Source organism: Acipenser ruthenus, chromosome 6 (assembly GCF_902713425.1).
Source record: "Acipenser ruthenus chromosome 6, fAciRut3.2 maternal haplotype, whole genome shotgun sequence".
In the NCBI taxonomy this organism is placed as follows: Eukaryota; Metazoa; Chordata; class Actinopteri; order Acipenseriformes; family Acipenseridae; genus Acipenser; species Acipenser ruthenus.
In genome coordinates this window covers 37,986,813-38,130,991 of record NC_081194.1, presented here as the reverse complement: position 1 = coordinate 38,130,991, position 144,179 = coordinate 37,986,813, and the positions used below count along the sequence as shown (strand labels likewise).

The following is a 144,179-nucleotide window of genomic DNA, read 5'->3' as shown; positions in this document are numbered from 1 at the left end:
ATGCATTTGACCCCAAGTCTGAAATTTGTTATTTAATTTAATGTTTTGTTTTCATTAGGTCACAGTTTTGGATGGAGTTGCTGGAAGACCTGAAGGATTCTGGCCATTTCAGTGGAAGTTATGAACACAAGTGTTTCTTACGGTTTGCTTTTCTTGACGTGCTGCAAATGAATTTAGATGAATGCAAACTGCTGTGGAATCTGCATAGGATAAGGCCATCAAGAATGTCTTGCTGTCCAGCTTGAATACCCAATGAATTGTATGCCTTGTCGCACAGGTATGATTATTATGTATAGAATACAACAGAATAACAAGTAAGCCTTCTATTTCCATGTGACAAGACATATATCCTTGATGAAAAGTACATTTTAAAAGTTTGAATTTCAAATGCTCAGTAACTATCAAATATTTTAAATTTTTTTAATGTTTAGGTTTAATTCACAAGACTGTGGATACCCAGTTTTACAGGAACAGCTACAAGAACTTGAAACACTGGGTCAAGATGCATGTTATTGTGGAGATGAGAACATTCAGGAGTATCTTACTCTAATAAAACATGAAAACAACTTCCAATCGCCTCAAACATGGGAGTCTGCTGTAAATTTGTATTTGAAATTAAAGGAAATAGCAGATTTGTAAATGTTATCCCCACCAGTGCTCGGGCACAGTAGCTAACATGTTTTTTCTTTACCTTTTACAATAATATTACCAATGCTCAGTGATAATATTATACAGCACTGAACAAATGTGTATCCTACTGCTATTTCAAATATGGGCCATTGTGACAGAAATACAATGAGTTCTGGTGATAAATCTTCCTCCCGACCTGTGAGGGCGCTAAAGAACGGGAGGAGAAGTATCTGGAAGGGCTGGCCTGACAGTTCGTTTCCGGGACCGGGAAGTGGGTCAGCCTGGAAGGAAGCGAGACTCTGTTGTAAGACCGTATTGATTTGACAGGTAAACGAGGGGCAGCTGCAAGTAATAAGGCAGCTGCAACCGTTTACCTAGATATCATGCGGGATTACATATAGGGGCCGGGGTAACGCTCTTCTTTTCCTTCGTTTGGGTTAAGCGTTTGGAGAGAGAAGGATCGAGAGAGGAGCTCTCGTTGTTAAAAAGTTAAATAAGAGAAATAATTACGTGTTGTATTTTGTTGTGTTTGTCTGTGTAATTGTCTGTGTTTTCCACCACCAGACAGTTAAAGCACTACTCCGGAGCTGTTGCCAAGGGTCAGCACTGTCCGGAGCACCACTGCACACTGCACTATCTGTGTTTAAACAAAAGCACCATCATGACTGCACTCACCCAGGACTGGTGACTGTCTGTTTGTTTTGTTTGGGACTGTGCCCTATTTATTGTTATCCCCGTGCATTACACATTGTTGTGTATCGCCGGGGATTTGTTTATTTTTCGGTCACCAGACCTGGAAAAGAAATAAAGCACCTTTTTCACTGGAATACCGTTGTCTGCCTGTCACTCCTGCACCGCATCACCGCTACACCTGTTCCCCTTACCAGCCACTTTGCCACAGCCATATTGAATTTCTCCCTCAACTTGTTCTTCTTGCATGGTCTTGCCTTATACACAAAGACTGTACATTTTAAATATTTTTTCCACATTATATTACACTAATAAATTAATTAGTACGTTTCTTAAAGATCTCACAGTACTGAATACCGTGGCTCAGACTTTACCACTCAATAAAATCCAGTTAGTGATTTATATTTTTTGTAAATGTGTTTAATGTGTAGCTCTTTTGCATTGTTATAAGTAACACAACAGTATGTATTATATACAACATGCAAGCCTTATCTTGGTTTTGACCACAAATGGACTGTCCTTTTTGGGGAAAAAACACTACATTCTTTTGAATACCTATACTTTGAATTCTGTATATTGTTTCCCTAGAATAAAAAAAGCATAATTGCAGACAAAAAGCATGTGGCCTATCTTTGTTAATAAACTGATACAACACATTTTTTAAGTTTTTTTTTTTTTTTTTTTTTAATTTTCAGTTCCCAGCATTATATTTTGCATTGAAAGAATGTCTCTGCACAGGACCAATAATCAAAATGGACATAAAATGCTGTATAATGAAAAGAAATCTTGACATTGTGTAGCTACTAACAAACACACAATTTCACACCATGTTTGAATAGTAGTCTCTGTAGAGACATTGGGTATGAATGTATTGCTGTCATTGTAACAAATTTACACATCCAACAGCACTCTGTATGGATTAAGCTCTGCAACAAAAATAATTGTCAAATATGACTTTTTTTTTTTTAAGGGAGTAAATATAACCTGCATTATTATTTTATTTAGTTCCTATTGCCCTTCATAATATATCAGTAAATCCCACTGCACCTATTAAGGCTTTAATTTAGTTTTTTGTGATATCCAATGTTTAACTTTACCTTCAATGACATTGTGGAAGATCATTTAAAATTAGCCAGCAGGCGATGTGTTGATTACATGCTTATTCTTTAAATCCAGTTTCTTTAGAGTTGCCTGATGATACATCTGGACATTTCAGATTGAAATCTAGGTAGTCACCTGATCATTTTGCAGGGACTTGTACATGTCTAATATCTAATGCTTTGCTGCTTTTGCTTAGAAAAATATACCTTTTCTTTAAAAAACATGTCCAGTAGTGCTACACTCCATATGATGGCCGCACCAAAGGGCTAATCATATTTTGCAAACAAACTTTTCTTCACTACTTCTATGTGTGTGTATTTGATTAACAAAGACTGTTTTCTTGATATGTCACTGCATTTATGTTGGTTGATGGTTATATGGTAACAAAAAGCCATTACCTTTGAATTTGAAAGTGATTTCTAAATATAATATACCACCGAAGGTAGTCCCTAACAGTGGTCTTTCTATCCTCCACAGTTTGAGCATAGTGTAAGCATCCGGCTGTCTGAAACACAGCACTGTTTCTGATCATGACAGTTAAGAACATAAGAACATAAGAAAGTTTACAAACGAGAGGAGGCCATTCAGCCCGTCTAGCTCATTTAGTTGTTAGTAGCTTATTGATCCCAGAATCTCATCAAGCAGCTTCTTGAAGGATCCCAGAGTGTCAGCTTCAACAACATTACTGAGGAGTTGGTTCCAGACCCTCACAATTCTCTGTGTAAAAAAGTGCCTCCTATTTTCTGTTCTGAATGCCCCTTTATCTAATCTCCATTTGTGACCCCTGGTCCTTTTTTCTTTTTTCAAGTCAAAGAAGTCCCCCGGGTTGACATTGTCTATACCTTTTAGGATTTTGAATGTTTGAATCAGATCGCCGCGTAGTCTTCTTTGTTCAAGACTGAATAGATTCAATTCTTTTAGCCTGTCTGCATACGACATGCCTTTTAAACCCGGGATAATTCTGGTCGCTCTTCTTTGCACTCTTTCTAGAGCAGCAATATCCTTTTTGTAACGAGGTGACCAGAACTGAACACAATATTCTAGGTGAGGTCTTACTAATGCATTGTAGAGTTTTAACATTACTTCCCTTGATTTAAATTCAACACTTCTCACAATATATCCGAGCATCTTGTTAGCCTTTTTTATAGCTTCCCCACATTGTCTAGATGAAGACATTTCTGAGTCAACATAAACTCCTAGGTCTTTTTCATAGTTCCCTTCTTCAATTTCTGAGAGCATCCAATGATTAAGCATTTTCTACCTGTTGAGAAACAATTTAATCTTTATTCATTAATAGCTCACATTACAGTACAAACATTAGGATTTTGTGTTACAGGCTTAGGCAAAATACTCAACTTGAAGTGTAAGTGAAGGGTGTGTATGAAATGGATAAATCAAACACTGCATTTGTACCCTTTTCATCCATTCATTTTTTAATATTTTTTTTAAAGAATGATTACTGAATGTAGAGGTAAAAACATGATTGGGCGCAACTAATGAAGGGTTAAATATAGAGTGCTTGCTGCTTGCTGTTAAACTGTTTAAATAAGTAACTGCATTATTATGCACTTCAATGTGTTGCTATTATCCTATGTGCAACAATCCAGCAGGTTTTACAGATAACCATTAAATCATCAATTTCCATAGACATGGAACAATTGAATTTTGATACTTTAAGCAGGTGATTTTTTTAAAATTTAGAGTTCATTTGGAACAAATACCAGCATACCCTTCAGCTCTCAAAAGACCAGAGTTTCATTAATAGAACAAGTTAATTGATAAATAAATTTCATGTGTTCCCAGTCTTTAGGGTGACCTATAAAACTTACTTGGTTGTTGCCATCCAGGAACAGTGTTGGGGAACACTGGTCTATCATCTCCCTACCTCATACAGAACTTTTTCTGATTTTGTTATTAGTGATGTCTGTAATGGTGGCATTAAAATCTGGCTTGTTGCAAATGTGATCAATTAGATCTCTTGATAGGAATTGTGGCGCTGGCCCACCATGAACTACTGAGACAGCTATCATTCTTACAGCCAGATAGTACTCCTCCTCTCTAGCAGCTAAGAAAAAATGAGTTTTATATTATTGTAATACTTTGTAGGTTTTGTGTTTCCTCCAACAACATTTGGTGTTATTATTGTCACATGAATTAAATACCCAATGGCAAAAATCTGTATTTAATCTTTGTAACCATGGAATTATTTATGTTTATCTATGGCACATATTAAGATTAACTTTTTATGAGACGTTAGAGTAATCAGATCTCTTCAGAAACATACTGTAAGAATAGGGACATTTCAGCATTTAGAACAGCTGTGGTATTACCTTAGACTTTGTGGATATGTATATGTATACTCCAGCCTTTCCTTTAACTTGTGTGGAGTTTCTACTGTAACTAAAAGTATATTTACAAGTTCTAGTGAAGATCTTGTGGAACTTGATTATAATCAGTAGACTATGGATATTTTTTTGAACATTAAACCAATAGAAGTATGTATTGTTATTTAAAATGAATAGATTCCAAAAAGTAAATAATACTGAGCTGTCATGTCGCATGTTAAATACTTCCGTCCTGATGGCCCATCAAAAATATGTCGATCCTTAAGGTGATCCATAAGTAGAGTTAAAAACTCCCTTTTTGGACCACCAGTATCAACAGCTTCCTCAGAAGAGCCAGCATCGTCTGTAAACTTCACAAGCATCTCACTATTTGGACTGTACGATGTGCGTTTGAATGCACGTAATGCTCCATCCCATACATCTGCCCTATTAATGTTAAATCTACTGCAGCTGCCTGTTTCAATTGTGTGAGCAAGACAAAATAAAAGTGGATAGGAAAGCAAGTCTCAGTCTCGTGATCGGGAACCTTGGAGACTGAAGGCTGGTCGGATGACCCCTGAGACCTGGAAAACATAAAGTGTTAGTCCCCTACTCACAGGAGAGCCGTGGCGGCGGCTTGGATGTGGATGCAAACCCACAGGGTGGAGGAGAATGGCTGAACATACTTGTGATCAAGTCCTTGAAGGAAGAAAATAAGATAAAGAGGCCCATATGATTACGCAGCAACGGCACTTAGAGGGGGCTTTAAGGAAACAGATGTTTGTATAATTACAAACTTTGAGAGAGTAGAGGAACTACAGGGCCAGTATAGATGGAAATGTAGCAGAATAGCGCACATAATGCGAAAGGTATGATGATTGTGGCCGAGGGTCCCGCTGGCTAGAGAGCTTGAATGGTGGATGCCTGAGAAGCTAGGGGAAGTGATCAATATCCCCCCCAGTGGAGACTCGGTCCGGGGCGCTGTATAGGAAATAAGAAAATAGTAATGTTTTGGGGGTGGAGGGGAAGACGGTGGGAGCAAACAAAGCTCAAAAGAGAGAGCTTGCTAGAAATGAGAGTGTTTTATAGAGGCAGGATAGATAGGTTAACAAATCAGGAGACAACACATCACAAAATCGATTGATGTGCTGGTAGAGATTGAGTTACAGATAGAGAAAAGAAGGAGGTAAGTCTCACCTCTCCTTGAAATTCAACCTAAAGGTTAACACTTAAAAAACAGAAAAAGATATAATTACATTGCATGTTTTTTCCCTTTAAGTTTAGAGGCTATTAACATTAAAAATGTAAATGTTTGTATAGGATTACCTTGTTGCAATGGCCACCTCATTATCCTCAAATGTGGAACTACTGCTGCTACCATCATCATCAATAACCACAGGGGCATACATATTGGTGTATTCCCTATAAACATACAAAAGGTTTACTTACTATTTATTCTTACGTTAGACAGCCTTATGGTATGTAAAGAAACTTTACAAGTTTTTGATAAAATTAATAAAAAATAACAATTTTCCAATTTGGTAGATGCAAAATAAAAATGAAGTAAATTTAAACCAATTTAAGTAAGCCAGTAATACATTCAGACAGGGCGTAATAGGACACATTTTCACACTGGACAGGCCTCACTTAATCCTGAGCAAGTCACAGGTCTTTCGAAGACGACGTAGCCTGAATTGTTACAAGGGTGTGTCCTTTGATCACCGCTGGTAGAGCGTTAGGAACTACAATGTGTGTGTGCTGGCTTTTTTCTTCCATACGCTTCAATGCTGTGTTACCAGTTTGACAGTGTAAGGATTACTGCCAACATTCATGTAAGGGTAATTGCCGGTGTCCTGTGAAACAGTGACTTACGTGGATGTTAAATTTCTAAGTGTAAAAAGCTGTCAAAATATTAACAATTAAAGACACATTACTTCAACAGCTGTAACAAGACTTAAGAAGAGTTACCTAATTTAGCCCTTCAAATAAAACTATACCTGTAGCAATTGTGCTCTGAAATACTAGTTGCTCCTGTAGTCAAAACTACTTTGTCTTCTGAATCCGAAATAAGCAACTGAAAAGATATTATACGTATACATACATATTAGTTGTACAGTTCTGGAAAATAGACAATTCAGAAAAATAATGATTTGTATATTAAATGGTTTAATATTTTTCAGCATAACAGGACTATTAATGTCTTAAATATGCAATGTCCTACCAACAGCATGTGGTCAAAAAGACCAATTTATAAACGTGATTTTTCACCCATTCCATCTTTAGTAGGGCTGCCTACTAATGTCCATTATTTGCCAGTAGAGGAAGAATGAAAACTTGAGGTGGCGCTCTGTGTAGCAATGGAGGGAGCCACACATTTGGCACGTCAACGGTGGAGTGTTATATGGAGCGTTGTTCTGCAGAACATACCGGAACCTTCCTAGGTTCTTCCAAGATAAGCTGATACTGGTCAGTATCAATATTATAAATTGTGAAACACTACTTTGTTTATTAATTCATACATTCCGTAAAATAGAATATAAGACAAACTTACCTTTAAATCATCGTCTTCTGCATATTTGCTAAATAGAAATGTAAAAGTTTAACACTCATATTATATAAAGTGATGAACTTAAACATTTCAGTTAATTACATCTCATGTACAATGTGAATCCCTTCTTTTGCATTGATATTTTGGATTTATTACTCCATAGATCTCAAAGAATGGCAAAGTATATTGTAACTTATGTTTTATCTACTTTGGATTTTGTATCCACTACTGGTGTACTTGTGTGCCCTGGTGTCTCTGTTGGCTACAAAAAAGAAGAGTAATCAAAAACAGAAACATAAAAATATATATTATATATAAATATTACATGGATGAAGGCTAGATTTACATCCTGAGCCAATAAAAAATATATAATAATAGTAATAATAATAATAATAATAATAATAATAATAATAATAATAATAATAATAAATGTTGTACATTAATCCAAATTACAACATTTATGATAAATCAGATTCATTTTTGGTAATATTATTATGTAGTATGAACACAAAAACAAGATCTGGAAAAAACAGAAAATAATCCTGTTAGTCTTCTTATACTAACTACAGTTAGCAATGTACACAAATTTTAAGATGTAAGCGTTTTTTTGTGTTTGTACACACATTTTAAGATGCAGGGTTTGGTTTTGTATTTGCAGTCGTTTTTTTAATTGCAGGTAAGCATTTTTTTTAATTGCAGGTACACATATTTTTGTTTGTCTGTATTTTTTTATTTGCTTGTGTTTTGCACTTCAGGGCCACCGTATAAACACAGTATACAGTATTATTATTTTCGTTGCTTTCTTAAGAAACAGTCCCGCTTTACTCAATGATTACTTTAAAACACGTTAACTTGTTAAAAGTTTTATATTTTATAAGGGATGGGACATGAACCATCACAGACGCGTTTGGTCACGTGACTGTACAGGCCCACAGTATCTCATGGGGTGCATTTTCTCATGCTACACCTGTCATCTGCATTTTTTATTCCAGACATTTTGAATGTGTTTTGAATTACCATTAGAAAGAAAGAATAAACGTTAGGGTAAATTCAAATTGACATGGGGCTCGAGGACTAGATCGGACAACTCCAATTCACATTCAGAGGTGTATGAAATATGTATCTCTATGAAATATGTTGTGTTTTATAATTGTAACAATACTGTAATAATATTTCATACTTTTATTCTTATGTTTATTCTTTATTGATCATTACGAAGTGGACTCTCCTCTATACCCTGTTGGTCTGGAAGTATCAGCCGGTTTCATTACATCCTGTACGATCGTAATTGATACCTTCGAAGGTCAAAATGTACCCTTTGTTGCAGCCCTAACTGCTTGTGTCAGAAACTGACAAAGATGTTTTTTGTTGCAGATGTGACTTTTGAGCTGATAAGGGAATGGTCACAATGCCCTTGAAGTTGTACAAAGAGCATTTCAATGTAAAGTGGAGCGTTGAAAAAAAGAAGCCAAGTTAGAAGCAACAATTGTGTGAATGTTGGGCCCCAGCACCTTTCCAATTCTGCCTATTTGCTTGATGCTTGACAAGGTTGCCCCAATTGCTTCTCCTAAATTGGGCTTTTGTGTTTGATATCACCACTTTAAACGGCTGTTGCGTTTTTCTAACTTGTTTTTTTACATTGACAATGTGTTTTTGTTATAGATATCACTTCTTTTTTTACTTCATCAAATAATGAATAAAGTGAGGGAAAGATATTTGAGAATGTGTATGGTAAATAGACAGACAGACAAGACAAGAGAGTAATAAGTAGAGTAATAAGAGAAATGAGAAAAGATGTTAAAGTAAAATAATGGTAGAAGGACTTTTGGACAGTATTGAAAGTGTAAACGTATTCTTATAGTTGCATCAGTGGTGAAAACAATATGTCTATTTTGGTAGGTACAAAACTACAATATTATGAATGGTTCAAAAGGTATGTATGCATGTTAGTGCTAAAGGGTAGTATACTAACATAAGAAGATAAGAAAGTTTACAAACGAGAGGAGGCCATTCAGCCCATCTTGCTCGTTTTGGTTGTTAGTAGCATATTGATCCCAGAATCTCATCAACCAGCTTCTTGAAGGATCCCAGGGTGTCAGCTTCAACAACATTACATTTTAATGCTGGGAAAAAACATTATTCTCCTTGATATAGTGGTGTTATGAACTTAGGCTAATGTAAGGCATTTGTGAAGCATTAGATCTCTTCATAAAAGGCCATCTACATGTTGTTTGCATTTCTTGGCCATGGTTTGACTTCAATAAGTGCATCATTTGCATGCATCCATTTTCCAGTAGCACCCACAGCAAGAACAGACACATAGTGTCCTGAAGTAACATCCTGTCCTTGGTGTATGATAATGGAAGCTAATTGGTAATTCCTGTTGTCCACAGTAATTGTGCTCTTACGCACAGCAGTAAACTTAGCATTGTTTCACTTTGTAACAGTCCCATCTGGTTTGGTTTCCCAAAGCATAAGTTGGACTGCAATCATTCTTGCTGCTGATTGAATAAGTTCACGTTTTACGATTGGAGAGTGTTGCATTGCTTACATTTGCTACCAGGAATCATTGCCCATTTGTCATTTCTATAAATGAGTTCTTCCAAACACATGGAATCTGTACCAGCAGGTACATGTAGAGGATGAACATGCAACACCTCTCAGTTTGATGAGCAGTAGTTACATGTAGTACATAGAATGTCATGACTTATTGTGACTGAAACCATGTGAGATACTTCAGGACAAATTTCAGACAATTTGGTGAGAAACTCTGCAAAATCTTGCTGCTCACCTCTATTGAAAGGTTCTCCTAACAAATACACAGTGGATGGCAAGTGATCATATTTGTGAATAAAGCTCCTGATAACCTCTTGTTGACTGTGTTTTATTGTTGACTTGTAACAATTAAGTCGCCCTGGATAAGGGCGTCTGCTAAGAAATAAATAATAATAATAATTATTATTATTTATTTTTTAGCAGACGCCCTTATCCAAGGCGACTTACAGTTGCAAACAAAAAATACATTTCAAGAATCACAGTACAAGTATTAATACAATTAAGAGCAAGATAATATACAATGACTTCAGTTCTAGTAAGTACAAGTATATTACAAAATACAAATCAATATCGGAGCAGATAAGTGTCAGTGATAGTTACATCAGGATACGATTAAATGCAAAATACTACAGATTGAATAACACTTGTGGCAGAACACAGTACAGTACTCTGTAAAGTACAGGATTAAATGCAGTAAAATAGGGAGCTATTAAGTGCAAGTAAAGGGCATTAAGGAAGAGTGATAAAGTGTCCAGAGGGAAAAGAGGAGTTCTACAGGTGTTGTCTGAAGAGGTGAGTCTTGAGGTGCCGGAAGGTGGTCAGGGACTGGGCAGTCCTGACATCTGTAGGGAGGTCATTCAACCACTGCGGGGCGAGGGTGGAGAAGGAGCGGGCTCTGGAGGCAGGGGAGCGTAGAGGAGGTGTTGGAACATTTTATTTAGATATAAATGAATTTTTGGTCTTCAAATACAACTCACAGAATGGGTTAAACATTAAGTCAGATTCTGGTTTAATTCCTAGTTAGACAGTAAGTTGATAAAGATCTTTCTGGTCACTTTTGTCTTTGCTAGGACAAGGCAACAAGACAATCTGAAATAGGTGTTGGCCTCTCCTTTGATGTCCAGTTCTAACAAGAAAGACATTTGCCATTTAGGGTGGATCATTGTTTTTGTGTTAGAGGTACCAACACATTGTTAAACATATTTATAGACTAGATATAAAACAGGTTTTCTTAGGAGGGTTATAAAAACTATCTACTTCAAAGAGAAACTGGATTGAACCAGATGCTTGGAAGCTATGGTTAGGACAATGGACAATGAACCAAGTTATAAGAGATTTGTGTCTTTGTCTGATTGATTGGTTTAAATAAAAATCATGATGTCACTGAAAGACTGCATTTAAACTGAGAATACTGACTTGTTCTTTGTATTGCTCTGATTCGTGCTTGGAGAGAGGATACCTGCAAACTGTTGTCACCATGTAACTTTTAAGAAGTCTGGTTGTAACTTTGCAACTCAGAACTTTTATCTTCAATAAACTACACTTATCTGGACTCAAAAGCAAGAAGCCTGCAACTGCTCTTTCGCTGCTTCTTTTATTGCTTATCACAACAGGAGATACAGCCAGTCTTCTAGTGCAGGAGGAGCAGAGAGGTCGAGTGGGGTGTAGGGAGAGATGAGGGTCTGGAGGTAGCTGGGTGCAGTCTGGTCAAGGCATCTGTAGGCGAGTACAAGAGTCTTGAACTGGATGCGAGCGGTGATCGGGAGCCAGTGGAGTGAGCGGAGCAGTGGAGTTGTGTGGGAGAAGCGAGGCAGAGAGAACACCAGGCGAGCAGCGGAGTTCTGGATGAGCTGGAGCGGACGGGTGGCGGATGCAGGGAGGCCAGCCAAGAGGGAGTTGCAGTAGTCTAAGCGGGAGAGTACCAGGGCCTGGACAAGAAGCTGGGTGGCATAGTTGGTGAGGAAGGGTCAGATTCTTCGTATGTTGCTCAGGAAGAATCGGCAAGTGCGTGCCAGAGTGAAGATGTGCTGGGAATACGAGAGGCAGGGGTCCAGGGTGACTCCGAGGTTCTTAGCTGAGGAGGACGGAGAGAGTGTGGTAGATTACAGAGGAACGGAGATAGAGAGATCAGAGGAGGGGGAGGAGGGAAAGAAGAGGGGGTCAGATTTAGAGAGGTTAAGTTTGAGGTGATGCAAGCGCATCCAGGAGGAGATAGCAGACAGACAGGTAGAGATACGGGAGGGGATGGTGGAGTCAGAGGTGGGGAAGGAGAGGAAAATCTGGGGGCCCAGGAAGCGGGTGTAGAGAGAGAACAGGAGAGGACCCAAGACTAACCCTTGGGGGACTCCTGTTGAGAGAGGGCGAGGTGTGGAGGTTGCTCCACGCCAGGTTACCTGGTAAGTGTGGTTGGAGAGGTAGGAGGAGAACCAGGCCAGAGCAGTGCCAGAGATTCCCAGGTCAGCGAGAGAGGATAGTAGAATAGAGTGATCGACAGTGTCAAAGGCAGCAGAGAGGTTGAGGAGAATTAGGACAGAGGAGAGAGAGGCAGCTCGGGCAGAGTTTAGTGAGTTGGTGACAGACAGGAGGGCGGTTTCAGTGGAGTGAGCAGAGCGGAAGCCAAATTGGAGAGGGTCAAGCTGAGTGGTTGGACAGGAAAGCAGAGAGCTGGTGGTGTACAGCCCGCTGAGGGTTTTGGAGAGGAAGGGTAGGAGGGAGACAGGATGGTAGCTCTGGAGGGAGGTGGGGTCGAGGGTAGGTTTTTTGAGGAGGGGAGTGATAGAGGCTTCTTTGAAGGCAGAGGGAAAGAGACCAGAAAGGAGAGAGGTGTTGAGAAGGGAGGAGATGAAGGGAAGTAGAGCAGGAGCAGCAGCTTGAAAGAGGTGAGTGGGGAGGGGGTACAGGGCACACGTGGTGGGTGTGTGACCCTGGAGCAGGGAGGAGAGGTCAGAGTCTGAGAGGGGAGAAAAGAAGGAGGGTGAGTTAGTAGGGGATGCAGTGGGTGAAGGGGTTGGAGCAGGAGGGGGTGCGGGGGAGGGAGAGGTGTTAAAGAGTTTGCGGATATCTGAGATTTTAGAAGAGAAGAAAGAGGCAAAGTCATCAGAGGAGATAGAGGAGGGTTTAGGAGGGAGGAGAAGGTAGAGAATAGTTTATGTGGGTTACAGATTGGAAATAAGTACATTTAGCAGAGGAGAGATTAGAGGAGAAGGAGGAGAGGAGAGTGTGGTAGAGGTTTAGGGCAGCAGGGAGTTTGGTTCTCTTCCATTTCTTTTCAGCAGATCGCAGTGTGATTCTTGCTGAGCGGAGTGCAGAGGAGAGCCAGGGTTGGGGAGGGGAGGGGCGAGCAAGTCAGGAGGTGATGTGATAGAGGGAGTCGAGTGAGGAGGTGAGGGAGGAGAAGAGGGTGGAGGTAGCAGAGTCTACAGAGAGTTGTGAGAAGGAGTCAATAGGAGGGTGGTGAGAGAGAGCAGTGGAGGCAAGGACAGAGGGGGAGAGAGAGCGGAGGTTACGGCGAGAGGTGACAGTGGGTGTAGGAGGAGCAGGGAGAGAGGGGAGAGACAGAGAAAAATAGATTAAATAGTGATCAGAGAGGTCCAGGGGGGTGACAGAGAGGGTGGAGGGGCAGCAGGCCCTGGAGAAGGTGAGGTCCAGTTGACGGCCAGCTTTGTGGGTAGGAGGGGATGGAGAGAGACAGAAGTCGAATGAGTGAAGGAGAGGGAGGAATCCGGCAGAGTGGCTGGGGTTGGAGAGATGTATATTGAAGTCACCTAACAGGACAGTTGGGGTAGACAAAGAGGGGAGGGAGGAGAGTAGATAGTCGAGTTCATCGAGAAAGTGAGCGAGAGGTCCAGGGGGACAGTACAGTACAATTAGCAGGAGTTGACAGGGATAGGATAGTTGGACAGCATGAAATTCAAAGGTGTTAACAGAGAGTGAGGAGAGGTCGGAGGGACAGAAAAGAGTAAGGAGGGAGAGAGGAGAAGACCAGTCCCACCTCCCCGTCCAGTGAGACGCGGGGTATGGGACAGGACGTAGAGAGAGGACAGGGCGGCAGGAGTTACAGTGTTATCAGGGGACAGCCAGGTTTCAGTAAGAGCAAGGAAATCAAGAAAGAGGTGGGAGGCAAAGGCAGAGATGAAATCAGCTTTGTTAGCAGAAGAGTGACAGTTCCAGAGTGCACCAGACAGTGTGCGGGAGGGGGGGGGAGGCAGAGGGATGAGGGTGAGAGGATAGAACAGGGATGTGGGAGACAGTCATAGCAGGACAGGCAAGACAAATAGGTACAGTGGGAGCGGTGGGGTGGAGGGTACAGACCTGACTAGTAGATGGCATCTTCCAGAGCGCTGTTAGGTTCGGATCTATTCGAACAGCTTCTCGACGCAGGCCTCCCCTCGCTGAACTCCCACAGCTAGACTCCCACAGCTAGACTCCTGGCTCTTTTGTTGAGGCTCTTCTGTTTGCTGGCGCTTCGTGCTGGCATGGAAATAGCCTGCCTGATTAATATAACAACTATCTGCCTCAGACCCCGGTTACCTGTAGACTGCACATATAGTACAGTGGCTAAGATAGGATTGTGTAATGAGCAGAACCAGGTGTCTGAACTTCATACATTTGGGTAAAATGTTGTGTTTGTGAAATAATAGAAGAAAAAGTATAAAAGCTACACTGTAAAACACTTATTTGTCACACTTTTAAAACACGTCACTGGGTTTATGATTTTAAATGTGTTTAGGGTTTAAACACTGTGTGGTGTTTATTTTATAAACTCTTGGACGTGTTTATGATTTGTAACACTTTTTAAACATTCATACGCGTTATATCAGGGCTGGTGTTTAAAATCTAAACAATAAATTTAGCAAAAATGGCACAGATTAAACACATAACGTTTAACAATTATTTAGAGTTCCAAATGACTAAACACCAGTGTTATACCTAATGATGTATAAACACTGCTGTTTAGGAATAGAGCACGTCTATTTTTTTTTTTATACACACATGCCATTTACATACAAACGTTTCACACATCTGTGGTTTTACAGGTAAATGTATGAAAAGAAGACAGATGTAGCCACAATACAATCATATTTAATGTCACTTCTGGTAATGTCACACTCTGCTTATTATTATTATTATTTATTTCTTAGCAGACGCCCTTATCCAGGGCGACTTACAATTGTTACAAGATAACACATTATACATTATTTCACATTATACAGATATCACATTATTTTTACATACAATTACCCATTTATACAGTTGGGTTTTTACTGGAGCAATCTAGGTAAAGTACCTTGCTCAAGGGTACAACAGCAGTGTCCCCCACTGGGAATTGAACCCACAACCCTCCGGTCAAGAGTCCAGAGCCCTAACCACTACTCCACACTGCATTTCATCATATTGAAATGTCCTGGCCCGAATATAATGCATGCTGTTTTTAAAATGTATTAATGATCAATGCATTGCTGAGTATGTTGCGCTCACATATCAGGTGGTGTCTGGAATGATCCAAATGCAATTAAAACAGCGGGGGGAGGAATGAAATAAATATATTTATAACTTCTCTTATGCAATTATTTCAATAGCGATTAATAAAATCAGTCATAACATTGCATCATGTGCCTTATAGAAAAGTGAAAGAGCAGCATGCTGCACTGGCATGGTGTGCTGTAATGGAATCAGAGGTGAAAAGTTCTGCTAGGAGAGAACAGTAGTGAGTAGCTGGCGAGCCCAGCGACCCGGGAATCTTTTAAGGCGAGCAAAGCAAGGTGGGAAATATTTAAGACAAGTGCAGCGAGCTGGCATGAATAAATTAAAAGTAAATCAGCTCATTTTTGCTGTTTAATCTACTATTTGTTATTGTAAACAAGGAAAAGTTTAAAGTACCTGGTATTGCCAGGCAGACTCAAATCCAAGTACCAACCAGACACGCATATTATTATTATTTATTATTTTTAGCAGACACACTTATCCAAGCCAACTTACAATTGTGACATACAATTACCCATTTATACAGTCAGGTTTTTTACTGGACCAATCTAGATAAAGCATTATATTATAACAGCAACAGAACATTCAAAGAGGAGGTTAAATGTCTAAGAGACACAAATGGCAAAATCATAGACAAAGAAAAAAAATAGCAAATATATTAAGTGATTACTTTTCACAGGTTTTTACAAAGGAGGACACGGACAACATGCCCCACATGTCGACCTGTTCCTATCCAGTTTTAAATAACTTTAGCATAACAGAGGCAGAAGTGTTAAAGGGACTAGGAGCTCTTAAACAAATCCCCTGGGCAGGATGAGATCCTCCCAATAGTACTCAAAGAAATGAAAAAAAGTTATTTACAAACCGCTAACCAAGATCATGCAACAGTCTCTTGACACAGGGTTTGTAACGACAGACTGGAAAATTGCAAACGTAATACTGATCCACAAAAAGCGAGACAAAACCGAACCTGGTAACTACATACCAATAAGCCTGACTTGTATTATATGTAAACTTATGGGAACTATAATAAGATCCAAAATGGAAAATTACCTATATGGTAACAATATACTGGGAGACAGTCATGTCTCCCAGTATATTGGGAGTCAGCATGGTTTTAGGAAAGGGAGATCGTGTCTAACTAACCTGCTTGGTTTTTTTGAGGATGCAACATCGACAATGGATAATTGCAAAGCATACGACATGGTTTATTTAGTTTTCCAGAAAACTTTTGACAAAGTCCCGCATAAAAGATTAATTCTCGAACTGAGCCAAGGCACCCAAGCTCATTGACCCGGACGATAAGCGGCGTGGCATCCGAGGACTGGAGGAGCAGATGCGCTCGTTAACCTCGGTGTCATGGGCGAGGGTATAAATAGGGGGCATGGCTTGAGTGATCTGTTCCTTTTGCATATGGTTAAGTTAAATAACTGAGAAGGAGCCCGTACTGTGAGTAAACCGTGAGTGTTTTCGTGTCTGTGTATTAACACTGTGTGTCTTGTGTGTTATTAGTCACTGAAGATTACTGAGCACGATCCGGAGCTGCAGCCGCAGGCCAGCGAAAAACCCGGACTTCACCATTCACCTTTTCCACTACCGGAACTGTCTTTGTTTTCACCACTAGCACTAGAATCACGCACTATCTAATTGTGTCTGTGTTTTGTGTTTTGTGTGGGTGACGGAACGGGACTTTGGGTTACGGGTCAAACCCGTGGGATTACAAACCGAAGTGATACACGCCGCTGTATCACTTCCAACACTGTTATTATTTGCAGGTTTGCCTTAAGGCTCTGGACATTTATTAAATTAAATAAACACCCTTGCACTTGTACAAACGTTGTCCGTGTGATTACTCTGCACTGCACTCACCTGCACGTCTTTACCACTTTGCCACACGTGGTTGTCAGAAGTGAGGGATGGATTACGCAACACTGTCGGCGCTGCTGGAACAGCTGGACAGCAGACGGGAGGTGGAGGAGAGACGGAGAGAGGAGAGGTACACCGCGCTGATCGAGAGGGTCGGGCTGGCGATACCTCCCACAGCGTCAGCAGAACGCAGCTTCATAGCGCCCAAGGCGAGGACGCACAAAATGACGGTGGAAGATGACCCAGAAGCATACCTGGTGGCATTTGAGCGGTTGGCTACCACCGCGTCATGGCCCCGACAGTTCTGGGCAAGCCAGCTGGGACCCTGCCTGATTGGGGAAGCACAGGCAGCATACCATGCGATGGGGGATGACGACGCCGCTCATATCTATTATATTTAATAGAGAAAAGTGTAAAGTATTGCATGCGGGCAATAAAAATGTGCATTATAAATATCATATGGGAGATAGTGAAATTGAAGAAGGGAACTATGAAAAAGACCTAGGAGTTTATGTTGACTCAGAAATGTCTTCATCTAGACAATGTGGGGAAGCTATAAAAAAGGCTAACAAGATGCTCGGATATATTGTGAGAAGTGTTGAATTTAAATTAAGGGAAGTAATGTTAAAACTCTACAATGCATTAGTAAGTCCTCACCTAGAATATTGTGTTCAGTTCTGGTCACCTCGTTACAAAAAGGATATTGCTGCTCTAGAAAGAGTGCAAAGAAGAGCAACCAGAATTATCCCGGGTTTAAAAGGCATGTCATATGCAGACAGGCTAAAAGAATTGAATCTATTCAGTCTTGAACAAAGAAGACTACGCGGCGATCTGATTCAAACATTCAAAATCCTAAAATGTATAGACAATGTCAATCCAGGGGACTTCTTTGACCTGAAAAAAAGAAACAAGGACCAGGGGTCACAAATGGAGATTAGATAAAGGGGCATTCAGAACAGAAAATAGGAGGCACTTTTTTACACAGAGAATTGTGAGGGTCTGGAACCAACTCCCCAGTAATGTTGTTGAAGCTGACACCCTGGGATCCTTCAAGAAGCTGCTTGATGAGATTCTGGGATCAATAAGCTACTAACAACCAAACGAGCAAGATGGGCTGAATGGCCTGCTCTCGTTTGTAGACTTTCTTATGTTCTTATGTTCTTAACTACCGTTCCTCTCAATAGTTGTCTAAACACGGCTTGGAAAAATAACAACCTCTGAATGTTTAATCAGCATCACATGATCGTGAGTATATATAGCGTATTGCACAGCTTGCATACTAATGAGCCGTTTCACACTGAATAAATCACTAAGCACCACTATATTCTAAATTCTATGACAAACTGCCATTTTATTTGTGATTAGTTACAAAACCACAGCCAGAAATGAGTGGCATTTCAACTATTTCCTTTAATATTTTTGGGGATGAAACTCCACATAACTGGTCCAACACCAACTTTGAGTGAAGACAGCAGTCCACCTGAAAAAAATAAATAAATAAATAAAATAAGTGCACCAGCAAGATTAGACACATAACAGTAGATGAGGAACAGCTCAATGATATAGAAGAAAATAAAGATTGAAAAAAACACAAACAAAAAAAAAAACTACAGCATGGGCCGGTTAATGTACTTAAAGAAAAACATGGACATCCATTTTATGGAAATTAGTCCAAAAAATCTCAACAACATAAGGGTATTTTATGCCAGTGGAAGAAGCTCAACTGAGGACCAGTATTCAGTCTCCAGTTTTATAACGCTGAGCTGGACTAAATACATATTTTAACAGTAGAAGTTTTGACATCTCTGCTGACAGCGAGTTTAAAACCAGCAATAATGTATTCCTGTCAGTCAGGAAAACTCTTAGAAAAGCAGGTAATGACAAGGCCAGACACCACCCCCCAAATTACCGGCCTGGATTTTAAGCATCTGCGGGAAACTGAGGTACTGTCCCGACACCGCATTCAGATTGGTGCGTAAAGTCTGGTTCGATTGTCAACTTAATCTGGCACAACTTGGATGCGATACTTGGATATTAGAATATGTGTGCCTCACATATAACGAGTGAACAAACTCACTTCAAGATCTGGCTTCAGTCTCCATGGCACTGCTCCCCTTACTTCCTTAGTGTCATTTGAAACTCCGCCCATCATCACAGCTTGTGCTCGGTCCTCTAGTTTCTAGTGAGATGGCACTTTCAGTGTAGAAATTCACAACAAACTAACATGTGCAATTTATTTTTAATAAGCGAACAATGAATTAAATTCAATTAAATTTGGGACTATATTACACTGTGGATTTATACACAATAAAAGTTGTGTATAAATCCATATTTTTATTAGTTTAATTATTTTTCTTCCCCCAAATGACAGGCAGATGTGTTATAAGCAGTATAAACCACTTCGGGCCGTGCGGTTCAGGTGATATCTACCACTTCTGGGGTGGTTAAAGGCGTGGTATATATCATGGGAACCGCACGGCCCATTGTGGTTTATACCTTATATATATATATATATATATATATATATATATATATATATATAGAGAGAGAGAGAGAGAGAGAGAGAGAGAGAGAGAGAGAGAGAGAGAGAGAGAGAGAGAGAAAGAGAGGAACGGTAGTTCCTCGTACAAGTTAGAAAAACTTGGTTGAAACTACCGAGCGTCTCTATACAGCTCAAAGAGTTTTGCTGTTTTTACCATGTTGCGCGGCAAAACTAAATCACTTAGAATTACCATCTTTACCAGTACCAAAAGTCTAAAACTTTCTTACATCAAATGTGAAAAACAAACATACATACCTCTTACTTTTTAAGGCTGTGTAGCGACTTTCAAACAGAAAAGATAAATAAATGGACATCTACCAATCATGTGATTCCACATGTTGGTCAACGTCAAAATAAACCAGGGAATGCAAGCAGTTTGATATACACACCATTTATATTAAACAATTTATTTATGTTTTAAAACAGCACATATTGCAGGAAAAAAAGAACACACGGCCTTAGCCCGCTGTGCCACTGTGCAGTTGTTGAAATGTGTTCATTTTTTAAGCTTACATCCAAGCCTGACCAGCTTTCGCTGAAAACCTGAAGGTTCTGCTCAATTCTAGAAATTTTCTATCTATATTTCCTGTTTGAAAATGTCCAGTTTCCTGTTTGTTTGGTAGATGCTATAGAATGGAATTGTACACAAGAGTGGCATGTAGCTTCCTTGTATAAATCTCTGATCTCTGATAAATTGTAGTTCCTTGTTTAATTAAAAATAAATATAAGTTATTTGGTAGAAATAAATAAATGATTTAAACAGTGAATAGAGGAATAAATACATTTAGAAATAAATATTTTTAAATAAACAAATATAGAAATGAATACATGTTTATATTATAAATGTATAAATAAATTAATAAATAGCAAGCTAGAAAAATACATGTCATATTAATTTATTTGGCTGATGCGTTTATCCACAGCAATTGACATTTATATACCTATCTAAAAAGTATGTGTTTCATGTAAATATATATAACGATAGTTCCTCATACGAGACACTAGTGATCCGTTGCTTGCTGCATCTGTGGAGTAGCGGTTAGAGCACTGTGCTCTTGACTGGAGGGTTGTGAGTTAAATCACAGGTGGGGGACACATTGCTGCTTTACCTAGATTGGTCCAGTAAAAAACCTGACTGTATAAATGGGTAATTGTATGTCACAATTGTATGTTGGACTGGATAAGTGTGTCTACTAAAAAATATATATATACGTGTCTGATTGGTACTTAGATGGGAGACTGCCTGGCAACACCAGGTAATTTAAACTTTTCTTTGAAGTTTTACTTGTTTACAATAACAAATAGTAGATTAAACAGCAAAAATTAGCTGATTTACTTTTAATTTACTGATGCCAACTCGCTGCGCTCGTCTTTAATAATTCCCACCTCGCTGTACTCACCTTAAAGATTCCCGGGTCGCTGGGCTCGCCAGCTACTCACTACTATTCTCTCTGAGCAGAAGTTTTCATCTCTGATCCATTACAGCATACCATGCTGCTGCGGCGTGCTGCTCTTTCAGTTTTCTATAAGGCACATGAGACACACTGTTATGACTGATTTTATTAATCGCTATTGAAATAATTGCGTAAGAGAAGTTATAAATATATTTATTTCACGCCTCCACCGGCTGTTTTAATTGCATTTGGATCATTCCAGACACCACCTGATACATGAGGCAACAAACTCAGCAATGCATTATCCACCGTTGGTTAAAAAAATTAATGAAACTGACACATTTGTTATATAAGGTAGGCTATGTTAGGTAGATGACAGATTCCTAATATTGTGAAGGTGGCTCTTTTAATCAAAAATAAATGAATAAGTAATAGTAATAGTTCCCTACGTATTTTGAATAGTAACTTTTAAATATTTAGGCGTGCTGTTTTGAGAACAGGCATATACAGTGTTTATCTTAGTGATAACATATTTGTTTTAATTATTCATGGCCCCAAAGGAATCGGTATACTCTCATTTGGCCCCGAGAAAAAATATTTTTCATAACACCTCAGGGACAGATCTAGACTTTCGTGAAGGGGGGGTCAGACTGTCATGTAGGGGGGATACCTGATAAGAAACATACCGTTAAAGTAAACAATACATTTTTAATGTTCGATTTTATTCTGATATTGCTAGGTTATATTTTAATATTGTGATAGTGTAATCTAGCACTGCAGAAGCGCAAATATTTTTTGACGGAAAAATGTACAAATTTCAGTTGTTTTACACATGTTTTTCTGCAAACAGTTCCAATGAACACAGCTCGGACATTATCAGATATTATTCATTTAAAGTACAATTACATGCATTACGCTGCTTGTATAGAAGAAGACCCCAAACAGCTTTTCTTTCAGTTCGCTGTGCACAATTCTACAAACTGACACATGCGCTTTTAGGTATTAATATACTGTATACGTATTTTATTTAGTTCCAATCCATATACTGCATTAAACCAAAATCATGAATATACTGTTAATATATTGTAGTATTCTGGGTTAAAAAAAAAACAACAGGAAGGCAGACGACCGCAACAAGATCTCATTCAGATTTTATTGAGGTCAGCACACCACAACACCACAACACCACCCACAGCAGCATGCAAGCTGTGCCTTTATAACCCAAAAACCCGCGAAAACATGTAACATTTAGATATAACAAGACACGTTATTGGACAACATTCACAAGCATACTGGGACCACGACCCCATCACGTTCCCCTCCACCCCACTGGTGCACTCGTTCACATGCAAAGGCACTCAGGACATTGACAAAACACGGAACAGTGACACAAAACCATAACACAAATAGTCCAGATCGCATCAATGCAACTGCCTTATCGATATAAATGACATGTTTAAACAGGAAAGCATGCATAAAAGTTGCCGTTGTTTTATCACTGCATTGATCCATTTTAAAAACACAAAACATCAAAGTCACAGCATGCATTATATTCGGGTATTATGGTTACATCTGTCTTCATACATTTACGCTGTAAAACCACAGACGTGTGAAACGTTTGTATGTAAATGGCATGTGTGTATAGTAAAAAAAAAAAAAAAAAAAAGACGTTCTCTATTCCTAAACAGCATAAACTGTTCATACGTCATTAGGTGTAACACTGGTGTTTAGTCATTTGGAACTCGAAATAATTGTTAAACGTTATGTGTTTAATCTGTGCCATTTTTGCTAAGTTTATTGTTTAGATTTGAAATACCAGCCCTGTATAATCGTGTAGAAATGTTTAAAACGTGTTACAAATCATAAACACGTCCAAGAGTTTATAAAATAAAAACCACACTGTGTTTAAATCCTAAACACATTTAAAATCATAAACCCAGTGACGTGTTTTGAAAGTGTGACAAATAAGTGTTTTACAGTGTAGCTTTTATACTTTTTGTTCTATTATTTCACAAACACAACATTTTACCCAAATGTATGAAGGTCAGACACCTGGTTTTGCTCATTACACACTCTTATCTTAGCCACGGTACTTTTAAACGATTTTTCTGTTTTCTTGAATTATCTGAAGTAGTTTTTTCTTTATATCCGTTTCCCCTAAAAAATTTCTCCAAAACTATTACTTTGTTGTAAAATCGACACATTACTTTCCATCTAGACTTGGGGCCAGCAGTGTGAAGTAGTGATTAGGGCTCTGGACTCTTGACTGGAGGGTTGTGGGTTCAATCCCAGGTGAGGAACACTGCTGTTGTACCCTTGAGCAAGGTATTTTACTAGATTCAGTATAAACAACTGGATAAATGGGTAATTGTATGTAAACATGATGTGGTATAATTGTGACAATTGTAAGTTGCCTGGATAAGGGTGTCTGCTAAAAAAAAATAATAATAATAATTTAAATGCAATTTGCTGAACTATTTGCATTTGACTTGGTATTTGTATATTCTGAAATAAGAATTTGCATTTGAATTTAAAATCATGAGAAAGCTTTAAAAATATTTCAAATGCATTTAAATACTTTTCATTAATAATGCTCATAATAAAGTTGAGTGACTTTTCAGTATTGCTGGTAAAGTTGATCAACCTGAAAGATGCAAACTAAAGGACACTTTTGAGAACTTCATGTTTATTAAACATAACAATCAAAACAAGTAAAAAGAATAATTGTGCAATGCACACATATATAGATATATACATATATCTCATCATTTATGTCAGTTTTTCACAAACCTGGTCCTGCGGGCCCACTGTGTCTGCTGTTTGTGTTCCAACTGAGTTCTCAATTATTAAATTGATCCCCCAATTGAACTAACAATTCGTGACTTAATGTAATGTTAGAAATAACTTGAAATATTCAACTCTTTTGGCTGCTTTCACAAACCCTGATCAACACAAATCTTGGACTACCTTACCTGAGTTAACATTAGGCAGTCCTAGATTAGTGCTAATTGAGGCCCGTACAGCCAGCCATTTAAGAGCTACAAATAATTCAAATGCTCTGATTAGACAAATTATTCATTCAACTGAGGGACCAAGATTGGGAAACACTGTTTTATGTAACTTGCTTCCTATATCGGTACATACCTGTTAATTATTATGAACTACGTGATTACTGTGTTTATGTTGTTATTATATAAACTCTTTTCTTTGTATGTCACCTTGGATAAAGGCCTCTGCCAAATTCATGTTAATAAATTAACATTTGTTGTATGGGAAAGTATTTGAAGTCCATTTAGCAATTGTCACATATTTGTATTTGTATTTAGTTTGCTAGTAAATGTATCACATTTGCATTTCTGTTAAGCAAATTCGCAAGAACATTGACATTGCCACTGGTCTCATCAATGGGGCAATAGGGAAACTTCAAGCTGTTTCCTGGAAAACACAAGTATGCTCAAAACCATAACCATCAAATGTAACAATGAAGTCACCCATACCTTTCAACATTTATGCTCAAAGTTTGAAGTCTACATTGTTCAAGAGCAGTTCTCAGTCATTTTTGCTCATGCAACTACTGTGGATCTAACTACTGTGGATATTTGTCACTTCTTAGGAGAACCTTTCAATAGAGGTGAGCAGCAACATGTTGCAGAGTTTCTCACCAAATTGTCTGAAATGTGTCCTGAAGTATCTCACATGGTTTCAGTCACAATAAGTCATGACATTCTATGTACTACATGTAACTACTGCTCATCAAACCGAGAGGTGTTGCATGTTCATCCTCTACATGTACCTGCTGGTACAGATTCCATGTGTTTGGAAGAACTCATTTATAGAAATGACAAATGGGCAATAATTCCTGGTAGCAAATGTAGGCAATGCAACACTTCTTCAATCATGAAATGTGAACTCATTCAATCAGCAGGAAGAATGATTGCAGTCCAACTTATGCTTTGGGAAACCAAACCAGATGGGACCATTACAAAGTGACACAATGCTAAGTTTACTGCTGTGCAGAAGAGCACAATTACTGTGGACAACAGGAATTACCAATTAGCTTCCATTATCATACACCAAGGTTACTTCAGGACACTATGTGTCTCTTCTTGCTGTGGGTGCTACTGGAAAATGGGTGTATGCAAATGACACACTCATTGAAGTCAAACCATGGCCAAAAAATGCAAAGGACATGTATATGGCTGTAACAGGGGGAGAGGTGGGAGAGAGGGTGTGTGGGCTCTCCTTCTCTCTGAGTGGCTGAGAGGCGGGTCTTGGGATGATTGCTGGCCCTATTAAATAACATTCTGCTGTTCCCTCAGGTCTGCCCTTCTAAGACATGCTGAGAGTGTGGAAGCTCTGGTCCAGGACCGAGAACGGCTGGGAAAGAAATCCAAAAGAAAACAAAATAAAAGTAGTGGTAGCAGGGAAAACCTTGGGCAGACCCCATAAACATTTGTATAGCAGGCTGAGGGTGCAGCTTGTGTAGGACAGAGACCCGGGCCGTGCGTGTAGTGACGGTCGGGGTGAAGCTGCCGAGTGCAGCACCTTTTATTTGTAGTTTTGCTTACTGTGTTTTATTTTCCTTTTTCCTTTCGCCTTTTGATTATTCTTTTGTTGAGCACTTGTATTCGGTACCGCCTCTGGTATTGTTGTGGAACATCCAGGAGAGACAGGTTCCAGAGATCCCAGCATACTTCTGAAGGCGGTCAAGAAGAATTCCATGATCTATGGTGTCAAAAGTGGCTGATAGGTCAAGGAGGACAAGCACAGAGGGAGCATCAGCATTAAGCAGGAGATCATTCACAATGCGGAGCAGAGCAGATTCTGTACTGTGATGTGGCCGGAAGCCAGACTGTAGAGATTACAGCAGATTGTTATCCATGAGATATTTCATCAGCTGACTGGCTACAGCCCTTTTGAGAGTTTTGGAGAGAAAAGGGAGATTGGAGATGGGACGGAAATTAGATAAGTCAGCCGGGTCGAGGGAGGGTTTTTTGAGTACTGGGCAAGCTTAAGGGCAGCAGGAACCGAGCCAGAGTCAAGGGACAGGTTGCGAGTGTGCATAATGGAAGGAGCAAGATCAGAAACACAGAGACAAGGTTAGTCGGTCAGGGGCCCTGGGGACACGTGGCAGTAGCTGATTTCAACAGTAATCTGGAGACGTCAGCAATGGAGAGAGGCGAGAAGGAGGAGAGGGCAGGAGGGGCAACTGGAGGAGCGTCAAGGTGGTCAAGTAGTAAGTAGTAAATGGTGTAAAATGTACAGAAACCATAATGAAGGAAAAAGCCACAATGTCAGTCCTATTCATCTTCCTCCTCTGCTGCTTTGGCTTTTTTCTTCTTTGTCTGCGGTCATATCTACTGTGTCATGGACTAATGTCCCTGTAATATCTGAGGAAATACGGAACATCCTCAGCTGTCTTGTCTAGGAGATGCATACAGAAAGTCAGTTAAATTATGAGCACACATAACACATTTGTGTTATGTGAAAGATATGTGACATTTGTGAAAGTGATATGTCTTCTATTTTAGAAGAAACATGCACTTAAAATCAATTAGGAGTTGTTGTTTTCACAGGTAAATGAATTGTATATACTACGTGTAAGTTGTATGTTTTATTATGTAGTACTTTTCTTACATATGTATATTGTATATTTGTGTATTGTGTACTGTTTTGTGTATAAACTGGTTTATTTCCAAATACATTGCTATTTAGCTCACATGTTTTACACCTTGTACTGGATTCATTATGTTTTTAAAGCTTAACATGTTTTAATTTTGTCACGTGTGAAATTAAACTTTCATATGAGTTTCTCACATGTGGCTCCCATGTGTTTCAGATGCGAATTTTATAATTACATGTGATCAGCAAATATTCACATGTGTTTCATATGTGAATTTTATAATCACATGTGATCAGCAAATACTCACATGTGGTACTATGTAGACACATGTTTATTATGTGAATAATGGAAAAACAATGGAATTGTAATGTGATCACATGAGAAACATGCTTTTACATGTAATAACATGTGTTTCACATATGAACAACATGTGTTTCTCCGTAAGTGAAGTGATGAGCACAATTTTTTGGCAGAGTGCAAAAAGCAGACGTAAGACTTATTCAGGTCGTAACTGTACGCCTGCTAGGGGGTAGGTGTAAGGCTGGCGTAGACAGGCAAATAACATAGGGGAGAGAGGCAGAAAGTTACATTTAAAGGCAAATGAGCTTTGAATATTGTAAAATAACAGTTTAGCAAACGCCAAAGATGGGTAGAATAATGCATTGGTTTGATGAGTTACAGTACCACTGTGCAATGTGTCGTGAAAGAATCATACGGGACAGACTTATTTCACATTGGATATGTTTGATGATCTTGAGCTCTATCAGCGCTGTCGATTTCCAAGATAGAACCTCCTTCGTCTTATAAATGAAATACAGGATGACCTTCAATATAAGGAATGCTGCCGCCTTCTGACTAAATATTATTGTCTTGTTAAGCTTAGAATTAAGAATGTCCTTGTTCTCTTTATATAGAGACAGCAGTGTGTGTATTTCATGATCTGTAAACATTTTTTTGACATTTTTGCTTATAGAATGGCAATTTCCCTTCTCTGCTGCGCCTTGGCAGCAACGCAGCCTTTACTATGCCAGGGATGATTTTGCTTTGGTGCACTTGGCGTGGAATTTACTTTTATGTTGGTAGTAACGATGGCGTAAGTAATTTACGCCTGCTTGGTGCACTCCGCCCCTGGATTCAAGGTGGTCCACTTTTTTTTGTTTATATCGAACACACAGAGGGGCATACTTACAGCGCATTTTCAAAACTGTTTCGCTGGTAGGATGGGACCAGCAAATCAGATGCTAGTTAACACAGGAAAAGAAGAACATGCCCACAGCTTGTCTGGCAGAAATACTGTAAATAGCAAGGCAGGCCATTTGGTGCATTTTTGTTGATAAACTTAAATGTTATTATCTATGCACGTTACAAAAATGTAATTATTGAATCGATTATCTAGTATTTATGGTCGATGTATATAATGAGGAATCAATTGAAAAATCGATTTTCAATTTAATCATAGCAGCCCTGGTACTGTTTAACAGCTAATAAAAAACTTGAATACATAATAGCTTTTCAGAATAATTAAAAAATACTTTTCAGTAAAGGTAAACAAATCATACACACCAGCTATATCCATTTCCATGGAATGGACCCAGATGTTCTCCCCCATTGTCTTGTCTCTCGTTTTTGTGTCCTTTATTGTACAGCTCCAGCTTTTTTGATACTCAATATTTATTTTTATTTTTTGTTATTATTCTATCATTGTTTACTGAAGGCACTCAAGGGAAGCTGTTCCTTATTGGTCAGTTCCCTAGCTGCTGCGTGACAAAATTGCAACCTTATCATCCTTTTGTGGCACAGGGGGCAAATGAGTTTCTATTGCAACAGTAAGGTTTGACTACGCCACCTCTTAATTTACTAGGAGCAAGAGGAGCCCTGATGTACCAATATCAAAATACTAATTAAACCAATCAGTTTAATAGCAAAAGTTAACTCCCAAAAAGGTTAAGGTTAGGTTCCCCACTCAAATCCCTTCAATTAAATGAACACCAAGGAGGCAGTTATTAAAGTACAAAAACTTGATTTTATTAACAATAATATTAAAAATAACTGACAAAAAAATCAACGATTGTTGTAGCCATGCACTGGTAGTACTGCTTATGTCCACTAGGAAGAGAGGTCATAAATCCTAGCAAGAAAACACACACACAAAAAGAGTAATACAATGCTACAAATCAAATGGTCCCGGCGCCCTTGACAGCAGTAGCGCCCGGGAATCCTAAATAAAAAAAGGAAACAAATTAAACAAAACCACACAAGACAACAAAATCAGTGAAAAACAATAAACCAATCAAAATCTCAGTGCATCAACATAATAAAACCAACACAAATAATCAATATTATCGTACTCTAATTGTAAAGTAAATAACCAAATCAAATCACACACTATGGTGATCCCGGGAGCGCAAAGTACTGCAAAAGCGACCACCGGGAGCCAAAGTAAGTAGCAAAGATATTGATTATTTGCATGGATATTAGATAGCAACTAGATGGTAACTTTACAAGTAAAGTTGTGGGGCTTGCTTTATTGGGAAAGTGGGCAAAGTAGCTGATTTGTGTCAAAAGTCACATTGTTTACTAACTGTCTCATGCTTAGAATGTGCTAGAATTTGAAATTTCTCAAAGTTCTATGACAGTTAATTCAACAGTGGGAAGTAGCCTACTGAAAGAAGTTGATGCAGTTACTAAAACAGCTGTACCTCTTGATTGGTAAAAGTTATTTCTGTTTTGATTTCAGATTTGAATAGCAGAGAAGTAGAGGAAGATTCCATATGCTCTAACTTTTTGTCTTTCTTGTTGGGAAAGTCGTCAAAGTAGCTGATTTTTGTCAAAAGTTACATCGTTTACAGTAAATAGAATGTTGGAATTCTGGGAGTTTTTAAACAATGAGGAGCTTTAGAATGTTGAAAAAAGTCCCATTAACGTGAATGAAGATGAACAAAAAAAGGACAAAAAGCTTAATAGTTTAAAAAGTATAAAATATATCAAAAAGTTGTATACAAGCACACTATTCCAGACCGGTCTACACGTTTTAAAGTTTGAACGGCGTTTCTAGCTTAAAAGGTGTAAGAGGAGTAGCGTGCCAAAGAATAATAATAAGAAGTATGTCGAAGATTTAAAGTGGGGATTCTTGCATCGCAAGCCCCACTAACTAATAATTGATGACGTTATACTACCAAGAAAAGGTACTACCTGCCCAACATACACACAAAACAAACAAGACTGAAAAAAAAGAAAAGGAGACTGTTTCCCTAAGCCACTCAACTATCATGGCTGACGTCTACTGTTATTAACACAAGCTCAAATCCTTCAGAACAACAAGTTCTAATATGACTATAACAGTAGTAATTGCCCCAAACACCCAGGCAATCCAACACAGGGAAACAGTGACGTTAGTGAAGTTAGCAAGCGGTTCGCAGTTTGTATTCCAGCTCATGTTAATCCAGTTCGCTATTCCAGTCTGCAGTTCGTTATTCCAGCTTGCTATTCGCTATTCCAACGTGCTATTCATTTTTTCCAGCTTTCTATTCATTTCTACAGCTTGCTATTGATTTTTACAGCTTGCTATTGATTTTTTTGGTTGCTTTTTTGCAAATAAAAAAAAAATGAATGTGGAGTTTTACCGCGGTTTGATGTTTGTCTGTTTTTTTTCACTTTGAGCTGTAGATGAAAAAAAACTGAAAAATGAAAAGAACAAACAATATTTTCAGTTTTTCAATTTCTGAAAACGGTAATAATAATTGGGGGGGGGGGGGGGGGGAATGTGAGCTGATCTCTATTACACACATGCCAGTACAATGTGGGACAGTTACTTTGTTAAACCCCTTCACAATTTTAAATACCTCTATTAAGTCGCCTCTGGCTCTCCTTTCTAGGCTATACAGATTCAGCTATTTCAGTCTGTCTTCATATGACATGCCCTTCAATCCTGGAATTACTTGTGTGCTCTCTTCTACTCTCTTCATTGCCTCAATGTCTTTCTTGTGATATGGGGACCACAACTGGACACAATATTCTAGGTGTGGTCGGACCAGTGCATTGTATAATTTTAATATAACTTCTCGATTTGAATTCAACTGTCTTGAATATAAAACCTAACATTCTATTTGCCTTTTTTATAGCTTCTCGCACTAGTCTAGTTGGCTTAAGAGATTCATCCACTACTACCCCCAAGTCCTTTTCATACAGAGCCTCCTCTATTTCGTTACCATTCATGCTGTACTTGCCTGTAATGTTTTTGCGCCCTATGTGCTAGACTTTGAATTTATTCACATTAAATTGCATCTGCCATGTGTCAGCCCAAGCTTGAATCTTGTCTAAATCTCTTTGTATTATTCAAGTTGCTGATTGAGAGTTGGCTACCCCTACCAATTTTGTGTCATCTGCAGAGTTGCATAGTTTACTGATTATGTCTTGGTCCAAGTCATTTATATAGATGAAGAATAGCAATGGTCCCAGTACTGATCTCTGTGGTACCCCACTTGTTACGTTACTCCAGTTTGATGTCTGGCCTCTCTGCTTCCTTTATTCTAACCAGTTATAACAAATACTGGTAATGGTGTTTGTGTACATTCTGTTAACTTTGGTATATCGTATAAATCCTCCTTTGTAAATACTTGTACAAAGTGTTGATTAGGTACATCTGTGATTTGATTGTCTTTAGTCAAATTACCACTGCTGCCACAAAAACTGCTGACTTCCTCTTTCAGTTTCCTTTTAGCATTATCATATTGAAAAAACCCTTTTGGATTTAGTTTACTATCTGACACCACTTTTAAGGTCTCTACGGGCCTCTCTGTATTCTATTTGTGAGCTGCTCCCTTTGATTTAACAGAAAGACATAATTTTATTAAATTTTTAATACCCAGCTTAATAAATGGATTTACTCATCGTGGTTTCTTTTTCTTAAGTTTACCTTTTCTCATTTTTGGGATAAATGTATCCTGCATTTCTAACATTGGATCCCTAAATGTAATCCAATTGTTTTCAGCTTCATTATCTATTGGTATTCTATCCCAGTCTATGTTTAGAAGCTCCTGTTGCATTCCTTTGTAATCTGCTTTCCTGAAATTGTATACCATTGTCTTTGATTTAAGTACTGCCCTTGATTTATTTGCCACAAACTTTATCATATTGTGGTCACTTATTCCTAGTGGTTCTATTACCTGTAGTTGTGTATCCTTGCTTCACTGTTTGTTGATACCAAATCTAGACATGAATGGGCCTAGTTTATTTTTGAGAAGTTAAAGCCTTCCATAATTAGAGTGTCCCCTTCCTTACCTATTTTTTTGATGCTTGCATATAAGTTTTCATTTTAATGATTCATCAGAACTTGGGGGTCTATAACAGACTCCCACTATTAAGCCTTTAGATTTGATTTTGTTTAATTGAATCCATATTGATTCATTGTTGTTACCATTACTTTCCAGTATTTCCTATTCTAAGAGGTCTTTAATGTATATTGCAACCTGTCCCCCTCTTATCATGTCTATCTTTCCTAACTAACCCATATCCTTCCATTTTAAACTTGTCTTCATCATTTGGAGTTAACCAGGATTCTGTTATCTCTATAATATCATAGCTATCCACATTGACTACGGCTTCTAATTCTAGAAATGTATTTCTAATGCTTCTTGCATTTAAATATAGGCATTTCAGTTTATGAACAATTTGGTTGCACTTTGTTGTTTGCTGTGTAGTTTGTAGTGTAACTCCCCTGGCTCTATTCTTCCTGCCCCACCTATGTAATATACTGATTCCATGAATGTAACAGATAAGATTGGGCAAGTCTTTAGTCATTACGATCTTTCATGTAATTTTTTGTATGCAGACAGGTTTTAAAGTGATTTTGCAGTAACATATGCATAACATTTGGTTGACCTCAGTGGTTTGAAAATCTTCTTCTTCTTCTTCTTCTTCTTCTTCTTTATTATAAATTATTATTTGGCTGATGCCTTATCCAAGGCAACTTACAACTCAGTGAAATGTCTGCTAACATAAAGAGATAATCAAAAAGGTCAGCTATTCACTGCAGCGCCCCTACTGAAATGTAGGTGACGTCGAGTACATGTCACATGCCAAGTTTGGTGGTTCTAGCTGGTCGGGAAATAGGTCAAAAATGCCAGTTAGCTATTTGGTTAGCTATTCACTGCAGCGTTGATATAGGTGCCAGTGACAACAATGAATAGCAAGCTGGAAACCTTAATAGCAAGATGGTCAGGAAGTAGGCAGTATAAATATCCCAGGCAGAACTACGTTCCATGGTGATGTGGGCTGTAACAAACCCGAAAAGTCTCCCCTACATCAAGGACAATATATTATATATGTTTTTATATTATTATCCTAGATGTGTCTCTACTTTTTTGTGATTGGGCGCTGCAGATATTGAGTAGTTTACTGGTGCCCTCAAATCCTGTGCATTTAGCCAATAGGAAAGCTTGTGATTCCTGCAAGCAGACAGGGAGCCTTCCCATTGGCTGTCTGGCGTGGAAACAGCTGTACATGGTCTGTAGCCTTGTGACAGGCAAGTTACCAGATGAGATAGACTGGCCTTAGTAAGAGGTGAGCCGCTCATTTCCACAATGCATATTTATTTTTGTGCACAATAATTGTAAACTTAAGCAAAATCAAGTGTTCCTAATATTTGCACCATAGATTTATTTTTTTACCGTGTGCTTTATAGAGATCAGCTCATTACATCCCCCCCCCCCCCAATTATTATTATTATCGTTTTCAGAAATTGAAAAACTGAAAATATTGTTTGTTTTCTTTTCAGTTTTTTTTTCATCTACAGTTTGAAAATTGAAGAAAACAAACATCTTTGTTTTGTTTTTTACAAAAAAGCAAAAGAAAAAATTAATAGCAAGCTGGAAAAATCAATAGCAAGCTGTAGAAACGAATAGGAAGCTGGAAAAATCAATAGCAAGCTGTAGAAACGAATAGCAAGCTGGAAAAAATTAATAGCAAACTGGAATAGCGAACTGCAGGCTGGAATAGCGAGCTGGATTAACGTGAGCTGGAATAGCAAACTGCGAACCGCTTGCTAACTTCACTAACGTGAAACAGTGGCCTTAAATACAAACCAATAATAAACGAAAAATAAAGAAAATGATGCACACACACCAAAAAACAATCACAATAGCAAATAAACGGTGTAAAAGAAACAGTGGTTAACACTAAAAACCTACAAAAGCAAATACAAACGAAAATTAGTATCAACCACTTACAATCAAAATCAAACAAAATACCAATTTAAAAAAAAAAACATTACCTCCAGGCAGACGCGGCTATATAAGGCACAACATTCCACATCTGTCCTGTTCAGTAACTATAAACAAAAAAACTATTTAAAAAATATTCACAAGGCTAAACTCCCACCGGGAAGGGAACTAAAAATCAAAATTAGCTTACCCGCTCCAAGTAGTAGTAATAACAGCAGGGGAAACACACATCTAGTCACGGCTGAAGAGAAGGGGTTGTGCATTCTGTGGTCGATGGTCCGGACCACTCAGCGCTGTGACGTCACAGTGGTCTGGACCACTCCAGCTGTCGCTGTTATGTTATGATTTCACGGTTTCCTTTTCATTTTCTTTATTGGCAGTTATGTTATTTTACAAATACGTATGTTACAGTAATACATGCCAGTGTTAAGGTTTATAATAATCAGTACACGGGACTACATTGCTTTTCATTGCGCTGAGTGGTCCGGACCACTGCCGCTGTATTGTTTCCACGGTCCGGACCACTCGGACCACTCAGTCACAGTGATCTGGACCACTCCAGCTGTCGCTGTTATGTTATGATTTCACTGTTTCCTTTTCATTTTCTTTATTGGCAGTTATGTTATTTTACAAACACGTATCTTTCAGTAATTCATACCAGTGTTTAAGTTTATAATAATGTGCTTGGGACCCGTTACCATTATCATGTGTATTTAGAAAATTGATTTTACACTTCCAGAAACATTATCTTTTATATAAGGTAAATATTTTCTTGTTTTAAAACTTGCTGGTATAATATATAGCCTACATATGCATTATGATAGCCTTAACTACAAAATACACAATGACAATAATAAAACAAACATGGTGTAGCGGGTTTTCTGATGAGTTTCATAGAGATTTAGTTGCTGTAGATATATTGTTTTTAAATGTCTTACGATGTTTTTCTATGTGTTGTTTAAAGTTATGTTGACGTTGAATAGTACTTTTGCACTTTTGACAATGCCAGTGGCTTCTGTTTACTTTTGAAGAACTTTTCATTTCAGCACAATAAAGGGGAATGATGCACCTGTCTATGGAAATAAACAATAATAATATATACTACTAATTATAATAATCTTGATTTTATATAGCGCCTTTCATAACCAAATATGTCAAAGCGCTTCACAAATAACCTAACCAGGAGCCGAGTCATACCAATAATTCATTCTTTGTTAGTTACGGTATCGTTACTGTCAAAAAAAAAAAAAAAATATTAGACTTACAAACACATATATAAATTATTAAAATATCAACTTTGAAAAACGTTTTTAAAAGTATATTTTTCTATATTGTGAGAACAGTAAATAAAACAGAACAGCATTTCACTTTTTTAAATAAATGTATATTGTTATTATTATTAGGGCTACAACATTATAACTGTAGCTTTTACTAGCGTATATGTAGACTAGACATTATATTTTATATTTTGCCTATATTTATCTTGTTATCCTCAACTGTGGTATTGAAAATGTATCTCTTAATATAAATAATTAGCAAATGTTTATAACAAACATGATTCTAAGAAGTTATGTTGTTCTGAGTCATTTTAGAAAAAAGCTAACCTGAATGTTGTTCACCTCCATTGACAATGTGGCAGTACATGTATTTGAATGACGGGTTACTTTTATTGCGGTGTCCAAGTCAATCTTGATTCTTGCAGTCTTGAAAACAAGTCGGTGCTGTTTTTAAGATGCACTTTTGCTGGATTTTTTTTTTTAATCGAAAACACACAAGGGATTCACTTCAGTAACCCAGCAGAAGGTAGATCCTCTCCGAAATGGGAAAACGAGAGAACAGCAAATAACAACACAAAAGCTTTTTCAGGTAAGGTAAAATTGTTTATAATTGAAAAAGAATGCAGTACAACACTATGAAGATTAAACTATCGCATTAGATACCGGTATTTAACATGTAGTACTAAGGGGAAATATATTAATGTCCAGAATTGTAATCTTTCCAGTCAATACATATATTGCATTATGTGTAGAGTGACACTTAGTAAAAAAAAGGAATATATCCTGTAACCTTATCCTCTTGATAAAGTTAACTGTTAGAACTGATATGAAAAGGGTTTGACTGTATTTATGCTTACTCAAATGAAAAGTATAAATCTATTTGTGCTACAATTGTAAATTCTTGTGTAGAGTATTTTTTATCGACAAATGTCCTCCAGTTGATTCAATTGCTTCTTAAATAGATACAATCAAATATGACCTGCAGGCACATCAGACAGCGTAACAGAGCTCAGCATCACATCTGAAACACAAACATAATGTCCTAATAGCAATAAAAAAAATATTCCATAGCTACTTTATTGGTACTAAATTAAGAGTACACTTGATATATTTCCATTTTCCCCTGTCCCATTACACAAGTTGTCTGTTTCCAGATTTAATAAGGTTTTGTTGAAGTGCAAAAGCTTTATATTAACAATTATTAAGAAACAACACAGCTTTTGATAACATTAATAACAGAATGTACATATAAGCACATTATTTTGTATATTTTAACAACTAGTGCAAAGGTTGCATAGGGGTTGGTAAACATAAATATATGCTGGGATGGAATATTTGTCAACAATTCAATTAACACATTTTTAAATGTATAGTGTTCTGTATAGTTTACTAATCAGGGGTACTCTAGTCCGGAGGGATAAGTCTCCACTTGCTACTGTGTGTTTTACAGAATATACAGTGGTTCCAAAAGACAGACTATTTTTTTTTTTTGATACTTTGATATCAAAAATATGTATACGTAGGCCCTATGTACTATATAATAAAATAATTCTCAATACAAGCGGTTTACCACACTAAGAAATATTGTCTACCTGATGAATGTCAGAAATGAAAAGGAAGATGTAAATACTGTGTACCTCTGTATAAATGCCACCTGTATGCATACCGATTATTATTATTATTATTGGCATTTTCATTATAGTCCTCAAGCCTACCAGGAGGGCAAACTCTTCTAAGTGCCTGGTTGTTATTCTTGATCTGATCCATGTTCCGATGGAAGTACTTGCCATGGCTGGCTCTCAAACAGCGGTGCTGCTACAAAAACATAAAAAAATAATTTAAATATTATACAGGATAGTCATAAGAAAAAATGAAATACAAATATAATACAACATTTTACCAGGTTTCTAATTTCCTCATGATGTGTATAATTGTATTATTAAATTAAAAGTGTGTCTTATTACTATATTATTGTCTTATTACTGGGGCTGTGTTCAAAGGTTTGTTTGCTAGGCAGTTTTTCAAAGGTAGTTTTAAATCTTCGAAGGTTCGTCAGGCAGCATTCACACACTGTTTTTTTTTTCTCTATAAAGAGAAACTGTTTGATAATGTGTGAATACTATAAATCACACATTAAATGTCACTCACATGCAAAATTCGATCTTTTGATTTGTATAATGCATATTACTTAGGGCAGCAGTGTGGAGTAGTGGTTAGGGCTCTGGACTCTTGACCAGAGGGTTGTGGGTTCAATCCCCAGTGGGGGACACTGCTGTTGTACCCTTGAGCAAGGTACTTTACCTACATTGCTCCAGTAAAAACCCAACTGTATAAATGGGTAATTGTATGTAAAAATAAATAAATAATGTGATATCTGTATAATGTGAAATAATGTATAATGTGATATCTTGTAACAATTGTAAGTCACCCTGGATAAGGGCGTCTGCTAAGAAATAAATAATAATAATAATAATAATTACTTAAACAAAAGTTAAGTTATTAAAATCTGCTATCAAATCGTTATACATAGCGATTCTATATGGCGTTGCTGCCGTTTATTGGAGCAGGGTATATTATGCCAATGCACTAAGGGGGTCGGGGGCACTGTTCGCCCCTCACCGCTCCAGCTCATGTTATCCAGAGACAAACCTTTAATTTCTTCATTCGCCATCTCGACAGCGTTGTATAGCATAGACATTGAAAGAAATGTCTCAATCTCTCTGCTGTTAGGGATTTTTTTGTTAAATGCCCAGGCGACCAAAAAATAAAAGTTGAATGCAAACTGTGCAAAAAAAGTGACTGTTGATCATATATAAGTTCATATTATTATTATTTTTAGTAGTAGTAAAATGTGACTGATAACCTGTTTGGAATGGTGACAGTTAAATAAAGCTTTGTTTTGCCTAAGTCCTCTGCAATTATTGCCGCGCCAGTGCAAGCTTACTGTATAAGATATATCGCACGCAGCGTCAATTACGGAGAGACAGGCCAAGATCCCTGCAAAACAAATTCAGAGAGCTAGGAAGGAAATTAAAAGACAAGATCAAAACTGTGGTATTTTCTGGGATACTGCTGGCACCTTACAAAGGATCATATGGACAGCTGGAAATACACAATCAAAATGCATGGCTGAAATCATGGTGCACACAGGAAGGCTTCACCTTTCTTGAACATTGGAGCACATTCTACAACAAGGACTATCTATATAGGCGGGACAGACAGCACTTAAACAAAAAGGGAACCAATCTACTTGGAGAAAGGATCCTTGAGGAGATTCAGAAGCATTTAAACTAGAAAGGAAGGGGGGAGAGAACAAAAAAACAGAAGGAAGACCACATCAAAACAAGGGCAACAACTCAGACATCCATTAAATATATTTATCTAAATGCTAGAAGTCTCAGAAACAAAATGTTAGAACTTGAAGTTACTGCACTAACAATTAACTACGATGTGATAGGTGTTACAGAAACTTGGTTGTCTGAGAGTGATGGAGACGAATATAATATTAGTGGGGAGGTGTAGCTCTATACATAAGAAATAGTCTTGAAGCCCAGGTGTTAAATCTGGACGAAGAAAACAACGCAGAATCAATATAGGTCAGAATAATGGACAAAAATTCAAAGGGCATAATAATAGGAGCATGCTATAGACTGCCGAATTCAGACGCCAAGCAAAATAATCTGTTATACAATGACATTAGAAATGCGTGTAGCAAAGGAGACGTCATACTTGTGGGGGATTTCAACTTCCCCCATATAAAATGGGAAAACCTGGTGGGGAGCACGACAGATGAAATTGAAATGGTGGAAATGACAAATGACTGCTTCCTAACGCAATTTGTCAAGGCACCGACTGGAGGGGAGGCATGCCTTGATTTAGTCTTTTCAAATAACGAAGACAGAATAACTAAAACAGAGGTCAGACAGCCATTGGCAAACTCAGACCACAACATGGTCTAATTTGAAGTGATTTTTAAAACCCAAAAGTAATGACTAAAGCTAAGGTTTACAATTTTAGAAAAGCAAACTATGAAGGTATGAAACAGAGACTAACAGAAGTAGATTGGAGTAAAATAGAGAAAACATCCACAGAAAAAGGATGGCTGTTTTTTTTAAATATGTAGTACTAGAGACGCAAAACAATTACATCCCAAAAGTAGACAAATATAAATCTAAAACAAAATGGCCAATAGATCAATTATAAAAAACATTCAGCGAAGAAAGGCACTTTATAGTGTTTAAAAGGGACCAAAAACAAAGTACACAGAAAGAGTACTTGGAACTGCAAACACAATTCAAAAAGGAAGTTAGAAAGGCCAAGAGAGAGATAGAAATCAATATTGCTAAGGGGGCTAAAACCAATTCTAAAATGTTTTTCCAATATTATAATAGCAAGAGAACATTCAATGAGGAGGTTAAATGTCTAAGAGACACAAATGGCAAAATCATAGACGAAGAAAAAAAATAGCAAATATATTAAATGATTACTTTTCACAAGTTTTTACAAAGGAGGACACAGACAACATGCCCCACATGTCGACCTGTTCCTATCCAGTTTTAAATAACTTTAGTATAATAGAGGCAGAAATGTTAAAGGGACTAGGAGCTCTTAAAATAAACAAAACCCCTGGGCCGGATGAGATCCTCCCAATAGTACTCAAACAAATGAAAAAAGTTATTTACAAAGTTATTTACTAACCAAGGTCATGCAACGGTCTCTTGACACAGGGGTTGTACCGACAGACTGGAAAATTGCAAACGTAATACCGATCCACAAAAAGGGAGACAAAACCGAACCAGGTAACAAGACCAATAAGCCTGACTTCTATTATATGTAAACTTATGGAAACTATAATAAGATCTAAAATGGAAAATTACCTATATGGGAACAATATCCTGGGAGACAGTCAGCATGGCTTTAGGAAAGGGAGATCGTGTCTAACCTACCTGCTTGATTTTTTTGAGTACGCAGCATCAAATGGATAATTGCAAAGCGTACGACATGGTTTATTTAGATTTCCAGAAAGTCCTGCATAAAAGATTAATTCTCAAATCGAACGCAGTAGGGATTCAAGGAAATGCATGCACATGGATTAGGGAGTGGTTAACATGTAGAAAACAGAAAGTACTGATTAGAGGAGAAACCTCAAAATGGAGTGAGGTAAGGATCAGTATTAGGTCCTCTGCTATTCCTAATCTACATAAATGTAGATTTAGATTCTGGTATAGTAAGCAAACTTGTTAAATTTGCAGATGACACAAAATTAGGAGGAGTGGCAAACACTGTTGCAACAGCAAAGGTCATTCAAAATGATCTAGACAGCATTCAGAACTGGGCAGACACATGGCAAATGACATTTAATAGAGAAAAGTGTAAAGTATTGCACACAGGCAATAAAAATGTGCATTATAAATATCATATGGGAGATAATGAAATTGAAGAATGGATCTATGAAAAAGACCTAGGAGCTTATGTTGACTCAGAAATGTCTTCATCTAGACAATGTGGGGAAGCTATAAAAAAGGCCAACAAGATGCTTGGATATATTGTGAGAAGTGTTGAATTTAAATCAAAGGAAGTAATGTTAAAACTTTACAATGCATTAGTAAGACCTCACCTAGAATATTGCTGCTCTAGAAAGAGTGCAAAGAAGAGCAACCAGAGAATTGTGAGGGTATGGAACCAACTCCCCAGTAATGTTGAAGCTGACACCCTGGGATCCTTCAAGAAGCTGCTTGATGAGATTCTGGGATCAATAAGCTACTAACAACCAAACGAGCAAGATGGTCTGAATGGCCTCCTTTCGTTTGTAAACTTTCTTATGTTCTTAAGTTGGCCAATAACACAAATTGAATAAGTAACTGGCCTAAGCCCCTGCCTTCCTGCCCTTCTGTAACACCCACGCGGTCAGAGGGACTACAAAACACAAGGTTATATTCAGGGGTATAGTGCTGGGGGGTCGCGGGGGGCACCGCTCCTCCACTTCTCTTCGGCAGGGAGAGCACCGCTTCCGTACTTCACGTGTAGAATATTTAACTGTTTTGCTCCTGTTGTTAATATATGGAGATATACATGTGTAGAACCCATACAAATAAGCAAAGAATGCAATAAACTTAAGAAACCCTTGAGAGATAAATAATGAAAAAAGAGGTGAAGGGAACCTGTATTATAGCTGTGCTAAGGTGTCAGCATTTTAAAATTAGATGTAATAATTGGAACAGTGCTTATTTTTAGACCCATATATAAGAAATAATGTAGCTAAAATAAGCTAAACATTTATTTAAAAGATAAAACTCAATCGCAACAAACAAATAAAGGGTACCTGGGACCTTGCACATCTTTTTTTGCAAACTGATGCACTTCTGTTTCAAAACCTCAGTATTATTAGCACTTAAGCGGCTGCAATAGGACAGTGAGATGAGCTGATTCTGGACCAAACAATCAATATACGAGACAGGGGAGTCAGGGAGTGTTACGCATAGTATTAATATTAATAATGAAGGCGTTTTAATCACATCTGCATTAGTGTATGAAACTGGTTGTGAAAATATCTACAGTATTTGTTTATTTATTTTTAATATAAATATCTGTGAGTCTAGTTGCTTTACAATAATACCTCAATACCTGATTATCTGAATTTGTAATCAATTGGTGCACTTGTTAGCCCTTTTAAATACCATAACTACTAGTGATAAACTGTGGTTCTGTTGAGTGTATGGGGAAACGGGGACTGCAGGTGACGTGGTAGGGTTGAGAGTGTGGGGGGCCTGTAGATAATTGCGACCCCTCACTTCTAAATATAGCACTGCACCACTGGTTATATTTTTATTATGTAGCGCGACTACGCAAGTTCAGTGCGATAAAGCACAGAATATTAGATACATGATCAGGTTCTTTTTATTCGGATACGATTTTTTTTATTAAATACGAGAAACAATGTCACCAAGAAAAAAACAAACAAACAAAGAAACAACAACACAGAGTCGAAAGATACATATAAAAGCAATGAGAACATTTTTATTGAAAGTAGCAACAACACATTGTTAAAATATACAAGTGGTCAATTAGACTTTCCATAATTAAGATTTATCAAAACGCCACAGTGCAAACTGCAATATTATTAAGTTGGTGTTTCAATTTAGGGAGGAGTGTGTGTATGTGATTAATACCAGGTAGTGTGGTTATTTGAATAGAGGTTGATTTGCAATTTGTAATAGTACCAGGGAGGGTGGATAATTAACTTGAATAGAGGTTGTTTGCATTTGGATTGGTCTCCACACAGCCACCTGTAGTGGTGTGATCCCATTGAAGTGTGTGAAAGTATTGTCTTTAGAGCAGTTAGTAGCTGTGCCAGTTCCCTTGCAAAGTGAGGTGAAACCTATTTAAGTGTGGGAATCTACTAGTGGTCAGTCCACAGATAACGAGGGTCTGAGGCAGATAGGTAAGTTCCTGCAAACAGAAGAGCCTCAACAAAAGAGCCAGGAGTCTAGCTGTGGGAGTCTACAGGTAACCAGCGTCTGAGGCAAGATAGCTGTTATATTAATCAGGCAGGCTATTTGTGCGCCAACACGAAGCGCCAGCAAACCGAAGAGCCTCAACAAAAGAGCCGGGAGTCTAGCTGTGGGAGTCAAGCGAGGCGAGGCCTGCGCCGAGACGCTGTTCGAATAGATCCGAACCTAACAGCGCTCTGAAAGATGCCATCTACTAGTCAGGTCTGTACCCTCCACCCCACCGCTCCCACTGTACCTATTTGTCTCGCCTGTCCTGCTATGACTGTCTCTCACATCCCTGTTCTGTCCTCTTGCCCTCGTCCTCTGCCCTCTCTCCGCCGCTGCTCCTCCAACCCCTCTAACCTCATCCCTCTGCCTCTCCCCCCCTCCCGCACACTCTCTGGTGCACTCTGGAACTGTCACTCTTCTGCTAACAAAGCTGATTTAATCTCTGCCTTTGCCTCCCACCTCTCTCTCGATTTCCTTGCTCTCACTGAAACCTGACTGTCCCCTGATAACGCTAACTCCAGCCGCCCTGTCCTCTCTCTATGTACTGTCCCATACCCCGCGTCTCACTGGACGGGGAGGTGGGACTGGTCTTCTCCTCTCTCCCTCCTTACTCTTTTCTGTCCCCTCCGACCTCTCCTCACTCTCTGTTAATACCTTTGAATTTCATGCAGTCCAACTAACCTCTCCCTGTCAACTCCTGCTAGTTGTACTGTACCGTCCCCCTGGACCTCCCGCTCACTTTCTAGATGAACTTGACTATCTACTCTCCTCCCTCCCCTCTCTGTCTACCTCAACTGTCCTGTTAGGTGACTTCAATATCCAACCCCAGCCACTCTGCCGGATTCCTCCCTCTCCTTCACTCCTTCGACTTCTGTCTCTCTCCATCCCCTCCTACCCACAAAGCTGGCAGTCAACTGGACCTCACCTTCTCCAGGGCCTGCTGCCCCTCCACCCTCTCTGTCACCCCCCTGGACCACTCTGATCACTATTTCATCTCTTTTTCTCTTTCTCTCCCTCTCTCCCTGCTCCTCCTACACCCGCTGTCACCTCTCGCCGTAACCTCCGCTCTCTCTCCCCCTCTGTCCTTGCCTCCACTGCTCTCTCTCATCTCCCTCCTATCGACTCCTTCTCACAACTCTCTGTAGACTTGGGTCCTCTCCTGTTCTCTCTCTACACCCGCTCCCTGGGCCCCCTCATCGCATCCTATGGTTTCTCATACCATTTCTATGCTGATGATGCTCAGATTTTCCTCTCCTTCCCCACCTCTGACTCCACCATCCCCTCCCGTATCTCTACCTGTCTGTCTGCTATCTCCTCCTGGATGCGCTCGCATCACCTCAAACTCAACCTCTCTAAATCTGACCTCCTTTTCTTTCCCTCCTCCTCCTCCCCCTCCTCTGATCTCTCTATCTCTGTTCCTCTGGAATCTACCACACTCTCTCCCTCCTCCTCAGCTAAGAACCTCGGAGTCACCCTGGACCCCTGCCTCTCTTATTCCCAGCACATCTCCACTCTGGCACGCACTTGCCGATTCTTCCTGAGCAACATCCGAAGAATCCGACCCTTCCTCACCAACTACGCCACCCACTCCTGGTCCAGGCCTTGGTTCTCTCCCGCCTAGACTACTGCAACTCCCTCCTGGCTGGCCTCCCTGTGTCCGCCACCCATCCGCTCCAGCTCATCCAGAACTCCGCTGCTCGCCTGGTGTTCTCTCTGCCTCGCTTCTCCCACGCAACTCCACTACTCCGCTCACTCCACTGGCTCCCGATCACCGCTCGCATCCAGTTCAAGACTCTTGTACTAGCCTACAGATGCCTTGACCAGACTGCACCCAGCTACCTCCAGACCCTCATCTCTCCCTGCACCCCCACTCGACCTCTCCGCTCCGCCTGCACTAGAAGACTGGCTCTACCTCCTTTACGCTCCCCTGCCTCGAGAGCCCGCTCCTTCTCCACCCTCGTCCCGAAGTGGTGGAATGACCTTCCTACAGATGTCAGGACTGCCCAGTCCCTGACCACATTCCGGCGCCTCCTCAAGACTCACCTCTTCAGAAAGCACCTGTAGAACTCCTGTTTTTCCCCTGGGACACTTATCACTCTTCCTTAAATGTGCTTTACTTGCTCTTCTCTGCCCCCTATTTTACTGCATTTAATCCTGTACTTCAGAGTACTGTAATCTGTCAAGTGTTATTTAATCTGTAGTATTTTGTATTTAATTATATCCTGATGTAACTATCACTGACATTGTTATCTGCTCCATTATTGAATCGTATTTTGTCGTACTTGTACTTGCTAGAACCAAAGTCATTGTATTTATCTTGCTCTTAATTGTATTATTACTTGTACTGTGATTCTTGAAATGTATTTGTTTACGACTGTAAGTCGCCCTGGATAATGGCGTCTGCTAATAAATAAATAAAAAATATATATATATATATATATATATATATATATATATATATATATATATATATATATATATATTGTGATAAATAGTGGGTTATCGGGGGTTAGTCCCGATAGAAATAGTAGGGATTTCTATTTAAAGAACAGCGATAACTGTACTGTTGGTCACAAGATTTCCTTTTCGTTTGTTTTAAAATGGCTGCCGCTTAAAAGACTACAATTCCCCTAGTTCCTGGAACTCAGGGGCTCTGTAACGGCGGGATTCTGGGTAAATAAAAGGGGAGTGTTTTGTAGCAAGGGTTGGTGGTGGTACGGCAGTGAGGCCTGTGTGTTGGATTGTTTTTACGCATTATAAAGAAAATCCTAGCAGGACGTGCCTGTGGGGGCCAAAGAGTGGAAAATATTGTTAGTACGAAACTAAACGGTGATACGGTGGTACGGTGATACAGTTACATCGCGAGCAGAGGCTGTAAGGGACAGTCTTCAAAGGACGATGAAATACGTGAATACAGCGAGGTGCGCTGTTTAAAAAAAAGACGCGTTTGGGTGTACGCAATTCAACGCAAAGGACGGAACAGTAATACTGAAGACACTGCTCTGAAGTTGGATGTAAACTTACCTGCAACGCTACAACAAGCTGTGAGTACAAGCTCTACAACCGGAATACATATTCCTATACTCAAATGGTGGAAAGGCTGACAAGCCAACGTGATTACCCAGGAACAAGAAAGAGATGCTGTGTTTCTTTTTATTTACTGGACTAAGTGCACCACGGGTGGACACTTAAAAGACTGAAAAGAAAAGGTGCATGTACCAGTGGACTTCAAGTAAATCTTTATGGGATTTAATTGCATTATGTTTGTGTGTACAGTTCTTCTTTATTATTAGGGTGTGGATCAGCCACTCCCTAATCAATAGTCAGGGCTTGAAAAGTGAGTTAGTGCCCAGACCTGGGTTAGTTTTTATTTTGGTGCTCATATTTAGTTTTGTCTCTACTTTTGTTTTCTTTGTAAATAAAATCTCAGCTATTGGTTCGCCATTTCTGTTTCCGACTCAGTCTTTGGAATAGCACATTCAGTCAGAGTCTTACAAAATAGAGCACTTTCGCTCACACATGGTGTTAGAAGTGGGATTGTCTGACTGAACGCTAAGTCAACATATCCACCAAGACTCCCAGTGCTATAACGATTGAGTAACTGAAAAAAAAAAAAAAAAAAAAAAAAAAAAAAAAAAAAAATGGCGGATTTGGCTGAGGTACTCAAAATGTTGGCGCAGACGCAACAAGAAAGCAACCGACTGATACAGGAGCAGTTGAATGAAGCTCGGCAGGAGCGAACGGCCATAATGCAGCACTTGGCTCAGGGGAGCCAACAGCCACTCAGCAGTGTGCCAATTCGATCCACACATGTGATCCAGAAAATGACAGAGGGAGATGATATTGAGGCGTTCCTCCTGGCGTTTGAGAGGACTGCAGCTAGAGAAGGGTGGGCCAAGGTCAAGTGGGCTGGGATACTGGCGCCCTTCTTGATAGGCGAGGCACAGAAAGCCTATTATGACCTAAAGCAAAGCGACGCAGACAACTACCAACTATTAAAATCAGAGATCCTGGCTCGAGCAGGGGTCACAACAGCCTTGAGAGCCCAGAGATACCATGCGTGGAACTACAGCAGTGGTACGGGCCCTCGATCTCAAATGTTCGACTTGATCCATCTGGCCAACAGGTGGTTAAAGCCAGAAGTCAACACTGCATCCCGGATAGTAGAGATACTAGTGATGGATCGTTATCTACGGTCACTGCCTGCAAACCTTCGGAAATGGGTGGGACAGGGAGACCCCTCTACTATTGACGAATTTGTCGCTTTGGTGGAACGACAACTCGCCGCCGAGGATTTGGCTCGGCAACCCTCTACCAACCCAGGATGGAGACAACGCAGCAGCCCACGACTGGGTAAGGCAGAGGGCTTTAAGAGGGTAGAGGAGCGGTCACAGACTGTGAAGGGACAATACAGAGACAATGACTTTGGGAGTGGGTACCAGGGAAATAGTGGAATGTATCGATTTGACCATAGTAATATCAGGTGTTACAAATGTCAAAAATTAGGACATATTGCAAAGAATTGCACTGAGAGTGAGGAACCAATGCAATGTAATGTTAATGATAATTTTTGTGGAAGTATTATTGTGGCTAGCTCACCCCAAGGGAAGTATCCTTTTTTAGTCTCTGTAATGGTTAACGGGAACACAACTAACGCCCTTGTGGATTCAGGTAGTGCAATTACCTTAGTGTCAGCTGAGTTTGTAGACCCCTGCCTATTGACTACGAATCTAAAAACTGGCGTTACTTGCATCCATGGGGATGTAAAATATTACCCTACTACTCAGGTTGTAGTAGTTTGTGGGGAAGTGAAACAAGAGATGAGAGTAGGGGTAATCCCCAGGTTGCCTCACCCAGTAATTCTTGGTAGAGATTTTCCAGGGTTTGAAGACTTGGTGCAGTTAAACGGGGAATTGGTTAATCCCGAAATAAAGCAAGAGAGGGACCTAGAATCTCCTGAAAGTGTAGTAAAACTGTTTCCCTTTGCCAATACAGAGTGTTTTTTTGAGGAAAGTTTTACCGGAAAAATATTAAAAACTAGAAAGCAGCGTCAGAGAGAGAAAAGGAGAGGGGCTCCAGTCACACACGTCTTAGTCACGCAGAGTACAAAACGAGTCGGGAAAGGGGTGGCAACACAGTGCACCGTAGACGACATATTAGCAGAAACAAGAGCACCAGTACCATTGATAGAAACAGAGGAAGAAGCAGGTAGCTGGGATGAATCCTTTTCTCCTAACAGCGACCAGTTTGCTCGGGCACAAGAGAACGACCCGACATTAGTCAATGTAAAGCGACAGGTGGTATCAGTAAATGGAACACTGGTAGAAAATGCAATCATTAATCCACAGGAACACTTTGTAGTAAAAAATGATTTACTTTACAGAAATACAATTATTAATGAAAACCCGGAAGAACAATTACTGGTACCACCCCAGTTTAGGAATTCAGTTTTGAGATTAGCACACAACCATTTATTCGGAGCTCATTTAGGGGGGGAGAAGACACTTCAGCGCATCTTACAAAGATTTTATTGGTTAGGGATCCGAAAGGACGTAGAACAGTTTTGCAAATCTTGCCCAAAATGCCAGAAGGCAAGTCCTCGACCCCATTTAAGAGCACCCCTAGAGTCTATGCCCATAATCGACATCCCATTTGAACGGATTGCTATGGATCTTGTAGGGCCTTTGAGCAAATCGGCTCGAGGACACGAATATATTCTGGTGATTATGGACTATGCCACACGTTATCCTGAAGCTATTCCCTTAAGAAATATTGCATCAAAAACTATTGCTAAAGAATTGGTACAGGTATTTACAAGGGTGGGGATTCCAAAGGAAATATTAACAGACCAGGGCACACCATTTGTTAATCGGTTAATGAAAGAATTATGTAGCACGCTGCATATAAAACCTATTCGTACCTCGATTTACCATCCACAAACGGACGGATTAGTTGAACGATTTAATAAAACGCTAAAATCAATGTTAAGAAAAGTAATTAGTCATGACGGTAAGGATTGGGATTTATTGCTACCATATCTCATGTTTGCCATAAGGGAAGTCCCACAATCGTCGACCGGGTTTTCACCATTCGAACTTTTATATGGGAGACAACCAAGAGGTATACTTGATATTGCAAAAGAAACCTGGGAAGAGCAAAAATCTAAAGGGAAAAATGTAGTTGATTACGTGATAAAATTACAAGATCGTATTGAAAAAGTAACCCCCATTGTACAGGAACATCTGAGACAGGCGCAAACGAGACAAGCTACTAATTATAACAAAACGGCAAAGCCACGCTCTTTCAATCCGGGTGATAGAGTCATGGTTTTAGTTCCCACCCCAGAAAGCAAATTGTTTACCCATTGGCAAGGGCCGTATGAGGTCATTGAAGCCGTAGGGCCAGTGAATTATAGAATAAGTCAACCCAATAAACGTAAGCCGGAACAATTGTACCACATCAATTTATTAAAACCATGGGTAGACCGCGAAGTATTGACTATACACGCCAGTGAAATAGATAAGACACCTGTAAATATGGGTGCAGGATTGTCGTTGGAGCAAAGGAAAGAAGTGAAAGAGCTAGTTAAAAGAAATCAAGATGTGTTTTCCCAGTTGCCAGGAAGAACGACGGCCACCCAGCATGAAATAATCACACCCCCTGGAGTAAGAGTAAAAGTAAGGCCATATCGTATACCTGAGGCTAAACTGATCGATGTGCACAAAGAAATAGAAACCATGTTAAAGTTAGATATAATTGAGGAATCCACCAGCCCGTGGAATAGTCCAATTGTTATGGTGGCGAAACCTAACGGCACTTGGAGGTTTTGCAACGATTTCAGGCAGTTAAATAACGTATCAAAGTTTGACGCATATCCAATGCCAAGGATAGATGAATTAATTGAGAGGCTGGGTAAAGCTCAATATCTAACGACATTAGACTTAACTAAAGGTTATTGGCAAATTCCATTAAGCCAGGAGTCTAAGGAGAAAACTGCATTTTCAACGCCCCGGGGTCTGTTCCAATATAAAGTAATGCCCTTTGGCCTACATGGAGCTCCCGCATCGTTCCAAAGATTAATGGACAAAATACTGAGGCCCCATGTAGAGTATGCATCAGCATACATAGATGATATTGTGATTTTCTCAGAGACATGGGAGGAACATTTGGCTAGGGTACAAGCAGTTGTACAAAGTCTCAGAGAAGCTGCACTAACAGCTAATCCAGATAAATGTTTTTTTGGTTTGTCCGAGGCCAAATATTTGGGGTATATTGTGGGTGGGGGTACAGTAAAACCACAAGTTAGCAAGGTGGAAGCTATCAAAGAATGGCCAGTTCCGCAAAATAAAAAACAGGTTAGGGCATTTCTAGGCTTAGCTGGATATTACCGTCGGTTCGTACAGGACTTTTCATCCATCACAGCTCCACTGACAGACTTAATTAAGAAGTCCGCACCAAATAAGGTAAAGTGGACTGGGGAGACAGAAAAATCTTTTAATCGGGTGAAGGAACTGTTGTGTAGTGGTCCTGTGTTAAAAGTTCCAGATTTCACAAAACCTTTTATTGTACAGACGGATGCATCGGAAGTAGGGTTGGGGGCGGTGCTGTCACAAACAGTGGACGGAGAAGAACACCCGGTTATGTATTTAAGCCGCAAGTTATTACCTAGAGAGAAAAGGTATGCCGTGGTGGAAAAGGAATGTTTGGCAGTACGTTGGGCTATAGAAACACTAAGGTATTATTTGCTCGGTAGAGAATTTACTCTAGTGACGGACCATTCACCGTTAAAATGGATGAAGGAAAATAAAGAGAAAAATGCGAAAGTGACAAGGTGGTTCCTGGCATTACAACCATACAAATATAAGATAGAACACAGAAGTGGGTTAAAGAATGCAAATGCAGATGGTTTGTCCAGGGTATATAGCAAGGGTGATGAAACCGCTCCAACCAGTAGGTTTGAGCTGGGGAAAAGGATATGTGATAAATAGTGGGTTATCGGGGGTTAGTCCCGATAGAAATAGTAGGGATTTCTATTTAAAGAACAGCGATAACTGTACTGTTGGTCACAAGATTTCCTTTTCGTTTGTTTTAAAATGGCTGCCGCTTAAAAGACTACAATTCCCCTAGTTCCTGGAACTCAGGGGCTCTGTAACGGCGGGATTCTGGGTAAATAAAAGGGGAGTGTTTTGTAGCAAGGGTTGGTGGTGGTACGGCAGTGAGGCCTGTGTGTTGGATTGTTTTTACGCATTATAAAGAAAATCCTAGCAGGACGTGCCTGTGGGGGCCAAAGAGTGGAAAATATTGTTAGTACGAAACTAAACGGTGATACGGTGGTACGGTGATACAGTTACATCGCGAGCAGAGGCTGTAAGGGACAGTCTTCAAAGGACGATGAAATACGTGAATACAGCGAGGTGCGCTGTTTAAAAAAAAGACGCGTTTGGGTGTACGCAATTCAACGCAAAGGACGGAACAGTAATACTGAAGACACTGCTCTGAAGTTGGATGTAAACTTACCTGCAACGCTACAACAAGCTGTGAGTACAAGCTCTACAACCGGAATACATATTCCTATACTCAAATGGTGGAAAGGCTGACAAGCCAACGTGATTACCCAGGAACAAGAAAGAGATGCTGTGTTTCTTTTTATTTACTGGACTAAGTGCACCACGGGTGGACACTTAAAAGACTGAAAAGAAAAGGTGCATGTACCAGTGGACTTCAAGTAAATCTTTATGGGATTTAATTGCATTATGTTTGTGTGTACAGTTCTTCTTTATTATTAGGGTGTGGATCAGCCACTCCCTAATCAATAGTCAGGGCTTGAAAAGTGAGTTAGTGCCCAGACCTGGGTTAATTTTTATTTTGGTGCTCATATTTAGTTTTGTCTCTACTTTTGTTTTCTTTGTAAATAAAATCTCACCTATTGGTTCGCCATTTCTGTTTCCGACTCAGTCTTTGGAATAGCACATTCAGTCAGAGTCTTACAAAATAGAGCACTTTCGCTCACAATATATATATGTATATATATATATAGCACTTTTAAAAAGTGCTGAGTGCATTTAGGAAAGGTACTGTTCGTTAACCAGGCTTAAAATACAGGATAAAACAAATGATTGTAAAAAAACAAACAAACAAAAAACCCACAAACATTTGACACGTTATCTGTGCAAGGAAGGGCATTTCATAATAAAAAAAACCTCAACTTTCCATACAACAGGCTCCAATCAGCTACCCACAAGCTAAATCTCTTAATTCACTGACGCTCATTGTTTAAACCAGCATGCTGTACGCCAGCCGTCAGAAAAGTCAAGGCTCCTTTGTTTTACTCTCCATTCCAAACACTACATGTGTTGCCATTCCTGCAAAAACACACAGACACAAAGCCCCAGGATAGTCATCCAATTTGCAAGAGGTGCTATTTATATTCAGGTGCGTAAAACGATCAATTATTCAAATTAGTCAATACCCAATAAGGCATAAAAGGTGAACGGGATGGAGAAGCTACTAAAAACTGATAAATCAATTACAAAGTGTTAAATCAATAATATACAAAACGTGCACTAATCAAATCTAAATGTACAACTATAAAAATAAAACATACAAGTTACAAATACATATCTGAAAGATAAAAGGGGCATTATTGACCCTGTTACATTTATGTCCCAAAAGTGCCCTGTTTTCAGTCATAAAAATATTGTAATGCTTGAAATGTGACATTTTTTTCTCAATGAACCCCTGCCCTTTAATGTCCTCTGCTCGTTACTGCTGTGTTATAAAGTACTACTATTATATGATGCAGGTTCTAATGCATAAAACTGAGGATTTGTCGGTCAGTCTCAGTAAGCTTTCACTGCTTTTAAACAACTCTCTCTAAAAGCCACAATCAGTATTAGAGCTGAGCTGTGATTAAAAATTATTCTCTTGTCAAGACAGTATTTAAGTTTGGGTTTGCAAAATCCCATAATCAAGTTATTTTCTGCAAGTCCGTCAAAACACACTTCATACCAAGACAGTACCTACTGTCATCCTGCAGATGAGCCGATTCAGCCAAAAAATTGATAGGTTACGGATGTAACCCCGGTTCCCTGAAAGAGAAGATGACCGCCAAATCAATACTTTTGGGATATGCCTGCTTGTCAGGTATTCGCTGAGCATTTTATGTCAAAGCTGCCGATAGGCCCCTCTGCGGAGTGACGTCCTCGGTCCCGCCTCACCGAGGTAATAAATAGTCATTATGTGGAGACATCAGTCTCTTTTGCATTGAAGCCGTGAATGCAAGTGATGTGACCTCACAAGGTTGGCGGTCACCTTCTCTTCCAGGGAAACGGGGTTACATCCGTAACCTATCGTTCCCTTTCAATTCAAAGATGACCGCCAAATCAATACTTTTGGGAAAGTATACCAGAGCTGTCGTGAGGGAGAATGAGCGGACAGCATCTGAGGGACATCTTGCTCCCGCCATCTAGTGTTGGTGGCGTGAGCGTGCAACCTCAAGGACCCTACTGCCTATTAAAGGCATAGAGGGATCTACGACATTAAGTCGGTAGAACCTGGTAAACGTATACGGGGTAGTCCAGTTAGCTGCGGTACATATATTGGTCAATGAGGCACCTCTGAAGAGGGCCCATGACGTAGCCACACCTCTGGTTGAGTACACGGCCACCCTCCCAGGTGGAGGTAGGCCGGCATAAGGGCCCTGGATAAGGGTGTCTGCTAAGAAATAAATAATAATAATAATAATAATAATAATAATAATAATAATAATAATAATAATAATATACGCAGTCGAAACCATGTTCACAATCCAATGGGACAGTCGCTGCTTAGAGAGGACTTGACCTCGGGTCCGTTCACCATGACAAACAAAGAGCTGGTCAGACTGACGCAGCGCTCTCATTCTATTAACATAGCATCTCAATGCAGAGGGAATTTAATCTCCTATCTGACTTCTCCGAGAAGGGAGGGGAAAAGCCTCTACTTCCACCGATTGGTTCAAGTGAAGCGCTGTAATCACCTTAGGGAGGAAAGCAGGGTTCATGCGTAACGATACCGTTTCCATCGTCCCAAACGCATATTCAGGAACTGTGCATGGACAGTGCCTGTAGTTCACTGACCCGCTTGGCGGAGGTGATCGCTAATAGAAAGGCTGTCTTCATAGAGAAATATTTCAGCTCTATGGTATCTATGCGGTCAAACTGGGCCTTCGTGAGAGCCTCCAGTACCACGTCTAGCCTCCATTTGAGGAGGACGTCCTTTATAGGAGGTCGTAACCGCTGAGCACCCTTTAGAAAATGGGACGCCAGAATATGAGCGCCCCGGGGATACTGAGTCGTGGCAAGCAGATATGGCTGCTAGGTACACTTTCAATGTAGAGGGGGATTTACCCGTCTCTAGTAGATCTTGCAGAAACTGTAAAATAACTGCTATAGGGCAATACACGGGATCATGGCCTCCGACCATGCACCAGTTTTGAAAATATTTCCACTTATAGGCATACAACGCTCTTGTGGAAAAAGCCCTAGCATTCTGCAGTGTACTCACTACTGCGTCTGAGAGCCCTAGGGTGGACAGACGGTCCCGTTCAGAGGCTAGACCCACAGTTGGAGTTCCAGAGTGTGCCTTTCACCTGACTGAGGAGATCCATGAGCAGCAGGATCTCCCAGGGAGGGCAGAGGTTTGAAAACCAGGTTCTCCTGCGCCATTTGGGGGCCACCAGGAGGACTGTTGCTCTCTCTCTCCTGACCTTTTCGAGGAAGGCTGGGAGCAGCGGGTAAGGTATTAAGGCACTTTGGGCCATTTGTGTGCTAGGTCGTCGACACCTAGTGAACCTCCGCAGCTGTGGGGGGAGAACCACAGGGGGCAATGAGTCATCTCTGCCGTGGCAAAGAGATCGACCTGGGTTTCCCCGAAGCATTCCCAAATGTGCTGCACCACCTGAGGGTGCAGTCGCCATTCTGATGGATGAGAACCCTCCCTTGAGAGGAGGTCTACCGCCCAATTCACCACTCCCAGGAGATGTACAGCCTGGAGGGACAGGAGGTGCCTCTGCGCCCAGATCAGTAGCCGAAAGGCTATGCGGTGTAACCCCGGGGACCGAAGCCCTCCCTGGTGGTTCACGTACGCAACCACTGACATGTTGTCCGTGCGGACAAGGACATGTTTGTTGCAGAGCACAGGGAGAAAACTGTTTGAGCGTGAGGTGGATTGCTCTCAGCTCTAGCGTGTTTATGTGTAGGGATGTCCAGTGGCCAGAACCAGGAACCGCTGACTCCTCTGCCTGCCCAGACCCCAACGAGAGTTGGATGAGTCTGTCGTCACCACTTTACGGTTGTAAATGACTCCCATCCTTACGCCTTCGCTCAGGTGGGGGGTTTGCCTCCACCAGCGTAGCGCTTTCCAGCACAGACGAGACACTGTCAGCTGACAGTGTCTGTCATGCTTGGGGTGTAGCCGAAAGGCATTGAGCCATGCTTGAAGCAAGCACATGTGAAGTAACCCCAGTTGAATGGCTGAGGGTGCTGCGGCTATCAGACCCAGTAGTTTCTGGCACAACACTAATTGCACTGTGAACCCTGGTTGAAACAGGGCCAGGCAGTGGTGAATAGCAGCTACCCTGTCATCTGACAGGTAGGCTTGCATACAAGGGAATCCAGCCGGAGATCCAAATAGACCGTACTCTGCACCAGTGTTAATTGGCTTTTTGCATCGCTGAGTGTGAGACCCAGCCTCGACAGATGCTCCGTCACAATCGCTGTGTGGGCTACTGCTCCTTCCTGGGACTGGGAACAAATCAGCCAGTCGTCCAGATAATTCATCACCCTGATCCCTTGCAGCCGCAAGGAAACTAGGATGGCATCCATGCACTTTGAAAATGTGCGGGGGGCTAAGGAGAGGCTGAATGGCAGCACCGAGAACTCAAAGACGCTCCCCTGAAAGGCGAAGCGGAGATATTTCCTGTGCACTGGATGGATAGGGACGTGAAAATACGCGTCCTTCAGGTCCACTGTTATAAACCAGTCGCCCGGCCGGACAGACTGGAGGATGTGGCGATGTGTGACCATCTGGAATCTCCTCTCCCTCAAGAACCCATTGAGGTGTCTCAGGTCTATGATGGGGCGAAGGCCACCATCCTTTTTTGGTACCAAGAAATACCTAGAGTAGAACCAGTCTCTTCGAGAGGTGTGTTCTACGAGACGGATGGCTTGCTTTTGAAGTAGTGTTTCTACCTCTTGTTTGAGGGCCAAGACCTGGAAAAGGTCGTTCACAGATGTGACCGTAATCCCTCGAAAGGGAGGAGGTCCCGAGTGCAATTGCAGTGCGTAACCGGTGTGTACGGTGGCGAGAACCCAGGAGTCTGAGGTGCAACTGCGCCAGTAGAGCAGATGGTGTTGTGCGAACGGGTGGGTCTGAGGCTGGGTCGGAGGCTGCCTGGAGCAGTTCCACTGGAACTGTCTCCCATGGCACTGGTGCATTGGAGCCCCATGCCCGGCATTCCCCCGTCCTTGCTGCTGGCTTCTTGCCACGGAGGCCTGGAGGCGGTGCTTCAGGTCTCTCCGTGGTGCTGTAGGGACTGGGATAGTCTGGGTTACCGTGGTTACTGCCGGACGCCAACACCTCACCCTTCCCCGTGCTGAGGCACAGGAGGCCTGGAGGCGGTGCTTCAGGTCTCTCCGTGGTGCTGTAGGGACTGGGATAGTCTGGGTTACCGTGGTTACTGCCGGACGCCAACACCTCACCCTTCCCCGTGCTGAGGCACAGGAGGGGAGCATTGCAGCTATCTGCCGGGACGCCTCTCGCTCTCTTTGAGAGCGTTGCAAGATCTCCTCAACCACTGGTCCAAATGTATGGCCAGGAAACATAGACACATCTAGTAATGCGGACTTGTCCGCATCTGGGACCTGTGCTTGGGACAGCCATAGCTGCCTGTGCACCACCACTAAGCCCACCAGGCTTATGCCCAGGGCTTGCCCCTGGAACCCTGAAATCTGCAGCAAGGTGCTCGAAACTGTGCGTAGCTCTGAAGCTAGCGGCTCGGGAAGAGTAACCGAGCATCGCATGACGTCCAGGTAGGCCGCTAGGGAGAGTGCATCCTGTTCCTCCTCACTCATCACTGCATTGCAGTTTTAAAAATAGATAAATAACCGCTCGCTTCCTCCATTAGGCCTTGGCCTTAGTGTTGAGCAGAGCGTGCGCATCACCACTCACCCATAAAACGGTGTGTTAGTGTGTTAAAAAAAAAAGGAACAGGTGTTTTTTTTTCTCTTTTTCTGTCTAATTCCCTTCTTCAGGTTCGTGCCTGCACTACCTCGCTGCAGGCTATGCACTGCACCTGTTGAGGGCTCCACGCGGTCCAGACGCCATCTTGGGTACTCCACTCCACTGCAAGCTTCGCCCTGCACTGGTTGTGTGACTGCACTGCAACGGTCTGCAGGCTACGCTTCACACCATTGCAAACCAAAAAACAAAGTTATGGTAATTTTTCAATTTTCTGATTGTGAACGAAAAAACTGAAAAATGAAAACACAAGACCATATTTTATTTTTTTCAAGTTTCAGGAAACGTTGTAAAAATTGAACTGATAAGCATTACACGGACCGTGGCACGACATTTTTGAGTTTGTTATAAACCAGTGCCGTGCTTTAAAAATACTGGCATTGCATATTTAGTATAATTTATTTTAAGAATAAGAACGATGTTAACAAAGCTGCCTGTATTTTTTTTCTCATTCATAATGCTATTTAGGACAGAGAATGTTCAATGTTGACACAACTTTGCCCCCTCCCCAGAATATTTCTGAAATGATGTTCCTGTATATAATGCAAATACAGTTGAATTTTTGACCTCAGAATCTAATATGTTGGATTGTCATGATGACATTTTATTTTATAATAGTTATAATTTATTTTATAATAGATCTAAGATATGTATTTCATACAATATTCTTTCTCAAGACAATATTTTAGGACGCACATTACATACATACCAATCGGTTCACTTTACCCGAAGCCGATCCGAAGAAGATCCGCTTTTGTACTTTTGAAATTTAAATAACTCGGATGGTTTGATACTTTTATTTAAAACCATAGGTCTGCAATGTATTTATTAAGCTAAAGCATTAACTTTTTTAAATAGTTTGACACAATTGGGGCTACCTTGGAGAATAATTCCAATTAGTCTCGTTTTTACATGAAGGGATGAAAACTATATAAACATGGTCTATGGGTAGAATTGTACAGTTTTTTTTTATATATATATAGTTTTACGCAAGATTTAAAATTGAGTGTTTAAAGTTGTGGATGAACATAAGAAATACTATAAAGTACGCGTCCGTTTCTTAAAGATAGCTTTCATTTCTCGATACAGGATCATCTTCAGTTTCTTACAATATTAATACATCAATAAATAAATGAGATGGCTTGATAATTTTATTTAAAAGCATAGGCATGACTCAAAGTAAGGACCAGGACCAGCAGCTGCCTTTCATACTGCTCACTAGCAGGACGGCAGTGCAAGACACAGGCTGCACCCCTGCCCTCCTGCTCTTTGGCCGGGAGCTCCACACCCCGGCCGAACTAATGTTAATGTGAGGCAAAATTACTTAATTACTAAATTATTATTTAAAGAAAACCTCTCCCCAAAGGAACACACAAAATACAGCCCTTCTAACTCTAGCGCACACTCTGCTGTATGTATTAAGTAATATATGAAGAAAAACACAAACATAACCTCTAGATCCAGCATTCTCAACTCAAATACAGCGAGCGCATCTTAATACCACATCATCTACATGCGACTCGACACGTCCATTGCACGTGAAATCAGTTTCATGGCTCGGGCTCTGAAGCTCGGTTGTACAATGGAAAAGAGGTGTGCTACCTTTGATGAACACTACTGAAAATGGTAATATTAATGTTAGCAGAATTGGAAACTTATGTTCCTGCCATGGTAGGATGAGCAGTTAGAAAGTAAAGAAATCTATGATCTAGTGTGCTGAAAAAGAGCATTTTCATTATAGCATTGCTACACTACGCATACCCTGGGGTAAAGCAAGGGACAGAAAAATTACGGTTTCTAGCCTACTGATAAAGAAGCAATCTTAACCACTGACCAAAGAAACTACAAAAGATAGCCATACAGCTTATATTTACCAACACCTTTTATGCTCATCAATCCAACTAAAGCAGCTTCCTGTAATCTGTCTGTTTACATTAGGATGACTCATTATTTGTTCAATCATCACATTTAACTGTTGAATGGAAGATAAAGTACAGGGAGAACTTCTCTGTGGGTGCTGTGAGGCCTTCTTTTCCTTCTTGCTCATCTTGAGGACTGGAGGTCGAACAGGCCCTGGTCGTATTCCAGCATTCCACTCAGTGGTCTGTGCAAGAGTCTTTACAGTTGCCTTGGTTATAGGGTATTCTGTGGATTCATTTGTTGCCCATGTGGGACGGCTTGGCATTTGCTGACTAGAATTCAGTAACATCTAGAACAAAAAAAAAACAACATAATAATAATAATAATAATAATAATAATAAGGAAGGTTCTGTATAGTTATTATTTCCTCAATGTTAGCCTCCACCCTTTCTGTTTTTTTTAAAACACTTCTGTATCTTTTAGCAACACATTATTGCAAGATTTTTTTTTTTTTTAATTCATCCCAGTTTTATAACAACATACTACTGTAGTTATTGTTGTTGATGTAGCTGAACAGCATACACATTTTAAAGTGTTGGGTTGGCCCACCATCAGTGTCCTGTAGTGCCTGGTGAAGATTACCTCATGCTTGCTCTATGGAGTTTACGCCTGGGCTTAGTGGAGATCAGACAAAGTAGTCTCTAACCTTTTGTTAGAGTGGCAGAACTGTACATAAAAATTTAACCAAGAACCTTTAGTTTTTAATTAAGGAATCCAGAGGTTATAAAAAGCATCAACACAATTATTATATTGTATTATTTTAATACATTATTTTGATTACATTTAAATAATTACAACCATGTTTTTTTCTGTCAAAAATTGGTAGCATAATTCTATTTTAGTATCAATACACTTAGAGAAAGTAGCAGGGTTCCAAAAAAATATAGCATTACACATCCCCACGTGTTGTTACAACTATTTAAATAGCATACCTTGAAACTGTTTTCAAAATGGCTGCTCTGGTGCACTGTAAATATTGCCCACATAGTCAAACAGGTAACACAGCAATAACGACCAATGATGTGGTACAGAACAGAAAAGCAAGGGATTTGGGATTTCTTCTGAAATTATTTCCTAAGATTTTTAGAGAAGTTTAAAAAATGGAGGCTTCATGAGTGCATTAATCACCACATTTAGCCCAGGACACACTACCTGATGCAATCAATTGCAACGTGATTTTTCAGTCACATCGGGCAGTGTGTTATACTTTGTGATGTGATTTTACAGGATCAGCCGATCGATTTCAGTCAGCTCGCAAAGTTTAAGCATGTTTAATATTTTGCGATGCGAAGCGAGAGGAGGTTTTCGTGTGCCCAGAGCAAAGCTTGTCAGCCACATGACGGAGACTGGGCGACCTGAGGCCAGGTTCCTTGGTGGGAAACAGCTGTCCAGAGCTTTTCCATCTGATTTGAGTCTGCCGATGGTTTGGCATGGCGACTCTTCTTCTTCCTTGGGGTGGGGGAGAAGGAGAAGCACAGGAAGACTGTGAAGACGGTTACCAGTGTGGGCTACTTTCCTGGGTGCATCGTCTGGTCTCCTTTGGCAGAGAGCCATGGGGGAGGACGCAGCCACTTCTCTAACGAGGGTGATGGGGAAGAGCGTTGTGCAGGCGTGAAGAACGGAGAGTGCTCTGTAGAGCTGCGGGAGAGACGTTTTTCAAGCGTGTGTTTGGAGAAATGTGCACAAACTCGCAGAAACTGCGATTAACCGATGCCTCCTTGGCGTGCTCTTACCCCAGGTAGGAAGTGCATCTGCCGTGCTTGTCCTTAACAGGCAGACTGGCCTTGCATGTGTCGCAGGGATAAAACCTGGGCATGATGCAAGAAGCATGCAATGCAGTGTACAGTAGACAGATGTACAGATGCTGCCTCTATCTGCTTATAGATAGCAACCGGGCGGGTCAAGACCCCAACAAGACCGGTTTGGTACTGGACCGGGGGAGTGAGCACAGTTCAGTAGAGGGCCGTGTAGGACCAGGTAGAAACTGGGTTGGTACTGTATGCTACCGGGTCGGAACCGGAGCGGCACTGGGTTGATTCGGTGACTTTAGCACCGTGTCAGTATTGTATGGTACTGGGTCTCTACAATACCGGTTTGGTGACTTTAGCACAGGTATGGTACAGGATGGTACCGGCACAGTTCAGTACCGGTTTGGTGACTTTAGCACCAGGTCTGTACTGTACCGCGTCAGTTCTGTACTGGTTCGGTGACCCAAATAGATATAATTGAAACCTGCTTGATTAATGTGCTCTTACAAGTGACTTTGCTTTGCGTAGTTTGTAGGTTATGGTGGAGGGTGGCTTCTTCCTTTCATGTTCCATTTTGCTGAGATCGGGATTAATCCCCTCTCCTTTGTTTCGTCTGCAGGGAAACATGTAAACAAAAAACAATCGGTAAAATGATTCATACTACAATATGTGCAATATGTTTTATTTGTGTAAGCCACTAATAAAATGTTTGCGTTGTGTGCTTCACAGAGAAAAGCACAACAAACTAATCAAAATTATTGTAAACATCATAAACAGTATTAACAGGCATTTTGATAAAGGGGAGCTTGATGAGGTAAGTGGTCTGTGATGGAGTACACCCCGCCCCTTTGTGTATTTTGTATTGTTTTGTATTCTTATTTAAAATGTACGGTTTGATGTTTAAAAACACATTGTTTTATTTTACAGCATGGATGGGGTTAAAATTCCCCATCCATGCTATCGTGCAGAATGTGACCGTCTCCATGTTGATTAATTTATTGCTAATCTGGAGACGGCCACATGTATAAAAACCTGCAGCTTTGGCTGAACGAGGTTGGTTGTTCAAAAGGCGGAATGTGTGTAAAGAGAACTGAAATACAGAAATAACAATTGCTACGTGTGCTGGTATACACCAGCACGATACTTGTTTGTTTTGTTCTGTGTCTGTTTTGTCTGTCTGTTTTGGCCACCATGATGTTTTGTTTGGAAAGTGTTTTGTTTAAACCTTTTTCTTTTATAATTAAAACACACCTCAGCAATTCATCCCCAGTGCTGTGTCTGTATATTTCCTGGTTTGACATCATCACAAGCCTATCAGTGACATGGTAATATTATGCTGTGTTTACCCCGTTAAAAAGCATGTGATGGCAATATATGCTTTAAACCAACAATAAAGTTCACATTTCAGATTAAACACTCCTTTTCTCAGATGATTCTGCCTGCCTGAGAGTATCATGCCTACTATTACAGGGAGTAATGCCAATGACAATGCTGGGGGACACTCCTCAAGTTTTTTTATAACAGGGAGATTCTACAGTAAATGGAAGCTTTTTAACTGTGATAAAATCTGCTAAGGGCATTCTGTAGCACAAGTTATTTGTATCAGAATCTATGGGTATACTGAAGTGCCCTGCCTGTCAGTGCAATTGCTTTAACTTGCCAATGTGTTATCTGTTTGACAGTGTGCTGTGCTCATCTGTAAATGAGATTTTATCAAATCCTGGATAAATATAGATAAGTTTTAAACAGTTGAAACATTCAGGACAAATGTTACCCAAGGCATACAGTATCGATTCAGAGGTTTTCATTACTACAGCTATGTAGCAGAAAGCTATTACCCTTGGTGTGCCTGTTCGAGGGGGTCGAAGTTGTCAAGGTAGTTGAAACGCAGGGTGTCAGTCGGGTGCTTGTCGGAGGACTTCCAGGGTGGAAGCCCTTTCCCCGGCATCCTAGATGCTTTCCCAAAAGTTCCCCTCCGGGATAAGGGCACCAACTGGGACAGAGAGGAGTGACTCAGTGTCAAGTCCAAGACATCCTTTCGGATTGGCTCGACTTCTGGAACAATAAACTCTGTCTTTTGGGGAGTCTGATGAGAAAACAAGCCAAAAATACATTTTCTAATCATTTCAGTGAGGAGCTACCAGTTTTGTTGCCTGACTAATTTATTGGTAGCGAACCTGTACTAACTCATATTTTAGTTTCCACATTTTACTTAATTTTGGTAACACATTTTCTCTGTCAAAAACATAGCATAATTTGATACAACATGACTCTTGTGCAGTTACTATATAGATCCACTTTTGTAACAGAACAAACACACAGAGAATTATAATTACCTCAGCTGTGACTTACTGTATTATCCCCAGCAGGAATTTGCATAAAGTGTAGATGGATGTATGTATCCACGTAACAGTTCTAGAGAAATGCTTGTCCATTTGTCAAGAAATGTGCTTATCCAATTCTTATAATAAATACTACATTTTATTTTTTTCAACATTTATGTATGTGATTAGACATCTATACAGAAGACTCATTTATTTATGGAAAACTAACAAAACGTTTTACTGAATGCTGTTAAAACAGTATCATTGTTAATCTTTAAATCGAATCACATGCTGTATTACTGTTGTTCAGACTAAATATATGTATATTACCATACATTATTACAAATATCAGAATCCGAGGGTATATTTGGCACCGTTTGTCTGCCTCTCTATCTCTGTCCACCGCTTGTCTCTCGGTCCACCATGTCTGCCTCTCTCTCTGTCCACTGTTTGTCTTCCTGTCTATCTGTCCACCGTTTGTCTGCCTGTCTCTCTGTCCAATGTTTGGCTGCCTGTCTCTCGGTCTACCGTTTGTCTGCCTGTCTCTCTGTCCACTGTTTGTCTGCCTGTCTCTCTGTCTAATGTTTGTCCTCCTGTCTCTCTGTCCACCATGTCTGCCTCTCTCTCCCTGTCCACTGTTTGTCTGCCTGTCTCTCTGTCCACCGTTTGTCTGCCTGTCTCTCTGTCCACTATTTGGCTGACTGTCTCTCTGTCTACCATTTGTCTGCCTGTCTCTCTGTCCACCATTTGTCTGCCTGTCTTTCTGTCCATATGCCACACAGTTTTATGTATCTGGAGAAGCACTTATTAACTTATAACAAATGCTGATCTGGACATCTAGCAGAAGCTACTCAGAGCATCAGAATCTGGAGTTATTAGGAAGGCATCTATCTATCTGCCTGTATGTGAAACGTAGATTTATTTATGTACATACAGTGGATACAGCATATTTATCTACTTTTTCATGTTACTGATGGCACTAATTTTGAATTTACAGCTGTGGCTGGTGATGAATGTCACTGACATGCAAGCTTGAATGTAAGGGATTATTTTCATAAAGCTTGGGACCTTTGGTCTGGTGACATGCAGCTCCCGAACCATTTCAATGTAGTGCCTCTTCCAGACTCCCTGCTCGAACGGAGTAGGTGAAAAGTTTATCCACCAGCCAAACCGCAGGCACTTGGGCATCCACAGCTGATCCAATTCTATCAGGTACCTCCAGTGCCAGCTCACCTGCAAAGAGGACAAACACAAGCTTCTAAATATTCTACTTAGCCATTGGCCAGGGGATACAATAAGAACATAAGAACATAAGAAATTTTACAAATGAGATGAGGCCATTCAACCCATCTTGCTTGTTTTGTTTTTAGTAGCTTATTGATCCCAGAATCTCATCAGGCAGCTTCTTGAAGGATCCCAGGGTGTCAGCTTCAACAACATTACTGGGGAGTTGGTTCCAGACCCTCACAATTCTCTGTGTAAAAAACTGCCTCCTATTTTCTGTTCTGAATGCCCCTTTATCTAATCTCCATTTGTGACCCCTGGTCCTTGTTTCTTTTTTCAGGTCAAAGAAGTCCCCTGGGTCGACATTGTCTGTTCCTTTTAGGATTTTGAATGTTTGAATCAGATCGCCGCGTAGTCTTCTTTGTTCAAGACTGAATAGATTAAATTATTTTAGCCTGTCTGCATATGACATGCCTTTTAAACCCGGAATAATTCTGGTTGCTCTTCTTTGCACTCTTTCTAGAGTAGCAATATCCTTTTTGTAACGAGGTGACGAGAACTGAACACAATATTCTAGGTGAGGTCTTACTAATGCATTGTAAAGTTTTAACATTACTTCCCTTGATTTAAATTCAACACTTCTCACAATATATCTGAGCTTCTTGTTGCTGCGGGCTACCCACAGCAACACCTATAGAGTTGAAGTAAAATCTCTTAAACCCAATTCACACTGAGCAAGATTTGTTTTTGAAGAATGAAAACCTGAAAAAAAAGAAAAACTGTTGATTCCACAAATTTGTTCAAAAACACGTGGCTTAACATCGGCTTGCTGCAAGACTTACAGATGAAGTTGTGGAAGACAATCTCAGGTTGCCTGTGGGAGCAAAGACAAGGGATCAGAGACAGAATTGTGAGGGTCTAGAACCAACTCCCCAGTAATGTTGTTGAAACTGACACCCTGGGATCCTTCAAGAAGCTGCTTGATGAGATTCTGGGATCAATAAGCTACTAACAACCAAATGAGCAAGATGGGCTGAATGGCCTCCTCTCGTTTGTAAACTTTCTTATGTTCTTATGTTCTAGAGAAACTGTATTAGAGCAGGATACTGAAACCAATATGTGGGGAGACATAGAAAAGAAAAATGGGTCTTTAAATGATATGATGGTTTTAAAACCCCAGTCCTGGAGTGTAGTCGTTGCTAGCACTGTGAAGGACAGCAGCTCACAGTTAGAGAGTGAGGATGAGTCTGATCTCACTGATTCCGCTCAGGCCTCCAAGTCCTTGTTGTTGAGGGACAGTGTGGCAAAGTGGTAATTAGTAGCAGGTGTATATCAGGTGCAGTGCGGATGCAGTAATTCCAATAACAAACAGACAGCAAAGTACGGGTGAAATGAGGGTTTTAATGATTAGAAATCCAATTGTCTGATGACCAGCCAGAAAACAATAATGAGCTGGCAATACACAGCAATGTGTATTGCACAGTTATGAAAAAGGGTTGCAGTCCCACAAACAATAAACATGGTACAAAACACACACAATTAGACACACACAATCACAGGTTCAAAGTGAGTGCTCTCAGTGCTTGTGGTGAAGTACAATATGTTACATGCTATTGGTGAAAAACAAGTGCTGTGGTGATCCGGCTTTGTGCTGGCCCCTGGCGACAGCTCCGGAATTGAGTTTAGCCGTCTAGTGCTATTTAACAAAAAAATCACAGACAGTTACTAAACAGAAAATACCAACAAAACACTCACAAACTCTTTATTTTTATTTTGGGGATATCTCCCGGTCCTTCTAGTCTCCTCGTATCTCTGAAACCCAAGCAAAGAAAAAAATTTACAATTCTCCGGCCCCTTTTATGTGATTATGCATGACCCCTTGGTAAACGATTACAGCTGACTCTATTGCCTGCAGCTGCTACCTCGTTTACCTTCCAGGTCAATACGTTCCTGCACCGGAGTCTCGTCTTCTTCCAGGTTGACTGACTTCCCGACCTAGGGAATGAACTGTCAGGACAGCCTGTGCGAAGCCTTTCCCTTTCGCTACTTGGTACCCTCACAGGTCGAGAGGGAGATTTACAACCAGAACTCTGAATTATATTTGTATAGTGAGCAGAGCATAAAATAGTTTTTAGAGCTCACAAAAGGGAGGAGAAAGTTTAATGTTGAGGATTTTTTTTCCTAACGTTAAAATGTTCCTGGATTCTGCTGCATTTAGTAAAGAAGGCGTCAGGGTCCAATTTCATGGAACAGGATCGCTGGATTCTGCAAAATTTTATTGCAAAGATTCGTGGCAGTCTTAAAAAAATAGTTAAAATGATAAGAAATCCTTCTTGTGTTTTTGCTATCATGCTTGTCTGTTTTGTATTATTTTCTTGTTTCATCCCAAAGAGCATTTTTTTTTTTATAAGGAACTGTGAGGGAAATATAATGAGTTCTGGTTGTAAATCTCCCTCTCGACCTGTGAGGGTACTAAGTAGCGAAAGGGAAAGGCTTTGGACAGGTTGGTCTGACAGTTTATTCCCTGGGTCGGGAGGTCAGTCAGCCTGGATAAAGACGAGACTCCAATGCGGGAACATATTGACCTGGAAGGTAAACGAGGTAGCAGCTGCAAGCAATAGAGTTAGCTGTAATCGTTTACCAAGGGGTCATGCATAAAAGGGGCCGGAGAATTGTAAATCTTTTCCTTCGCTTGGGTTTCAGAGTTACGAGGAGACTGGAAGGACCGGGAGATATCCCCAAACTGAAATAAAGAGTTTGTGAGTGTTTTGTTGGTGTTTTCTGTTTAGTAACTGTCTGTGTTTGTTTCGTTAAATAGCACTAGATGGCGAAACAAATCCGGAGCTGTCGCCAGGGACCAGCACAAAGCCGGATCACCACAGCACTTGTTTTCACAAATAGCACGTAATATATTGTACTTCACCACAAGCACTGACAGCACTCACTTTGGACCTGTGATCGTGTGTGTCTAATTGTGTGTGTTTTGTACCGTGTTAATTGTTTGCGGGACTGCAACCCTTTTTCATTATTGTGCAATACATATTGCTGTGTATTGCCAGCCCATTATTGTTTTCTGGCTGGTCATTAGACAATTGGAATTCTAATCATTAAAACCCTCATTCCACCCGTACTTTGTTGTCTGTTTGTTATTTGGAATTACTGCATCCGCACTGCACCTGCTATACACCTGCTACTAATTACCACTTTGCCACAGGAACATAATGTAAATGTGCAGGGATACACTGTGAATATCTATCTAAAAAAAACTTGTAATCTTTTTACAAGAAACACACTGTGATCAGAAAAAACAGCCAGACTGGGAAAAGGAGTGGAAAGGGGAAGTAGTTTAGCTACGGGTCTAATATGAGCGCTGGAGTGGCAGTTTTATTTAGAGAAAGTTTTAATCCTGATTCTTAAATTACTACATACATGTTAAAAAGTTATCTGCTTGAAGTGAAGGCAATAATAGGTGATCAATCATTTTGTTTATAAATAGTTATGCTCCCAATGGAGAGACTGGACTTTTTAAAGGTTTTAGATCAGATTCAGAAGAAAGATAGTTTTTAGCTGGGGATTTTAACTGTACAGTGAATTTTAAAAGAGGACAGAAATCACCTAGAGCCACACCCGCAATATGCCAGGGAACTGATGTCTGGAAGGCAGTATACATGGGTAAACATCTGTAACAGTACTCTCTCTCTGGCTAAACTAGATTGAATTTATGTTTTTAAAAAACAATTACATTTGATCAAAACCTGTCACATTTCCCCCACTGTCTGATTATGATCTTTGATTTCTTTTATTGCTCTCTTTTAAACACAGCCGCTCCTCTTGGAAGTTTGATATTAGATTATTAAATGATCCACATTTTAAAAAAGTGTCTGTTTTTTCTAGGAAAGATGGAGGGCTTGTAAAGCTTCTTTTTCCTCTCTGAGACAGTGGTGCGATATGGTAAAGGTGCAGATAAAACCAGATAAAACAGTACAATGAAAATGTTACAAAGAGTGTTAATGAGTCTCTGCAAGAGCTGGAGCGGGACGTCTTAGCCATCCAAGGGGCTCTGGACTCCAACCCAAATGACAGTTTGATTAGAAACCTGAAGTATAAAAAACAATTAATAGCATATCTGTTGGATGTAAAGGTGCAGGGAGCGCTGGTGAGGTCCAGGGTACAGGGTTTGACTCAGATTGACGCACCCACACATTTCTTTTTTGGACTGGAGAAGAAAAGCGTCCAGCTGAAGATCATTCACTGCCTGACGAGGCCAGAAAGAGTGGAGCTGAGGGAGCCGGAAAATATATGGATGTACGCTGTTGAGTTCTACTCAGGCCTGTTCACAATGGAAGCTGAGGCTGAGCCTGAGGAGGTACAGGTTTTCCTCCAGGGTCTGACGTGTCTGCCTGAGGTCAAGAGAGAAGAGCTGGGGAGGTCACTGTCTGTGGCAGAGCTCTCTAGCACCCTCTAGAGACTAAAAGGAGGTAGCACCTGGAATTGATGGACTGCCCATAGAGTTTTTCAAGATTTTTGGGACCTGCTTAAAAATGACCTGTTCAATGTGTTTGAAGAGAGATTTCAAAAAGGAGACATGCCTCTGAGCTGCTGCCTCAAAGCCCTGGCCAGTAGACTGAGTTTGGTGATTGAGAAGGTTATGCACACTGACCAGACTGATTACATACCAAATATATCTATTTTTTAAATTAGAGACATATTGGTGGCTTCCAAGCTCTTTGGCTTCAGTACTGGTCTGTTTTCCTTAGATTAGGAAAAAGCTTTTGGCCGAGTGTACCACCAATACTTGTGGGTGGTTTTTGAAGCCTTCAATCTCAGCCCTGATTTTATTTTTAAAGTGCTCTATTGTAATGTTTTCAGTGTTCTGAAAATAAATGGGGGACTAGTCCATCGTTCTCAGTGCAGAGAGGAATTAGGCAGGGCTGCCCTTTATCAGGCATGTTATATCCTTTATCAATTGAACCCTGAATGAACAAATTAAGAAATGTGTTAACAAGTTTCTTTATTCCAAACTGCATTACTCAGTCAATAAAGGTTTCAGCCTATGCTGATGATATTATTGTGTTTGTCTGCAATCAAGAGGATGTACAGATTTTAATTGAAATCTCATCAGTGCGTGTGAACTGGTGTAACAGCAGTGCTGTGCTTAATGGGAAGGGACAGCGGTGCAGATCTCTGACATTACTGGACAAACAGTGGAGTCAGACGTGTTGTAAATATTTGACGGTTTATTTGGGAGATGAGAAGGTGGTGCAGAAGAACTGGGAAGGAGTTTTAGAAAAAGTTAAGGGCCATTTACAGAGGTGGCTTCTTCCTCAGATGTCATTTAGAGGACGTGTGCTGGTTATTAATAATTTGGTTGCCTCTAGTCTATGCATAAATTAATCTGTGTAGAGACGCCACAGCTCCTGTTTAAACTGATTAAATGCCTGCTTTTAGAGTTTTTTTGGGATGTGTGCTGTATCTGCCCCTGGATGAGGGAGGATAGGGGCTCGTGGATACTGCATGCAGGACAGCTGTTTTTGGGCTCCAGACTTTACAGAAACGGTTATATTCCCCTGAACAGCTGCCCTGGAGGGAACTGGCACTCTTTTTCCTTTGCCAGACCTGGGGGCTTGGTCTTGATTTTCATTTGTTTCTTTTAGATTGCAGCAAATTACATTTTTCATGTCTTCCCTTTTTTTACAGGAGTATGCTGAGAGCTTGGATGTGTGAGTATGACAAAAGTACCATTAATCCCATTTTGGGTTCTGGAGAAGCCTTTAGTTTTTAATTCACACGTAATCACATCTCTTAATAAATCACAATCCTTTAATGGTTCACTCATGAGAGCTAATTTGTTTAAAATCTGTAATCTGATAAGACACAGAGCAGTGTATCTGGAAAAGCCCTGAGTGTATAGCCGGTGCCCTGGCCATGCAGTCTGTGCGTGTGGCGGGTCTGTACCTGGCACAGCTCCGCAACGTCTCTGGAGTGGCGAGAGGCACTGGAGATGTTTTTTTAATGCATGTCAAATCCCTCAGCAAACTCCTTTTCCTTCTCTACTAGTCTCTCCAGCAATTATTCCAACAAATGAAGAGACTGGCCAGATTCTAAAAATGAAGGAGTTGTGTAAACTTCATCTGCCCAGTTTAGAAGGAAAAACGGTATCAAATGTATGTAAAAGTCAAGCACAGGATCAACTCAAGGCTCTTTCAGACACACACTTGAGGAAGCGTTTGGGGGCAGGAGAGGCAGACAAGCCAGCCTGGAGGACTTTTTACAAACCCCCACCGTTCCATACTAATCTAGATGAAACAAAGCCATGCATTAATCTCTCTGCATCAGATACAGAAATAATTGGTCCAAGTTTGGCTATATTTCTCAAATGGTAAAAATATACTTTAGTAATTACATCTTTAAATTTGGAGTTGCTTCCCAGCGACAGCGTGTGGAAGCGACATCGTGTGAGAAGTACAAGTGGACAAGTACAACGCAGTTAGAAGCAGAAAGGAGGAATTACATCTTTAAATTTGGAGTTGCTTTAATCAGAAAACATTGCAGCTTAAAGCCTTGCAGCTGCGTGTATTTTTCTGATAAGCTGAAACTTGGAGCAGCTGATTCAAATCCCGCGGCGTTCTGGGACACGGGGGAGGAGCGGAGCCCGCAGCACAAACACAAAGGCAGACAGGCTTCCCAGCGACAGTGTGTGGAAGTGACATCGTGTGAGAAGTACGAGTTGGCAAGTACAACGCAGTTAGAAGCATTTGAAAGCAGGTTGACAGCTGCAGAAGCTACACTAAACTTAAAAAAATAAAAATAAAATAAGGTCTTCAAGCCAGTAATCTGTGATAACTGCATGATGTGGGAAATCTGAGAAAACCCAACAGAGCTCAGCCAAGTTTGTGTAAAGTGCCGCACAGTCCAGGACTTGCTTCAGCGATTAAGCCTGCTAGAAAAGGAGCTGGAGGAAATGAGACAGCAACAGGAGCTTGAGGAGCTGACACACCCACAATTCATGGAAGTCTGCACCCCTAGCAGACTGAAAGCCACCAGGGAGATGGAAGAGAGTTGAAACAGCAGGGTTCAGATAGGCAGAAGCAGGGAAAAAAAGAAACTTCGTCAAACACAACCACCAGAAATCCAGACATCCAACACATTTGAGCCACTTCAACATTTAGATGACCAAAACCAACACCAAGAGAATGAAAGAAACAACACACAGGATCCTATAAACAGTGCTGGCCAGGCAGCAAAAAGAAGGGAGGTCATGATTGTTGGGGACTCCATACTGAGAAACACAGCAAGTTCAGTTCGCAGTTTGGACCCCCTTACTACAACAGTGTGCTGCCTTCCAGGAGCCTCAGTCAAGCACACCACTGAGAATGTGGACAGGCTCCTACAACGAACAGGAGACGACCCGGTAGTAGTCGTCCACATTGGTACAAACAACATTGGTAGAGACAGGCCAAGATCTCTGCAAAACAAATTCAGAGAGCTAGGTAGGAAATTAAGACAAGACCAAAACTGTGGTATTTTCTGGGATACTGCCGGCGCCTTGCAAAGGACCATATGGACAGCTGGAAATACACAATCAAAATGCATGGCTGAAATCATGGTGCACACAGGAAGGCTTCACCTTTCTTGAACATTGGAGCACTTTCTACAACAAGGGCTATCTATACAGGTTGGACGGACTGCACTTAAACAGAAAGGGAACCAATCTACTTAGAGAAAGGATCCTTGAGGAGGTCCAGAAGCATTTAAACTAGAAAGGAAGGGGGGAGAAAACAAAAAAACAGAAGGGAGACCACATCAAAACAAGGGCAACAACTCAGGTAAGACCACTATTAAATGTATTTATCTTAATGCTAGAAGTCTCAGAAACAAAATGTTAGAACTTGAAGCTACTGCACTAACAAGTAACTACGATGTGATAGGTGTTACAGAAACTTGGTTGTCTGAGAGTGATGGAGACGAATATAATATTAGTGGGTACACACTGTATAGGAAAGACAGGCAGGACAGAAGAGGCGGAGGGGTATACATAAGAAATAGACTTGAAGCCCAGGTGTTAAATCTGGACAAAGAAAACAACGCCGAATCAATACGGGTCAGAATTAATGGACAAAAATTCAGACGCCGAGCAAAATAATCTGTTATACAATGACATTAGAAATGCATGTAGCAAAGGAGAAGCATTACTAAATGGGGGATTTCAACTTCCCCCACATAAAATGGGAAAATCCGGTGGGGAGCACGACGAACGAAATTGAAATGGTGGAAATGACAAATGACTGCTTCCTAACGCAATTTGTCAAGGCACCGACTAGAGGGGAGGCATGCCTTGATTCAGTCTTTTCAAATTATGAAGACAGAATAACTAAAACAGAGGTCAGAGAGCCATTGGCAAACTCAGACCACAACATGGTCTCATTTGAAGTGATTTTTAAAACCCAAAAAGTAATGACTAAAGCTAAGGTTTACAATTTTAGAAAAGCAAACTATGAAGGTATGAAACAGAGACTAACAGAAGTAGATTGGAGTAAAATACAGAAAACATCCACAGAAAAAGGATGGCTGTTTTTTTAAAAAATGTAGTACTAGAGGCGCAAAACAATTACATCCCCAAAGTAGACAAATCTAAATCTAAAACAAAATGGCCAAAATGGTTTAATAGATCAATTATAAAAAACATTCAGCGAAGAAAGGAACTTTATAGAGCGTTTAAAAGGGACCAAAAACAAAAGTACACAGAAGGAGTACTTGGAACTGCAAACACAAGTCAAAAAGGAAGTGAGAAGGCCAAGAGAGAGATAGAAATCAATATTGCTAAGGGGGCTAAAACCAATTCCAAAATGTGTTTCCAATATTATAACAGCAAGAGAACATCCAAAGAACATAAGAACATAAGAAGAACATAAGGAAGTTTACAAACGAGAGGAGGCCATTCAGTCCATCTTGCTCATTTGGTTGTTAGTAGCTTATTGATCCCAGAATCTCATCAAGCAGCTTCTTGAAGGATCCCAGGGTGTCAGCTTCAACAACATTACTGGGGAGTTGGTTCCAGACCCTCACAATTCTCTGTGTAAAAAACTGCTTTTTCTATTTTCTGTTCTGAATGCCCCTTTATCTAATCTCCATTTGTGACCCCTGCTCCTTGTTTCTTTTTTCAGGTCAAAGAAGTCCCCTGGGTCGACATTGTCTATACCTTTTAGGATGTTGAATGCTTGAATCAGATCGCCGCATAGTCTTCTTTGTTCAAGACTGAACAGATTCAATTCTTTTAGCCTGTCTGCATACGACATGCCTTTTAAACCCGGGATAATTCTGATTGCTCTTCTTTGCACTCTTTCTAGAGCAGCAATATCCTTTTTGTAACAAGCTGACCAGTATTGAACACAATATTCTAGGTGAGGTCTTACTAATGCATTGTAAAGTTTTAACATTACTTCCCTTGATTTAAATTCAACACTTCTCACAGGGGACACTGCTGTTGTACCCTTGAGCAAGGTACTTTACCTAGATTGCTCCAGTAAAAACCCAACTGTATAAATGGGTAATTGTATGTAAAAGTAATGTGATATCTGTATAATGTGAAATAATGTATAATGTGAAATCTTGTAACAATTGTAAGTCGCCCTGGATAAGGGCGTCTGCTAAGAAATAAATTAATAATAATAATAATAATAATAATATCCGAGCATCTTGTTGGCCTTTTTCATAGCTTCCCCACATTGTCTAGATGAAGACATTTCTGAGTCAACATAAACTTCTAGGTCTTTTTCATAGTTCCCTTCTTCAATTTCAGTATCTCCCATATGATATTTATTATGTACATTTTTATTGCCTGCATGCAATACTTTACACTTTTCTCTATTAAATTTCATTTGCCATGTGTCTGCCCAGTTCTGAATGCTGTCTAGATCATTTTGGATGACCTTTGCTGCTGCAACAGTGTTTGCCACTATGTTTGCCTATTTTTGTGTCGTCTGCAACGAGTTTGCTTACTATACCAAAATCGAAATCATTAATGTAGATTAGGAATAGCAGAGGACCTAATACTGATCCCTGTGGTACACCACTGGTTACCTCGCTCCATTTTGAGGTTTCTCCGCTAATCAGTACTTTCTGTTTTCTACATGTTAACCACTCCCTAATCCATGTGCATGCATTTCCTTGAATCCCTACTGCGTTCAGTTTGAGAATTAATCTTTTATGCGGGACTTTGTCAAAAGCTTTCTGGAAATCTAAATAAACCATGTCGTATGCTTTGCAATTATCCATTGTCAATGTTGCATCCTCAAAAAAGACAAGCAGGTTAGTTAGACACAATCTCCCTTTCCTTAAACCAAGAGGAGGTTAAATGTCTAAGAGACACAAATGGCAAAATCATAGACGAAGAAAAAAAAATAACAAATATATTAAATGATTACTTTTCAAAGGTTTTTACATGTTTTTACATGTCGACCTGTTCCTATCCAGTTTTAAATAACTTTAGCATAACAGAGGTAGAAGTGTTAAAGGGACTAGGAGCTCTTAAAATAAACAAATCCCCTGGGCCAGATGAGATCCTCCCAATAGTACTCAAAGAAATAAAATAAGTTATTTACAAACCGCTAACCAAGATCATGCAACAGTCTCTTAACACAGGGGTTGTACCGACACACTGGAAAATAGCAAACGTAATACCGATCCACAAAAAGGGAGACAAAACCAAACCAGGTAACTACAGACCAATAAGCCTGACTTCTATTATATGTAAACTTATGGAAACTATAATAAGATCCAAATTGGAAAATTACCTATATGGTAACAATATCCTAGGAGACAGTCAGCATGGTTTTAGGAAAGGGAGATTGTGTCTAACTAACCTGCTTGATTTTTTTGAGGATGCAACATCGACAATGGATAATTGCAAAGCATACAACATGGTTTATTTAGATTTCCAGAAAGCTTTTGACAAAGTCCTGCATTAAAAGATTAATTCTCAAAACTAAACGCAGTAGGGATTCAAGGAAATGCATGTACATGGATTAGGGAATGGTTAACATGTAGAAAACAGAAAGTACTGATTAGAGGAGAAACCTCAAAATGGAGCGAGGTATCCAGTGGTGTACCACAGGGGTCACAAATGGAGATAAGATAAAGGGGCATTAAGAACAGAAAATAGGAGACACTTTTTTACACAGAGAATTGTGAGGGTCTGGAACCAACTCCCCAGTAATGTTGTTGAAGCTGACACCCTGGGATCCTTCAAGAAGCTGCTTGATGAGATTCTGGGATCAATAAGCTACTAACAACCAAACGAGCAACATGGGCTGAATGGCCTCCTCTCGTTTGTAAACTTTCTTATGTTCTTATGTTCTAGTGTCAGGTATATTTACAGTTTGAAAAAACAGCACTGACTGGAACAGTAAGCAAGCATGGCTGGAAAGAGAAAAGTGATGCGCATCAGCACAAAAATTCAGTGTAAATAAAATGTCTTAGATGTTGTGTGCTTTCTAAAGCATGCATGGAACTCTGTCAGTCCGCAAACAATGCAACATTGTTTAAAAAAGCTAGGGACAATGTGGGAATGGGCCTGATTATGGACTGGGGAAGGGAATGGGAGTACTCTGTAAATAATTTGCATTTGTAAACTGTGTTATTCTTGTTCAGATCTGTTGGCGTTCTCTGTGTATTTTGGTGCTTGTGTGACTAGAGCTGAAAGGCTGTGTGTGAGTGCGTCACTGAGGGGGGGTGGGAGCAGGTCTGACAAGAGCAATCAGATAGGGAGTGTTGGACCAGAGAGTGAGGAAGGGGAAGGGACAAGGTTGTGTGTGTGGAGATGACAGTTTGAAAGAGAAGCGGTTCTGGCAGCAGGAGAATCGAGAAAGAGTTAAGAGAGGTTGAGTTTGTGAGTGAGAGAAGAATGGAGAACCATTGTTCACTAAAAGCTAAAAAAAATAAAGACAGCGGTTCCCTACTGTTTTGCAATGTTGTCTGTCTCATTATATTCTGAAAACCCCACAGCTCAGCGCTACAATATGTAAATCCTATTCGCTGAATCAACCTCTGTCTCGATCTCATGCCTGTCACTCAGCAGCGAATGCACGCATCCACATGGCAGATGGCTAGTCGGTCACAAGCATTACCCTGTATCTTTCTAAACAAGGGATTTAGGGGAGCTCCCTAATAAAAGATGTATTTCAAAACAATAATAATTTATATATATATATATATATATATATATATATATATATATATATATATATATATATATATATATATATATAGTAAGACAGCAGGGAGGGGGTTAAAGCCTCCCTTTAGAAAAAACATATGCGGAATGCACATTTGTTTAATTTAATTTGTTAGTTTTGTTATTGTTTAATTGTATTTTGCTTTGTTAATCAGTTCCATTAATTGTTTTATTGCTTAATTATTCTCTGCACCTGGAGATCATTATTAAATTAGAACCAGGTGCAGGGTATAAAAGGGGAGCAGTCAGTTTGTTTGGGGCTGCTAAGGAGAAGGAGGCAGAAGGGGTGCTCTGCTTCCAGGCAGTCATTGAAAGGACAAAACTTAAGTTTATAGTACAGAGTGTTTTGATGTTTACAGCAGGTAAACAGCTTAGCCGTCCTGTGGTTCAGTTCAGGTTCCCGTGTGTTTAGTCAGTGCTCGAAAAGGAGCTAGGTGTTTGTTTGGTTTATTTTGTGTTTTTGTTTGTATTATTAAAAGTGCCCATAAGCGCTGAACCTCCAATTTCTGTGTGTTGGGTCAGTTTTAAAAGGGGCAAGAACCCGAGTGGGTGCAAGTCGTTTTACAATATATATATATATATATATATATATATATATATATATATATATATATTGTAGAAAGAGTGGCGTCGCCTTTAAGAAATGGCGACGCCATTTGAAAAACTATACAACCCAGGAACCTTAGCTTTAATAGGGAAGGCGGAGTTTCTGGGTATAAAGGGAAGTGGAGCGGGACAGCGGGGGTGATTGTGGGGAGCACCGCCGGTGTGTACTGCTGAACAGGGCTCAGAGAATTGAAAGTGCATTACGTGTTATTGGAAGGTAAAGTGAACGTTTGATTTCGTTTTGAGCAAAAGCTGTATTTTGTTTTACCGTGGGCGTTTATCCTCTTGGTGAGGTAGTCTTTTGTTTTGTTAAGGTTTAATTTATTTTGATGAAATACTGGACAAGAGACGCTGTCTATCGGTAACGAATTTAAAACAATTCCGCAGTTTCCGTGACGATTGGGGAACCGTCACAACTGCCGTTTGTATGTGGATGTGTATTTATTTCGGGACTCAGAGGGAAGCGCGCATTCGTGCGCAGCAAAACTAGCGAGCTGTAACAGCAAGAACTGAGGCAACAGTCTGGGGTTTTGGACGTGGTTTTATTCTACAGACAGGAACAACAGTTTCCACAGGTGGCGTGGACAATAAGGATATTGTGCTTGAACTCTGAGACACCCCCGTGTTTCTGTGAACCACTAGGACATTGGTTGCAGGGGTTCATCCCCACAACCTGGATACAATTCCATTCCATACTTGTGGATCCTTCCTGGTGTTGCAGCGATACTCTAACAGAGGGTGTCCACGTTATCCTTACAAATCACCTGTGTTCAGGGATACTCCAACAGTGGGGGGTCTCTTTGTTCTTACCTGTGTTACAGCAAGTTCCAGCAGAGGGAGTCTGCGTTATCCTGACCTGTGTTGCAGAGAGACTCCAGCAGAGGGAGTCTTTCTGACACTCACCTGTGTTACAGAGACATTCCAGCAGAGGGTGTCTTTGTGTTCTTACCTGCGTTACAACAAGATTCCAGCAGAGGGAGTCTGCGTTATCCTGACCTGTGTTGCAGAGAGATTCCAGCAGAGGGAGTCTTCCGTACACTCACCTGTGTGACACAGATATTCCAGCAGAGGGCGTTTCTTTCTTCTTACCTGTGTTGCAGCCAGACTCCAGCAGAGGGAGGCTGCGTGATTCTTACCTGTGTGGCCGAGAGACTCCAGCAGAGGGCGCCGGTTCCATACTTACCTGTGTGGTAGGAATACTCCACAGGGAAAGGACTTGCAAAGGCCTCAGCCTGCTGGACTCGGCATTTCTGAAACAGTTAGTGAGGGATGAAGAAGTGAGCCAGTTAGTGACCCGTACAGGGCTTTACTCAACATAAAGAAAGTGATAATTTGTGTAAATATTGTAAATAAAAATTACTTACCTGAAAGTTCCTTGTGTCTGTGCCAGTCGGTGGAAGCAAAAGTAGAGTCTTACACGGGAGTACTCTACTGGTTTGTTACAATATATATATATATATATATATATATATATATATATAATGCGCTATGTATCATTTCATGTTAAAAAAAATAAATACAAAAAAAATGTGGGAAATGTGGGCGAGTAGGGTAGCCTATTGTAGATTTACTGCAGGTATTTTGAAAATGTACTGTACTAACATTTTGACTGAATAATTTTGCTCAGTTCGTAGTCTACCATAAGGATCCGAATTGCTGAGCTACGCTTTTATAGCAAAACTTGTATATATTATATATGTATGTGTATAATAGGTTTATAATAAATACCGGTATACTGTATATGCAGTCAAAAAATGTTTAGTGGGGTTTTTTTGTATTTGTGTAACGCTACGTCTGGGTTTTTGTTTTGTTTCCCTTGTTTTTTTTATTATATTGTTTGGTGGCCAAATGTGGCAAGCTGCACTTGTGGTTATTTTATGTTAGTTTTTTTTTTAATTGAAGTGACCAATTATTGTTTTTATTTATTTTTCCCCCAATTTGGAATGTCCAATTAAGTTTTTTTTCTCCTCACCGCAGCGGGTCCACACACAGCACAGGCGCTCTGAGGGCGTGTGATTGTCCTCTGATTTCATACGCTTAAAGCCAGAACGGCTTTTACGGCGAGCAAATCGAGAGCAGAGGTGGGCAGGCTACCGATCCCGGAGAACAGATCAGCCCTGCTTTTTATCCACTCTGAACATGCTCAGTGCCTGGCCATAGGGTTCGCTGTTGCGCGATGAGGAGTTCCTGCCTAAAAACTTTGTGTAACTCCAGTTTAAGAAAGCAGCACAATATCAGTAGTCGCACAAGGCCAAATTGGAATGCAGACAGAACCATTTAAATATACCTTCCCCTCCAAAATAGTGTGAGAAAAAGGTGACATTTATTATTTGCCATGTAAACCACGCCTTTGTAATCATCCAACATTGGCATTTCTGTTATATTGTGGATATAGGGCACGGTCATCTCTAACATACGGGTATTTTAAGAATATTTTTGTCTTTAAAAGTAAGTAAAATGACCTAATTTAATATTTAAAACACTGTATTATGATCTACTGCTGTTTCGATCAACTATCTAAACCCGATAATCTGTTTTGAAAATACAGACTTGAATAAGCAAATAATGGTAAAAAAATAATAATCTTCTTTTAAACTAATTAGTGAAAATTTGGGGTAAATAATGTCAACTTGATTGAGCAGATAGACTAATTGATTATATTTTGGGTTTTTGTTTTTTTACGTTTTTAAACACAGAGGAGAGTAACCCTTCAATAAACTTTTCAGACTTTTTGACCATCTGCAAAGACAGAAAATACACAGAAAAACTAACCCTAATTTTATTTTATTTAGAAATAGTGATATGAAAGAGAGATGCAGTTGTATATATTGGGGCAGCAGTGTGGAGTAGTGGTTAGGGATCCAGACTCCTGACCGGAGGGTCGTGGGTTCAATCCCTAGTGGGGGACACTGCTGCTGTACCCTTGAGCAAGGTACTTTACCTAGATTGCTCCAGTAAAAACCCAACTGTATAAATGGGTAATTGTATGTAAAAAATAATGTAACTGTATGTAAAAATAATGTGATATCTTGTAAGTCGCCCTGGATAAGGGCGTCTGCTAAGAAATAAATAATAATAATAAATTACAGAATACATACAATGTCATTACCCTTTTTTTTTTTTTTTAAGTATGTTTGGATGGATTAAAAAACATTTTCCTATTGTGAAGAGATCTTAGATATTCTACAAAACTAATATGTCTAATGCACCCAAAATGCATAGTTTCCAAAGTATTTGTTGAATAACAAAACATATCTGGGTTCCTTGAAAGCTTAAAAGAGAGTTTGTTTGTCACCTCTTACCTGAGCACACCTGCAGAGGCTGCGGGGGTCAAGAAAGGAGAATATATAGAGTGCCAGCACTCTGGGCAGTACAGTGGTGAAATCTAGAGCCACTTCTGGGACTCGATTCTGGAGATTCCTGCATACAAAGCGCAGTTGAGCTGTTGAGCACCTTCCAAAGAGATCTAGCAGGATCTGTTTCCGCTGTGAGTCTGTCCACTTATCAAACTGATATAAAAAAAAAAAAAAAAAAAAAAACAAACATTCATAAATTACCTGGAACTGTAAAAAGCTGACAACACAAACCTGGTGGAGTGGCAGACAAATATGCAGCAGCCCAGGAAATACATACAGAATTGGACAGAAAGGTGGTCACAAAAATGTAGGATTCAAATATAAAATTAGAACAAACCTGACATGAGAAAGACCTTGGTTTTGTAGTAGATTTGTCAGCACTCTGTCCTATAGTTTGAAGAATATTAACAAATTGCAATACCATCCGAAAATGTTTTGGCATACATTGTATATATTTTTTTGTTGCTAACCACTGTCATAAAATGACAGTAAATCCTAGAAAGTGAAGCTTACTAGGCTTGTTTTAATTATTCTTATTTTTTTTACAAATTGAAATGTTACAGCCTTAATCCCTTTGCAGCCTCCATCAGCTAAATTCAATTCCCCTTGTGGTCTTTGGGCAGCCGCCATCATCCATGTTTGATTTCACGCTGTGTCCCTTCTTAGCTGTGTAACTAAGGCATTCTGTCATTAAACTGCTCCAAACTTTGTATAGAGACAGTCAAGCCCTTTGCAAACCTGCCAGACTTGTCTTTGTTTACTTACACAGCTTGATCGACAGTCTGTTTGCTTTGAATATAGTTTATTTGATTAGTGTTGCAGCTGTCACTCTCTCATTCCCTGTTTACACTAGCCACATTTAAGCTGGCTTTGAGATGGTTTAGGTCTTTCAGTGCATTTACACTTACAACTCGGACCTGAGCTGGCTTAGGGTCGATCAGATGAAAAGTTTCTTGTCAAGTGCAACTCCGTTTACACGTGAGCACAGACCTGAGTTGGCTCTGGCCCCGTATGCGCACGCATAGTCCCTGAACTGTAGTGCTTGCCCGATGATGTCATATCGACCACCCCTTGCGTGAAAATATTTCTCCTACTAAAACACTTTAGTGTTTAAATCAACAACAAGCCTGTCATTTGTGTCACTTGCAGGGGCGCAACCAGGATTTTCCTTAGGGGGGGCTCAGGTTACCTGCCCAGTTGAGGACATAAGAAAGTTTACAAACAAGAGGAGGCCATTCAGTCCATCTTGCTCGTTTGGTTGTTAGTAGCTTATTGATCTCAGAATCTCATCAAGCAGCTTCGTGAAGGATCCCAGGGTGTCAGCTTCAACAACATTACTGGGGAGTTGGTTCCAGACCCTCACAATTCTCTGTGTAAAAAAGTGCCTCCTATTTTCTGTTCTGAATGCCCCTTTATCTAATCTCCATTTGTGACCCCTGGTCCTTGTTTCTTTTTTCAGGTCAAAAAAGTCCCCTGGGTCGACATTGTCTATACCTTTTAGGATTTTGACTGTTCGAATCAGATCGCCGCGTAGTCTTCTTTCTTCAAGACTGAATAGATTCAATTCTTTTAGCCTGTCTGCATATGACATGCCTTTTAAACCCGGAATAATTCTGGTTGCTCTTCTTTGCACTCTTTCTAGAGCAGCAATATCCTTTTTGTAACGAGGTGACCAGAACTGAACACAATATTCTAGGTGAGGTCTTACTAATGCATTGTAAAGTTTTAACATTACTTCCCTTGATTTAAATTCAACACTTCTCACATATATCCGAGCATCTTGCTGGCCTTTTTTATAGCTTCCCCACATTGTCTAGATGAAGACATTTCTGAGTCAACATAAACTCCAAGGTCTTTTTCATAGATTCCTTCTTCAATTTCAGTATCTCCCATATGATATTTATAATGCACATTTTTATTGCCCGCATGCAATACTTTACACTTTTCTCTATTAAATTTCATTTGCCATGTGTCTGCCCAATTCTGAATGCTGTCTAGATCATTTTGAATGACCTTCAACAGTGTTTGTCACTCCTCCTATTTTTGTGTTGTGGATCGGTATTACGTTTGCTATTTTCCAGTCTGTCGGTACAACCCCTGTGTCCAGAGACTGTTGCATGATCTTGGTTAGCGGTTTGTAAATAACTTCTTTCATTTCTTTGAGTACTATTGGGAGGATCTCATCTGGCCCAGGGTATTTGTTTATTTTAAGAGCTCCTAGTCCCTTTAACACTTCTGCCTCTGTTATGCTAAAGTTATTTAAAACTTGATAGGAGCAGGTCGACATGTCGGGCAAGTTGTCCGTGTCCTCCTTTGTAAAAACCTGTGAAAAGTAGTCATTTAATATATTTGCTATTTTTTTTTCTTCATCTATGATTTTGCCATTTGTGTCTCTTAGACATTTAACCTCCTCTTTGAATGTTCTCTTGCTTTTATAATATTGGAAAAACATTTTGGAATTGGTTTTAGCCCCCTTAGCAATATTGTTTTCTATCTCTCTCTTGGCCTTTCTAACTTTCTTTTTGACTTGTGTTTGCAGTTCCAAGTACTCTGAAGGCAATTATACTCCTGCCCTGATCTGTGCCTTTCCACAACTTTATCCAGGAGTTGTTTTGAAAGCTCCATGGTCTTCTTGGTAGTATCTTTGCTTTGAATGCGCTACCCAACTGTGTGACCTTACAGAGACAGGTGTATCTGAAATCATGTGAACCACTTTTATTGCACACAGATGGATTCCATTTAACTTATTGTGTGAATTCTGAAGGCAATTGGTTGCACCTGAGCTTATTTAGGAGTGTCAAGGGGGTGAATACTTATCTAATGAAGACTGTTCAGATTTTTATTTTTAATTCATTTGTTTTTTCACCCCCCCATTTCCCATTTTTTCACACATTGAAAGTGTTGAGTCGGTTGTGTAAATCAAAAGGAAAAAAAATCCAAATTTAAAATGTGAAAACGTCCAAGGGAGGTGAATACTTACTATAGGCACTGTGTGTGTGTGTGTGTGTATATGTATATATATATATATATATATATATATATATATATATATATATATATATATATATATATATATATATAGTGTGTGTGTAAACCTCATGCATAATTCCGTTCGTTGTGACAACTTGCAAATTAATCATTTAACTCACTTTATTTGTGCATATAATTAGCTTAGTGAATAGAGCTACCGCTGCTTCATTTTTCCATGCAGTGTGGCTTCCCCCTGCCACGCGGTAATTCTGGTCATTTACTGCTGTTTAGTGAATGAGGCCCATATCCTGTATATTGTTGTATTGACATATGCAGAAACCATGTTTATTTTTGTACAAACTTTTGGTAATATTATACACTGTTTGTATTGTTAAGCAACCTGTTGACATTTTCTTTGCAGTTGTTTGTTATTTTACCATGTGATGCAGTTGGTTAAGTTGAGTATAATAATGATAGGTTCCATAATTAATGTTAAATTGTTACCTAAGGTAACATTTTATTTAAGAAATGTCCTACTGTGTTATTAAGTGCTTGCTAGGGGGTGACATCAATGACAAAAACGCTTGGCTGTAAAGGGGTTAATGATGGCCATCACTCACTGTGTTTCCAGCACTTGTTCCTGTGACAATGCCTAGTCTACTGTACATTATAACAATGGTCTAAGGGCAAAAGTGATGTTTCCCATTATCTTACCCATTTGCCAAGCAGATTCTTCCTTTCGTCAAAAACCTGACGAATAAAAAAAAACGGTAGTAAAGCATGTGCAAAGGAACTATCCCCTCTAGTCAAAAGTTCTGATCAACTAAGCAGTAAGATAAAAAAAAAAAAAAGTTTGACGACATATAAGATGCAAATGTATTTGCATTATCAACCAAGGTATAGTAGTGAATTATGAAATTCTGTCGACCTAGCAACTGCACTCAGCCCAGCAGATACCAATGACTACAATACTTCGTAATCATTCTCAACATCATATTTTTACATTTACAATCTCCATTAAGAAGTTGTTACTGTATTTGGAAAGCAGGTATTTCCATGACAATTTGATGTGATATACACTACCGGTCAAAAGTTTTAGAACACCCCATTTTTCCAGTTTTTATTGAAATGTAAGCAGTTCAAGTCCAGTGAATAACCTGAAATGGTACAAAGGTAGTCAACTACCTACAAATATTAAATTAAAAAGGTAAATTATACAAAAGGTAGTCAACTACCTACAAATATTAAATTACCACACATCACGATATTCTACTCCCAATCACATGTGAACTCACATATCACAATATTCTATTCTCAATCACACGTGAAATCACATATCACAATATTCTACTCCCAATCCAGGGTTGTCCCCAGCCCTTTTCATATTTAATGTCATTATAATGTTTTAATGTTAATATTCAAGGCTTTAAAACTAGCATCACAAGAGAGAACTTTGAACGATCAGTTAAAGAACACTCCTTTGGCACACTGCCTTGTCTTAAACAAGGTTTTGCTTGTCAGTATTTAAAATGTCACTTCCGTTACCTGATCATTGGATTGCTGGTGGTTTAAGGGTGTCCAGGTGCTCATCTTTGTCTGCATCTTTGATCCATTTGTGGTCCTTGGAGCAAAGGCCATTTTATTTCCCAATAGGGGGACTTTTGTGTTTCAAGACTGAAACAGGAGCTATTCTGCAAATAAAGAAATATATTATTAAATGAATAAGAAACTTAATTAAGCCTTCTCTGTACTTTGAATACTAGTCAACAATCTCCCTCCCTATCTGTGAGGGCGCTGTATCCCAAAAGGTATAGACAATGTCGACCCAGGGGACTTTTTTGACCTGAAAAATGAAACAAGGACCAGGGGTCACAAATGGAGATTAGATAAAGGGGCATTCAGAACAGAAAATAGGAGGCACTTTTTACACAGAGAATTATGAGGGTCTGGAACCAACTCCCAGTAATGTTGTTGAAGCTGACACCCTGGGATCCTTCAAGAAGCTGCTTGATGAGATTCTGGTATCAATAAGCTACTAACAACCAAACAAGCAAGAAGGTCTGAATGACATCCTCTCGTTTGAAAACTTTCTTATGTTCTTCTTATGTTCTTATGTATAACAGGAACAGTGTGCCCCATACTGGATGGTTTGGCAGTTCATTCCAGGGTCAGTCAGAAGCCAGCCATCCAGGAAGGGGGTGGAGTCACAATGCCAGAAGTCATCGCCCTAATGCGGTACGTGATGTGTCAGTCATGGATTGGAGGATACGGGATTGAACTAGCTATTGCAGGGGGCATGACTAAGGGTATTTCAGGGGATGTGATGATGCAATCTATTCTTTTGTTATGGTTACTGAAAGGACTCGTAAGGAAACGGAAGTAAAAACGGAGTGTTTAGTTTGTTTGTCTGTCTGTCTAACTGTTACTGTTTGTTCTTGTTAGACGGTGTAATAAATAGGTTTATAATCACTAATGTTACGAATATAGAACAGTGGGGGTGTCTTATATTGTAACATAGAGAATTATAATATTTAGTTGATATGCGTTTTAACCGGAAATAGATACAACTGTTATAAAATTATGGTTTGTTGTAACAGCAATGGAGTGACCACTTTTGATGGGTGGCGCTGTTTCAGATAGAGCTATGGGAAATGATAGACCTATCTAGGAAGAGAAAGAGAACTCTGTGATTGACCTGTGACCCGGATCTGAAAGGTGGCCATCTTTAAGAGGGGCAAGGGGAGTTTGCACAGGGATGAAGTGGTTGGAGTTAGTGAAGAGTGAGGGGGTTTGCAGACAAGTTAAACAAAAGGAAATTTGTTTGGTCAAAAAGTGTCTTTTTGGACATAAAACAAAGCCTGGACCGCTGAGTGTGGAGTCTAGCCTCTAAGTCCAGTTAAACCAAAGTCTGTTGGAAAAGCTGACTGGCCATGTGCTCAGCGCAGGAGTAACCGGAACAAGGGAACCAGAATGGAATAAAGGTTTCCTTGGAAGACAGTAAGTGAAGCAAATAAGTACTTACTACTGTTTAAACAAAGCAACGGAGTAGTTGCAAAGAGACTGCAAAACCCCACTCAAAAGCAAACCAACCAAGTGCATGTCAGGTATACACTGCTGAATGTATATAGTGTAAATAGTGGTCTGTGTGAGTTGAATAATCAAGGGTATTGTACACCAGAGTCTTACACAACTACCATTGTAGGTAAGGGTACTCTGGTGGAGGTAATGGTGTCAGACTGGCAGTGATAAATTGGCACACAGACAATTTAAAGGCTACCACTGGTTGGTAGTGAAGATTTGAGTTGTTTTCTTTCTGTTACCTTCACCTTCTAACAAAATAAATATTGCCAGCAGCTGATGTACAGCAATTACAGTTGTGGACATTATAATCATTTACACCACCTCGACCATCCTGTCACAACGGCTAATATGTACTGGGAGCTATCGCTACAGGCCAGCATAAGCCCGGACTACACTGCACTGCTGCACCACTATTGTTGTCTTTCACCACACCTGCACGAGAGCACGCACTGTCTGGAGAAGTGGCCGTGTCTGTGTTGAGTGTTATTGTTATTGTATTATTATTTCGGGACTGAACCCCGTAGTTTATTACTAGCAATACACATTGCTGTGTAAAGCCAGTATTATTATTTAACGGTGCCAAACTGTGTTAAGGAAAATTTAAAGAACTGTTTGGACTGTGAACTTAGTTGTCTGCCGTTGTTTGGAGCACTGCATCACCTACACACCTGCGCACTACTAACCATTTTGCCACAGTATTCCTGAACCTTTTTTAGTAATGTAATGTAAAGTGATATCAACTTTTGTACTGTTTTATCGCTCTTGTCGCCTTCCTTTGAAGCAGTTTTTGTGGAAGGTCAAAATCTAATTCTACATTGACTTCCTGTAACAGGGGAGATCTGTGCTGACTATCTGGTGTATGCGTGGTTCTATAGGAAGAGGGCAGCAGTCTCGTAAGAGCCGCCTGTCAGTCATGGCGATGACACGGAGAGGTGGGGAAGAGGCTGTGTTGGCTTTCTCTCTCTCTGACTGGCTGAGAGGCGGGCCTTTGGGGATTGCTCGGACCATAAGAACTGCTCTTAGTTGTGCATTCGGGTGGCCGGAGAGAGGATACCCAGTGACCCTGGCGGAAGACGTCAGTGTAAAGAAAGAGCAGGCAAGCACGGCTGACAGAAAGCCTACCTTAAAATTAACAAAAAAATAAAAAAAATAATTATGTACCCGAGGGGACGTGTGTAGTTATACGGGGAACTCTGACCACCCCAGTGTATAGAAAATAGCAGAACGTAGGTTGTATTGACCGGCTTAGTGGCAGTGGGGGCACTGCGTAAGCAGCACTTTCGTTTTGTAGTTTGATTACTGTGTTTTATTTTCCCTTTTTCTTTTGCCTTTTGTTTTCATTATTATTTTTGAGCACTTGTATGTGCACTGGACTGTATACCAGTATTGGTAACCCCGTGGTCCTGTTTACTGTTGCCAATATTCAGGCCACGGACAAAAGCGCCCACGGCGGGTAAAAATAAATCAGTGCGCCTGAGCGGCGTTACAAATAAAACCTTCTGTCTCCCATGTGTGTCAGTGAATTGCCCACCACCCTTCCCCAAAAAACATCAATTGAAATTTGACAATTTTATTTTATTTAAAAGTTTATATTTTGAATCACTACCTTTGTCATCTAAAACAGCCATTAGACTGCACTCGCTCAGCACAGCTCAGCATTCAGGAATTACTCTATGTACCTTTTATTTATTTTTTATATGGAAAGTGAATTAACTGGTTTAGGAGCCTTTGTAGCTGTGTCAGGATCTCCCAGCACTCCACGAAGGTACCCAGTTGCTTCCCTTAATAGTCCTAAGGCTCGGCCCTGAGGTCATCTGAAGCTCCCCTTGGTTACCCATTCATAGGGTCCCCAGGCGATGCAGCTGCAACCCCAGACACCGCTCCTAGGTTCCCCCGAATTGCATCGGGGTCCCCTGCTCTGGAGAGGAGGTGATGTTGCCACCAACCCTGCTATTTTGTTTACTACTACTTTATGAATACAAACTACCCTAACTCATTAAATTTGTCTTGACAAAATAGTCTTTCATTAAATTATCATTTGATGATATTATGCATCAGGACCATCACATGAATTGAATCTATTCAGTCTTAAACAAAGAAGACTATGTGGTGATCTGATTCAAACATTCAAAATCCTAAAAGGGTATAGACAATGTTGACCCAGGGGACTTTTTTGACCTGAAAAAAGAAACAAGGACCAGGGGTCACAAATGGAGATTAGATAAAGGGGCATTCAGAACAGAAAATAGGAGGCACTTTTTTACACAGAATTGTGAGGGTCTGGAACACCCTGACACCCTGGGATCCTTCAAGAAGCTGCTTGATGAGATTCTGGGATCAATAAGCTACTAACAACCAAACGAGCAAGATGGGCTGAATGGCCTCCTCTCGTTTGTAAACTTTCTTATGTTCTTAAGTGGAAGGTGTATGGAACCACCAAGACCCTGCCTAGATCAGGCCGTCCCTCCAAACTGGATGACCGAGCAAAGGAGACTGATCAGAGAGGCTACCAAGAGGCCAATGGCAACTTTGCAAGAGCTACAGACTTTTATGGCCAAGACTGGTCAAAGTGTGCATGTGATAACAATATCCCAGGCACTCCACAAATCTGGCCTGTATGGTAGGGTGGCAAGAAGGAAGCCATTACTCAAGAAAGCCCACCTTGAATCCCGTTTGAAGTATGCAAAAAAACACTCAGGAGATTCTGTAGCCATGTGGCAAAACGTTTTGTGATCTGACGAAACTAAAATGGAACTTTCTGGCCTAAATGCAAAGCGCTATGTTTGGCGCAAACCCAACACAGCGCATCACCCAAAGAACACCATCCCTACTATGAAGCATGGTGGTGGTAGGATCATGTTATGGGGATGTTTCTCATCGGCAGGGACTGGGGCACTTGTCAGGATAGAAGGGAAAATGAAAGGAGCAAAGTACAGAGCTGCCCTCTGCAAGAAAGCTGAAACTGGGACGGAGGTTCACCTTTCAGCATGACAACGACCCAAAGCACACAGCCAAAAGCTACACTGGAGTGGCTAAGGAACAAAAAGGTAAATGTCCTTGAGTGGCCCAGTCAGAGCCCCGACCTAAATCCAATCGAAAATTTGTGGCATGACTTGAAGATTGCTGTCCATCAACGCCCCCCAAGGAACTTGACAGAGCTTGAACAGTTTTGTAAAGACGAATGGTCAAATATTGCCAAATATAGGTGTGCAAAGTTGGTAGAGACCTATCCCAACAGACTCACAGCTGTAATTGCTGCCAAAGGTGCTTCTACCAAGTATTAGGGGGGTGGCGACTTATCCAGTTATGATCTTTCAGTTTTGTATTTTTAATATATCATTTTTTTCTCAATAAAAACTTTTTCCCACTTAACAGTGTGGAGTATGGTGTGTAGATAAGTGGGAAAAAAATCATCATTTAAATGCATGAAACTCTGAGGCACTGACACAACAAAATGTGAAAAAAGTTCAAGGGGTGTAGACTTTCTATAGGCACTGTATATTAAACATCTCAAACCACTAGACCCAAAGGTTGCAGAAACTTATGGAGATATAATAAGTTATACCTAGAACTACCGCAGATGTCATTTCGACTGTCATAGTAAAAAACGGTGGGATTGGCTTAGTGCTGCTGAATTTAAGAGCTTCGCGCTTGTTTTGAATAGCTACAGGTCGTTATTATTTGGTTATTTAGCAGACGCCTTTATCCAAGGCGACTTACAGAGACTAGGGTGTGTGAACTATGCATCAGCTGCAGAGTCACTTACAATTACGTCTCACCCGAAAGACGGAGCACAAGGAGATTAAGTGACTTGCTCAGGGTCACACAATGAGTCAGTGGCTGAGGTTGGATTTGAACCGGGGACCTCCTGGCTACAAGCCCTTTTCATTAACCACTAGACCACACAGCCGTCAGACGTGATTTATCTACTTATTTTCTATTTAAAAATACTTATTTTCTAGTTAAAATGAATAGACCAATAGAACGCAGGACTGCACAGCACGTCTTAGGCGTGATTTATATTGAAAAACAAACAAAAAAAGTTACTGAATAATAATGTACCAAACCAGCTATTGCAAGACTGGAGACGGAAATTACCGTTGAATAGCTAACAGAGTCAAACTCAGGCACAAAATAAAAGGTAAACAGAAAACTCTTGTATAAAACAGTCAAACAAACAAATCTCTGGCTCGTGTTGTTACAGGTTTCCCTCACGTGTAACAAGCAGGCTGCAAAAGCTGTGTCACAGACAATATCCCGAAGGAAAACAAACAATAACATCAAAAAGCTACATTTTTCGCAAACCAAAGTTTTTACGCTGCAAATGTCACAGACAAGATGGGGGAACGTCTGATTTACAAAGAAATGATGGGAAAATACAAGTGAGGAAATCGGAACTAAAGGTAAGCACTATGTTTGGTATGTTAAAATAAACACTCTGTTTTGACTACATTTAACACAGAACAGTTTCGTAGTGTGCGACGCTGCAGTAGTTTTATACGCATTTTAGTATAACGTAAAAAAGACCGCTGCGGTAGTTTTAGATATGTATGTAAGCCTGGTAGTTCAAGTGTTAAAAGGTTACTATCACTTGAGCCATCCGTTTACACTTTAGCACAGACCTGAGCCAGTGTTGGCCCTGTATGTGCACGCATAGCCTCTGAAAAGTAGTGCGTGCCTGATGATGTCATATCGACCACCCCTTGTGTGAAGACACCCCCCCCCAAACACAAAGGAGGAAGTGTTGTATACATTTACACATCAGTCTGACAACTCTTCGTATATGTAAATGTAAACAATAACTCCCATTTATTTTCTTACCCATGAAAAAGATTTGCTATTCAACAAAAGCAAAACTAATTTGTTTAAAACTAAAAATAAACATATGCGACTTTCAATTGTGTACATTCTCCCCCCAGAACTAGCAGTATATAACAACACAATAATAATTTAAAAATTAAGCATTGGGCCTATTTATTGTAGATCATAACATGTTGTTTTCTTTCTATTGTCATCTAATCAAAATATATTAAAATGTACAGAAAGCCAGCTTAGAAAAAATAGATCAGCTATTACGATTTAACCCTTTGCGGTCCTATGTCGGACTCTGTCCGACATCATCAAAAAGACGTAAAACACAGGTCTCTAGTCGTTTTTTTCTCTGGAAAAAGCCGAGAAAACCACCCAATGGCCGAGTGAGACCGATAGGAGCCGAGAGAAGCCGAAAAAAAAAGGGGCGTATCTCATGAATACAGATAGCCTCGACACCACATAGATAACATGGACATAAACAAACAAGATAGCTGCTTCTGCATCCAGCAGTCAAAGAATATCACAGACATTTGCAGAGCTTTTTTAGATGTTATAGTAATAAAATAATGACTTGGATCGCATTATTGAGGAGTTTGGTGATAAAACTAGTGATCAGGAGAAGATTTATCGGTACATACTACTATTACGAGGTATGTGAAAAATATAGCGAATAAGGGGTGGGGCGGGGCTGGAGATGCTGTACTGAGTGTCCTGTTGATATGCAAGTGCCTTTTAAACCTGTTTTACTGTGAAAAAAAATACTTTTAAACAGCGCGTTTAAAATAAACTGCGCGTGTGAAAATAAATTGGACCCGATGCGCCTGAGATGCACTGAACAAAAGGACTGCAAAGGGTTAAACATGTGTGTGGAAGGGTGTGGGAAAACACAAGGCAGACAGAGAAGTTCAAATATGAAACACCGGCACAGGTGCCCAGATTTATTAGTCCCTGCTCAGTTGGCAGCAATGGTATTGTGCCCCGTCTTCATACAACACACACATAGGTGTGTAAACCAAAAACAAATAAGTGAAAAGGCGAAAGGAAAAAGGAAAACAAAATATTTTAAGGAAAAACTACAAAATAAAGTGTGCAGCTTTTTAACCGCAGCTCGTTACTCCCTCTAGCAGTAGAAGCCCCGAGAAACAGGCACTGCTCAATATCCTCTCTTATCCACTGTGGGACGGCTCAGTCCCGCTAAGCTAACTATCTGATATAGTGATAAAAAAAATAACCGGTGCATAGCTTACTTGCACCACCGGGTCTGTGTGTCTCACGCTGGAGTTGCTGCACTGTCTCCACGACTTGCTGCTCCAGTTTCCCTTCAGAGTCTCAGGATCCTGCTGTGAAGTCACACTCCACTATACTTCCTGTATGAGAGGATACAAAACAGTGCCCTTTTATTCAGTCATTCAACCCGTATAATCCCACCCCCCAGCCAATGACAGAGCGTCAGATGATTTCTTCACAGCTGACTCCTGTCAAGAAGACATTGTCTGACAGCGTGGGAATACACGGGGTGTCCGAACCCCCTACAAGCTCACGCATGCGCCTGACGGCCAGTCCAGATCCCTCCCCTCTCACACATCCTCCCCCTCAGAATGGTACCACCAGTCCATTTGAAAATTCTACACCCCTATGCCTTCCCGAGAGAGAAAATCTGTGTTTTGGTGCAGTTTTCCTGCTCGGTGAACAACCCTGAAGGCATAGGGCTGCAGCGCCAGGTACCACCGTGTGATACGGGCGTTGTTATCCTTCATTCGGTGGAGCCATGCCAAGGGGGCATGATCTGTGACGAGGGTGAAGTGTCACCCCAGGAGTTAGTACTGGAGTGCCTCGACTGTCCATTTTACTGCAAGACATTCCTTCTCGATGGTACTATAGTTTTTCTTGCAGGGATGGAGCTTCCTGCTGATATACAGGACCAGGTGCTCACTTCACCGCACCTCCTGGGACAACACTGCCCCGAGAACTGTCTCGGACGCATCCGTCGTTAGGGTAAACCTCCAACTAAAGTCCGGACTGCACAGCACTGGCTTGCTACACAGTCTTCTCTTCAAGGCGAGAAAGGCCCTCTGACACGGCTCCGTCCACGGGACCATATTTGGGGCAGCCTTCCGGGTTAGGTCTGTCAAGGGAACAGTGAGAGTAGCAAAGTTCGGGATGAACTTATGATAATATCCCGCCAGTCCCAAGAAACAGCGCACCTGGGTTTTTTGTGGTAGGAGTCGGCCAGTCAGCCAAGGCTTTCACCTTTGCAACAAGCGGTCTCATCTGGCCGACTCCTACCCGATACCCCAAATACTCAGACTCTCTCTTCCCAATTGCACACTTCTTTGGGTTAGCAGTGAGCCAGGCCTCCCGTAAGGATTGCGGCACTGCCGCTACCTTACATAGATGACTCGGCCAGTCCTCACTGTGGATAACCACGTCATCTATGTAAGCAGTGGTGTACGGCTGATGGGGCCACAAAATGCTATCCATCATCCGCTGGAAAGTGGCCAGTGCTCCATGCAACCCAAAGGGCATGGTAGTAAACTGGTATAACCCAAAGGGAGTCTGTGATGGGGTGCAGCCTATTTTGTGGTGGTTCTGTGTTTTTTGTATTGTTTAGAGTGGATGTGAGTGAGTTTGGGGTATGGTTCAGTGAGTATGTGTGGAATGTGTGGAATGTGCCTGGGCTAATGAGGTGCGAATTGCCCAATTAGCCCAGGCACCTGTATAAAAGGGAGTGGTTGGGTATGTTAGTAGGGTGAGTGTTTGTAACAGAGAGAAGACGTGTGTTAGAGAGAGAGTGAGTGGTTTTTTTTGGTTTGTTTAAAGCCTGTTTTGTGTTTGTCTTTTTGGTTGGCCATCGTGCCTTTTTATTTGTGTTCTGTTAATTAAAATATTTTGGTTTCACTGCACTTTCTGTCTCTGAGTCTTCCCTCTGCCGCTATCCTGCCACAGAGTCGAAAACGCTGTTCTCTCCCGTGATTCTGGGGTTAGGGGTATCTGCCAGTATCCCTTCGTTTAATCCAGTGTCGTCATAAAATTAGCCGTGCCTAGACGCTCCAGCAATTCATCTACCCGGGGCATGGGATAAGCATCAAACTTCAATTTTTCATTGACTCTTCTAAAATCAATGCAAAATCGTGTTGACCCGTCTGGCTTATCTACTAAAATGATTGGACTATTCCAGTCACTCTGGGACTCTTCTATTACCCTCAGCTTGAGCATTTCCTCAATCTCCGCTTTCACTACCTGCCTTTTACTTTCAGGTATGCGGTATGGCCTCTGACAAACTCGTGTCCCCGGCTCAATTTCAATATGATGATGGGCTACTCGAGTCTGCCCCGGGACTGGAGAGAACACGTCAGGAGAAGCAGCCACCAGACTGTGAACCTCACGTTTCTGTCTTGGTGTCAGGTTACTTCCAACCTGAACCGACCCCATCCACGCCAAGACAGAAAGATCAGGTCCCAAATCTGTGACGTCATCGGTCGGCGTCGCTAACAACATCTCCCGTTGCAGCTAAGGCTTCAGGAGGTTAACATGATAAATGTGCTTTCCCTCCTTCGTCCCGGCTGGCAAATCTTGTAACCCACCATCCCAACCTGGCGTTTAACCTCAAATGGTCCTTCCCACTATGCCAGGAATTTACACTCAGAGCTGGATAATAATAGAAGCACTTTATCCCCCGGCTGAAATGTGCGCAAGCGGGCCCCTCTTTTGTAATTGGTCTCCTGTCTGTGTTGTGCCTGCTGCAGATTGCCACGAGCCCATTGACCTGCAGACTCAAGAGACGCCTGTGCAGACCCAACACATACCGGACCATATTCATCGAATTATCTTGCTGTTCCTCCCACATCTCTCTGATGAGATCGAGCACGCCCCAGGGTCTCCGTCCATACAGCAGCTCAAACAGGGAGAACCCCGTGGAAGCCTGCAGTACCTCTCTAATCGCAAAGAGCAGGGGAGGAATCAGCTTATCCCAGTTGCGCACATCACTTTCAATGAATCTACGCATTATGCTTTTTAGAGTTTTATTAAAACGTTCTACCAAACCATCAGATTGAGGGTGATAAACTGATGTCCTGATAGTCTTAACAGTGGCGTAGACCCTCATCTCCACTGTGGACAGGGTTTGGGCAGCAGCTTGCGTCTCCCCGATTAACTGCGGCAGTAGGTAGCTAGCCAACCGATCCTGGGGCCACTGATTGGCCTCCGCCAAACCATCAAATAGTTGGAGGTATGCCTCCGGGCGGTCCTCAGCCGTCATTTTAGTAGGCTGCTGTTATCTGGATGCAGCCCCAGCCCCTCCCTGCACCGCCGCTGTCAGTGTCTGGCGCAGAAAGGTCATCATTTCAGTAAACTGTATCGCATCCACGATTTTATTTATTTTTATTTTTTATTTTTTTAAATGGGCACTGCTGTGTTTTGGCACCATGTGTGGAAGGGTGTGCGAAAACACAAGGCAGACACAAAAGTTCAAATATGAAATGCTGGCACAGGCGCCCAGATTTATTAGTCCCTGTTCAGTTGGCAGATGCTTTTGTGACAGTTCGGGGCACTCGAAAAGACGAAAGGAAAAGGAAAACAAAATACTTTAAGGAAAAACTACAAAATAAAGTGATCAGGTTTTTAACCGTGGCTCGTTGCTCCCTCTAGCGGTGGAAGCCCTGAGAAACAGGCTTCCTACACACTGTGGGACAGCTTGGTCCCGCTAGGCTAACTATCTGATATAGTGATAAAAAAACTGAACAAAAAACAGTGCCCTTTTATTCAGTCATTCACCCTGTATAGTCCCACCCCCCCCCCAGCCAATGTCAGCCGATTTCTTGACTCCTGTCAACAAGACATTGCCTGACAGCGTGGGAATACACAGGGTGTCCGAACCCCCTACAGCTCACGCATGCACCTGACGGCCAGTCCAGATCCCTCTGGATAGCTTCTGCTTAGACAGGGCTTTACCATGGGACTTAGCCCCATAACAGACACAAAATTGTTCAGACTGCCTCCAACTCTGTGCTCTGTCCACATAATATCCTAATGCCTGCACCGGACAAAGCGTATGGAGCTGCCGCTCCCTGTCAGACTGGAAAGGAGGCGGATGAAAAGCCTCCAATTTCAGTCTGGTTAATGTGGAATGCTAAGATCGTTTTTTGGCAAAAAAAAGCAGGATTGGTACGAAGCATAACCTTTGTCCTGGCTTCTGCAAATCGAAATCGCAATCAAAAATGTTTGCATCTCACTCACCCGCATAGCGGATGTGATTACAAGACAGACAGCCACTTTCAAAGATAAATATTCAGCTCAGCTGAATGCAAGGGCTCAAAGGGAGGCTTCATGAGTGCTTCTCAAGCACCACATTAAACCTCCAACGAGAGACAATGTCCTTCATAGATGGCCGAAGCTGCCAAGCTCCTTTTAAAATTTGCCCTGCCAGGAAATGAGCTCCTGGGGAGATTGAATCAATTTTAGGCTGCCAAATAGACCTTTAAATGTAGAGGGGGATTTCCCCTCATCAAATAGGTCCTGAAAAATTGCAGTATAACTGCCATGGGACAGGTCGTGGGGTCAAAACCCTTAAAAACTGTCTGAAAAACACCCCACTTGTACACATACTGGGATCGTGTGGACGCCGCTGTGGTACTGCAAGCAGAGACCAAGGCGGCACAAAACACTACGGGAAAGATTGCAAGCAATCAGACCTGACGCAGAGCTGGCCTAGCGACTGCATGGTGAATCGGAGTTGTAACCTTGTTTGTTCTACAAATTTTGTACTGGTGGTAATGGGGTAGGCCTGGACCAACATTTAACACTTAAGAAGGCTCGAAGTTAGCGTATATTTGGTAGCATTTTGCTACCAAAACCCTTAATTTGCTACTAGTTTTTTTTTATGCAGTAGCATTTTTCTGATACTTTACGCTGCAGTTTATATGACCAACCCTGAGTAAACACATACATAATCACTGGCATTAGTTTTTTAAACACGTACATTAGCTTTCATAAAGCGGGAAACCACTGCTAATAGAGCTTCCCGATTTGTAGATGAGGTGACTGAGGTTTGTACCGCCCCATATAGATACGCGCAAGGCCCACAGTGCAAATCGTATTAGACAGTGGAGTACAAATACAGTCACAAATCACAATTACTCCTGTTTTGGCCTCTTTACACTGGCTCCCTGTGAACAATAGATTTAATTTTGCTGTTAATTGACAAGGCCCTGAATGGATTAGCACCTAGTTATTTGCAGGAGTTACTGACCCTGTATCGTCCAAACTGCACTCTGAGATCACAGGATGCAGAGCTCCTAAAATACGGAATGCTCTGCCTTCATTTGTCAGGGAAGCTGGGACAGTTTTCAAGTCAAGACTAAAAATGCACTTTTATAAATTAGCTTTCTTATCTTAGTGGATTTTAATATAAAATTGCTGCTTTTGTATTGTGTATATATACTGTTATTAGGATTTGTGGCAAAATGGTTTGCAGTGCACAGGTGTACATAAGAACATAAGAAAGTTTACAAACGAGAGGAGGCCATTCAGCCCATGTTGCTTGTTTGGTTGTTAGTAGCTTATTGATCCCAAAATATCATCAAGCAGCTTCTTGAAGGATCCCAGGGTGTCAGCTTCAACAACATTACTGGGGAGTTGGTTCCAGACCATCACAATTCTCTGTGTAAAATAGTGCCTCCTATTTTCTGTTCTGAATGCCCCTTTATCTAATCTCCATTTGTGACCCCTGGTCCTTGTTTCTTTTTTCAGGTCAAAAAAGTCCCCTGGGTCGACATTGTCTATACCTTTTAGGATTCTGAATGTTTGAATCAGATCACCGAGTAGTCTTCTTTGTTCAAGACTGAATAGATTCAATTCTTTTAGCCTGTCTGCATACAACACGCCTTTTAAACCCGGGATAATTCTGGTTGCTCTTTGCACTCTTTCTAGAGCAGCAATATCCTTTTTGTAACAAGGTGACCAGAACTGAACACAATATTCTACATGAGGTCTTACTAATGCATTGTAAAGTTTTAACATTACTTCCCTTGATTTAAATTCAGCACTTCTCACAATATATCCGAGCATCTTGTTGGCCTTTTTTATAGCTTCCCCACACTGTCTAGATAAAGACATTTCTGCGTCGACAAACTCTAGGTCTTTTTCATAGTTCCCTTCTTCAATTTCAGTATCTCCCATATGATATTTAAAATGCAAATTTTTATTGCCTGCATGCAATACTTTACACTTTTCTCTATTACATGTCATTTCCCATGTGTCTGCCCGGTTCTGAATGCTGTCTAGATCATTTTGAATGACCTTTGCTGCTGCAACAGTGTTTGCCACTCCTCCTATTTTTGTGTCATCTGCAAATTTAACAAGTTTGCTTACTATACCAGAATCTAAATCATTAATGTAGATTAGGAATAGCAGGGGATCTAATACTGATCCCTGTGGTACACCACTGGTTACCTCGCTCCATTTTTAGGTTTCTCCTCTAATCAGTATTTTCTATTTTCTACATGTTAACCACTCCCTAATCCATGTGCATGCATTTCCTTGAATCCCTACTGCGTTCAGTTTGAGAATTATTCTTTTATGCAGGACTTTGTCAAAAGCTTTCTGGAAATCTAAATAAGCCATGTCGTATGCTTTGCAATTATCGATTCTCAATGTTGCATCCTCAAAAAAATCAAGCAGGTTAGTTAGACACGATCTCCCTTTCCTAAAACCATGCTGACTGTCTCCCAGGATATTGTTACCATATAGGTAATTTTCCATTTTAGATCTTATTATAGTTTCCATAAGTTTATATATAACAGAAGTCAGGCTTATTGGTCTGTAGTTACCTGGTTCGGTTTTGTCTCCCTTTTTGTGGATCGGTATTACGTTTGCAATTTTCCAGTCTGTCGGTACAACCCCTGTGTCAAGAGACTGTTGCATGATCTTGGTTAGTGGTTTGTAAATAACTTCTTTCATTTCTTTGAGTACTATTGGGAGGATCTCATCCGGCCCAGGGGGGTTGTTTATTTTAAGAGCTCCTAGTCCCTTTAACACTTCTGCATCTGTTATGCTAAAGTTATTTAAAACTGGATAGGAACAGGTCAACATGTGGGGCATGTTGCCCATGTCCTCCTTTGTAAAAACCTGTGAAAAGTAATCATTTAATATATAAGTTGAGTTTACCACAGCAAACAATGTTTTTATAGGGGTGATTAAAAAAATGCACAGGGTCGGAAAAGACAAATCCAAAAAACATGAATTAATCTCTGAACCTGACCTACAGAAACTTAAAACATCTGGCATCTTAACTACCAATGAACCAAGAGGGCTTCTGTATAAAGTGTGGTTTGATATACAGCTACACTTTGCCCATCGAGGCAGAGAAGGTCTGCGAGCGTTGCCCGCAATCGCTTTCAAAGTAAATACAGGCAAAAATGGCTTGAGATATGCAACTGTAATCTACAACGAACACACAAAAAACCACTCTGATGCAACTGAGAGAAATAAAGCTATGCTTCGAGGCAGCATGTTTGAAAAGCCTGGTGACCCAATGTGTCCAGTACAATCCCTCATTAAATACATGTCTAAAATGCCTCCAAAATCCACCATGTTCCTATCTTCAGCCAAAGCCGTTCTCTCCTGAAAACTTATTTGGTATCCTTGCAAACCACTAGGGAAAAATATGATTGGCAATTTAATGGCTACCTTGAGCAAAAAAACAATGCTTAGCAAAAGATACACCAACCACTGTGTAATGGCTTCAAAACAATGTTCCTATTAGCCACATCTATTAGACGCCAAAATACAGGTAAGCTATGGTTCCAACTCGTTTCCATTAATGCATGAATGCAATAAACAACTTGAGAGATTTCTTGTTTGCAATGATTACACATTTATTTTACTCACAAAATCCAGTTTGGCTGTCACACAGTTCCAGGGTTGGATAATGAAGGCATCCCTTTACGAAAAAAATCTATAGTATTCCTACAAGATCCTATAGGATTTCTATAGTACCTTATAGTATTCCTATAATATCCTATAGGATTTCTATAGTATTGTCATTTGTATTACATAGTTCTGTAGTATTGTATAATACTTACTATAGAATTCTAAAGTAGTTTATAATGCCACTGTAGAATCTTATAGTACTTTGGGAGTAACCTATAGTACTACTAGTAATATTATATAGTACTATTGGCAAGTGCTCTAGTTTTATATTATTATTATTATTATTATTATTATTATTATTATTATTATTTATTTCTTAGCAGACGCCCTTATCCAGGGTGACTTACAATTGTTACAAGATATCACATTATTTTTACATACAATTACCCATTTATACAGTTGGGTTTTTACTGGAGCAATCTAGGTAAAGTACCTTGCTCAAGGGTACAGCAGCAGTGTCCCCCACCTGGGATTGAACCCACGACCCTCCGGTCAAGAGTCCAGAGCCCTAACCACTACTCCACACTGCTGCGCTCTAGCCAGGGTATAACCCCTGCCCTGTGGTTCTAACCAGTAGGCCTAATATTATTACTCTACAGATACATGTAGTTGTACTCAATGAATGTTCTAAAACAGATTCCTGTAACCTAGTACTTAGTCTACTTAGCTGTAGCCTACTACTAGGCCTATATTCAAAGTACTGAAATACAGTAACAATCATTTTTATATTTATTCAAATATATGAATAATCTTTTTTATTTATTCAAATATATGAATAATCATTTTTCTAGTTACTCTGAAATGTTTTACAGCATTTATATTTTTTAAATAATATAATATGTTATACAATAATAACTTCAGGATGTGCGTATGGTCTCTTGTTGTTCCATGTTCTGTTCTAAAAACTGCAAACTGATAGAAATGCCTCTCACTACCGTCTCAATACTAAGAAAAAACAGTTCTGTTTGAATAACTTTTACAATATTTACTTTTACAGATTACAGATGTTTAAAAAGTTACATTAAAAATTGTCAACCATCAGTAGTAAAAAAGTACAATACAAAGCACAAACAAAACACACAATGCATGAGAAGCTACAATAGATCATTAATAAATGGTTTGGTAACCTATACATTCTCTCACACTGTTTTTCTATACAATAGATTCTTACCAATGCGTTAAAAAAGCAATAATTTCAGCCCACATTTCTTTAATGAAACATTGTTACCTTTGTACATTTACATTTGTAAATGGGAGGCAGATGATTTAAACCATGAGGAGACTGTTAGGTTCAAATAGAAGTCACCTAATGAAAACAGTTAAAGTAAATGCAGCAAAATAATCACTACATTTACATGCAGACAGACGAGTATTCGGACTACGATATTCTTTAAAAAAAAAAAATTGTTCACATGGGTGTAAGAATAACTATTCCTAATGTATCCCGCGTTTACACGACGTTTCTTTCACAGTGGAAAACTTAACATGCGCCCACCATGATAAAAAATATAGCCTACAAAAACAGTCTGTTGTAAAGAACTAAAATGTGCTACATCAGAGCGAGTGAATTTAAGAGGTAACATGGAGAAGTCTACCTTTGCCAAATAATAAACAGGACCTAGAGCAGAAACTTGTAATGATTGATTAGATGCCTTAATAGGTTCAAGCACTGCATGATGTCCAAGGACATGCTACTAGATAATGGAGATCCCTACAAAGAAATTCAGAATAGGATTCAATTGGATTCTATGGGATTTTGTTAGAAGATCACCTATTTGGTTGGTTGGTGCAGCGATTGTGTTTCAGAATATACACAGATATTTAGTGAGAAAACCATGCTAGGGCGATAAATTGAACAATAAACATGACCCCACTGTGCACTTTATCCATTGTGAAAGTTGACTAAATAAGGGTTGTTCACAATTAGGGGTTCATTTTATTGCAACTTATGCACTGTGTAAGTTTATATATGCAGCTGAGTTTTTCTCTTATGACAAAAATTATATCTTAAAAATGTGTATTTATAAAGGTCCAAAAAGTCCTGAACACCCAAAATTAATCCAGTTCACATGTATTTGGAAGTGGCTGCAACCACTGGTGTAGATTTAGCTAGGGACCGTAGGGACATGTCCTTACCAATGTCAAGGGACCGTTGAATTGTCCCTACCAATAATTTAAAATGTGAAACGTCTTTTGTCAAGTCGTTTTATCCGCTCGGCTCCACAAAGGGTTAACTCTCTCAAGATCCCCTCGTTGCACCTCCAGTCTCCAAAAAAAATAAATAAAAAAAAAACGCTAATTTGATTGGCTTAGGCCCTAGGTTCTCAACCGGGGGCGCGGTGAACGTTTGAATAATAACGTACTAGTAATAATAACACTGACGTGCCAAACGATACTCCCGATTTCGACCCTTTGAGTGCAGCGAGTTATTAAAGAGAGAAAGAGATACCGGTAGCTTTAAAAAGAATGGCACCCTGGGATTTGTGGGTGTTTGGTGGGGTTTTGGGTTGCAATCAGCAGACAATACAACTACAAATTCCATAATACATCACTGTAACACGGACTCAGTGCGCGGCTGATGTCAGGGACCAAGCAGCCTGGTGTTGTTTTTATTGAGGCACGAAAGTGCACAAGGATACAGGAGTGAAAGGTAATTTTCCGAGTTTAAAATAAAATTTTAAAAAATCTAGTCATTCTTAAACTGTATATTGTGCCACAATTTTCACATTTACTTAAAAATAAGAATAAATATAATCAGTTTCATTCGATATTTAGTTTGTTGGTTAATGCGTTGTCACTTTATTTCTATCCAACTCCTTCCTCCCTTTGTGACTAACTTACTCCTTGCTTGATATTTTTTGTAATGTGTGTGTAAAAAGCGAACACGAACAGTATATATGTATTTGATTGAGTGGACAGTGTGACTATCCAGGAGGCTAAATAAACGCACTATATAGTCAGTAATAATAAAAAAAATGTTAAAAAGTCAAATTAAAAAAGGGGGGGGGGGGGCAGATATAAAAATAAATTTCAGTGGGGCGTGAGTAAAAAAAGGTTGAGAACCGCTGGCTGGACTCTGGAAAGACGCTCATCTGAAGTTGCCGCTTGCCGGTCAGTCTGATATGAGTGTGAGCCACTGACTGAATGAAAGCCAGGTGCCGGGGCTGAAGGTATTGTCAGGTCGTCAGCAACACAGTTTGAGTGAATAAACCTACCTACCTACCTAATGGATGTATATTACGTTAGCGACCCACTGCTAGTTGCTAACCCCACGTCCTTAGTGGTAAGCTAGCTTGTTTCACAGCTAAATCATTATGTGTGTGTGAGTGTGCGTGTGCATGTGCGTGAGACATGTTTTGATATCGTTAACCAAATAACGTTAGCTAATCACTTCAATTTGGCTTTAGGTGACTAAAGCAGAATGGCAGCCAAAAAAAGAAAGATGGACATCAGGACGTTTTTTACAAAAAGTCAAAGTGTAAGTAGGATGGAAGATGTCGTTAAAGTAATAAACACAATTGATAATGATTCTCATAGCAAATGTAAAAATAATTTACTAATGAAGTTAGCAGAGTCATACTTTCTCTCTAAACAGCATGCATCAATTCATCATTTTATCAGGTGAGTGAAGCAGTGCAACCTGGTAAAAGCAGTACAGAGGCAGGTGGAGCAACAGGGTCGCAGGTGAGGTCTGTAATGGCTTAGTGATTATAACAGTGAAAGTGTTAGACTCAGTTTTTAGATATATTATTGTTTGGGGCACATTGTGATATGATAGTAGTCTAATGCTGTATAGTAATACTCAGCAAATAAAGTTAGCATAGCCATATATTTTATCTTTAGATGGCATGCATGAATTTATTATTTTATCAGGTGAATGAAGCAATGCAACCAGGTGCGAGCAGCAGCACAGATACAGGAGAGGCAGGCAGAGCAATAGGGTTGCATGCTAGGAAGGATGTAGACAGCAACAGTGACAGTAGCAGTGACAGTGAGAGTGGCAGTGACGGTTCCAGCGAAGATGTCCATTTTATGGACATTGTTGAAGACAAGCCAAACCAACCTGACCCTAAGTATACAGAAGTACAGAGATTGTCAAATAAGGTCCTGCGTTTTCAAGACAGCTGGTACAAGCAATATCCATGGCTTCACCATAGCCCCTCCTTGAAAAGAGTTCTGTGTTTCCAGTGTGTCCAGTATGTTTCCAGGGCCACTTTATCATAGTGTTTTGAGTGTATACCAGTCAATCAAATTGTTCTCGATTCATGTCCAGCATTCATTTCAAGCCACCAGAAGTGACCGTTTAACAACTGTCTCCTAAAAAATTTCTTCCCAGGGGGGCATGCCCCCGGACCCCCCTGACGACTCCACCCCCCTAAAAAAATGTGTCCCCACCAATGTTCAAACAAAACCTACGCCCTTGGCTGCAACCAAACATCTGCCTGTACACATTTAATTTTTATTTCAGACAAGAAGTGTGCTGATGTTCTTCCTGTTTTTTCAACCTTGTTTAAGAATTATTTTGATGTCAAGCCTAGCCTTCTATTAACATAAGGTACATCAGAAAGTACTTTATAGGGCTTTACAATGACAAAAGGCATGAGCTCGCATTCACAGTCAATATCACACACACAATTTGGTTTGCACAGCAAAAGCAAATGTATTTCACAAAATTCTCCACTAATTAATAGCACATTAGAATTGTATCTTTTCTCTGCTCTTGTGTATTGTGTGGTGTTGTATACAGCATTGTTGTAAATAAATCTGTCAAATGATTCTGCATTCTTGTTAGCAACTGTTTGTTGCAGAAGTTTTTCTATGGCAACTTGAACAGAAGCAGTCATATAGAGCGATGTTGCTTTGCCTAACGTTAAAAGGCCGTCTTGACTTTTTTCTCTCATCAGTCTCCTGTCAGTGAGTTTAGATAAGAAATTTCCAAATTCAGAATTTGGCTCATAACCGGCAGCACTGAGACGATGAGGTATATCCCTCCAAAGAAGAAAAATGTGAACGATTTGTTACGGAACAAACTGTGTACCTTTGTACAATGACTTCAGTGTGCCATTGTTATTTTTGAAATTAAAGGAAGATGTTGCCCACAGAGGTCCCCAATTCTCAACACTCTCACTAATGTGCACCAGCTGATGTTCATTAAAAGGTGATATTTTCTTTGCCATACAACACATCCATTTTTTGTACAAAGGTACACAGTGATATATGTGCTGACTTGATCTCTTGCTGTGAAATTCGTTCTTGAAGAAGAATATGCAGGCTATATACCAACATGAAGAAGTGGTCAAGAAAAAGTGGTGGAAGAATGCCAGTAAGAATAACTAATGCATAAAATAAAATAAATGATCTCCATTCCGAAGCTTTCCAATATTTCCGCGATGCAAGTGAACATGGTGTTCTAGTAATTTCGTGTGGGGGCTATATTTGCAATAATTTGGAATCTAATTGCCTGATCTGCCTTCTGATGTACCATGTCTGCATGCTATTTTGTGGGTCTAACCACAAACTGACAAACTGCCTGGTGACACCTAATAGAACTGAATGCATATAATCTGGGACAAATCCAGATAACACTGGCATTAAAAGAAGTGTGCTTACTCCTTTCACACCTTTTACTGGGGAATCTGACTGGAGAGCCTCAACAGCGTTTTTCTTGAACTGTTCCGCTGTTCTTGGAACTTGTAATTCCTCTTTATAAGGGTATATGCGTACATAACCCCTTCCCTTTTCTACTACTTCACCTGGATGCAAGCACCAATCACATCCATATTCTCCATTAAATTGTTTTGTGTTACGCAGTAGTGGCCTGGCAACAGCATCAGAGGAACACACAAGACAAAAAACCTTGGACTGATGAGAGTTACCAAAATTATCTTGCCACTGTATGGGGGTGCTAGCAAGATCACAGCACTCCTCAACAAACGGCTTCAAAAACGTGTCCATACGTGGCCTTTGTAAACCAAACCACAAAGCTGCAATCATTACATTTTCTTTTCTTTTGGTGTCAGTTCATTCACTGTGAACTGAAGAGGCCATATGGAGTAATTGGAGGACTTAAAAATAGGCAGACCATCACAGTTCCACATTAAGGTTAAATCTTCCTTACCCAAATTTTGTTCTTTCACTAATTTTTGATAAATTTTACCATCTACAATATCGTGAACGTAACCATCTGGCCGTCTTGCACTTTTATCTAACAAGGTGACACCATGATTTTCTAATGTATCTAACAGTAGATCTTTGACCCCAATTACCAAAAAGAAATTTCCAAATTTAACACTTGCTTCTTTATTGAAAGGGTTTCCACAGTGTTCACAAGCAACATCTGCGGGTTCTTGTCTCTTGTAATGCAAACACTCTGGACAGTAGTAATGTGCAATACATGACAAAGCTGGATTTCCAAAGAACTTTTGGAAGAGGTATTTAGATGGTGGAGCTAGATGAGGAACATGTAAATTTAGTAGAGACAATAAGTCTTCTAAACCAGCCCCTGTTAAATGATGAAGTAGCACGTACAGCATTACTGCCAGCAGACTCTGGCCTTTTGTGATGGATGCCCCAGGGTAAATTGGTTCATCATTCTGTTGAAAACAAGGACACAAATATCATTACACATTCAACTAAATCAAACAGACTGGAAAATAGCAAACGTAATACCGATCCACAAAAAGGGAGACAAAACTGAACCAGGTAACTACAGACCAATAAGCCTGACTTCTATTATATGTAAACTTATGGAAACTATAATAAGATCCAAAATGGAAAATTACCTATATGGTAACAATATCCTGGGAGACAGCCAGCATGGTTTTAGGAAAGGGAGATCATGTCTAACTAACCTACTTGACTTTTTTGAGGATGCAACATTGAAAATGGATAACTGCAAAGCATACGACATGGTCTATTTAGATTTCCAGAAAGCTTTTGACAAAGTCCCGCATAAAAGATTAATTCTCAAACTGAACGCAGTAGGGATTCAAGGAAATGCATGCACATGGATTAGGGAGTGGTTAACATGTAGAAAACAGAAAGTACTGATTAGAGGAGAAACCTCAAAATGGAGTGAGGTAACTAGTGGTGTACCACAGGGATCAGTATTAGGTCCTCTGCTATTCCTAATCTACATTAATGATTTAGACTCTGATATAGTAAGCAAACTTGTTAAATTTGCAGACAACACAAAAATAGGAGGAGTGGCAGACACTGTTGAAGCAGCAAAGGTCATTCAAAATGATCTAGACCGCATTCAAAATTGGGCAGACACATGGCAAATGAAATTTAATAGAGAAAAGTGTAAAGTATTGCATGCGGGCAATAAAAATGTGCATTATAAATATCATATGGGAGATAGTGAAATTGAAGAACGGAACTATGAAAAAGACCTAGGAGTTTATGTTGACTCAGAAATGTCTTCATCTAGACAATGTGGGGAAGCTATAAAAAAGGCTAACAAAATGCTTGGATAAATTGTGAGAAGTGTTGAATTTAAATCAAGGGAAGTAATGTTAAAACTCTACAATGCATTAGTAAGACCTCACCTAGAATATTGTGTTCAGTTCTGGTCACCTCGTTACAAAAAGGATATTGCTGCTCTAGAAAGAGTGCAAAGCAGAGCAACCAGAATTATCCCGGGTTTAAAAGGCATGTCGTATGCAAACAGGCTAAAAGAATTGAATCTATTCAGTCTTGAACAAAGAAGACTACTCGGCGATCTGATTCAAACATTCAAAATCCTAAAAGGTATAGACAATGTCAACCCGGGGGACATCTTTGACTTGAAAAAAGAAAAAAGGACCAGGGGTCATAAATGGAGATTAGATAAAGGGGCATTCAGAACAGAAAATAGGAGGCACTTTTTTACACAGAGAATTGTGAGGGTCTGGAACCAACTCCCCAGTAATGTTGTTGAAGCTGACACCCTGGGATCCTTCAAGAAGCTGCTTGATGAGATTCTGGGATCAATAAGCTACTAACAACCAAATGAGCAAGATGGGCTGAATGGCCTCCTCTCGTTTGTAAACTTTCTTATGTTCTTATGTTCTCAAACTAAATAAGCAAAATGTAAAGGTGAAACAACATATTAGAGTGCCTTCTCACTAAGTTGAAACAGAACTGCTTCATTATGATGTTAACTCCAAAATGGTATTTGCACTGACATTGTGACAAGTAGACTGTTCTCTATAAGTCACTGTTAGGGACACAGGGTTCATACACTTTTTCAACATCAAAATTCCATACTTTTTCCAGACTTCCATTTTTTTCCCCAGACTTGTGTTTTAGTTAGTTTCTACTAGTTTTTCGATAGTCATCCACATAGGCGGGCAGCCGCAGGGCATTATAGCACCTGGTTTTCTAAAAGTATTTGTCAGAATCTGGAGGTGCATATCTAGCAAGAGACAATGCAGGTATGCAAAAGAGAAGTAAGATACAATCTAAGAAATGCCCAATATTTGAGAACTACGTTGCATTATTTACAAAAAGAATATAAAAAGTTGTATCCTGCAAGTATACTTTAGCCAAAATAGGATAGTATAATGGTACCAATAGTATACTAAAACCAGACAATTTTGGAACAAGTATACTACTTTTTTGTAAGGGATGATATTGGATTCTAATCTAAACTTCTTTATACCCTCTGTTAAATGTTGTAAAAGGACAATCCAAAACGAACAAGCTGCTGGAGTAAGTTAAGGAAGTCACCTTGGATAAAGGCATTAGCTAAAGTTTCAGTTTTCCTTATTAATAAAAAAAAAAAAAAAAAATATTGCTTTTCCGTGCCGGTTGCATAGAGCTGTACGAGCCAACATCAGCAGCAGTTTGATATATATATTTTTTTAAAATCAGTATTTAATCGTATAATGAAGGCCATATAGCGAGGATATAAATAATATATCTACACTCGGCTGACGGTTTGGACCCGAGACTGTTGCTGCACTCGGTACTGTAAGTTACAAGCAAGCACCACACATTTAAAATAAAATGACCGGTACATTTTATTAATCACACTAAAGAAATAAAAAAAACGAATTAATATGCTACGTTTATAAACACTACTCAGTTCAATACTTCAAATAGTTACAATGTTTCAAACACTTTAAGTGCTCATGCAATCCACCTGATATATTGTTTCAGGTCTGCCAATAACTCATTTGAATTGCGGAAACAAAGTGAATTGTTTCAAGTTTTCCCAGCATTTAACTCCAATACATACAGTGCGAAAATGCAAAGTGCAATTTATCCTTCGGATATTGGGGAAAGCTGTTCTTTCAGAACCATCCTGTCCGACGAGGTAGCATTTTTATTAAATAAATAATATAAAAAGTGCTATAATTATTATTGTTGTTATGCAAGCTACACGGCTAATCACATATTGCAATAGAAATAAAAAGAGCATGAAAACATTAAAATGATACGTACCATATCGTAGTTAGCATTTCCTTCCAACTCCAAATGTACAACATCTTTGTTGTCAGTATTTCTGTCCTGCCTTCTGTTTGACAGTGTTTGCCTTGGCACGGTGTGACCTTCATGAAGCCATTTCTTATAAGGTCCCCGTGGCGGTCGAACAGGTTGCATAATTTAGAAAATGTCATCAAATTATTATCCAGGGGAGGGGAAAAAACAACAACAACTATTTTATCAAAATACACGCAAGTAGTTCAGACGTTTACGATAAGTACACAATATTTCTCAAAGCAACAGTTACCTAGATACCGCACGAGACCACCATGCACGAGAAACTTTGGTGGTCTTTCGCGTTCTCTTCTTTGACTGTTAGACTTTTTCAGTTGCCATACAAAAGTCATTTTTGCGCTGTGTGATTTTTTCGAAGAAAACGCCATCGAAATTTGTCCAGTTGAATGGGTGGAAGATCTGGACATTGATCAATTTGATCCTGATACAGAAGTCTTGGTTAACTGGAAGAAGGGGAAAAAAAACGTCCGCTGTCCGGCTCGGATTCTTGCAATAGATGGTAACTTTGTTTAAACTAATAAAACTCAAACTTTCCTCTAAGGGATGTATTCATTTCTATAATAATAATAAAAACAACAATAATATTGTTAGTCAAGACATTTATTTTAATACAATTACAGTAAATTACAATGAGGCTAATTGCCTCCTCCGCTTGACACAATCATACAAAAAATATGATTTGTGAGTTATGAAAATAAATATTGTATTAACAACTCAGACAATAATGTTTTACACTTTAAAAGCACGCAGTTTATGTATTTATTATTTTTTTGCTATAGGGGGGTGTGGCAATGCGCCCCGCCCCTGTGTGCATTTGTGTGTTATGTGTTGTATGTTGCGTGTGTTAATGTCGGTGTATAGATTGGTACACGGGATATAAGCGGGTCTGTGTTTCACGTGTGTGTAAAAAGTGTAGATTTGTATTTAGGCACAAGGAGAGCACAAATCACTTCACGTGCTGGTTAAATGTAATATGTGAGCACGGGGTTGCACAGAATTAATTCACGTGCTGGGATTCAAGTGAATAATTAATTAGTAATTGAATCCCAGCACAATAGTGTATATATAGATGCACATTTCTTGCAGTCGGGGTTAGGTGTTCGGTGAGTGGAGAACGGGATTGGAGACGGAGGTAATTGTAAATTGTAAAAGTAAATAGTTAGAGTATCTGCTCACCGTGTTTGTTTGTCTGTGTAGTCCGTTTTGTTTGTCTCTTTATTTTGGCGTGAAGTGCCGTGTCCTGTTTTGTGTTCTGTTCAAACCTTTTATTTTCTGTTCTGTTTATTAAATGCTGAGCGCGATCACGCGCCCAGCTTCACCAAACCCCAAATCTCTGTCTGTTTATTTCCTGCTTCTGGTCTGACGCCACCCACTCCGGCCGTCTTTGTGACAAGTGGTGTCCTGCGTGGGATTTACAGCGCCTCCAGGACTCAGGCCAGAGCAGGAACCGCATATTGTGTTTAAAAAAAAAAAAAACCACAGGACTGTTTTTCAAAAAAAAAAAAAAAAAAAAAAAAAGTGAAAATGGAAGGCTGGAGAGACGGCTGCCGGGACCTGGAGGACCTCCTCGGGGGCCTCGAGGACCAAGGCTGGTGCATGGCCTGTGGAGTCTACGGACACACGGTGGCGATCTGCCCCTTCCAAGGTGAGGAGGAGGAACCGGCCCAGGAGAGGAAGGTGGGGAGGAGGAGTAAGAAGAGAAGGGGGAAAGGAAAGCTGCAGCAGCAACAGCAACCACAACACCAGCCGGAGGAACAACAGCCCGGATGTTACTGCTGCGCTGAGCCTGGGCATTCCAGCACCAACTGCCCCTGGTACCCCCTCGGACAGCTACCCCAACTATGCCCCATCTGCAGAGGTGAGCACTTCGTGGCCCACTGCCCTGTCCATCAGGAGAGGGAGGAGCAGGGGTCGCCTCAGTCTCCACCACCAGCAGGGGGGGGTAGACTGCTGCTCCCACCGCCCCAACCACAACTGCAACAGCGGCCAGAGGAGCCAGAGAACCTGTTCCCCTGGTGCACCTGGTGCGGAGAGGTGGATCACCGCTGGAGGGACTGCTCCGAGGTGCCACCGAGCTGGTGCGGGCGATGTGAGGAAGGGGGACACGACTGGTCGGGATGCCCCTATGCCAGCTCGCCAGTACCCGAGCGGGAGGAGCCTGAGCGTCCACAGCCCGAGCGGGAGGAGCCTGAGCGTCCACAGCCCGAGCGGGAGGAGCCTGAGCGTCCACAGCCCAAGCGAGAGGAGCCTGAGCATCCACAGCCCAAGCGGGAGGAGCCTGAGCGTCCACAGCCCAAGCGGGAGGAGCCTGAGCGTCCACAGCCCAAGCGGGAGGAGCCCGAACTTCCTACGCCTGAGTGGGAGGAGCCCGAACGTCCACAGCCCAAAAGGGAGGAGGTCGGGGATGATGGCTGGGAGGTTTTTTTAAAGAATCTCGCGGCAGAGTTATGCCCTGGCTGTGGGGCTTATGGGCACACGTTAGCCATATGCCCCACCCAGTATGAAGAGGAGGAACTAGCGCCCAGACGGGGGGACCGCGAGCGTCCAGCGCCCAGACGGGGGGACCGCGGGAATCCGAAGCCTGAGAGGCAGCTGTTCCCACCTTCACCAGCAGAGCAAGAATGCCTGCTGGTTTAAGTGTATTGTTCTACCGAGCAGCTCTACTGTTTGCAAGCAATAATAATAATAATAAAAATTATTAAAATACAATAATTTGTTAAAATAATGTAATTTGTTAGTGCACTGTATAATTATAAGTGAATTCTATTATATAGTCTATATTTATAACTATGCTTAATATATTTATATGATTTATGTAATGAAATGTACAAAAATGTCCTCCGCAGCAGAACAAAAATGTATCATTTTGTACATTTCAAAAATCAGTTTTTGTTATGGTGTAATTTAGTCTCTGTAACACTCTCGTTTCTAGAAAGGGCAGTACTGGTAGAGCAAGCTAAGAAGAATGTGTACTGTACTAATAAAGGAAAAGAAAGGAAAACAAAACTAGGAAGAGGTCAGAGGCAGAAGAGAAAAAATACTTTTTTGGAAAAATTTTCAGACTCTGAGGAGAGAAAGCAAGTGCATACTCAGGTAATTTCAATCACAAAAAAATGTGGATATGTATGTGCTTGTGTGTTTCTGTCTGTGGGGGGGGGGGGTACTATTAAATATTTAAAAACATACATATATTTCTTTCCAGGCTAAACAAAACAAAAAAAATAAGCCATTCAGAAAAGGAAACAGGAAGAGAATTGTGTAAGAAGTTGTGTAGTTTGAACACACCAACCAAGGTACTGTATGCCAATATGGTCCTCTACATTGGATCAAACCGAAAGTCCAATAACAAGACATATCAAGTTCAATATGTTTTCTCGATTCTCTTATAGAAGCAAACAATACTTTGACGATGTATCCTCATATGAGAGCTGTAGTGATGAAGACCCGTTAACTTATAAAACAAAGTCCCTCCAGAATCAACTTGATGTGGCAAAGGCCCAAATACAGGACCTTAAGAGGGAAAACCAAACACTGAGGACTACCCTATCCCTTATTGATGGTAAGCATATAAATGATATCAAGTCTATGTGTAAGGTAAATGTAATGAATAATTGGTGTTATTAGTTAATAACTATATGTGTATTTGTGCTTGTTATACAGAACTCCCATCCCTCCTTGAAAGGGTGAAAGAAATAAAAATGTTAAATCCCACCCAAAGGTGTACTTCAGAGCAAAGTAAGTATGATTAAAACATATTAATTTGTTAACTCCAGTTGATTGTGCACTATGATAAGATAATAAAATCCTTGTGTTTTCATGCTTTTTTGCTAAATACAATTGACTAGATTGTGATAGTACTTTTTAATTATTCAACTTAAAGCTTAAAACATGCCCTGTGATGTATTAGTAAGTTTCAAAATTAAAACCTGGAATCCTGTTGTCTGTTACATTGAAAGTGATTTTTCACTTATGTCCATATGCTATTTCTCCACAATGAAACACTGAATCTAGACTTTTAAAAGTATAATGTTTTATCTGGTTTTTTGGAGGATAAAATTTAGGGTCAAAATATGGAAAGCCCATGCCGTTTTCAACAGATGGCAAGTCCCTGCTGCCCTCAACCAAGGATGTACAACCCCCACATGATGTACACAAAGTAAAAAACCACAGTGATCCAAATGCAATGGTAAAAATGTTACTACTTGGTATTTCAGAATGACTTTGCTTGGCATTTACAAATCTCTAAGAGCATGGATGCAAATACTTTAGAAACACTGAAAAAAAAAAAAATCTTATAGCCTGTGTATTGCTTTGGCTTAACATGTTAAGATCTCATGAAGACACAACAACTAATCCTAAACCATGAAAGCCAGCTTTTTTTTTATGAATTTGACAATAACAACATGTATTATAGAATATTTAGGAGGCTGTGTGGTCCAGTGGTTAAAGAAAAGGGCTTGTAACTAGGAGGTCCCCGGTTCAAATCCCACCTCAGCCACTGACTCATTGTGTGACCCTGAGCAAGTCACTTAACCTCCTTGTGCTCCGTCTTTCGGGTGAGACGTAATTGTAAGTGACTCTGCAGCTGATGCATAGTTCACACACCCTAGTCTCTGTAAGTCGCCTTGGATAAAGGCGTCTAAGTAAACAAATAATAAACATACAAGGGCGACAATCTACTCTAGCAGATGTAGGTTGTGGGCTACAAAAAACGTGCCACCATAAACTATTAGTATTAAAGATGCTACAGCGTTCCATCTACTGAGAACAGTGTTTTTTTTTGTTTGTTTAGTTTTTTCTAATCTTTTGATTTTTTACTTTCTACATAGGTCGAACTAGAAGACGGGTCTGGAGTCTTTCTAACTAATAATAACAAGGCTTACAAGGGACCCAAAGAAAATGACACAAGAACTGATGACTGCACTATTTTCCAGAGAAATAATGGCTAAATCTTCCATTACTGGAAAGCAAGCGAACTCCTTTAAAACACTGGATCCAAAACCTCAGCTCAATCCAGCAATAGTGTCAGCAATTTGCTGTAAGTTGAAAGGTTTTAATGTAGTCAGTCACAATTTATTTATTAGTTCTAGTAAAAATCTTGTATACTGGTTATCAAACCAGACACACTACCTGGAATTCTTTTAGTCACAGTTCATGTATATTCATTTGTTTTTTTTTAAGAACATTGATGAAAGGTAGGAATCAAACCAGTTCTGTTGCAGCAAAAAACAAAACTCAACAGCTACATTTGAGTATTTTATTTCTAATTGTATTAGTGGGGCATTTGTTCATGTTTTAAGGAATTGCTCCCCTACTGCTAATCTGTGTTTTTCACTAATTCAAGATCTTTCCAGCTCATCTGTACAAATTCTCTGCAACTTAAGTTGATCTAAATAACTGTGACAAATCAGCAGATGTACAATTCCATTGATACTTTTTTTTTCTTTTTCAGTTTATGTTATGAACCAGTTCAGCACTATCAACAGGAAAGAAGTCCATGCAGTTATTCGGTCCAAATTAAACAATGAAGCCAAACTATGGTGGAAACCGTAGTTACTTTTTACTCAGCTTAAAGTTCAAAATACATTATCTGCAATATTTATTGGCTTCCCTTGTTTGTTTTTTTAGTAAAATGTTTAATGGAAAATACAATATATATGTGGTTATAGTATTCCTATCAGCAATTCAATAGAAAATGTAGTTATAAAAAAAGAAAACTGTAGTTAACATATACTTCAGTTATTGCAAATATTTTCAGCATAGTCTTGTGAAGTTATTAAAACACCTTATAATCTATGATTAATAGAATGATTCATAGTTATAGTAATGTTGTTAAAAAACTATAAGAATATTTTAGTAATCCTGCTATAGCTATAAACTTTCATAGTAATGCTATAGTACATAAATAGTAGTAATACTATAGGAATACTACATCCCTATAGGATTGTTACTATAAGATTCTTATAGGATTTTTTACAATAAGATTCCTATAGTATGTCCCAATTAACTATAAGATTCCTATTGGATCTTTACTATAAGATTCTTATAGGATTTTTACTATAGATTCCTATAGGATTTTTTACTATAAGATTCCTATAGTATGTCCCAATTAACTATAAGATTCCTATAGGATTTGTACTATAAGATTCCTATAATAATCCTATAGGAGTTCTATAATATTCCTATAAGAATTCTATAGTATTTTTCTATAGTATGTCCCAATTAACTATAGAATTTTACTATAAGATTCCTATAGTAATACTATAGAATTATTTTCATAAGGGATTGTTATTAAACAGATTCAGGGATGATATTGATGGCAAAATAAACTCAAAAACAGCACAAAAAATGGTCTAGTAAAATAGTAAATCAAAGGATATGATAAACAAAAAAACATGGTAAACACGGATTAAACACAGTTCTAGTCACACACTTAAAAAACTGTAGCTCAACACGGCATCTATCTCAGCCACCTGTAGCAAATTAGTAACTGCACCATATTCCCTGTTAACCCCTTAACCCTTTGCAGTCCATTTATTAAGTGCGTGTCAAGCGCGTCAGGTCCAATTTAATTTCACACACGCAGTTAATTTTAGACGCGCTGTTTAAAAGTATTTTTTTCCACAGTCAAACGGGTTTAAAAGGCCCTGCATATCAACAAAGCGCTTACTAGGCATCTCCAGCCCTGCCCCACCCTTTCGTTCGCTATAGCTTTCACATATGCTAAGAAATAAATAATAATAATAATTTACAGAACGTTTAAAAGGGACCAAAAACAAAGTACACAGAAAGAGTACTTGGAACTGCAAACACAAGTCAAAAAGGAAGTTAGAAAGGCCAAGAGATAGAAATCAATATTGCTAAGGGGGCTAAAACCAATTCCAAAATGTTTTTCCAATATTATAACAGCAAGAGAACATTCAAAGAGGAGGTTAAATGTCTAAAAGACACAAATGGCAAAATCATAGATGAAGAAAAAAAAATAGCAAATATATTAAATGATTACTTTCCACAGGTTTTTACAAAGGAGGACACGGACAACATGCCCCACATGTCGACCTGTTCCTATCCAATTTTAAATAACTTTAGCATAACAGAGGCAGAAGTGTTAAAGGGACTAGGAGCTCTTAAAATAAACAAATCCCCTGGGCCAGATGAGATCCTCCCAATAGTACTCAAAGAAATGAAAGAAGTTATTTACAAACCGCTAACCAAGATCATGCAACAGTCTCTTGACACAGGGGTTGTACCGACACACTGGAAAATTGCAAACGTAATACCGATCCACAAAAAGGGGGACACAACCGAACCAGGTAACTACAGACCAATAAGCCTGACTTCTATTATATGTAAACTATAATAAGATCTAAAATGGAAAATTACCTATATTCTAACAATATCCTGGGAGACAGGCAGCATGGTTTTAGGAAAGGGAGATCGTGTCTAACTAACCTGCTTGACTTTTTTGAGGATGCAACATTGAAAATGGATAATTACAAAGCATACGACATGGTTTATTTAAATTTCCAGAAAGCTTTTGACAAAGTCCCACATAAAAGATTCAAAGATTCATTCTCAAACTGAACGCAGTAGGGATTCAAGGAAATGCATGCACATGGATTAGGGAGTGGTTAACATGTAGAAAACAGAAAGTACTGATTAGAGGAGAAACCTCAAAATGGAGTGAGGTAACTAGTGGTGTACCACAGGGATCAGTATTAGGTCCTCTGCTATTCCTAATCTACATTAATGATTTAGATTCTGGTATAGTAAGCAAACTTGTTAAATTTGCAGACGACACAAAAATAGGAGGAGTGGCAAACACTGTTGCAGCAGCAAAGGTCATTCAAAATGATCTAGACAGCATTCAGAACTGGGCAGACACATGGCAAATTCATTTAATAGAGAAAAATGTAAAGTATTGCATGCAGGCAATAAAAATGTGCATTATAAATATCATATGGGAGATACTGAAATTGAAGAAGGGAATTATGAAAAAGACCTAGGAGTTTATGTTGACTCAGAAATGTCTTCATCTAGACAATGTGTTGAATTTAAATCAAGGGAAGTAATGTTAAAACTCTACAATGCATTAGTAAGACCTCACCTAGAATATTGTGTTCAGTTCTGGTCACCTCGTTACAAAAAGGATATTGCTGCTCTAGAAAGAGTGCAAAGAAGAGCAACCAGAATTATCCCGGGTTTAAAAGGCATGTCGTATGCAGACAGGCTAAAAGAATTGAATTTATTCAGTCTTGAACAAAGAAGACTATGCGGCGATCTGATTCAAACATTCAAAATCCTAAAAGGTATAGACAATGTCGACCCAGGGGACTTCTTTGACCTGAAAAAAGAATCAATGACCAGGGGTCACAAATGGAGATTAGATAAAGGGGCATTCAGAACAGAAAATAGGAGGCACTTTTTCACACAGAGAATTGCGAGGGTCTGGAACCAACTCCCCAGTAATGTTGTTGAAGCTGACACCCTGGGATCCTTCAAGAAGCTGCTTGATTAGATTCTGGGATCAATAAGCTACTAACAACCAAACGAGCAACATGGGCTGAATGGCCTCCTCTCGTTTGTAAACTTTCTTATGTTCTTAATAATAATAATAATAATAATAATAATAATAATAATCGTACATACCGATCAATCATCTCCTGATCACTCGTTTTATCACCAAACGCCTCAATAATGCGATTCAAGTCATTATTTTATTACTATAACATCTGAAAAAAGCTCTGCAAATGTCTGTGATATTCTCCGAGCACTGGTGCAGTAACAGCCAGCTTGTTTCCTTATGGCCGCCGTTATCTGATGACAGGGGCAAGTATGACTATTCATGAGATACGCCCTTTTTTCCGGCTTGTCTCGGCTCTTGTCGCTCCCGCTCGGCCATTGAATGGTTTTCTCGGCTTTTTCAGGAGAAAAAACAACTAGAAACCTGTTTTTTGCATTTTTTTGATGATGTCGGACAGGGTCCGACATTGGACCGGATAGGAATAATTGCAATGTCGGACCAGGTCCGACATAGGACCGCAAAGGGTTAAATATGGTTCTAAGTGGTAGTAACATAAATGGCCAGCAGGTGGCACAATAACCAAAATAAAATGGGGTTACCATAAACATATTTCATTTTCCTAATAATACCTACATATATTTCATACACAATTCTAATACATTTTCATTTATGTCAAAAATGGCTCTTACACACCGGCCCCGTTATAGTTACTGGCGTGATGCATAACAATAACAACAATTCAAATTTTAAAAAAAGCCAAAGAAAATTACAGAATACATAATTCTTGAGTCCAGTGTATGTTCTTCATGTATGTATGTAACGGTCTTCATGAAACGGATGCTAATAAGAATATGTGTGCTTGAGTTGAAAGAGAAGACTGGTTAGACTGAAACAGGTTTGTCAAGTCTATAGATGTTTTAGTCAGTCTAGTCTTAAAGTCAATCTTTCAGTCTGAAGCTTCTACCAATAAGCATACTTTGCTGATTTGTCATTCTAGAGTGTTGGTTCTTGTCTGAAGATGGATACTTCGGACTAGCCCTCTCGAGCCAGTTCTTGCTTCTAGGACTCTTCCCGTGATCCATGATCCTCTTGGTGCATTGGTGTCTGCCACTAACACAATGTCTCCAGGTACAAGGTTTTTTCTGACGCGATTCCATTTTTGCCTCTCTTGCATTAGAGGTATGTATTCTCTTACCCATCTTGTCCAAAACAGATCTGAGATGTATTGCACTTGCCTCCATCGGCGTCTGGCGTATACATCTTGCTGGTGGAACAGTCCTGGTGGCAGGATTGGCTGCACCTTGAGCTGTAACAGATGGTTTGGAGTAAGAGCTTCCAGATCGTTAGGGTCATATGAGACTGTCGTCAGTGGACGGTTATTGAGTATGGCCTCTACTTCACACATGACAGTATGAAGGCTTTCGTCAAGTGTCTGTTGTCTGGTGACCGATAACAGGATCTTCTTGACCAGACGGATCAACCTCTCCCAGACTCCACCGTGATGTGCACAAGAAGGTGGACTGAAGGTCCATTTGACTCCCCTTTGTAGCAGAGCACTTTCTATTTTGTTTTTCTATTTCCTTGATTGCTTCCTTCAGCTCTCTTTCTGTGGATATGAAATTGGTCCCATTGTCTGACCGGATTTCACTTACTTGGCCTCTCCTGCAGATGAGACGTCTGAATGCATTTATGCACGAGTCTGTGTCCAGTGTATGGGCCACTTCAAGATGTACTGCTCGACTAACAAGACAGGTGAAAATGACTCCATACCGTTTCACTATACTGCGTCCTTTTTTTACTTCAATAGGGCCGAAGTAGCTCACTCCTACCTGGGTGAATGGAGGTAGGTCAGGTGTTAAACGATCCTTTGGCACGTCTGCCATCTTTGTTCACCAACATTTCCATGAAGATGTTTACATGTTACACATTCTCCAATTATCTTTCTTGCTAGAGCATTAGCACAAGGAATCCAATATCGTTGCCTCAACCGAGACAGCATATGGTTTCTTCCACTGTGACCGACTTGTTGGTGGATGTGTCGTAGCAACAGCTTGGAAACGTGATGGTCTTTAGGTAGGATAGCAGGATGTTTTGCCTCCTCTGGCATTGCCATCTTGCTCAATCTTCCTCCAACTCTGAGAAGCCCTCCATCAAGCCTTGGGTCCAATCTATAGATCGAACTGTTTCCTTTGACATTCAGGATCCCTTTCTGCAGAGTTGCAATTTCCTCCGAAATTGCAAAATCCTTGCTCCTGACAGAAGCGCACAACTGCAACATCTGCATTTGTCATATCCTGTACTGAGAGTCTGTGAGCACTCATGGCTTCTTTTACCGTCTTCATCTCAGTTTCAATCAAACTTCTCTGTTTGTCTTGATCTGGTTCTTGAGCTTTGATTGTGATCAATACATCTTTTCTTTTCTTGCTCAGCTGCAAGAGCAGGTTCTTTACTTGGAGAAACCATGCCACTGCTCTTTTTAGGCTGCTCCAAGTTGAGAAGTAGTTTATCAAGGTGCTGGTGGCATCTTGATCTTTCTTGACGATTGGGTTCACTGCCACCTTACTCTTCTTGACCTCAGGATCATCTGGGCAAATTGGGGAGAGTTCAACGAGAGGATTTGGCCATTCCTGCTCTGCTCTTTGGAGAAAGACTGGGCCACTGCTCGAACTCTCACACTTCAGGAAGGCATCAGCTGTCAGACCCCTTGAGGCATGATCTGCAGGATTGACCTTGGTGTTAACATGTCTCCACTGCATGACATCTGATGCTTCTCTGATTGTGCTTACCCAGTTTGCCACAAACATCTGAAATCTTTTAGTTTCATTCTTGATGTACTTCAAGACAGATTCACTGTCTGTCCAAAATGTAGATTTCTCCAGGGGAAGCTGTAGCTCTATAGCCAGCATCCTTTCAACACGCACTGCCAGCACTGCTGCAGCGAGTTCCATTCTTGGGATTGTCATCTGTTTCAACGGTGCTACTCTTGCCTTTCCCATTATAAAAGCTAAGTGCACGTGATCTTCAGAATTTGTCAGTCTCAGGTAGCTTACGGTGCCATACCCTGATTCACCTGCATCACAGAAGTGGTGCAGTTGGGCTGACTTGATCTGTCCAAAGTTCTTTGGCTTGACGCACCTGTCGATGCTGAAGCTCTCCGTCTGCTGTAGCCCTACCACCCAACTTTGCCATGGTTGGATGTAGGCCTCTGGAATTTCATCATCCCATCCATAGTTCAACCTGCATAACTCCTGCAAGATGTGCTTTGCAGTGAATATAAACGGAGCTAGAAATCCAAGCGGATCGTACACAGAACTAACAGTAGACAGAATACCTCTCCTGGTAAAGGACTGATTCTTCATGGACACTTGAAACTTGAAGGTGTCCTCTTCTACACACCACTGAATCCCCAGGGCTCGTTCTAAAGGAAGATGCTCTTTGTCCAAGTCAAGGTCCTTTACCTCCTTGGCTCTCTCTGCCTCTGGAATCGAGGCCAACACAGCTCGGCTATTACTTATTATTATTATTATTATTATTTATTTCTTAGCAGACGCCCTTATCCAGGGCAACTTACAATTGTTACAAGATATCACATTATACATTATTTCACATTATATAGATATCACATTATTTTTACATAAAATTATCCATTTATACAGTTGGGTTTTTACTGGAGCAATTACTGATCCATTTAGTCAAACGAAAACGACCCTTTGCACAGGCAGTCTTGAGTTCTTTACATAGTGCTATGGCTTGCCTTTCAGCTGGTACAGACTTCAAGCAGTCATCTACATAGAAGTTGTCATTGATGGTGTCAATTGCCTCAGCTGAGAAGCTGCTCTTGTTTTCTTCTGCAGTCTTCTTCAGGGCATAACTAGCACAACTGGATGAGGATGTAGCCCCAAATAGATGCACTGTCATCCTGTACTCAGTAAGGCTCTGACTGACATCACCTCCTGGCCACTATAGAAAGTGGAGAAAGTCTATGTCTGTTGGTGTTACCTTGACTTGATGAAACATGCCTTCTATGTCTGCCATCATGGCCACTGGTTCTTGCCGGAAGCGGATCATGACACCCAGCAGTGTGTTTGTGAGATTGGGACCTTGTATGAGTTGGTCATTGAGTGATGTTCCCTGAAAGGATGCAGAACAATCAAAGACCACTCGGATCTACCCTTTCTTGGGGTGGTACACCCCATGGTGTGGTATGTACCACACCCTTCCATCATTCACGATGAGCTGCTCGTCTGGTACAACTTCAGCATGTTCATTTTCTATAACAGCTTCTAAGAATGTTTTATAGTCCTCATGAAACTTTGAATCTTTGCTGAACTTTCTTTTAAGTGCCATAACTCGCTGCTCAGCAAGATGACGTTTGTTTGGCATCTGGATATCATTGTTCTTGAATGGCAGTTGCAGTTGATAATCCCCCTTGCTCACCTCTGCAGAACTTGACATGATGCTCATGAATCTTTTGTCTTCAAAGGACATCTCTGCCTTTTCTTCATAGCTTCTTTCAGGGAAGTCATGGTTATACTGCTGAATTAGAAGCTCATTCAAATCCGCAACTGATATGCGATTGCTAAACACAGCTTGACTTGTGTTGCTACCATATAGTAGACCATTACAGTTTTAACAGCATAGGGCCCATTGCCCTGGCTGTTAATCACCTTCCACGGTTCCATTAATTTTGGTGCATTTATCCCAATTAGCAGTCCAATGTCGGCATCGATGTGAGATAACTGAACCTCTTTCAGATAACTCCATTTCTTTACTGCTTCTTGAGTGGGGATATGCTCTTTCATGACCGGGATTTCGTCTTGGGTGTACAACTCTGGTAGTTCAATGAATTCTTTACCTTCTAGACTGCATACTTCAATGCCAGTCACAATGGAGCTATTGACTGGTTTTTCTTGTCCCATAGTACGCAGCAAGATTCTGGTTCTTTTTCCTTTTACATTCAACTGTTTTCTCAGAGCTTCAGTGCAGAAGCTTGCACTGCTTCCTGGGTCTAGGAAAGCATATGTGTGAAGGACTTTGTTTGAATTAGATACCTTCACCTGCACTGGTATGATGGAAAGAGTAGTGTGGTCGCCAGCCTCAGTGTGGCCTTGCGTCTTCAGCTAAACCAGTGCGCTACTCACTAACATTTTCTCTGTTTCTTTTCTTCCATCACCTTTCATGTAGCCTTCTTCCTTATTTCTCTGTATGTGGAGAATAGTTGGATGCCTTTGTGAGCACACTTTACAAGTCAACTTCTTTGCTCTCCTGTAACCTCTGTCAGGTTCCATGTGTTGGCAACTTCTTACAAGAGCTCTTGATTGACCTTCTGTAAATTGTTCTAAGAAGAATAACCTGTCACAGCTGTTGTCAGTCTTTTCTTCTATGCCATGCTCAAATGCTCTGATAAAGTTGAGATAATGCAATGGTTCTCCTTCAAAGACTGGAATGTCTCTAGAGGGCAGTAGTGAGAGTCGTTGTTCTCCGACCACCATTTGTAATGTCGTTTTGCCTTTGCAATATCTGGCATAGATCTGACGGCCTATCAGTACGAAGACCAGTGCCAGGGTGGTTGCCAAGTCTGTAGCCATCTCCACCAGTGTTGCCAGGTCTATAGCCATTTTCATCAGCTCTATGAAAAATACCATCTCTCCTTTGTCTTATAGACTGTTGGCTCTTACATGTGGCACTTGATACTGAAACTTGGCCTTTGCATGTTGTGTCTGACCTCTAGGGGAACCCAGCACACCAGCTCCGGGTCCTTTCTTGGGAACAACATAATCTGCATCTTCAAGCTCATCTGGTTCAACATCATCTTCCTCCTCAGCATAATCATCATCATCAAAATCATAATCATCATCATCATCTCCATCACCTCCATACCATCATACATGACATTAGAGGACCTGTGAAGCATAGAATCATAGTACTCATTCATTCTGTCTGATCGAGCACTGTACACTTGAGGGAAGTCTACAACATCTAATGACGCCCCGCCTCCAACAACAAGTTTCGAGTCCGACTCTATACTACACAGACCATTCAGCAATTGTACAGTTAAATTTACTGACAATGTCCAGATAAATTATAATAAGAAAGAGTAAGATCCCAAATAAATAAATATGTTAGCCAAATATTAATAATAGTTTTCTCCACGTATATGTCGTTTTGCTGGAAAGCGTTTTGCTGGACACTAGTAACTACATTTAAATTAATAAAGATGAGTCGCTTTGGCATTTAAATGAAAAAGTAAGACTTTTTAAAAGCCCATTTAGTGTTTTCACAGAAGAAAATCCTTGCTAAGTAATAACTGCCAAGTAATGTTGTTGAAGCCGACACCCTGGGATCCTTCAAGAAGCTGCTTGATGAGATTCTGGGATCAAGAAGTTACTAACAACCAAACGAGCAAGATGGGCTGAATGGCCTCCTCTTGTTTGTAAACTTTCTTATGTTCTAACATAAATTAAACCACTTTTACTATTAACGCGTTTCTCAGTTGTGATTGAGATACACAAATGGATTAACAGGTATCAACTGCATTTAAGGATAGTAGAAAAGCTGATGTAAAAGACCCATTTATAGACATATATGCGGTAATTTATAGAAAGCTATTTATTTTAAAATGCTCAGAGCTCTTGCAGCGACGCACTTTCCCCAAGATGGCCGAATTCCGGTTCTCCTGCTGTCGAGACCGCACAGAAGGGAACACATACTACCCCCCTTACACAGCGTCTTTTCAAAATGTTTTTATTTTACTGTTTAAATTTTTAAACTATATAAAACGTTTATTAAATTAAACAGAATATAGCACTCCTAATACCTTCAACCTCACTGTTTTAAAACTTGGGAAAAACCAAACTGTTTTCAAATATTCATGTGTAGATCCAGGCCATTGAGTTTCTACGTTGGTAATATTTAGCTCTGAATCACTGGCCATTTGTACATTGAAAAAAAAAAACCTTTTCGATTCCGAAAAGTTTCAGCACTATCGCCCCCTGGTGATATTATTGGCACATGGGTGCAGTCTACAGCACCTACCACAGCAGGAAACCCTGCTCTAGCTCTAATACAATTGCTGTATACGACAGATATTTTGTTCTGTTGGAAAAGTTATGTATTGCTGTCGTAAACTTGCAATAGCTTCAGTGATCCTGTGAATTATTCTGCACACAGTTGACGCATTGAAACTCACCAATTGATTACTTTTTTAAATGACCCTGTGGAATAAAACCTCATTGTTATTAGTACTTGAATGAGAGATGGAAGAGGCTTGTTTGTCTCTATAGCTGATGATTTGTGGTTTTAATATCTCCACCAGCCTGATTATGCTTTCTTTGCTCATACGGAATCTCTGTAGAAAACTTTCATCATTAATTCAACAAAAGGTTTGCTACGATCGCGAACAATACGATATCTAACCAATCTTACGTCCCGAATTCGTCTAACAAGTTCAGAATAACCGGCAGCCATAACTTCACAACAACCCAGACTCAATCCACCCTCACACCAGGATTGGAATGTAATCCAGGAACGAACATGAATCTTGATGTGCACAACGGAAAAAATATGTCAATCCAGGATTCAGTCCTGGCTGAATCTCAATGTGCGCAATCCACCCCTAGGGTATATGTACTCGTGTGTGATACTGGAACTCACCTAACAGTGGACAAGTAAGCGCCTTTCTGTCCAATGAGCCGTCAGAAAAAGGAAAAAAAAAAAAACTCCCATTCATTTTTAGTGCTTTGCTCCATCACCCGGTTCAGTGACTAACTTTCTATTTAAACAATAACTGCACTCAGACACTCAATCCAATGTAGACCAAAGTGATTTTCCGATTCAACATTACCCTTTTCCACTTGGTAAGTCATTTCCATGTTTTTCCATTTCATATACCTATTACTTGATATTTATGTTTTGTACTTTTACTTTCAAGCTACGTTGTTCAAGTAAATGCCAAATACATTATTATTTGTATGAACTTACTGTAGAAATCGCATTAATGTTTATAGAAATTGCAACAGAAACAAACTTCTGAAAACTGTAAAATAAACTGTGTTCGAAATCAGTTCTCGCAAGCGCATTTGTATTATTATTTATTTATTATGTAGTTAATGAGATATGGTGCCATGGGAAAGTATGTATATACTCAGTCTTGGAAGACTAAAAATAAACGTAAGGACTGCTGGTTCCATGAACATTTTAAATTTGGTCTTGGTTTTTTGTATAAAACACAAAATAAATTGAATACTTAAATAGAAAACAAAACGGCTTATGGCTTACCTTTTCTGTATTCAAATGTACAAACAATTAATACTGCTTCTTATCTTATGTCTTTAAATTTAGAAATTGCTTCACATTTCTCTTCTGTCTCACTTGGTATTATGCTATCTATATAATGTGACATTATGTGTTTTTGTGCCTGAAATATATAATTTCTGTTTCTTTGATGTCTGGTTCTGTCCTTTTTCCCCCCATTTTTTCTGTAATAAATTATTGCAAAACCAAAGTTTGCTTAAATATGTGGACTTTACTTTGAAATTTATTGTGTGCCAAGACAAGCTTGTGGTTTTAAAATTCTAATATAAATATATTATTTTGTAATTACTTAAGAAGATAAGAAAGTTTACAAACGACAGGAGGCCATTCAGCCCATCTTGCTCGTTTGGTTGTTAGTAGCTTATTGATCCCAGAATCTCATCAAGCAGCTTCTTGAAGGATCCCAGGGTGTCAGCTTCAACAACATTACTGGGGAGTTGGTTCCAGACCCTCACAATTCTCTGTGTAAAGAGAATTCTGTGTTCCACTTTTCATAGACACGAGTACAGTTTACTTGTTCTTTAATCTGGACACCGAAAAAAGAAGAAAAAAGAGAGAGGTTTTACATTTATTTTGAATTTTGGGGCCCTAATAAGGCACATATTTAGGCCCAGGATATGCAGAATTTAGACCCCTGCAAAAGCCTGAAACTGGCTTTTGGTGGGGGGCGTCGCCCCCCTACAACCACACTGGGGGAGGACCCCCACACCCCCTTGCCTTCTACTTGGGATTTCTAGCCTCCTACTTTAAATGAAAATGAAAAGACTGCATATTGAGACAAGGTTTTGTTCCTTGCATTTATACAGATACAATTTGCATTGCAATGACTGAACACTGTGAATAATTAGGAGACAGACTTGTTCATCAAGTCACTGCACCCAGAAGGCCAGATTTAAAACCTGACCAGTTTTAAAACCAACTTTTACTGGTATGCCTTTTGTTCCAGAAATTTCTGGAAAGACAGGGTAACATTTGATTTTTTTTTTCATAGCAAACAAATATTACTTTCCTATAACTTTGTATATGTGATTCAGAGTGTTTGATTTTTCAATTTATTTTTTTTATTATTTATTTTTTTTGAAGTACCATGTTTGTAGTATCATTTTTGGATTCCACATGCAATTTCCAATAAAAAAGACACTTAACACAACTCTCTAGTTTAAATAGTTTTGAAGTAAAAGATCGATTAAAGGTATGGGTCCAAAATCAACCAAATTTTGACCCCTTTATAACTTTTGACATGATCTGACTGAAAACAAGAATATTGTTTTCTTTTACCCCAAACAACCATTGTATTGTAAACATTGTAGCAAAAGCATAGTAAAGCACTAGGAAGCACTCAGACCAGAGAGGTATAGTGAAATCCATTCCACCAAACAAAGTTGCATTAAGTCCAGCAGACACCAATTACTATAATACTTTTTATTTAACCTCATAGTGGACATCTTATTTTTTACATGACAATCTCCATTAAGGTGTTGTAAATAAGCAAGCATATAATTCCATGGAGAGATATGGTTAAAGCATATTTAAAAAAAAAAACGCTAAGCTGTAGCAAATGCATAGTGTAACCATGGGAACAGCACGGCTACCATGGTTTGCCGTTGTAAACTTTTAGGTTCAAGGTAAAAACGTACTGGTAGTGACATTAGTGTAACTATAAATAAATATGTACAGTAAATGTACTCAAAATCTATTTAAAGTGTTTTTAATACATGTGTGGAAGGTAGTGCAAATATCAAACATATATTATTGCAATCCTGTGACAGAAAAAAAAAAACTATTAACACTTTTCACATTTGTCTTTAACAAAAAAATAGTTATGAAGAATGCATTTTCATGTCTGAGAAATTGCTAATATAATTTTGTGAACCATGCACAAAACCGGTTCCCCAACACCGATTCAGACCATCAATCATGCAGAACAAGAAAAAAAACACCGACCTGAACCGAGCAGGAACCAGACGCTTTAACCACTACACAATGGTTTATAGAATGTGTAAATGAATGCAAAATGTGACCAGTAAAATACAGTACTTACTGAAAAGTGTTTGCGGAATCTGCAACAGTAATGTGTATGAATCTAGTTGTCCCGCACAAAAAAAGCGTTAATATAACGTGCCGTAGAAAGTATTTGTTCTCAATATTTGTTCTCAAATTAAAATCAAAATAACAAACTTATTATCGTTGCTACACAACATACCTTATTTTAGTACTTAGTCACCACCCACCAAACCATTTCTAACCGTGCGTCTCCATGGATGACGAAAAACGACGCCCTTTGCTTTGTTGAGGAGGTTGGCCAAACCCCTTTGCCTCCCACAGGAAGTGAAAAGTGAGCCATGGGATTTATAACCATATGAAAAAAGTGAAGCTTTAAACGGCAAACCCGCATGGAGAGTACTGGTGTTATGGCCAAGGGACCAACATTAGATTCTAAATGCACACTACCAAATATACAATCAAGAGAAGATAAACTGCCCTCTTTACTCACTCTGCCCGGCGCCTTAATTGTAAGAACATAAGAACATAAGAAAGTTTACGAGGCGGCCATTCAGCCAATCTTGCTCGTTTGGTTGTTAGTATCTTATTAATCCCAGAATCTCATCAAGCAGCTTCTTGAAGGATCCCAGGGTGTCAGCTTCAAGAGTTGGTTCCAGACCTTCACAATTCTAGTACTGGGGACGAATCATGCGAGTTTGGAAATATTATTAGGTAATCATTAGTAATGTATTATTGTAATTAACAACAAAAATGAATTCACCAACATGTAACATGTAAATCCTTTTTCAAAAATAGAATTTTGAATGGGTAGAAAATAGGAATGTGTCTAAATTAAAGGGAAGATGACTTTCCCACTCTAATGACGCCAGTAAATGCATTGATCGTCTTGAAATCATTATTTTCACAATGTTGCTGTTGCGCAGTGTATTTTTTATGTATTTGTTTATTCATTTATTTGCATAGGGACAGCGCGTTGCCGAGATTGTGCGAGTTCTCGGTCAGCTGGACTGATCAGACCTGTGGCGAGCCCGATTCTTTGATTTATTGTCACACTGCAAGAATCCGCTGTTGTTCGAGATATGTAGGTAAAAGGTGACGTTTCTTTTTTAAACCTACCATTAGTTTATAAATAATGTATGTGTTTCAAAATGATTGTCCCGGTTAACTCAAATAATACTAGGTGGGAGGGAAAAGCGGAGTGGACGAGATGAAAAAATAAATATGATTGATGTGCATACAAATGTCACAATTTTGTACTCGGTATGCAGCAAATGCGAGCTACGATTGCATGAACAAGCATGACGAGAAAAAATTACAGACATGTATTGTGGTAGAATTTGAGTTGAATTAACAAACATTGCTGTTTTGTAGTTTCAGGAGCAATGGTAATTCACAAACGTTCGACATTTCTGACTGGCATAGCCGGTGTTATTTCCATTGCTTGTCAAAACACATTATTCTGAATAAGGGTTTGCTATTGTATGTACTGTATCTGTCATCTATTTATATACCGTCCTACAGGAAATATATAAATAGTATAGGCAATCCTGGGACTGATTGCTTAAATTAATCCAAGATCATAGGAGGCTGTGTGTGGTTAAAGAAAAGGGCTTGTAACCAGGAGGTTCCCGGTTCAAATCCCACCTCAGCCACTAACTCATTGTGTGACCCTGAGCAAGTCACTTAACCTCCTTGTGCTCAGTCATTTGGATGAGACTAGTTGTCAGCTGATGCATGGTTCACACACCCTAGTCTGTAAGTCGCCTTGGATAAAGGTGTCAGCTATATAAACAAATAATAAATAAATCCACTGCAATAAGTGCAAACAAATTACAAATCTTTGGGGGCCACCATCAAAGTGTTTATCAGATACATAATTTATGTATTTGTATCCAGCTTATTAAAATATGCCTGTGCTTGAATACTGCACAGGTAGTCGTCTTTGGTATGATACACCATAAAGGGTGATACCACATGAGCAAAATGGTTATAATAATAAATATAGATGCAAGCAGCAATGACCGGGGGCCAAGTGCCAGACCATGTGACCTATGACTGTATTTCGACTGTGGCATAGCACCCCATGGGCTACTTACAGCTAATGAAGTCATGTTTCAGCTATATCGGTGTCCTAGAAAATAAGTTGATTGGGAAATAAGTTGATCAAGCTCTAGAATTGGATATGATAACAAACAATAAATAATTTTAAATGAATTTTGTAAGTTTAATTTATATAAATTTATAATTGATCGGATGTCTTCGACAGTATGACGCTAGATAAGGGAATGTGAATATCGCTGTAGATCAGATACATTAGCCAAACAATAAATAAATAATTTTAAATGAATTTTGTAAGTATAATTTATATTAATAAGTAGGTCGGGTATATTAGACAGTATGGCGCTAGATAAGGGAATGTGAATATCGCTGTAATATATATTAGCAACAAGTACATCATTTAAAATTAAATTTGTAAAGCCTGTGATATTAATGTGTATTTGTTTGTGTAACAAACGTTAACTAGCAAAATGTGTTACATATTAAACGTTATTTTGTACGGAGCCTAGGAGGGAACATGAGAGTAATAATATATATCTTGTGCGCCCGACTTGCTACCGTATCTCGTGGCCATTATGGCATCAGAGCTCATTCTATATTGGAAAGTCAAAACTATCCCTGCAGTGCAGCTATAAATGAATATCCCTCAAGACCCGATATTGCTCTTTTCCAGGTAATTTTGCATTTTTATGATACTTAGTATAGCTATGCAAATGTGTAATTAAATGTTTTTATGAGGACTTTATTTAATGTAAGGAACAGTAATGCCTAAATGTATAAATGGTTTGTTAAATCAGAAACCTGGGTATAAACTTAGCGCTGACATTTTCATAGTAACACACAAAATAAAGTTCAGTATTACAGAATGGAATATAATCGTACCCGTTAATTTTAGTGTTACTAAGCAACTTCACGGAATACCTCTCTCAACTTTTTTGCAGGAAGTGTGAGACATGGAAGAAAATGGAAGACAGACAAGACTGATAGAACTAATTAAATTCTACTTTCATGCCAGGATGCAGTATAAAGACATACTTGCAGCACTTGCTGTCCAGCACAGAATAATAATTAATGAACGACACCTGAAAAGGATTTTAAAGGCACAGGGTTTGAGCAGACGTAAAAGCTACACCGACATAGCGTAAGTGATAGAATTAATTTATGACCAGCTGCATGAAGGTGGGGGACTGCATGGTTATCGGTGAATATACACAAAAATGCCTCCAAGATGGTCTCAACGTTAGGAAGGAGGAAGTACGCCTGATTCTTAGAGAACTTGATCCCATAGAGATGAAAAGTAGAAGGCGGCGACAGCTTCGCAGACAACAGTACTTTTCAAAGGGACCTAATTGTATATGGCACGTTGACTTATACGATAAGCTGAAACCATTTGGAATCTGCATCAATGGTTGCATAGACGGGTTCTCCTGTAAAATAATTTGGCTAGATGCCTATTACACAAACAGCGATCCCAAGGTAATAGCCGGTTACTTAATTGAAGCTGTTGAAAAACTAGTAGGATCGGCAAGCATTGTCAGAGATTTTGGAACTGAAAATGGCAAAGTTTGTGATATACAGCGTTTCCTGCGATGCAACGACCTGGACGAAAGACCGGGTGAAGAAAGCTACATACAAGGTACAAGCACATCGAAACAACAAATTGAAAGTTGGTGGGGAATTCTTCGCAAGGAATCTATGGAGTTCTGGATACAGCTCTTCTTTGGATTGAAAGACGAAGGAGAATTTGATGAAAGCTTTTTGGACAAAGCACTGCTTCAGTTTTGCTTTATGGGAATCCTACAGGTGCATATACAAAGAAATGCTATTGTAATTGATGTGGGTAGTTTTGTCCTTTGTCCAGTTTGAAAGCAATCCATATATTGATATTGCAAAAGTTCTGTATCCAATTGCATCTATCATTATGCTTAACCTTATCTGGACCAATAAAATAGCCTATTATTACCTAACAGTTTGTGTTAAAATAAAATTAATATTTTATTGTAATATTTTAAATTCATGAAGAACTGTAATTCATTTAGTTAAAATAGCCTACTAGTTTAAAGGGACAAAAGTTTTAAAGTTTTAAAGGGACAAAATAACTCACAAAATTAATTGGAAAATTAGAAAATGAAAAGCGTAAGAGTGTGGATTTTTGACACTTACACATTGTAAAAAAAAAAAAAAACTCAATTATTTGTCTTTTGTAGGAGGAGCTGGACCAGGTAAAAAAAAATCTGGAATGCACACAACATCAGACCATCACATAATAAAAATGTCCCGTATGGCCGTCCAGTGGCTATGTACCTAGTTCCAGAGCTTTGGGGTACCCAAAATTACCTGAATTTAGTAGATGTCCAAGATCTTCAACTGTGCAAGCAAATGTGCATTTGGAGCGGTAGAACTTTACATAAATCTCAGAACTATTCTTCCATCTTTACTGTGAGGAGTTGTGTAATACAGTGTCTCCAGCAATAATGCAGGCATTTTCTATTGATCTTTTACATGTATTTTAAATGGTGCAGAAAACTGCATATTTTATATACTGTATAATTAAAATAAACAAATGTCATAAAATGTTTTAAATCACAGATATTATTCAAGATGTGATCAAGTAATTAATCAAACAGAAACAGAAGTTTCAGCTCCTGTGTTCTGGGGGTATTGCTTGTCAAAAGCTCATCTTTTTTTCCTGCTAGCTATACAAAAGTTTCTTACTAAGAAACCAAACATGAATACTTTCTATTTTATTCTATTTTTTCATGTTTATTGCAGACCTTATTTATTTTTTAAAACCATCTCCAACACAATATTTATCCAGCCTAAATACTTAACGACATGACATAACATAATAAAATGTAATGAATGTAAGTTTGAATACACACAAATAACTAGCCTTTTCTAGCAACATTCAAATTTAATTTGAAAGATACTTTGAGTGCCTGAATAATTGTTGGAGGTACTGTATGTTAGACAGACAACTCTGCTAAGAAAACGGCCTGTATAGTACATAAATAAATAACCAACCTGGTCTTCCAGGGAAAACAACACAATAACGTCTTTCCGAGTGCACTGAAATGTTATCAGTTAAGTGTTGCTGCATTTAATATAATGTAACGTTTCAGAGCTCTCAGGTGCGTTTTTTGAGAGGAATTTTGTTCTGGGGCAGATCTGGTCTGGAGGCAGAAGTTTCAGATTGAGGGTTAGGGTTTAGATTAGAGTTTGGGTTCAGGTTAAGGTAATAAGAGTTAGGTTTAAATAGGAAATTGTACTTCCCAACTCTAGCTGTAGGCAATAACATTCAATTTAGCGCATCTGCCTCCAGAACAAAATTAATCTAAAAAAAGTCAATTGAGTGTTTCAGAGCCCTCGGAAAGACATCACTGTGTTAAAGTTTTCCCAGTGAGACCAGATTCAAATAACATTATGCTATCCAAAACGATAAGACTATTTTAATGCTGCCTCCTGGTAATTAACCCTTTGAGCCGATGTGCAATCCGTATTTTTCAAGTGTACATTTAGGATTACTGTACTGTACTAAATGTACAAAATGACTGTTTGTGGATCATGTCTCCTCCTAGAATCCTGAAGTTACACAGGTTTATTTACAATCTTCATATTTTACAGCATGGATTTAACTTAGGTTTGTTCCTTTTTTGGGGGGAATATTACAAAGACATTGCTTTAATTTTGTATTTTCAGGTACTTTGTAAACAAATAACAATGGTAAACATTGAAATAAATCAAACACTTGATATTTCACAAATATTTATTTTTATTTTTAAATGGAGACAACACAGTGGGAAGGTCACAAACTTCTGTATTTAACTTGTGTTTTCTGAAAATATGAAACTGTCATGTAATTTCAGTATGGTGTTTTCAAACAAAGAAACAGAATGTAACTTCTTATATGACAATTTTTTGCTTATGTGAACACAGCTGCAATTTGTAAGTAGTCCCAAAATACAAATGAGAATTATTTGAAAAATCAATGATTTTATCCTTCTATTAACATCTAGTCAGGACATACAGTACTGTGCAAAAGTTTTAGGCAGGTGTGAAAAAATGCTGTAAAGTAAGAATGCTTTCAAAAATAGACATGTTAATAGTTTATATTGATCAATTAACAAAATGCAAAGTGAGTGAACAGAAGAAAAATATATATCAAATCAATATTTGGTGTGACCACCCTTTGCCTTCAAAACAGCATCAATTCTTCTTGGTACACTTGCACACAGTTTTTGAAGGAACTCGGCAGGTAGGTTGGCCCAAACATCTTGGAGAACTGACCACAGTTCTTCTGTGGATTTAGGCAGCCTCAGTTGCTTCTCTCTCTTCATGTAATCCCAGACAGACTCGATGATGTTGAGATCAGGGCTCTGTGGGGGCCATACCATCACTTCCAGTACTCCTTGTTCTTCTTTACGCTGGAGATAGTTCTTAATGACTTTCGCTGTATGTTTGGGGTCGTTGTCATGCTGCAGAATAAATTTGGGGCCAATCAGATGCCTCCCTGATGGTATTGCATGATGGATAAGTATCTGCCTGTACTTCTCAGCATTGAGGAGACCATTAATTCTGACCAACTCCCCAACTCCATTTGCAGAAATGCAGCCCCAAACTTGCAAGGAACCTCCACCATGCTTCACTGTTGCCTGCAGACACTCATTTGTGTACCGCTCTCCAGCCCTTCGGCGAACAAACTGCCTTCTGCTACAGCCAAATATTTCAAATTTTGACTCATCAGTCCAGAGCACCTGCTGCCATTTTTCTGCACCCCAGTTCCTGTGTTTTCGTGCATAGTTGAGTCGCTTGGCCTTGTTTCCACGTCGGAGGTATGGCTTTTTGGCCGCAAGTCTTCCATGAAGGCCACTTCTGACCAGACTTCTCCGGACAGTAGATGGGTGTACCAGGGTCCCACTGTTTTCTGCCAATTCTGAGCTGATGGCACTGCTGGACATCTTCCGATTTCAAAGGGAAGTAAGCATGATGTGTCTTTCATCTGCTGCAGTAAGTTTCCTTGGCCGACCACTGCGTCTACGGTCCTCAACGTTGCCCGTTTCTTTGTGCTTCTTCAAAAGAGCTTGAACAGCACATCTGGAAACCCCTGTCTGCCTTGAAATTTAATTTCTGCCTGGGAGAGACCTTGCTGATGCAGTATAACTACCTTGTGTCTTGTTGTTGTGCTCAGTCTTGCCATAGTGTATGACTTTTGACAGTAAACTGTCTTCAGCAACCTCACCTTGTTAGCTGAGTTTGGCTGTTCCTCACCCAGTTTTATTCCTCCTACACAGCTGTTTCTGTTTCAGTTAATGATTGTGTTTCAACCTACATATTGAATTGATGATCATTAGCACCTGTTTGGTATAATTGTTTAATCATACAATTGACTATATGCCTACAAAATCCCTGACTTTGTGCAAGTGTACCTAGAAGAATTGATGCTGTTTTGAAGGCAAAGGGTGGTCACACCAAATATGGATTTGATTTAGATTTTTCTTCTGTTCACTCACTTTGCATTTAGTTAATTGATAAATATAATCTATTAACATGTCTATTTTTGAAAGCATTCTTACTTTACAGCATTTTTTCACACCTGCCTAAAACTTTTGCACAGTACTGTATATATGAATATTAGAAAACAGGTGACCCCAAGGTAGTGTTACACTACCCAATATAACTTAAATCTGTATGTCTAGGGTCTTAAAAAAAAAAAAAGACTATACTTTCTTTGTCTATTTCCTTTGTCTTTTGTGGGTGCAGGACAACTGCCACCGAAATCCATGGTCCAGGGGGCATTCCCACCATCAGGTACCCCACACCAGAGAAGAAAAATCACTCCCTTCAGTGCAATGCGTTCCCAACCCTGGTCCTCGCAGACCACTGGGTCTGCTGGGTTTCATGCCAACTGAGTTGTCAGTTACTTAATTGAACACTTATCTGAACTATCTCCACCTGTTTAAGAGCTGAAAACAATTGAAAAGGTCTAAATAAGCCAATTTCTAGTTCAGTTAAGGGTAAAACTAAGTAGAGAGCTCTGCTCGAGCGAAAACCAGCAGACACAGGGGTCTGTCAGGACCAGGGTTGGGAATCAATGCTGTAGAGGAACAAGCCCCCAAATCAGCCATGAACCACACTGCTATAATTAATCCAAACACCTTGATCTCTTAACTTATTCACTCACCTCATAATACAATTAACATTACATTTTAATTATGCTTTAATAGAGGTTAGGGGCTCACGAGTGGCGCATCCAGTTAAAGCACTCGCTAGAGTGCAGGATGCGCTCTATAGCCTGGACGTCGCCGGTTCGAGTCCAGGCTATTCCACAACCGACCGTGGACGGGAGCTCCAGGGGGCGGCGCTCAATTGGCCGAGCGTCATCCGGGGGGAGGGAGGGTTAAGTCGGCCAGGGTGTCCTCGGCTCACCGCGCACCAGCGACCCCTGTAGTCTGGCCGGGCACCTGCGGGCTTGCCTGTAAGCTGCCCAGAGCTGCGTTGTCCTCCGACGCTGTAGCTCTGAGGCAGCTGCACGGTGAGTCTGCAGAGTGTAAAGAAGCAGGTGGCTGACGGCACACGCTTCGGAGGACAGCGTGTGTTCATCTTCGCCCCTCCCGAGTCAGCGCAGAGGTGGTAGCGGTGAGCTGAGCCTAAAAAATAATTGGGCATTTCAAATTGGGGAGAAAATAATAAAAACTAATTGGCAACGACTAAACTTATAGAAAAAAAAATTATGTTAATAAAGGTTAGTACAGTCGCAGACTAAAGTTTTGGCCCTCTTCATTTGAAACAATGTTATTCACTGATTCATTTAGTTAAATAAATATTGTGTATTAAACTATACTTATTTATCAATCATGGGGTTTCCATGCGGGTCAATTTACACATGAAATGGCGATGCGTATGCACGTTTGGGAGAATTACTCAGGTAAATCAGGTTTGTGGCCGAAAAAAAACTGCCAAAGAAAGGGATGGGGTAAATCTCATTTACTCGTGTAAATGACGAAAACACACTGGAAAACCACGCCCAGTTTCGCATGGAAACCCGCATTTCACGTGTAATGTTAATGAGCGTGTTTATCCTAAACTGTATTGCAAGGGATCAGGTCAGTTGTTACTGTGGATTCCAAGACGGCAGAAAGTAGTGGCTGATGGGCGATTTTATGGTTAGCAGTAGTGGTGGGAAAAGTGAAGCCTCTTGAGCCACTGAACCCTCTGAACCATTTGCTTCATAAAAGATTCACTGAGCCGAATCACTTGAAGCACCTCGTGCTCCATAGTGACATCTATTGGTAGAGCCGCGTCATTGAACATACTTGAACTTGAACATACGAGTTACACACAGGCTGCTATTGCCTGGAACTTGGCATTTACAAATTATGATCTGTAGCCTAATGTACACGAAAGACACCGTAAAGCACGCTTTTTACAGGCTCTGTCAGTGTCATTTGTGACTTACAAAATGAAGTTACATTTTATAATTTCTCTGTTATCTGGTTATATATCAACCACACATGTAATTACCCAACAAAAAAGCCAGTCACACATACGCATTATCATACTTGAAATTTAAAATTGTTGTACAATCGAAAACACGATAATGTTGCTTTAGAAAGGGAGGCATATCTGACCTCAGGGAATGTACTCGGCTGGAAAATTAGTGTTGAAACAAGTAAGATATTTGATATTTCATTTGTTAGCCAGTTTCCCGGTGGTGCAACAAGTTAGTAAGTCGTGTAATTAGAAATGCTTGTCAAGCGCAGGATTGAATCCCTGCTCCTCCGAGGAAGTGTGCGTGTAGAGAACTTGTTTTAGATTTAAAAAAATAATAATTACATTTTCCAAAATGCAAAACTAAAAGAATCAGATTTGCTGATATTTTTTAAATAAACTAATTGAAAAAAAGAGAAAGAAATAATAAATGCTTCCTTCCAGGAGTAATCTAGGCTATATTTCAACAAAGCATTGTATTGATTCTGGTTCAGTCAGATCACGTGTTGCTTCATGCGGAACACTGCTTGCTTCATATGAAGCAGTGGTCATTTGAATCACCTGAAGTAGTGAATCACTGAATCACGTGACTGATCCAAAGCCTCAATGAACCCCGTGTATGATTTGAAGCCTCATTGAGGCAATGGACCCCTGGTATGATTTGAAGCCTCAATGAAGCAATGAACCCCGTGTATGATTTGAAGCCTCAATGAAGCAATGAACCTTGTGAATGATTTGAAGCTCTGAGCTAATGTAGTTGAATCACTTGAAGCCCCTCTCCAATACTCATAGGCATTCTAGTATTAGGCATAGCATTAATGGGTCATTAGTTCAGTGTCTCATCGGTGTCTCTCTGATGGCTAGATTATTACAGATTATTTTTAAGCATACAACATACTTGAAGTGTAACCCCAAGTCAATTAAAGCCTATTGGACATTTTTTTAAAAAAGTGTTTTTAAAGTGCATAATATATAGAAACATAACATAATAATAATGTTTATTTTATTACATTTCAGTAAAACATACTTGAATGCAAAGAATTCTACATATACATCCCTATATATTTAAAAAAAAAAAAAAGAAAGCATATTACATACAGTATATGATTTGGCGGACACAAACCCAAATCTCTGGATTGAGGTTGATTACTTTATCTTACTAAACTCATAGAGCCACCATGGATCCCACAGTCATAATACAAACATCAACAAGATATGGTGCTTTAAGGTGTAATGGTGTTTTTTCAATAGTATAGCAATTTGATATTTATAAATTATATTTCTTTTGTTGATGTATCACAATGAAATAATATTGAATTCAAGACTTCTTCGTTTGAAAACACATTTTATTAACAATTATTTCTGGAAAACATCTCAAATAATCATTACATTTATTTTTATAATAATGAACAATAATTGACTTCCGGTGACGCGCGCCGCGAGATGGTCGCACTTCATTAAGCTCCTGACTGTTATCCCCTATCTACGTTTTATACTTAAATTTATTTTGCCTAAAGACTTCTTTTTTCTTATTAAATCCTGTTTAATGATGGCAGCGATCAAGAAAAACACTGCTTCTCCGCAAAAAAATCCGGAGGGCAAACGTTTTAAGTCCTCTCCTTTGCCTGACGATGTGGCCTCGCTGATATCACAAGCAATCGCCGCTCAAAGAGATTCGATGCGCTGCATGGTAGCTGACATGTTGTCCGAGGCCTTGGGGGCTGCGCTGGGCCCGGTAAAGGATTACATGGCTGAAAACGGAGCCATGCTTCGATCACTTAAAGAAGATATCACCACTCATGCTAAAAACATGGAGAGGGTATCTGCTACAGTTGAGATTTTGCAAGGCAATCTTCGTCAAATAAAAAAGGACACTAACCATTGTCTCTCCCAGATTGACAAATTCCAAATGAAAATTAACGATTTGGAAGACAGATCACGACGAAACAATAAATTTGTTGGTAAATTTACCATCGGGCATTGAGGGTGACGACCCCGTTCGTTATCTACAGAAGATGCTGCCTTGCTGGATCCCGGACCTCGCTTCGGCTGCTCCTGGGCTTATTGAGATCGACAGAGCTCACCGGGTTTACTCAAACCACTCAAGCAACTCCGACAAGCCACGTACGCTGTTGTTTAGAGTTCTTCGTTATGCTGATCGCCAGGCTATTCTACAGGGTGCTCGCAAAGCGCAGCCGTCCCTTGCAGGAGGCCGCCGTTTGGGCTTCTACGCTGACTACAGCCCGGCAACAGCCCAGAGCAGGAAAGCCTTTTACGGGAGTTAGAGCTAAACTTCGGCAGAAGGGCGTGGATTCCTTTTTAATCTACCCGGCAGTTTTGAAGGTCACCCACAGAGGCGATAAGCTATCCTTTGATTCACCAGGAGAAGTGGAGGATTTTTTGGCTGGCTTGGATCCCTCGACTTCGATGGCTGTAATTGCTCGAAAGTCTTTGCAATTTCAACCGGATATTACCGAGGAGGTCCCTATGCACGGCTCATAAGGAGGGATGAACAGGATTAGAATTGTTCTATTCTGAACTGCAAAGTGAAGCGGTACTGTATAGCACTGCATTTCGGGTTTACGCTTTTTTTTTTTTTATTATTTTTTTATTTATTTTTTAATTGTAAATATCTGCAATACCTGTTTTCAGCACCTCTATTTTTGGTTCTGAACACAAGGGAGACGGCTTTAGAGGTTTTCTCCTGTGTTTTTATTTATTTATTTATTTGTTTATTTTATTTTTTTTATTGTAAATATCTGCAATACCTGTTTTCAGCACCTCTATTTTTGTTCTGAACACAAGGGAGACGGCTTTAGAGGTTCTCTCCGGAGTTTTTATTTATTTATTTATTTTTTTTTATTTTTTTTTTCTCTTTTTTTCTCTCCCTCCAGTATTATTATTATTATTATTATTATTATTATTATTATTATTATTATTATTATTATTATTTTTATCGTTTATACACGTGCTGTTTGGAAATAGTAAGGAGACATGAGTACCACTCTATAGTTCTATACCCTTCTTAAAAATAGCACAATTGTTTTCCTATTTACAGATGTTTTATTGCTTTATACTGGAATCAAAAGGGATGGTTCAAAACCCCTTTTATTACTATTATTATTGTATCGCTAATTGTACAGCTCGCTGTCTGATCTTGTGTAAGATGCACATTTATTTTTCTCTCTTGAATCCACTACTATTGTAAATTGTACTCCGATACAACAGAAACTGTTGCAATGTTACAAGGAGACAGATTTAATTTCTAACAGCAGTAATAATTAGCTTCTAGTTTTGCTGCCCCTTCTAATGTACTAATCTCAATTCATAAGGATGGTTAATGCAGTTTGCAATATCAGTTTGAAGGGGGTACAGGTGTTTGATGTTTGATGCTTGACATCGCATCGTGTTCGTCACAGATGTTTGCTACAGGGGGGAAAATGGGGATGGGGATGGGGGGGTTACATGGGTTTCCACTTTATCTGTTTCTTTACCATAAATGTTCTTGTGATCTTTCATACTTAGGAAACTTAAACACATGCTGTGCCCAGTCTCGAATGTTTCAGATCCTCTCATGGTGCTTGGTATACTTTGATAATGGCTAATATTACAGTTTTATCCCTCAATGTTAGAGGGTTAAACTCACCATTCAAACGCACCCGGGTCCTGGATCTCTTACGAAGGAAAAATGTTGACATAGCCCTTCTACAGGAGACACATTTAAAGCCAAAGGATGCTCCTCGACTCCAGAATAGTAGATATAAACTAATAGTTGCTTCCGGTGATGGCTCTCGAACAAAAGGTGTATTAATACTAATGAAACGAAGCATAAATATAACATTTGAGAGAGTCAGCTCTGATCACAGTGGCAGATTAGCGTTTTGCTGTGCCACCATTCAGGGTAAGAAAGTGGTGTTTGTCAGCATTTATGCACCCACCATTTTTGACCCTTTATTCTTCCCATGGCTTACCAAAGAACTATTACCACTGACAGAGTATTCACTGATTGTGGGGTCTGATATGAACACCTTTTTCGATTCCAAATTAGACAAATCCAATATCTCTATCTCTAATGCACAAGCATCGGCCTCTAAGGCACTCAGGCATTTTTCTAAAGATTTAAATTTAATCGACCTATGGCGCACACAAAATCCAACGGCAAGGGATTATACATACTTCTCTCCTTATCATAAAACGTTTTCAAGGATCGATTATATTCTTTCCTCCCCTGAACTAAACCCTTTAACTGGGAACGTAGAGTTTCTCCCCCGTAATCTTTCAGATCATAATGCAATTTTAACCACTTTCAATTTAGCATCGATCCAAAGTAAACCGGCCAGGTGGAGATTTAATATTACACTTCTCCAAAATGACGAATTTCTCTCACAACTTAAACCCAAATTGAATGAATTTATTAACTTTAACAAAGATTCGGTTTCTGACCCAGCACTGGTCTGGGCAGCTATCAAAGGTTTTGTACGCAACAATGCGATTTGGTTTTCCTCTCATCTTAAAAAATCTAAATTACAGTTAATTTCCCAATTAGAGCTAAGTTGTAGTAAACTGGAAAAGGCCCTGAAATCTAATTACACCAGGGATACTGAACTTAAATTAAAGGCAGAAAAGGCAGAACTTAATAATCTATTACGGCAGCGAGTCGAGTTTCTTATGCATATCACCAAACATAAGTATTACTCTGAGGGAAGTCGGCCGAGCCGCCTCCTTGCCCTAACTCTTAAGCGTCAAGAAGGCAGATGCAACATTCAATCGATTAACTGCCCGGTGAAGGGCCCTACTTCAAACCCAAAAGATATTAACAAAACATTTAAATCTTTTTTTGCAAAGTTATACTCCTCTGACAAACAGCTCTCCCCTGACCACTGCCAAGCCTTCCTAGAGGATTTGAATATGCCTAACATCTCTTCAGAGGAGGCCGAGCAGCTAGACTGTCCAATCTCCATAGATGAATTACATCAAGCTGTAAAAACCACTAAAAAAGGCAGCTCCCCTGGGATTGACGGTTTGCCGGCTGAGCTGTATCTAGCTTTGTGGGATACTCTGGGCCCAATCTGGTTATCCACCATAAATTCTGCAATCGCAAAGGGTCATTTTCACAGAGACTGTAATACTGCCCTAATCACATTGCTCCCTAAACCCGGCAAGAATCCCCAGGAATGCGCAAGTTACAGGCCTATTTCCTTAATTAATGCTGACATGAAAATGTACGCTCGGGTTATTGCTCGCCGTTTGGAGAAAGTTATCAATGGTTTGATTAATCCTGACCAAACCGGCTTTATTAAGGGTCGATTAGCATCCGACAATATCCGTCGCTTATTACATGTTATTGCTGAAGCTGAAAAACTGAATTCACAGAGTGGGCTTTTATTTCTCGATGCTGAAAAAGCTTTTGACCGTCTGGAATGGCAGTATTTATGGTGTGTTTTAAAGAAATTTGCTTTCGGTCCAAATCTTATTAGAATGATACAAGTTCTGTACTCTAACCCTTCCGCAAGAGTTTCCACGGGTGGAAGCCTTTCAGACTTATTTAGTATCTTTCGTGGATCCAGACAAGGGTGCCCTCTCTCCCCTCTACTTTTTGACTTGTCACTAGAGCCCTTAGCCCAATTTATCCACCAAAGCTCCTTAGTTTCACCGGTGAAAATTGGATCGTCCTGCCACTCAATTTCACTATACGCCGATGACACACTTTTATATGTGTCTGATTTAGAGCGCTCTCTTCCAAATATACTTCAGATTTTTGAAAATTTCGGCTCAATAGCTGGTTACAAAATTAACTGGTCAAAATCAGTGTTAATGCTACTTAACGCGGAGGCAGGCAGAGTTAATATCCCCCCCATCATTCCAGTCTCACATCAAGTAACATATTTGGGCATTGAGATACATCCCTCCATATCAACAATTGCTAAAAATAATTACACAAAAGTGCTAAAAAAAATTGAGGGGGATTTGAACAGATGGATTCTTCTACCAGCTTCAGTTCCTGCCCGTATTGCCTCGATTAAAATGAATATTCTCCCCCGTATTAATTTTATGAGTTCAATGCTCCCATTGCC

The 144,179-nt window shown here is 39.9% G+C and overlaps 1 protein-coding gene and 1 long non-coding RNA gene across 11 annotated transcripts; one reads left to right on the top strand and one right to left on the bottom strand.

Annotated features, from left to right (window-relative positions):
* Positions 1-35,836: 35,836 nt before the first annotated feature.
* fbxo16 (F-box protein 16) lies at positions 35,837-128,861 on the bottom strand. Of its 8 annotated transcripts, XM_059025365.1 has the most exons (12): positions 128,759-128,860; positions 92,552-92,671; positions 84,957-85,102; positions 84,126-84,161; positions 80,388-80,594; positions 64,092-64,256; positions 62,538-62,785; positions 61,207-61,312; positions 59,027-59,240; positions 38,200-38,252; positions 36,971-37,070; positions 35,837-36,276 (listed from the first exon to the last, which is right to left on the bottom strand). In XM_059025365.1, exons 3-12 carry the CDS (start codon positions 85,047-85,049, stop codon positions 36,224-36,226), a joined length of 1,275 nt encoding a protein of 424 aa, XP_058881348.1. In that variant the 5' UTR covers positions 85,050-85,102; positions 92,552-92,671; positions 128,759-128,860; the 3' UTR covers positions 35,837-36,223. The 8 variants fall into 8 exon arrangements, with proteins under 8 accessions (XP_058881348.1, XP_058881344.1, XP_058881349.1 ...); XM_059025361.1 differs by having other exon boundaries at positions 35,837-37,070; XM_059025366.1 differs by having other exon boundaries at positions 35,837-37,070; positions 62,538-62,692.
* A 49-nt stretch (positions 128,862-128,910) lies between these two features.
* On the top strand, positions 128,911-134,380 carry LOC117410881 (uncharacterized). Of its 3 annotated transcripts, none has more exons than XR_004545741.2 (3): positions 128,911-129,270; positions 129,523-129,651; positions 131,559-134,380. It is a non-coding gene; the product is annotated as an uncharacterized LOC117410881 (long non-coding RNA). The 3 variants fall into 3 exon arrangements; XR_009328887.1 differs by having other exon boundaries at positions 128,912-129,270; positions 129,523-129,640; XR_004545740.2 differs by having other exon boundaries at positions 128,914-129,270; positions 129,523-129,644.
* Positions 134,381-144,179: the final 9,799 nt, after the last annotated feature.

What these genes read in the sequence shown, in the direction of transcription:
- fbxo16 (XM_059025361.1), bottom strand. Translation starts at nt 85,049, where the DNA reads ATGGCCTTTGCTCCAAGGACCACAAATGGATCAAAGATGCAGACAAAG. An exon ending in TACGCAAAGCAAAGTCACTT is followed by an intron (nt 59,241 to 61,206) that starts GTAAGAGCACAT and finishes TTTTTGTTCTAG; the next exon opens with ATGTTACTGAATTCTAGTCA. An exon ending in CCCACAGAGAAGTTCTCCCT is followed by an intron (nt 38,253 to 59,026) that starts GTACTTTATCTT and finishes TTTGTTTTGCAG; the next exon opens with GGATCTTGGCCTGTCTCTCC.